This window comes from Alternaria conjuncta, assembly GCF_024043145.1.
Source record: "Alternaria conjuncta strain BMP 0040 chromosome Unknown scaffold_6, whole genome shotgun sequence".
Lineage (NCBI taxonomy): Eukaryota > Fungi > Ascomycota > Dothideomycetes > Pleosporales > Pleosporaceae > Alternaria > Alternaria conjuncta.
Genome location: NW_026250095.1, coordinates 40,805 through 144,514, shown reverse-complemented (window position 1 = coordinate 144,514; position 103,710 = coordinate 40,805). Strand labels below are relative to the sequence as shown.

Below are 103,710 nucleotides of genomic sequence, written 5' to 3'. Positions count from 1 at the left end.
ACTAGAGAACTTTAGCTAGAAACTATAATAGATAATATTAGTATATAGAGCCTCTAGAGTAAGAAGATTAACTAACTCTACTATTTATATAACTCTAGCTTAATCTTTTTTCTATATAAATAGTTCTTAAATAACTTATAAGTCTTAGTATTAAATAGATAGATATATAAGATTACTAATATAGTAATAGTCTTAACTATATATTTACTAGCTCTAAAGTAAATTTTACTACTATAATAGCTTATCTTAAGATTTTAGAACTTAGTAGTATACTTTATAATACTAAAGTTAGAGAGTTAGAAGTAAATATATATAAATAGATAATAGTGCTATTTAAAGAAGTATAGATAGAGTACTTTAATAACTAATTTTAGTATATAGAGTTTAGGTTATAAAGAATAGAAATTCTTATTATCTATATACTTCTACTATACTATAATAATATTTATATTCTAATCTATAATATTATTAATATAAGAGTACTCTTCTATATTATATTAGAAATAAAAGAAATATAAAAGATAGTTATAAAAATAAAGAGTATACTACTAGTATATATAATATTATAAAGAGAAAGAAATATAAAAGAATATTATCTACTATAGTTTTTATCTTCTATAGTAAAAAGTTTATAAGCTTTATATCTAACCTTTTTATCTATCTTTATAAGCTAGCGCTTATTCTAGTATAATATCTATATATATAAATCTAGGTTTAAAGAGAAAAGTAACCTAGTCTTAATAGAAATCTAAAGACTACTTTAGATATAAGATAGACTTATATATAAAAGTTACTATAAGTGTATAAGTAGTTTAAATAAAATAAAAGATATATTTAATAATATTAAGAATAGCTAGAAGTAACTTAAAAAATAAGTAGATAATTAAGTAGATATAGAGAAATAAATTTAAAGAGAAATATTTTACGCACTATAGTAGAGCGTTTACCTAGAATTATAGTTAGTTTAAGTAGACTAGTATTAGCTAAATAGTTACCTAAAGCTTTAGTATATACTTTTAGGTAATAGAATAAAGGCTATAAAGCTAATAGTATAGCTAGATTAAATAAGATATAGCTAGGTAATAGCTAGTTTAGTTAAAAATTATAATTTATTTAGTAATAAGTTTAGTGTATTTACAAAGCTATTAAATAGCTAAATCTAACTAAGAATATAAAAATAGAGCTAAGACTAGTTAGTTAAATATTTACTCTTAATAAAGAAAAAGAAGAGTTAATATTAGCTAAATAAAAAGAATTTTCTAAAGAATAGATATTCTTAATAGCTTTAGCTAAAGATTCTAAAAGATAGTAATAAATATAGTAAAATAAAAGTAAAAGTAGTTAATCTAACTATTTTAAGGTTATTATAGATATAGACTAAAGATAGCGTAATTAAAGTATAGTATCTAAGTAGTGTAATAGTAGCTAATAGCTTTATATAAGGCTTTATAGAAGCTATTAACTAAGTATAGTAACTAATACACTAGCTTCTACTAATTAATATATCTAAGTATCTACTACTACTATAGCTATATACTATTAGATTATTTTTCTTCTAATTAGCTATAATAGTTAAGATATATTTAGAAGGTTATAATCTATTTAGAGATAAAATTATAATTATTCTTCTTACTAGCTTCTTTACCTTTAGCTAAGTATTACTTAGCTTCTTTAATAAATGTTTTAATCTTTATAAGAATATTATTAGTAATATACTTAATATCTAGGTTATATATTAAGTTATATAAGATATATTAACTCTAATCTAAAATAGATAGCGTAAGTTAGAATAGTGCTACTATAGTAAAAAAAGTAGAATAAAAGACTATAGCTATCTATAGATAGAGCTATTATAGCTAGAGAAACTAAAAAGCTTATATATATATATAAAAGTAAGATAAACTAAGATAGATAGTAAATTTTTATAGAAGTAGAATAATATTTATATTTAGAAAATATAGATAATAAAGCGCGTATCTTATACTTATAATAGCTTATACTTATTTATAGTAATATTTTATAAAGTTTATAAAATATATAGTAAGCTTTAAATTCTATATATTATAGAAGCTTTACTACTATAAACTACCTATTAATTACTAGCTAGTTTTAAACTAATTACTACTACTTTTAGATACTATTAATTAGCTACTACTATCTAAAATTAGTAACTAACCTTTTAAGGCACTTTTTATATATTAAAAATATTATCTACTAGTATAATTACTTAACTAATATTATCTTAATTAGTAATCTACTCTTTCTAAGAAACTACTACTATATAATTCTAATAAGTTTTTTATATTATATAGCTTTATATAGTAAAGCTTCTATAAGTATATTTATTAGCTTACGCGTTTAGCTTTTATAAATATAATACTCTCTTTTATTTATATTATTAGCGTAGTCTTACTTACTAGATTATAAAGTATATTATCTTAAGTCTTAGTCTATTTACGCATACTAGCTAATACTTTAAAATTACTTACTTTAGCTATATCTAATACTCTTTCTAGTAATATTTACTAGCTACTTAGTAAAGCTATAATTAATTTTAATAATACTATATACTTAGCTAATTAAGCTACTATAGAGCTTCTAAGTAGTATTACTAAATCTCTTAAGAATAAACCTACTAGTATATAATATTTTACTCTTACTAGATTAGATATTAAGCTTAAAGCTACTTCTAGAGCTATAGAGAATATTATATAAAAGATCTAAAGCGTATAAATATATTACTATAATATAGTAGAAGTATAGTAATATATCTCTACTAAAGTTAATATAAACTATAATAAACTTATTAGAAACTAAAAATAAGTCTATTTCTTATAGCTTCTATTTTCTTATAGCACTAATAAAACTATAGTAAAAAGTAAGTATAATAAGTATTATATAACTTTAATAAGTATTAGAAAAAGTTATAGCTAAACTATAGAAGTAGAAAAACTTTTTAGTCTTAAAGAAAGCTAATAGAAAGCTACTTTAGATAAGCTATAATAGCTATTTATAAAGATGTTTAAGGCTAGTAATAAAGTATTAACTAGTAGTAAATATCTAGATTTAAATAACTTTATAGTATTATAAAGTAAGCTTTTACTATTACTTAATAAGCTTACTTAGTATTTCTTTTTATAAGTTTATTTATAAGAAGAAAATATTCTAAGATAGTAAGACTATATATACTTTTTTTCTTAATTCTAGCTCTATATTAAGTATTTATTATTAGTATCTAGTAGATAAATTATATAGAAGTATAAGATTTTAACTTTATTATAGATATCTAGCTAAAGTCTATATAATCTTATCTTAAACTAATATCTATCTATTTAGTAGTAACTTTATAATATTACTATAATTAAGAGTATAGATACTACTTTTTATTTATTATTATTTAAAGTTATAGATAAAGACTATAGAATCTATATAAATTCTATTACTCTTTTATAAGCTTCTTCTCTTTATAATAACTATAAGCTTATAGTAACTAGTCTATTTTATATTACTTAGTTTTAAATACTATCTAGATAGCTTTTTTTATATTATATTACTAAGCTATATACTAAATATAAGTTACCTTACTTAAAGTAGTATAATATTATTAAGCTTTATTTTTATAAAACTTAGTATTATATACTTTTTTACTATAAGTAATAATATAGGCTATAAAGATTCTACTAATTATTATAAAGTATAACGTCTTTATAAGTAATACTATTACTAATAGTATATACGTTAAAGAATCTAAAAAGTAGTTTCTTTATTATTTTTACTTACTTACTACGCTAGAAGTATATTAATTTTTTATTTTATATATTCTTTACTAATACTATACTCTAAAACTCTTATATACTTATACTAAGATAATATATAACTTTAAAGCTTATAAGTACTATATTATAAGTAACTATATATACTAGATTAATATAGTTATAGCTTTTTAAAAGTATAATAATATTTCTAATCTTTTAGTATATAACGTAGAGTTATTACTTAAGCTTATTAATTTTATACTTAAGCTTCTTATACCTACTATTTATACTAGACTTAACTAGTTATCTATAATAGCTTAGTATAAATCTATTAATATTATAGAAAAGTATTAGACTATAAACTATATCTTATAACTAGCTATTATAATACTCTAGTACTATAATAAAAGCTTAAGCTAAATACTTATAAGCTTAAACTAAATAGTAATACTTAACTATATAATAGCTATACTTATTAACTTTTAGTAATATAGCTTAGCTATATATTATATATATAGTTCTTAAAAAGCTATATTAACTTTATATTACTTTATAATTTAGATAGCTCTTTTTATCTTTAAAGACTTTACTTAAGAGTTTATATAATATATTACTAAGACTATATCTTAATATCTATCTAACTAAAAGCTTCTCTAAGTAAATAAGCTTTAAATCTAGTTATTTTCTAATACTTTTACTTTAATATTTTATATTTAAGTATTAGGTATTAGTTAAATATACTTCTAAGAATTTATAGTTACTTTTTTTAGTTTTTAATAATTACTTCTTAAGATTACTTATACTATACTTTTTTATTAGCTTTATTTTATTACTAAACTATTATTTTTAGTTTTACTTACTATATATACTAAAAGAAAATATATTTTTACTTTTTTAAAGCTAAAATAAACTATATACTAATTAAAATTTAAAGTACTTAGATAATTTTAGAAAAAATTAAGCTACTATACTTTTCTAACTTTACTTAAATAGCCTTAGTAAACTACTATTATTAACTTACTAACTAACTAATATATATACTTAAAGTTTCTTATAAAAAAACTTTAAATTTAAGTATAAGTATAGGCTTTAAAGCTTATACTAGCTACTAGCGTAAGGCTCTTATTAGCTATAATTACTTACGTTCTTATTACTTACTTTGTACCTCTGTCTTAAGGCGTTAAGCATAAACATCTTACCGCAATGTCTAATATATCTCTTATCTAATGCGGTTATATGCATCACGATGCCTGTGAATTGCTGTCGGAACTGCTTCCTCCACGAGAAGATGCAATGCACAACATGTTGCTCGTAGGTAAACTATATGGTCCTCCCGGGCTCGATCAGCATAGATAGCTCGGTCCCGTTGATGAGACGGTACTTGCCATCCATCTCCGTCTGGTATAGCCAGGCGCCCCCCTTGTCAGAACGAGAGGCTGTCGTGAACTCATGCGTGAGATCGAAGTCAATGCATTCCGGTCTCAACCAACATAACTCAATCTCATCGAACTGGCAGTTCCGCGAAATTCCCTCGGCAGTTGTGAATCCGCACAGGCATGGGGCGTCATCCCGTGTCAGCGTTTCGATCGCTTGGGCTCCGACCGTGTAAGCTCCGCATATAGCCAGGGTAGCAACGAGAACGGCAGCAACTGTTCGTAGGATAAGGTTCTTCCGTGGCTTGGATGTGTCCTTGCTGCTCTTTGGGTAGAGTGAGGTAAGGCCGATTCGCTCCTCTATGGTGCTTTCAGATTCGGCTTCCGCGCCCATGCTCGACTGTTGGAGAACAGTCATGAAGCGTTGGAACATTGATCCTGTATACTTATGATTAAGCTGAGTCCTGGCTCCGCATTCGTTCCATGTGGGTTGGTACCTTTCTTCCTGTTTTACGGGTTAAAAAGAGAGAAGTGGTATACTTCACGAGCGAGAAGAGTACGGGCGTGTACGTAAAGACTGCACAATAGTAGCGTGTCGCTCCGATGGTGATGTTATTATCTTCGGTCGATCTTCTTGTAGTTGGCTTCAGCTGACATAATATCCAGGAAACAACAAAGTTTGACTAGAAAACGCGCAGTCTTCGGCTTCGGCTTCGGACGCGGAACTCGACCTTCAACAGTTCTAACGTGGTACCTAGGTAGCTTTCGACAGGCCCGCGGATGTGCCGAAGCAGGACCGTACCTACGCAACCTGCATGCAGTACCCCTCAGTAATGATGCTCCGAGGCTCCGTCCCGCGACATCGATCGTAAGTATCTCATTGTGATGCTCGTTATCGTTGTTGCCCCCAAAAGCGCGCAGCGGGCTCAGCTATCTCCCGATGACTTTGTATGCTGAAGGCATTGCACGTAATAGATTCTCACACTTTTTCAGTGCTTACCCTGCAATATGAATCACTCATCGCGTAGAGCGCCTCGAAATGAAGACCCCGAAGAGTCAGAGGGGCTTTTGCCATCCACGGTTCCAAGCGGTGAAGCTCGCACCAAATCCGCCACGTCTCTCCCACTGCTTTGCTCATGCTTGAGGTACGCTGTGGTGGCTATCTTGTTCTTCGTCTTAGGCTTGATATCCAACAGTGGATACCTGCGCAATGAACAGGGCTCATCTGGTACGTGGTCTTCCTGTCGCTGAATACGTGACTAACACAGTATGATATAGAGCCATCGTTTTTGGAAGAGATCAATCGCAGCACTCACCCCAACCATACCAACGTTCCTGTCTTCGCAAGAAGTAACGGACCCATCTGGCAGCAACCGCCAAGTCCAGAAGTTGACGCAGCATGGCATGCGCTAACCTCCGGTTATCCATTTTTGATAACAGAGGACGACATGCGCATCCTTGGCAAAGATCCAGACCGCTATATCAGTGTCCCCCAAAGCTTCGGCTACGGCGAAAAGAAGTTCATCACCCGATTCGCGCATCCACATAACATTCACTGCCTCGATCACATCCGGAAGCGCCTTTACCGTGATTATTACGGATACCCAAAGTAAGTTGTAGCCGCGCAAATTGCATGTGAGATATACACTGACTCCGTATCTTCACATTTGTAGCGATACAATGGATTGGATCCATACCGAGCACTGTCTCCACGCCTTGGTGGATCATTTGACGTGCTACGTCCAGTACGATGTTCTCAACTACATGTGGGTCGAAGGAGAGCCAGCGGCGGAACCTGAGCTCACCTACAATCGTCAATGTCAAGATCTGGACGCGCTGCTACGCTGGAGCAAAGATAACCGTGTCGACAAAGATTTGCGAGTATACTATATCCAGCCGGCTGCGGGTGATAAGATCTTTCCCGCAGACGCAGAGTTCCGCAATATCGAAAACGAGTACGACCAGAACAACCCCGACCGACCGTCAATGGAGGATCGACGGAAGACTTACCAGAAAGCATACCAAGATGCGATAAGCTATTGGAAAACAACAGGAGAAGTGCCGATTGAGGAACGACCTTGGTAGTAGATGTTACTTCTATCACTTGAAGATACCGAAGCGCACAAGGGGATTTGGTTGCAAAGATATCGCTATCGGACGAGATTGGGATATGCACTGTTAGTATGGAGGCAGTGTTTCGTTACTTACACGGGTATGGGCACTGTATTCACACTCCCCTACTGTGTGGTATGATCTGTTCAGGCATCACCTCTAGTCAGCTATTAGGAATGCGAGTTTGAGGTAGGTGTGATCGCCAAATTCCGAATTATCAGCACTAGCGATATCTAGTCAGCGCTAATGTAGTATCCAGCTTGGTCTATTATTTTATTATCGTTATAAATGTATTACCTCTACTCTCTCTTTTAGTTAAACAGTACATAAAGTCTTTAAGAATATTTTAATATACCTTATTAATTTTGCTAGAGGCTAGTCTATAGTTACTACCTTACTACTTTTAGCTATACTACTTAACTTATATTATATAATTTATCTTTAATAATAATTTACTAATTTTATTTAATACTATATAGCTTATATAAAGCTAATAAGATTTTTTTTTTTAAATTCTTAAGTATAAAAAAATAGTTAATATTTTATAAAAATAAAAGTACTAATATAAAATATTATTATATAGTATTATAATTACTATAATCTTAGTATTTTTTTTTATCTTTTAATTTAGCTTTTAAACTTTAGCTATTAGTATTATATAATAACTAAAGTATTTTCTTTATATACTATAAATATCTTTTTAGTACTAAATTTTATAGTTATAATACTAAAGTTTACTTTTTTTTAAAGTTACTAAATTAGTAGCTAAAATTATTATTATCTTAAGCTAAGTATTATTAGCTTTTTACTTTATAAGTACTAGCTTAAATATAATTATACTAAAGTTAATTTTTTTTATAGTTATATAAGTTAGTATTATAAAAGTTACTATTATAGAGTTATATAAAAAAGAGAAGAATATTAGTAGTATATAGCTTTATATACTATTATACTTAAAAACTTTAACTTATTATAACTAAGAAATATTCTCTTAGAAGTTACTAGTATTTTTTAGTAACTAATAGTATTTCTCTAAATTATTAGCTTTACTAGTAACTATAGTACTATAGTAATTTATTAGTAAACTAATAATTTTATAGCCTGTAAACTAGTTCTAAAAAAGTAAGGTCTATTACTAGTACACTAAAGAACGTATAACTAAAGGTTTTAGTACCTATACTATAGTAATATACTAAACTAGTAGTACTTTAGTAAATAATATTAAAGCTATTATAATTATACTATATACTAAAGTACTATCTTAAAGACCTAGCTTAACCTAGAACTAAACTATAGTCTAAGTTAAAGGCGCACTTTATTCTTTCTTTTAGTTAAATAGTATTGTGGGTAGACATAGTTTAGTACAAGCTCCGCGTATTGCATGCGGCGCAGGATATGCGGCGTGCGACGTGCGTCATGCGGACGACATCGGGTTCCGCCGATTCGACCGCGATATATCGTGCGCTGCGATCGCGCAAGCTGAATAGTGTCTGCCTAAGCGAATTTGGGCGTGCGCGAATGGCGAAAGATTCGGACAAGGAGACAAGCCGCTCATCCATTGCTGTTGTTGCCTGGTGGGCCCGGCCAGTAGCGAGCGAGTTGCATGACGACTTGTATGCATCTACGGCCTTAACGTCGACGATGGCTATCTCCGGTCTGGCCCAACTTTTCGCCGACTACATGAAATGCGGCCGAGGGTGGGCGCGCATTGTTTTCCTCTTTCGCGAATACAATATAGCTCCTATTTAGGCCGCTTGAGTTAGTCTAGACGCGTGTATATATCCAATGTCTCGCCTGTCGCTTCCGTCTCGCATCATACGAAGGCTACTCAGTGAATCGCGACACTACCAGGTTTGGGGGAAACGTCAGCCCTTTTGGCAAAAACCACACTTTGCTCGGACGCTCAAGATGAGTTCAATAGGTGGTGCAAGTATTGGCGTAGGTCTTTACGCCGTGGTAAGCAATCCAGCACAGATTGCTGCGAAACCCGAGGAAGCCGATGAAAAGAGACATCACCTGAAGAACGGCAAGGGGTTTACGAACCCGTGGGATAGCTATATCGAGTCAAGTGCTTGGGAACTGCAAATCAAGGGTATGCTCTGGTAAGTCCGGCATACGGGAATTTTATGAAGACTTTACAAGTTGCGAACTAACACTCCGTGGTAGGCGCAAGATTACCGGTCAAGCCCACAATCCAGACACCTCGCCACCGACAGTACCAGTCCACAAACCAATGTTCCTTCCCTCCCGAGAGACACCACGACTTCGTGCAACATGGCTCGGTCACGCATGCTACTATATAGAGTTCCCGAGCGGCTTTCGTGTTCTCTTTGACCCTGTCTTTGAAGAATGCTGTGCACCGTTCACTATAAAGAGCCTTAAACGCTACACGCCCCCTCCGTGTGAGATTGAAGATCTACCAATTGTCGATGCAGTAGTTATAAGCCACAATCACTACGATCACTTAAGCTACCCAACAATCCAGCGCTTGAAAAAGAAATTCCCCGAGGCGCATTTCTTTGCGCCCCTAGGAAATAAAGAGTGGTTTGAGAAGAGCGGGGTTACGAAAGTCACAGAATTGGATTGGTGGGAGAGTAGAGATGTCAAGTTGGAGGAATTGTCGCAAAAGGGGGGTAGGGCTGGCTCTGTTTCTGTGAGTTCGGTGGACATGGGCAAGACTAGTGGTATTACAGCAACGATTGGTGCGCTGCCTTGTCAGCATATCAGTGCAAGGACGCCCTTCGATAAGGCCAAGACGCTTTGGGCAAGCTGGAGTGTGGAATCTGGCGGAGCGAAGGTCTACTTTGCTGGGTACGTCTGCTTTGTACCACACTCATGACTCATTCTTTATGCTGACCCTACCCAGTGACACAGGCTACCGCACGGTTCCGGCTAGCATTCCAACCACAGAAGACGACTACTCGGCTGCGTACTCGCACTTACCCACTTGCCCGGCTTTCTCACAGATCGGTCAACATCGCGGCCCCTTCGATCTCGGTCTTATCCCTATTGGCGCCTACGAACCTCGTTGGATGTACAGTAACGTGCATGCTAGCCCCAAAGATGCGGTCAACATCTTCGTGGACACGAAATGCAGGAGAGCGCTAGGCATGCATTGGGGTACTTGGGTGTTGACCGAGGAAGAGGTCATGGCACCGCCAAAGGAGCTGCAAGAGGCTTGTGAGTGGAAGGGGATCAAGGGAGGCAAAGAAGGTTTTGGGGTTTGCGACATCGGGGAGAGTACTGAGTTCGAGTCCGGACAGGCTACAAGAAACTAAATGTGAAAGCGGCCGACACGATCGAGTTGTGGAAAATCCAAGTGCGTAGTTTGAAGGACAAGGCGTTGGGTCAGCTGGGTACATGAGTATGCACGTAATGTATATATTTTTGACTTCACGACGTGCATTCTACACCTATATGTTATGATCCGTGTCCACTTTCATGCGTATAATTATCGCAGGGCTTTCCTTCAATATCTACTAAACCCTTGATGGGTTCTACTCAGAACCTCAAGTTTCCTGAGTTTTCTGCAAGATGACCTTGATCATTTCATTCCCTAACTTGGTCGCCTCCGGGAACCTCGGTTCGAAGTATCTCTGGATCTCCTCAAACTTCTCCCGGTAGCCATCAAAGTTACCCAGACTGACACGCGAGCTCCAGTCCCGGGCGGCAAAGGTGAACTCCAGGTCGTCGGCCCGGAACGTGTTGTCGTCGATGGCCGTGTCGATGGCTTCCTCGAGGAGCGTGGGGTTGCAGAAGAGGTACTCTGTAATGCCGAGCCACATGCGCGAGGGCTGAATGTGTGTTAGTGGATAAGAATTTGGAAGAGTAATGTAAAGAGGAAAGAAAACTGGGGACCTACAGGCGTCGAACAGATCATGTGGTCGTAGGGGACTATGCCTAGCTTCCACCAGCAGTCTACCATGGCGAGTAGACTGAGATGGTTGTTTTTGAGTTTCTTCTCTGGGATTGTGCCTAAAGCGAATCGGTCAAGCAAGTCATCTCGAAGGAGCAGCTTCTTGCCATCCTCGTTATCGCCAAACACAGCCTTGCGAGCGGTATGCACACGTTCACGGAGCTCGTCCCGCTGCCCTGCGAGCATGAGCTTGAACAGCTCGGTCACAGATTCGGCATACTGCTTAATCTGCTTCTTCGCGTCTGGGTTGAGGATCGCAAGACCTGCATAGACGTGCCACTTATTAGAGTAGATGCGAAGGGTAATGTTCATCTTGACGTTCTCAATACCGCCGACGTAGCGCGAGCTGTCCCACGGGAACTGGTTGTTCGCGAACCATGCACCGCCCATACTGAGGAAAGCGGCATGAGTAACAGCTTGTGTGTCCGCTGTAATGCGATCATGCTGCTCGGCGGAAAGATAGACGTGCTTGGACCCGAGGCAGGACATAACATTCTCCACGAACGCAAAGTCAGCATCCGAGGCGCGATACTTGATCAGCACCAGTGGCTGCCCTTTCGGGTCTATGCCTGGCCCGTGAAGGGAGTGCACCGAGACGATGCTGACGTCTTTAGGGAGGTGTTTGTCAAAAGCCTCCATCTCCGGGGCCTTGCACGAGGTCTGACCACCGACTATTGCGCCGACCTTTGTAGCTGAACGTAGGCTTGAGTCAGTAATGACACTGACCAGTGACAGGAGGCGGCATACATGGGCCGAAAGTCTTAACGACCGCGTCGATGTTCTTCGCCTCGACGCTGTATATGATGAAGTCGCTGCAGCGAGACACAAGATGACCACTTTGCATGATCTCAACTCTGGGCTGGCGCAGTCTCAGCATGCGTTCGTTCATTGATATATAAAAGCGCTATCCTACAAAGTCCCGAAACTCTGCCACTAATGTATCAAACTTGTCTGGAAGATCGCAGGCGTGAACCCTTCAACGAGAGCATGTCAGCGCGTTCGACGGAGAGGAATCGATCTGTGAGCCACTGGTTAGCAAAGTTCGCGCCATAGTAATGAACAATGCGATGTAGTTGGTTGTAGTTCAGAGGTGTATAAAATAAGGTAGCGAGAATTCACATCATGGACGGCAACATGCCCAATTACTGCAAACCAAGACGGCAGCAGTGTGGACATGCGCCGTACTCGAGCCAAATGCACTCACGGTCATCATAACGGGGGAGGGGAGGATGAAAGAGTGAAGGACTTACCATTTGCAGAAGACACTGGAGCTCCGAAGCTATCAGTCGCGAGTGCACTCACTTCCAGCCAGCTGTGCTCAGCCGGCGGGCGTACATCTTGCCCATGTCGCCCATGCCGATAATACCGACGCTCTTGCGGTCGTCCATGGCTGCTGTTGTGTCGCACGCTCTTGTGCGTGAGTGAGGTGGAGGAAGTCAGCCCATTGTAAAGCGATGGAGGAACTGCAGGTCGCTTGCGGCAGCCAAAGAAAAGTTAAGTAGGCGGCTTGGCGCGCTAAGCACGGCGTTTTGGTTACTCCGACACCCGCGAACAAGCGAAATTCCACCTCCCACCACCGAAAGTTCGACTCGATCGCCGTCAGTGCTACGAACCGCCAGTCACGTCAAGAAACCCATATTACCGCCAACATGCCTCCCAAGCAGAAGGTCGCCCGCGCTCCCCAGGAGAACATCCAGCTCGGACCCCAGGTCCGCGAGGTGCGTGACCAGCAGACATTGGAAATCGCGACGACACGGACTGACAGCAACGCAGGGTGAGCTTGTCTTCGGTGTCGCCCGTATCTTCGCTTCATTCAACGACACCTTCGTCCACATCACCGATCTTTCTGGCCGCGAAACCATCTCCCGTGTCACCGGTGTAAGTGCAGCCATACCGATTGCATGCGACAGCCACTGACCAGTACGAAAGGGCATGAAGGTCAAGGCCGACCGTGACGAGAGCTCTCCCTACGCCGCCATGTTGGCAGCCCAGGACGTTGCTGCCCGCTGCAAGGGTAAGATGATTGGAATGGATAATCTGGAACGGGAACAGGAGCTAACATATGCAGAACTCGGTATCACCGCTCTCCACGTCAAGATCCGTGCCACCGGTGGTAACGGCACCAAGACTCCCGGCCCCGGTGCCCAGTCCGCCCTCCGCGCTCTTGCCCGTGCTGGTATGCGCATCGGACGTATCGAGGACGTTACTCCCACCCCATCCGACTCCACCAGGAGGAAGGGTGGTCGCCGTGGTCGTCGTCTCTGAGCATGTGCGCAAATCATTGGCTCAGTGGTGGAATATGGCATGGCATGGTATGCACGATTTATGGTTTCATGACCACAATCAAATAAAGTCGCGGGGAACGGCGAATCGCCTGGTCTCCTTGTTGTACTTGGCTTCTCCTACGAGATAGTCAAGCTAAATCAACAGAACCCTTTTTAGTTCGAAAAGAGTTCCCGACAATCAAGTGCTTACTGCTGTGTTGATTATGAGGTTTACACATTACGATTACGACTGCTTTGGGTATTACGTGACGGACAATATCAAATGTCGACGACTTGGATAGGATTGCCCAACTTGCCTGTATTTCCACACGTCTGGGCTGCATTGACCATGATAGTATTTGGACTCTGCCCGCCCCACACGCGATCCCAGAGCAGCTCTCGCATGCCACGGTACGCGACCCTGACTACATTCCACCAAAGCTTTGGATTCAGGATACCTCGCGTCCACTTGGACTTGATTGAAAGCCCTCGCACATATGCGTCGTGAGCTCTGTCCCACCAAACTACAGTTTGCCCTGCGCCCCAATGCACATGGCCGAACACGTGTAGTGTTGGCTTCACTCGCCTGACCTCAGCAAGGAGGTGCTCGCAGCCGATCCCCGTCGGCAGGGACAGATCCAGATGGTATTTCGGCGGTGTATGTGTGACCAATATATCGATATCTTCAGGCACAGTTTCTGACCACGCGTCTCGTCCCCTTTCATACTGGAAGGCATGCACGTTCATGTCTCCACACGCTGGTATATGTGGTGCGCCGTAGATTCGTATCCTTCTCTGACCTGGCTCCGCTGCGAGCAAGGGTGTGGTAACATCCATCTGATCGCCGTCTTTAGGCTCAACCTTGATCGTTAGGCTCAACCGTCGGTGCTGCAGGTAGTGTACCCTCTTCCAATTGAGCCTTCCAGTCCTGTGCTGTTCGGACAGCGATGGTCGTGTCCTTGGATCCAAAAAAGTATCATGGTTCCCACTGATCACTACAATCTCTCTATGCGGGAGCGAGCTCAGCCAGTCTATTTGTTTCTGTATTTCCGCCACACTTCCGTCATTCGTCATGTCACCAGCGTGGATGAGCAGATCGCCTTCCGGTACATCTTCCGGTATCAAATTGTGCGTATCGGATATGCAAACGACTCGAATGGGTGGGCGTTGTAGAGGCTTCGGGGTTGAGCGCAGACATGTGATAAGGTGGTATGCATGGTAGAGGAGTAGCTTGACGGGAGCTCGGAAGAAGAGGGCGATGAAGGGCGTTGGCTCGAACTCTGATGCGGGGCGATACCAAGGATTCAGATGCTCGAGAAGCATTTCCGGGGGGCCAGATGCCCGTCGTAGCTCTGGTGACCGGTTCGCCTGTCACTGGTTTGGTGGTGAGCAAATGGGTGGCAGCATGCGACGCGTCGACCAGGGTCCATGTTCGCGTGGCTTCTTAGCGTGGCTGTGCGGGCCGCGGCTTTCCTCGAGGCATACACCCGTCAGCCTATCACCTCCAGGTGATGTCTCTGCTGCACCTAACGAGTTCAGCAGAACGCTCCTCAGCCACGATTGCAGCCTTCGTCATGTATCGCAAAACGCCATCGCGCTGTTACCCTTACCGGACCCCACTATTCCAGCCTCCTGGATTGGTCTGGGATGTGATGACGGCCTTCAGCTCGAGGCCACGGGGCAGTGTTGGTTACAGATCAGGTTGCGCGCCTGCATCGCGGCGTGCTATGCTCTCATGTCGCCATGAGGTTTGGTAGAAATATCAGCCTTCTCGCTGCTTACCCTTGAGTAATTCTCCAAGTCTGCGTTCATCTCATTGCTTTCCTCTCTCGGCGAGACCGTCCAGCTGTCCCTTTCAAAGGTTACTCCGAACAGCCTTAGAGATGGCAGAGTTGGCTATCGGAGGTGTATCCTTCTTCTTCCAGGTGTTTGCGGGATGTATCCAAGGTTGGCATACCCATTGACCTACGCCTGAAGATGCATTAATAATCTTGATTAGGTTACGAACTGATCGCAGATGCTTGTCATCTTCGCAAAGACTGCCAAGCGCTTCTGGTCAACTTCAAAGTGGAAGAACATCGACTTCTCAACTGGGCAAAGCTTGTACAGCTCGATTATCGAGACGACAAACTGGTCCTGAATCACATGTCGAAAGGCCTCATTATCAACATCATGGAGCAACAACAAAAGCTTCTCTTCTCATTCGGCCGACTAGACAAGAAGTACGAGAGACTTACAGAGCCCCTCCTAGAGGAAGCAGCTGAAGCATTCGTCCTACAAAATTTTGATCGCCTGATCGAAGACGATACCAACGGCTCTGGTGAAGGGAATGCAAGGTCTGTCCGGTTCCCGCCTACTGACGAGCTGGTAAAAATGTCCCTCAAATTCGTGCAACAGTTCAAGGATGTACCAAAGAGGCTCAAATGGGCTGTATTCGATCACCTCAAGATGGAGAAGCTAATCGCGAGACTGGCCGACTTCAACGACAAGATGCACGAAGCGCTCGACAAAGCTCAAGTAGACCTGCTCATCGATATGCAGACGCGTACAAATGACCAAATAGTCTTGCTGAACAGGACGATGTCGCACATGGTTCAAATCTACCAATCCCAGCAATCAGAACAGATGGGCTTTCGAAGGGCTTATTCACTGATAGAGATGGAAGATTCCGAATATGATGGTATGATGGACAGTGGTGCCGTCGCAGCTCGTGGTGCCGCCCGTCAGCCTCTTGCTGCTTTAGCCCAGCAAAACTTCATTCACCTTGCTATCGAAGACTCTCACGAAGATCTTACCACAAGCTATGCAGAAAAGATCAACATGCCAGATCTTCCAAAGGACATTCGTGATACCCAGCTCCAGTACATGGACATACGCCCTAAGCTAGGCAGTCAATTTCCCCTGGAGATTGATGAAGGTGTACGCACGGAGGCATACTACAAGAACACACCTGTGTGGATAGAATGGAAATCACCCGATACCACGGGTCCCATGCAGCAGGATGGTGCTGTGGACGCCAAGATCCACGCTCGCGTCAAGAAACTGGCCGCCTTACTCAGTAAGCACAACAGAACAGTCCGGTTTAGAGCACCCTTCTGCCGAGGCTACTTTATCGATGAGGACGAAGGACGTTTCGGGCTAGTCTTCGAAAAGCCCGCGTCCGTCCCGGCGGACACTGAACCGACATCTCTACACGCACTCATCGCAAACCCCGAGAACGATATACCTTCGCTCACTGACCGTATCACACTCATGAGACTTCTTACCGAGACAGTTGAACGTCTCCATGCGGTGGATTGGCTTCACAAGGGCCTACGCTCGGCCAACATCCTCCTCTTTCCGAAGAAGGGAGGAAGAGTTGAAAACGGTCAGGTCACGCACGGCGAGGTCAACTACGCGGATCCTCTGATTAGTGGTTTCGACTATTCTCGTCCGGCCACCAGCGATGATATGACTGAACGTCCTCTTGACAATCCCGCTGCAGACATCTATCGTCATCCGTCTGTACAGCATAGAGGAAATCGCGAAGATGCCGGCGGTCGTGAGTCTTACAAGAAGTCTTTCGACCTTTACTCGCTCGGTATCGTACTGCTGGAGATCGCTTACTGGAAAACCATTGACCAGATTCTGTCTATCGATCTTGAAAAGGCGCGGCCTAAGCATACGTGGGCTGTGGAGAAAAGGTTACTACAGACGGAACCACAACATCTACGGGGCGTGAAGAGTTATCTAGGTAACACGGTGGAGGGTGTTATCAGGGCTTGTTTGCAAGGGCCTACCGCGTTTGATCTCGATGAGAATGCAGATGAGAAGAGAGAGGTTGTTGCTGCCCAGTTACAGGAGGCATTTGGAGAAAAGGTCGTGAAGAAGTTCGCGTGTATGAAGGGCCTTTAGGCATTCTCTCTCTCATTTATCGCTAGGACACCATGAACATATCTGACCCATGCTTGTTACGTCTATGCCCCATCATGAAATGATGTGAATGCGCTTGATCATACATGTGCTCCGGTGTGCTTGTCTCTTGTCGCTGTTGTAGTCAACATGTGAAGCTAGACTGGCATGTTCGGCGGCGAGATGCACAGTACTCTTTGGGACCTGCAACAAACAAGGTTCTGGTTTAGGGGTTGAGAGTTGTCATTGTATCGAAGAGGATCCTCCAATGCCGCTATTTCATCCATCGTCAATCATATATATGTCCATGAGCAGTCGCCCATGATGCCATCCATCGCTCCGCAACTCGGTTATGCAAATATCCCTAAAGTACAAACAGGCTCGAATCGAAGGCGCTTTACATTCCGTGCTTCTTCAGGTACTCGCCGAGCTCAACTACGGAGTTGAAGGCGTTGGGAGTCTGGATGGTGTCGGGGTGGTGGGCGATGATGACGGCTTGGGTAGTCTTGAAAGCGACGATGCCCTCTTTTCCCTGGGGTTGTTGTCAGTGCTTGAACACTTGATGGTGGGCAATGTCTGGCACCTACCTTCTTCGCCTTGAGCGAGTCGTCGCTTGCCTCGATGGTCATGTACTTGACACCGTTGACCTTGACACCTTCCGAGATGACCTTCTTGGGCTCTGACTTGTCGTTGAAGGATTTGGCGATGGCGGCCCTTTCCTCAGCGGACAGCTGTAATTGGTCAACACCAATATATTGTTTATGCGCCACCGGAGCTTTGATTCTGGAGTGCTCGCTGTGTCCGGCGCGTATTGTATCGGACGACTTACCGAGAAGTCGGCGGAGGCGGCCCAGGCAGTCGAGCCCTCGATGTCGCAGATGAGGGCCTTGTCGATGTTACCAGTGCCGACGAGGCTGTGATAACGTTAGTTATGGACAGGTGATAGATTGGGAGGCTGGATGTACCTGGTGTCAACGTATTCTGCGCCCAAAGTTAGCCAGGACCTTCCAAACTCGACGCCTCGAGCTGCTCACCTTGCCAGGACATGGTTGCGGAGGGTTGATGTGCGTGCTGTGGAAGCTTGTGGTGATGGGAAGATGAAGAGGGATGCGGCGAAGTAGATGCAGGTACTTTTGACTAAGCAGAGCAAGAGGGTAAATGCGGTGAGGGTGTTCAAGGCTGCGTTGTTGGGCTAAAGTTGCGATTTGATAGTGGGGCTGTTTTGACCCCGCCTCTCGCGATGAAATCTAACGGACGCAATTCACTCCTCCAATTCCAGCACGCAAACCTCTGAGCTTCTAATCTGACGACCCGTCACGCGTCCTCCTTGCGCTATCATGCAGCTGCTTACTTGGTGGGGGTCACCACTGCCCTCGATGCCTAACGCGACGGCACTGAGCGCGCCGCATTTAGCTATGCCCACCGCGATACCCGCCTAGTATCCGCCGCGCTCTGGGGTCGAGGACGGATAGCGGGTCAGAGTGCTGGCAATTCAGCAGTCGATCCAACAGTCACGCAAGAGCGGACACTGGAACCGTCCATGTCCAGGTCCTTCACACGTCTACTATTTAACCCGTCTCTGGCCTGTTTGGAAGCAAACGTTGAAATTGCAGACATGGCAAATCGAGCTCCGGGGCAGATATGAAAAACGTATTAGCTGGAGTTTGAGGGACGACTGGCTTTTCATCATGCACCTTGTGCAATTTGTACAAGCTGGCGATTCAATTCTCTTCCCACATTGCCGATCTATTCCCTGTCGTGGCCCTTGACTATATGATGGCTGTTTGCGAACACGTCCCGCTAGTCACGTGCCAGCGCTAAGACGAGCTTGAAGCTTGGAGCTACCATCCAAAAGTTACGTCGCGTTAGACATGACCAACAAAGTAACTACAAGCCCAACCACCGAATGTACATTGAAGAGCACGCAATAGGACACTGCTACGACTGAAATTGCGCGACAGCCAAGACATGCCATCTCGTTCTCCATCTCCCGCACGCTCGCGCACGCGCAGCCCTTCTCGCGACCCGTCGCACACAAGATCACCCAGCCGCCCTCGGTCGGCGCAGTCAGGCTCGCCGCGCCGCTCCGTCACCCCTCGCTCGCCTACACGGTCTCGTTCAATTACTCGATCGCGCTCGCCGACATCACCGTCTCCACGGCGCAATGGGCGACGGAGCTACACACCAGAAAGCAGATCGCGCTCGAGAGGTAGAAGTTATTCCCGGAGTTTGACTCCAAGAGATCGGTCGCCAGCACCTAGAAGCGCAAAGGTAAGCATACTCCCTGTGCTAGACGCAACTTCCAGAGCTGCCTTGCCTCAGCCTTCCTGCACCAGCACGCTGACCCACCAACAGATCGTAGTTGAAGCCTTGACCAGGAACGTCAAAGAAGACCACGTGCGCGAGATATTCGGAAAGTACGGTGTCATCAAGGAACTCACCATGCCCATGAACCCCACCTGTATGTTTCGCCCTACCTCCCCACAGAGCAGGACTGACTATTGAACAGTCAACATCAATCGCGGCATAGCCTACATTCTCTACGAGGAGATCGACGACGCCGAGCGCACAATCGCGAAGATGCACGACGCACAATTAGATGGAGCCAAGATCCAAGTTTCCATTGTCCTTCCCCGCCGTCGTTTCTCACAGACACCTCCGCCCGCGCGTAGAGGCCCGCCGCCACGCGACGACTACGAAGGTGGCTATGGGCGCGGTGGACGGGGACCGAGGGGCGGAGGCCCACCTGGCGCGTACAGGCCACCACCTATGGATGGCCGTTATCGATCTCCGCCGCGTCGAATGTCGCCCGATCGAGGACACTGGGGTCGGGGCAGAGGCGGAGGCGGTCGCGGTGGACGAGGGGCCTACGGAGGACGGCCACGGTCGTACACACGTTCTCGCAGCCGGTCACCACGACGAAGCCTATCGCGCTCTTCTTACAGTCGCTCGCCGTCCAGAACACCACCAAGACGAAGTGGGGGAGGAGGCTATGGCAGGCGAGACAGTCCACCAAGGAGGGGAGGTCGCGCGGGTGCAGGCGGCGGAAGGAGGAGTCCAAGCTATAGCTCCTATGGCAGCGACCGGAGTCGAAGCAGAGACCGCAGATGAGAGACGCAAGATTGTCTTCATTGTCGGCTGGAAAAGCCTAGAGGCATCCGCACAGTCAAGTAGGAGCTCGGTTGGACTATTCGGTTGGCCAGACCAATGGTATACATTAATTGAAATCGGTCGCAGGCTCAGTTGGGCGAAGTCCATCTTGCCTTGAAAGAAGTTTCCTACATGCCCACGCGTCTTCGCAATCAATCAGGTCATCTTCAACTGAAATCCTGCTCCCTTCTCTTCTTCCTCTCTGCCCTTGAAAATACTACTAAAATCCACGTTGCCCTGCATGCCGGGCGCCTCTCCTCTCTTTGGCGCATTCGGACTCTTCTTCCTTCTCCTCTCCTGCCCGGCCTTGCTTGGAAACGTGGGAAACATCTCGGTCGGTTTCGGCTTGGGTTGCTCTCTGAAGTAAGGATGCTCCAGTACTTCTTTCGCTGTAGGCCTATGGTCTGGATTCAGGGATAGCAACGAAGAGAGGAGTTCAATGCCAGACGCTGTCAAGAAGGGAAATTTTGCACGGTTGAAGCCTGGGGCGTTGCGGTGGTCGCGCGGTAGCTTTAGTGATTTGGAGTTGGGCAGGCGGTAGAATTGTGGCCAAGACTTCTCTGATGGGAGACCACAAAGGGAGAAGATGAGTGAGAGCTCGTCGACCTCGTTCTTGCCTTGTAGTAACGGCTCTTTTGCAAGCAGTTCGCCGAATATACAGCCTACGCTCCACATGTCGACTTCCGTCCCGTAATCTCGAGTCCCTAGTAGAAGTTCAGGCGCACGATACCATAGCGTGACGACCAGTTGTGTGAGGGGTGCGTTCGCCGGCGGGATGTATCGTGCCATACCAAAGTCTGCAAGCTTCAGCTGGCCACGGTTGTTGAGTAGGATGTTTGATGTCTTGAGATCGCGGTGCATGATGAAGTTCTCATGCAGATAGCCGACGCCAGAGACCAACTGTCGTAACAATGTCTTGACTTCACTTGCCATGAATGACTCACTCATGTCTTCTTGTAATGTCTTGAGGTCATGTTCGAGGAAGTCCATGACCAGGATACATTCTTGCGGGTCGTCACCAGATAGAACCTCCAGAAGATCGACGACATTGGCATGTCTGCAGCGTTGCAGGATGGAGATTTCTCGTAGCGCGGTGATAGGGAAACCGTCTTGGTTGTAGTCCATTTTGACTTTCTTGTGGGCGACCACGGAGCCTGTAGTGATGTCGCGCGCTCGTGAGACCCAGCCGTATGAGCCTTCTTCGATCTGATTGAGGGTCTCGAAGTTGGAAATATGTCGACAAGGGTTCCAAGCTCCGCCTTGAAATCGCAGGAGCTTCCTCTCCTTCTCTTCTTCTTTGGGCTTTGCGGCTCCCTCGTCATCGTCGCCTGTTGATAATCTCCTGCGCTTTGCAGGTCTCGATTCCGCCTCTTGCGTTGTTCGTGAGGCTGCTTCCGCCTCTTGCTGTTTCTGAAGCTTCAGGCGTTTCTTCTCTTCTTTCTCTTTCTTCCGACGCGCTTCCTCGGCTTTGTCTGCTTCATCATTTGCCCATCGTGATGCCATAGCTCTTTCTCTTTCCTTTGTGACCAAGAGACCGGCTTCCACTATTATCTATATGCAAAGGCGTGTATTGAGGTTAAGTCGGTTTGGTTTCCCAGAAGGACCCGGCCGGTGTGTTTCCGTGTAGATGGCGCTGGTTGGACCGATAGCACGTGTGAATCGTTAAATGGTGGTCATAGCTTCGTTCACGTTGGCGTTCCGATCTAAACTTTCTGTAGTTCCGAACGCGCCAACGTCATGGAGCTTCGATAAACAAGACCGACATGAGGACCAAACCTCTGAACCTACTGCGGACAGCGACACAGTGTTGTCGATCGGTACCACGACAAACGTCGATCCGAATAACGAAATGTGCCTCCCGGTGGTCGTCGACTTCTGCCTCTACATCTTCCGACTCGGAACGACAATGGTCGACGCCGCTGGCGAAGACGCTGGCTGAAGCTATTACAGTATGAGTCCCCTTCCCAGTATGAAAGCAAGTCTAACATTAGCTTCAGACGACAGGTCCGATCTCGGTAGCGGCGTATATGCGACAATGCCTCACTCACCCCGATGGCGGTTACTACACAAGACAAACATCGACTGGACAGGATCAATTTGGCACAAAGGGTGACTTTGTGACATCGCCAGAGATCAGCCAGGTATTTGGCGAGCTTATTGGTATATGGCTATACGCAGAGTGGCTTGCCCAAGGAAGGAAAGACAAGGTGCAGATAATCGAGGTTGGGCCCGGACGAGGAACGCTAATGGACGATGTACTGAGGGTATGGTGCTCTGCCAATAGTAGAGAATGCGAAGCATGCTTACAGGATGGCAGACCATATCTAGTTTCAAGGCTTTCACAAATAGCATCGAGGCTATTTATCTCATCGAAGCATCACCTTACCTACAGAAACAGCAAGCAAAGTTGCTGTCTGACACCGATGATCTGAAGAAGAGCGACATTGGTCTAACCGCACAATGCAAGTACATGCCTTCCTGCAGGATCGAGTGGTGCGAAGACATCAGGCTGGTGCCAAAAGGTACGCGCTCGACTCTACTCTCTTCATCAACAGCGTACTGACAACATACACAGAGCATACGGCAGCGCCTTTCATACTAGCCCACGAGTTCTTTGATGCACTTCCAATCCACGTCTTCCAGAATATCTCTCAATCTTCGGTGCCTGCCTCATCGACCATCATCACGCCAACCGGCCCTATCAAACCCAAGCACGGCGTGACAACCCCCAGGAATACCTGGCATGAGCTGGTTGTGTCGCCAACTTCGCCGTACTCGGATATGGGCGCAAGTGGCTCTTCGCCAAAGAAAGGGGATGAAAAATTGGACTTCGAATTGACCGTTTCGAAGACACCGACGCCACACTCCTTATACCTGCCGAAGTTGTCTGATCGCTACAAGAAGCTAGAGAATACTCCAGATGCGATCATCGAGATCTCGCCTGAATCTTTTGCCTACGTATCTGACTTCGCTGTACGGATAGGCGGCAGCGCTCCTAAGCCTAGCAACACCTCAGCATCCCATACTCCCTCGAGCAGAAGTGCTCCTGTTGAGGAAAGCTTCGTAAAAGCGCAGCCGTCTGGTGCAGCTTTGATCTTGGATTATGGACCTTTGGATACTATCCCAGCGAACACTCTCCGGGGCATTCGCTCACATACCACTGTCTCGCCTTTTGCATCGCCCGGTCTGGTAGATCTCTCGGCTGATGTGGACTTTCTCGCCCTTGCAGATGCAGCTTTAGATGCTTCTCCGGGTGTTGAGGTTCACGGACCCGTTGAACAGTCTTTCTTTTTATCGACAATGGGCATTAAGGAGCGCGCTGATCGCTTACTTAAGGCTGCTAAGGATGAAGATACGCGAAGACGCTTGGAAACAGGCTGGAAGCGACTTGTCGATAGAGGGCCAAACGGTATGGGTAAAACCTACAAAGCTATGGCTATCGTGCCCTATAAGAAGCAAGGCCCAGTCCGACGGCCGATCGGGTTTGGCGGAGACATCGTTGGCTGAACAATATGATAGCTACCAAATCAACAGTTTTAGCCTTGGACATTAGGTGATGGGCGTCTGATGACTAAATACGATATGTATTCCCATACTGCGTGCCGCAGTTGATTGCATCCGATTGATCGATCAAATTTCTTCAATGTTACTTCCACTCGACTGGCTCTCACGATGGAATGATACTTCGCATAGCCATCCTACCATGATTGATGCGCGATACTTCCATCACCGGTATCCTATGTAAGAGAAAGACCATCCTATGGGTACACTCATCTTGCAAGGAAATCTTGGTGTCTTTGAAGGACAGCATCGGGGAGAGGATTCCTTCTGATCGTAGAAGGAAAGAACAACGTCACGGATGAATGGACAAGTGCTCTGCACATCAATGATGTTAAGACAATTTACTCCTGAAAACTCCAAAAGAATAGAGTTTAAATCGTACAAGGGGGCATAAAAAGGGAAGAATCTACATACAAAACATACTAATAAAAATCGTTAGAACACACACTGGCATCGCTAGCCCTCCGACGTCTTCCCTTGCCCAATATCATACCCACATTCAGTGCACATCCCTGAGGAACCTCGTCGTCTTCAGGCTCACCCCGCTCCCAGTCCTCAATCTCATCTTCAGCAAGTTCTTCATCGATCACGTCGAAACGCGCAGAATTGAATCCGGCGTCCCCGAAAGCAGAATACATAGACTGGCGCTGCGGCTTCGGGAAGACAGAAGCGTTGTCATCCTCATATTCAGCGAACGGTTCGGGGTCAGGATGGCTAGATAGAAGCTGTCTGTACTTCTCCACGCGCTCTTCTTGCGTCTCAATGTGGTCATAGATCGGGTTGTCGAGAGGATCTATGTATCCCGTGCGAGAGGATGGGCCGCCGGTGTAAGACGCGATCGTGTGCGCTGTGGTTGCGAGTGATCGGCGGGAGATCATTGAAGCGGGAGGATTGAGGAAAGAGTTCTCCTGCCTGGTAGAACCCGCGACTGACGGTTGTGGCACAGGCCTGCGTCTGATCTGTAATGGAGCTGGACGGTCGTCCGAATTGTGGTGCCGAGGAAGGCGAACGGTAGGGAGGCTCATGGTATCATCAGGCGTGATAGTCCTTTCTGGATTATGCGAAGCCATTGACTCGTTATAATGCCTTGACGCGTTTGTCGATGAGCGAGAAGGTATGAGTCCAGGCTGGTTTCGCAAAGCCGGATGGACATCTTCTTGGTTGTGAGGAATAGTGTATACCCGCTTACGCATACCGGGCATCTCAAAACCAAGATCCTCGGCCTGTGACTTGAGCTTAGTGTCTGGAGGCCGGGGATTAGGACCCAGTTTGGGGTCGAACAGGCTCGGAGCTGTTAGTTCTTGTTCTCGCCGCCGTCTTACAGCTCTGGTCGAGGCAGAACGGCTAAAAGTGCGCTGATGAGCAGGGACGGTAGATGAACCTAAACTTTGACAGGGCATCGGACCGACGGGAGTTTTCTGCGTTCTCGTGCGGCTATGTGCACGAAGGTGGCGGTGTTGCTCATGCTTCCACTGAGCCCGCAGATGTTTGAGATCCATGCCCAGATCGCATGCTCTTAACATATTGCTTTCTCCACTCGCCTTCCTGACCCAGTAACGCACGAATCGAAGACGTTTGCTCTTAGTGCTGTCCCAGCCAGCAACGCTACGGATCGCATCCATTGTCGTGAACGCCTTGCTGTTGAAGCGACCGACCATACCGGCGAACAGAGCAAAAAGAACATCCGAATCTGATCCCATCCGCGCCATCATACAAGCCGGGCATTGGTCTGCCTGATAGTGCCACTTCGATCCGCACTGAATCGGCTCATGACCAGGGGGAGCGGAAGCACCCGAACTAAAGTTGGGTTGCCACATCCGTAGCACAGGTTCTAGTTGACGGACTTTTGACTTCTGATCCGTCGTTAGAAGGCCGTGGGTCATTACAAGTGGATAGAGAAACTTGCCGATGGCGCCATCGTATTCGTGACGGATCCATTTGAAGATGTCATTGACAAGATTTTGGTTTAGGCCCTTGTGTGTCGTACACAGGTTCGTTGAGCCGAAAGAGAGCCGCGAAGCGCGTAGCCGGCTAGGAAGCCGTTGTATAGCTTCCTTGGTATGTTTACGATATAGCGCTTCCTTGCGCTCATCGCGCAAATCATTGGGAGTAGGGACATGCCGAAAAATACGGACAAGTCTCTTCATGTCGCTGTTGTGGAGCCGGCGAGTCTCCATCCTGTGTAGGAATGAAGGCATCGTGAAATGTTGTGAGATGTCTTTGTGGTTGTAATGCATTGTGGGTGCCTTGTGATAATGGTTGTGTTTGGTCTGTTGTAAACATGGAGGAATGTGGAGAGTTTAAGAACACGCACGGGACGTTTGCAATGAGACAGAGTGGTTTCATGATGCAGCGTATATTGCGAGTGATAGGGCGCGGCTGTGTAGTCTGTGAAAGTTATCAGTGTGTATATATCATAGGACAAGCGAAAGAGGAAGAAACAACTCGAACTCAATAAAGTATCAGTAGAGATACCTGCTCATATGATCTGTTGGAGTGAAAGACAGTATCGGTGAGACACTCATCAGTAAAGCAGCTAAGGCTCATTGGCACCAACGATCGAAACAACGCAACGTGAAAAGCCGTCGCTAACGAGCGAAGGTTGTAGTATTTTGAATGGGAACTCAAATTCGATGTAATCCAACCGTCCAGCAAACGCCGTCCCAGAATCGTACAGTCCGTGAATGAATGACGACAAGATACAGGCCGTATTTCAGAAATAGCAAGAGAATATGCACCAGTGATGCAATGCAGCGGATGTGATAGAACCATCCGGAAGCTATACACCCGAGACTATACATTACCTGCTGCAACAGCATGATGTTTGTTTACACATAAAAAAAAAGTACAGATTAATGTGAGCTTTCCAACCCCAGAACATTGGCTCTCCTGCCGTGCAGGTTTTGATTGACCTTGTTCGTCAAATCTTTGAAATTTGTGCCAGCCGTTGATGAGATGCTGCTAGCCTTCTTGCGCGAGATGCGAGGTGTCGATGCGCCTTGTGGCACTACACCCTCGTCCTGTGTCAGGCCCGAGGCTGCCGCGGTCGACATGGGTACTGCAGTAGCTTCGTTCTCTTTTTCTTGGTCGACCTTCTGCTGTGCTGTAAGACGAGCACGCTCGTATTTGGCAGTCACATCGCCTTTGTACATTGTGCCGCCAAGTCGGTCGAGGTATACGAAGAAGGGTTGCGAAAAGTTGGTCTTGATACCCCAGCTCTGGTGATGAATGTCGTGGTAAGCGGCATTGTTGGGGAAGATCCAGTGGATAGGGTCGTAGGGGAATGCGTAACCGCCGTGATCGAGCACTGTCTTGATGGTAGAGCCAGTGAAGAACCACATCGACTGTCGCATTGTCATGCCGGTAAGCAGATAGCTCAAGCCAGCACCCAGGGTATCGAGCGCAAACCCTTCGATCGGGTGGTTGTACAGAGCGCCGTAGGCATATGGTACATAGAGACGGTGATGCCGCGAATGAAACGTTACTGCGTGGGTTAACAAAAGTCGAAGAGCATGACACGGGTTGGAACTTACCATATAACCATCTGTTCAGGTGCATGGCACGGTGCAGCATGTACTCCCACGCGTCCATGATGACTATGGCAGCACTGAATTGGATGGCAGGTATGGCATACCAGTACGCAAAGCTAGCCACAGCCATCTCCCAAGAAGCAAAGGCAGGGACGAGAGTCTGCTCGCCCGCAACTATCGCTGTCTGCAGCAGCGCGGGGTATTTGCCACCGGTGACAACGGAAGAAAGTATCGGTTGCGAAGTAGCGACCTTGGAAGCCAGCGCGATCGGGTTGACGCCTACCGCGGACAAGACGTAAGGAACCGCGCGCTGGGCAAGTCTGAGCTTCTGCGCGTACCAAGCCACATCGTACTCGGCTTTGCCGGTTGTCGGCGCCTCGTCGATTAAAGAAAGGCTGAATGATGCGAGTATCTGGATAACTTGCTGGAGTATGACGTCGCGCAGCACTTCGTAGCGTGAAACATGGTTGCGCTTCAGAACCTCTGCTGGCGTGTGCAGCCGATACTGCGGGAAGAAGTCGTACACGTCAATGACGTGGAAAACCAGGGAGACAACCCAGTATCCGACGACAGGCAGTGCGGCTTGTATGAATGCATCAGAGACCCACGATGTGAGAGGCTGAAGGGGCTTGAGGGTGTATTCGGGAAGCGGCGGGAGGTCGTAGGACGTGATGTTTGCGCTCGCCATGGTGCGGCAGCGGTGCGCTAGGAGAGCGGATTATCGATTACAACTGTATGTATGCGAGACTGAGGAGTTGCGCAGCGCAGCCGGCGAAGACGTCGAAGGTGCAGCGTACTCGAGGCGAGATCGCGGTGCTGGGCCAGCTATGGGGTGACAAAGACGGAGCCGGAAGCCGCGGACCAAGGAAATTAGGGAGAAGGCGCGATGCGACGGACGAGTGATGTCGGTATTCGTGCTGGAGGGCGGATGGCGCGCAATTGACCAGTCGAGCTCAGAAAGGAGAGGCTGAGGTGGGCGGAGCGAGGGTTGGGTGAAAGTCGTGTGAGAGTGGTGCAGCAGCGTGCCTGTGACAGCACCAAGGCATGACGGGGGTTTACGATATACGCGCGCATCATGACATTTCGCCGCCGGGCGCCCGGGCGGGCCTAGTCGCTCAGCCACTTCCACTTCCACCCCTTGCGGTTAGCGCGCTTTTCACACCCAATTTTCGACCCCACCAATTTCTCCTTCACGCCTACAGGCCAGCGCTTCTTTTCCGCTCCAGTCTTCAACCCCTCGCCTGCCCGCCCCGACCAACCTACACTCTTTCCACACATCCCCAGACCCTACTTCCCTCTACCGCCAACATGATCATTTTCAAGGTACGTTGTGCCTGCGCTGGGTCGCTCTTGCCTGCGCCCTACCCCGCCTTCCCTGCTGCACTTGATGCTGCTTTGCGCATGCAAAGAGCCTCTTGTCTTCTCCACTAGTCGCGTAGTACTGACATCTGCCAGGACATCATCACCGGTGACGAGATCATCTCCGACTCCTACAACCTCAAGGAGATCGACGGCGTCGCCTACGAGGCCGACTGCACCAAGATCACTGTCGGAGGAGAATCATTCGGTGGGTACTGCCAAACGAGATGAAGATCTGGCAGGCTAACGACGTGTAGACACTGGTGCCAATGCTTCCGCTGAGGAGCAAGAGGAGGGAGCCGACGACCAGAAGGAGACCAAGATCGACGTCGTCTACTCTTTCCGCCTGAACGAGACCGGCTTCGACAAGAAGGGCTACCTCACATACCTCAAGGGTAAGAACGCTAGGGCAAAATCTTCCAGACCCAGGACTAACGATAGACAGGTTACATGAAGTCAGTCAAGGAGGCCCTCAAGAACAAGGGCGCCGACGAGGCTACCATCAAGGACTTTGAGAGCAAGGCCTCCGGTTTCGCCAAGAAGATCATCGGCAACTTCAAGGACTACGAGTTCTACACTGGCGAGTCCATGAACCCCGACGGTATGATCGTCCTCCTCAACTACCGCGAAGACGGTGTCACACCCTACGTTACCGTCTGGAAGCACGGTCTCGAGGAGATGAAGGTCTAAGTCCAAGAGGACTTGGCTATGGGAAAGACGAGGCTTGGTTCACGGTTCATTGAATTCACGATTACCTATTGCATGTTTGGGAAATATCCGCCATAGTGCGAAAAGCGGAATGGCACAAATCTAGACGATCTTAAGGAGCCGTACACGATACAGCATATTATTCTCTACCCATGCTACAACCTGCCCTCTAACACCTGTGATGGGGCTTGGTGGAGGCGACTATAAATGGTGAAATGTCGAGTATCAAGCAAGTCTCGCGGCGATGTCAGAATCAGTATCGGACCATATCCAGGGCTGGCACTTGAAATTTCGCCTAACTCAGCTCGGTGAAACATCTCATCGCGTGACCACGCGATACCGCGTATGTGCACAGACCATAGGTTTCATCACCTAGCAACAGCAGCCTCAGGCACACATTTAGCAATCCTCAGCCTTCCGCGACTCACCCCGCTATATCATTACGTCCTGAACCTATTCATTCTTCTTTTTTGTCGCCGCGATCCTGCCAATCTTACTGTCGCATGAAGTCCAAGGTACGAAGGAACATTGTTGCCCCGCGTCATGACGGGTAGCGGTGGTCCCGCCGTTTCGCTACCGGCAACTCCGCGCCACCGCTCTGGAGCAGCCCTCAACGAGCTGATTTGCTCGCTGGAAAGACAGTGGAACATCGGTCTTAGGCTTCGTGGTAATGGATGGTCACCAAACAAAGCCATCCCGAGCGATGCGGCCGACAAGGTCAATGCGCTTATCCAATTCCTCTTCTACAGCGCACCGACGGCGCTCGAAGAGGCGATTGAACAATTCAAGGGAGACGCCCCTAGTTTGACGCGTGAGGAGCGCTTGGAAAAGCTTCGTGAGATTCTGTCCCGTGTTAAAAAGGGTGAATTGGAGTCGAAGGGCAGGACGCCGAGGAATGAGCCGCCTAAAGTGCGGGCGACACCCTTTAGTGGTAAGTACAAACTTGCTTTTTAAGTTTCCTTCAGAACTAGCGCGTACATTTCTTCCATGACGGTAGACTATATCGGTGCATGATGGGGAACCCATATATCTTGCGGACTCTGTGATAGAGATGGTCCACGTTATGCCTTCCTCGAATTGTAATTGCTTCGTGGGTCGGACTGTCAGCATGAAGCTATTCCGTCATCATGTCAGCTACCATTCTTGATGCATATCAATGAATGCATATTGTTTGCATAAATAGTAAATCAGTCAGACTGTAGCTCATCGGGACTGGACTGGGAGAATGTCTTTGCAATAGCTAATACAAAGACAGGGGTCAAGCCTACCTCGCAAGTAACAACTAGCTTGCATGATGTTCAGCACGGCGAACATGAGTCTTGTGCTACTGCTGATCCAGGATCACCCACAGACGTTGACACCGACGATGAGACGGATCAAAAATACGAAACACCGCGATCACCGTCCCGGTCGCCGTCACCATCACCCTCTCCATCCACTAGGTTAGGACAGACGCTCTTTCAGGCAAGTAACCATGCCTCTTTACATGTCTCTAAGAAACGGCCATCTGAAAGCTCCAACCATTCCGAGAACTCGCAGAAATTGACCAAAACCTCGAAAGGGAAACAGGCTGTCAAATCCTTCAACACTTCGCCGATTCCACCACCGCAATTTGACTTCAAGAAGCCAACACCCGACATGGCTCGGTCTTTCCAATCCGTAAATTCCGTTTCATCTTCGGTCAACACCTCCTTCAACAACACCACATTCTCCTCCCAAGAGACAGCAAATACAACAAACACTTCATTCACCTCGTACGATGGCGCCATCGAGTTACAGGAGAATAGGTTCTCTAGGCCCCAATTGAAAAGGACGAGTTCGACTACAATCGGTTCTCTGGATGATGTGGAGCTTGACCAGGCTATGTTGTATCCCGGGAGCGAAGTGCGTGAGAAAGATATACAGCAAGACCTGAACGAACACTTTACTCAAGGGAGTAGCGGTCAGAACAGATCTACTTATGGCTCTGTTGATGAGACTGGTCTTCTTGAAGCATCTTTCGAGGTTGAAGAGAAGGAGACCGACCCGCGAGTAATCCCACATGACAAGATGGAAAGTTCCAGACCACCCGCCGTTGTTGACAATCGCCATGGGCAATCCCGTGCATCATCGACGCCACGGTTTCGATCTAACGGAGTTCCAAACGGTCAAGAGAAATCGCCGGCTGCTGTGCAATCTCCCTCGAAGATACCACACGAGATTCGCGATCTACCTACCCAAAATCTCTTCGTGGACGCGCTCCCACCAGGGCTAGAACATATCCCATACCATATCTTGTTCATCTGCGAACGTCTAGCGATAGACCACTCAATCTCAATCTTGGACCTGGTAAGCGGTATGGATATCGCTACTGTATCTTCCGATGCAGAGGCGTTTTGGTCTTTCATTGACGAACATCGGAAAATACCGCGTATGAAGCTGCGGGAGTCAAACCGTCTCTGGCAAGCTGCGAAACGCGACTTTGATGGGTTCACTTTCAGAGGACACATCAATCTCAGCCCCAAACGCACTGGCCCGATTCTAAACCTTACATTGTTACCGGTACAATCGGATCGATCATGCCGACTAGAGCGAATGTTTGGCTCCGACCGATTTCTCTACTTATACACGCCAGTCTTCGACTTCTCCGAAACAAATCGTTTCACGGGTGAGCGGCTTCAACAAATTTGCAATCAATTTCAAGCGTGGCTACTCACAGAACACCACTTCTTGAACCGCAAGTGGAGAGTCTTCCATGTTGAAGATGTGAAGAAGCCCAAGACCGCTCGACCCAAGGACATGGTCTATGACAAAAGAATCGTGCTGTTCGCCACCGAAGGATGTGGAATTGAGCAACCCTATTCAGTGGGCCAAATGCTCGATCGATTCCTACCATTCCACATCAACAGACACCAAAGCTTTTGCAAAGCCTTCGCTCGTATTGAACTGGGGCTTTCTCGAACCACCCCTACGTTGTGCTTTGAGACGTCACAAATCATCCACGTGGATGACGACTTGGCCACAAACGATCCGGAGGACACTATGTACAATGACTCGGACTTAGAGTGGCAGGCGATTCCGGATGGCTCGGTCATGAACGATGGATGCTCAGTTATCTCCGTTGGCGCTGCATTAGCCATATGGCAGCTATACAAGAAAACAACCGGGATGAAGGGACCTTTGCCCAGTACATTCCAGGGACGCATTGGCGGAGCCAAGGGACTTTGGATGATTAGCGCGGAATCCTACACCAAAGATCCGGAGCATCTCAAGCACTGGATCAAGATCAACAGGAGTCAGTGGAAGTTTCATCCACCCGCCGACGATTTAATGCATCATCATCGAACGTTTGAGGTCTCCAACTTCAGTTCTCCGCCTTCACAGTCGGAATTGCATATATTGTATATACCCATTCTGGCCGATCGAGGCGTGAAGAAAGAAGTTATTGCTAGTCTCATGGAAGAGCGACTCGAAAGCGAACGCGAGAAGCTGCTACATTTACTACCAGATCCAGTCAAGGTCTACGAATGGGTTCATCAGAACGGTACGAAGACTCAGGCTGAACCTGACTGGCAAGCTGCACTGCCGGTATCCTTAGAGGAAAAGTTGAAGTTCTTGCTCGAGGCGGGCTTCGTACCTACCAAGTTTCCCTACCTTGCCAGAAGTCTCGAACGCTTTATCCAGACAAAGCATGTCTTCCAAGAATCCAAGCTACGTGTGCCTCTCGCAAAGTCCGCGTACTTTTATGGAATAGCAGATCCTTTTGGAGTCTTAGAACCAGGAGAGATTCAAGTACAGTTCTCTTCCTCATTTGTCGACGAGGATACCGATGAAAAGTACCTCTGCCTTAGGGACATGGAAGCTCTCGTCACTCGTCAGCCTGCCTGTCGCCGCTCGGATATCCAAAAAGTCCGCACGGTCATACGACCTGAACTGTCGCATCTGGTCGACGTAGTGGTCTTTCCTTGCAAAGGCCGGTTCCCACTAGCTGGGAAGCTACAAGGCGGCGATTACGATGGTGATATGTTTTGGATTTGTTGGGAACCTAAACTTGTGCGCCCTTTTCTGAACGCTCCAGCGCCAATGACTACACCCAAGCCTGCGAAATACGGCATAGAGACACGGACTGAGAAGCTCGAAGATATCATGAACACCAGCGAACCTGAACAAGTGGACAACTTCCTCAGTAAAGCTTTCGAGTTTCGTAACAACTCATCGCTGCTTGGTCTAGTCACCACTTTCGCAGAGAAACAAGCATACACCGAAAACCGCATTCATTCTCAGATACTTGAACGACTGTACGATATGCATGACTTGCTAGTCGATGCGTCTAAACAGGGCTACGTATTTACGCAGACGAAGTTTGATAAGTATGTAGCCAACTTGAAACCAAGACAGCCGCGATATAAGGAAGAGATGAAAAAGTGCGCCAGCAAGGGGGACTCAGCAGGTGTTGAGAAAATCCGTAAAGCAGATCGGCGAGTTCGATCCAACCATATAGTCGATTACCTCTACTTCGACATCGTAAGAGCACACAACATCGAGACAATGAGTCGAGTCAGGTCCGTTCTCTCGGAAGCTATTGAGCTAGACGACGCGCTTTTGTATCCAATCGATCACCTCGCCAAGAAGGGATCGGAGACTATTAAGCAAGAAATCCTCTCTCTGACAAGAAAGCTGGACGACGTCAATTGTACTTGGAATTCCGGCTGGCATGGTGATGTGAGCACGACGGAGCGGCTAAACGCTGTTGTAAACAACTGCTACCAGAAGTTCCAGGCTATACAGCCCGAATACCCGGACGACACTGATATCCGGCCTCTGCTTGATGACTACCTTACGCCTGGTTCATGCATGTGGGACACCATCAAAGCATCTGCATTATATGCACAATTCAAGAGGCCGGAGAAATCCAGTTTCGTTCTGAAAATGGCAGGACGAGAGCTTGTGAGTCTCAAGGCCAACAGCTCTGAGAAATCCAGAGCTATAGTCTCGTCTATACGCATGAACATGAAGCCAAAACCAATCAAGGCACAGGTCCAGTACGAAGAGGAAGAGGAAGACGACTTTCAGACCGCGCTCGAGGAGCTCACCTTGTAGTTGCCTCCAGGTCGTACGGAAACGGTGTTTATCTTACGACGCTTTCACGTATCGGCTACCTCTCACTTTGGCACCATACACACATTATTCGCGCAGGATCATTACAGTTATTTGGGTGTTCAGGAGCGCTTATACAATCATTTCGACAGGGTCTTGATCTTTCCACCAGTGTTCGATCCACTGTATTTACTCATTGGGTACTCGAAACATCATTGCACCATCCATGGTTGCCGTTGCAATACCATGTACAAATCAACGTCTCTGGAGTCAGTCCAAGAGTCTCACTGAGCCATTCATAGCCACATCTTTTTAGATGGTGGCACAAACGTAGTATTAGGAGGAGGAGGACGAAGAAGGAAGGAAAATGAAGACATTCCGGTTGAGAGTCTGAAGAGATGTATAGAGGGGGTTAGAAGATGGAAGTGGAGGTATAATTCGGGGTCTGCTCCATGTCACTCATTTGTCTCTCTTCCGATGATCGTAGCTCCAAGCCAGTTCATTGTGATTTCGCTCCTTGCTCACAATTCGGTGCTTTTTATACTCTTCTACTCGATCGTCATATGCATAGCTCTAAATGATATAGACCTACACGTGATGAATATGCAGAAGCGCACGCATCAACCAGTGCTTGTCGCTTTGAGCAATAATTGGGTATCTTTAAAAACATCCACGACTCTCCAGTACATCTTTAGCACACGGCTCACCCCATCGTAGGAGCAGCTGCTGCAGCCTTGATCTTCAGATTCCTCCTCTCTTCTTCTCTCCGCGCTTCCACACCAGCCAAAAACTCCATACGACCCAGATAGGCTTCCTTGGTCTTTCCATGTGTATCCAATTCCTCTGCGATGCCCTCTTTGTCCACGAAGCCTGTCCAGTCCATGCGCGATTTGTCCACGACATTGAGCTTCTGCGCCTTCTCGACCTTCTTCGCGACCGATATGTCTGTTTCTGGCGGAATTTCTTGCTCGCGTTGTAGATCGGCAGCGGCGGCACGGGGCCAGAAAAGTTGGTGTTCGGGTGCGAGGGCGCGGACGTAGCCTGTAGGGTTGGGGTCGAATCGGGATGGACGGCGGAGGGGGCGACGGATCTTGGGTCCACTAGACTCGGAGGGATCTTTGGGGGACTCTGTCGTGGGTATTGTTGCTGCGGACGCATCGAGTGTCTTCCATCCATCTTTGAGGTATTTGTCGAGCTGCGAGCGTGGAACTTGCTTCTCCTCGGTCGTGTCCTGCCCAGCGAAGGTGAAGACTTTCTTGATCATGAGCTGTTCTTCCTCTTCCGCTGATACTGGGATGTTGGCTACGGGCACGTGATTTTGTTGTGCAGCTGATTCATGTGATGCTGTGGAATCCAAAGGCTTCAGAGGCGCTGCTGTCATTTGGGCCCATAGCGCATCGACATCTACAGTTGCGCCCTCGGTCCTTGCAAGCGGTCTCCGTTCTTTTCCCTCAATCCTCCGTTGCGCCCGTGTTTTGACAAGTCCACCCTCCCCGCCTTCATCATCTGATATGATCAGCTCGTCTGCATCATCGTTGCCGCCTTTCTTCCCCTTCTTCTTCGCCCGCTTCTTCCGCGCAGCTTGTATTGTCACTTCGTCTCCAGAATCAAGGTCTTCGTCGGCGGGCGCTTTCCGCTTGCCCTTGCGCTGTGTGGGTTCTATCGTGACATGGTCTTCGTCTTCGGAACTGGATGCCTCTTCGGGAGGCGCGGCTTCGGGGTTGAAGTCCTCATCGGACGACTCGTGGTACTTCTCGTCGACGTTCTCGAGGTCTTCGTCGCCATAAGTGTGTGGCATGGTAAAGTGGGTATTGAGTCGGAGGCCTGGGATCGCGTCGCGCAAGCCAAAACGAAGATGCGCCAGATCGACGGCCAAGGCCAATGGGGTCTAGCGTGGCGCAAGGGCGAGCTCCAGACATCTGGAAGTTCATACGTCAGTGACGTGGGCGGGGAGGCAGGCGCGTTCCAGATCAAAACAAGCGAGCCATGCCTCCAGCTGGGCTGGCTTGCTTCTGTCTCCTCAACCTCACTGTCGCTGTCGCGTAATGCGCATTTGGTTCTATCACTGATCGCATCACCCCAGCCAACATCATGGCGCCAGTCGATACAGTCGCATCTACGCGCAGCAACTCACTCCCCATCGCTATCTTCGGCGGCCAAGTGCTCCTCGTTACAGTCCTCACAGCTCGTGTACTTCTCACTACTCGACGCGCCGCCAAATCTCAGCCACCATCAACGCGCACGCGCTCACAAGACTCGGCTCGCCGCCGCCATGCCGTCACCTTCTCCATCATTGCGCTTCTCTCACTACTCTCCGTCGGCAGCTTTGCCTTCCTCTGGCGCGCTATCTCCTACGTGCGATGGGCTGGAGAGAATACACATGACATTCCAGGTAGTCTCTGGAGTGGCTGGTATGGCACTGGCGAGGAAGGGAGATGGTATCTAGCCGACTGGATCGCGGACATCGATCTCGTGCGCGAGTTTGACAAAGTTGGAATAATGAAACCGGAGGGGTTTCTGTATACTAGCCAGTATTTCGTTGGACTGATCGCAAGCTCCATATTCATGGGCGCTGAAGGTATGTGCAATGCGATCGACGCAGGTTCTCCAAGTCCCTCACTGACTGGTCATCTTTAGGCCGCAGGCGCAATCTTTCCAACACAACCATTGCGTCGTTCGTACTACTGAGCTCTATTGGAAGCTTAGGGTACTCTTTGAGCTTGTTCTTCATCACCATCTTGTATACGCCTTTGACCATACACCACGATGATACCCCGTTACACGACGCGCTGTTCACACCATATGCTTTCGTATACGACACTGGCATCGTTGCGTCGCTCATTACTCTGAATCTCTTTCCACAACTAGTCTCCGAGTTCGGCGACAAGAGCATGATGCGACTCGGATACCTGGCCATGCCACTTGCCTTTGCATTTGCGCCACAGTTGGTTCCCTACGCACTGGGTCATCAGCATACGTCTAAAGCAGCGGCTCATAGATCATACGTCAAAGTCTTCCACGCGCTATCAATTGCCTCTATCCTCGTATACTGGCGTGTGTGGACTACTCTGGTGTACGTCAACAGACCTGCCCAGCGCTCCCACGTTTGGGATCTCTTCGCGAATTCTATTGCTAAGAGCGATTCGGCGAATGCAAACAGGCTTCTCGCAAGTATCAGCAACGCGGGCCAAGCTCTCAAGCACATCAGCATGCACCCGGCTATCAGTGTCACCAGCCTCGACGTCCTCTTTGCTGCCATCAGCTTGCTGACGTGGACTTTCACGCGCGATCTAGATGTGCATGCGATCCTAGAAAGCAGCATACTTTCTTTTCTCGTTCCCACCCATGAGAAGCACGTCACATTCAAGCAAGACCTGGCAAGAGTGATGGAGCATGCGAGCGAGCCCTCGTCCCCAATAGAGCCTCTTACGCCGAGGAAGCCTGGGCACCCGGCAAAGAAGGCTGACGTAAATGGTACATCCACTTCCGCATCCACGAGTGCGTCTCTCAGACGCAGCACACGAGGGAAAGCGCGCACTTCAGATGTGGATTCTGACGCAGGCTCATTTGCTGGTGACCCTGATGCTACATACCAACCAACAGAGCAGACCAAGCGCGCTATACAGGGAATGGAGTCAGACGGCTCCGCGCCTGAGGGCGATCTAGTTCACGCGGGAGAGTCGACTGCACTAGCTATGTTTCTTGTCTTCTTCGGTGGACTGGGTCAATTAGCTGCGGGTACGCTGGGTGCCGAGGTGACAGGACCGCGAGACTGAGGCGGTTGAGTGTATTGTACTTCAGATCGCCCGAGTAACGAACGGGAATTATTTTCTTATTGGAAACCTGAAGAGTACGCAATCTATGAGCTGTTTAGGGTAGGCGTACAGGGCCTTTGGTGTACGGGAACAAGGATGGATGGGAATAGCGGCTTTGGCTTTTGATTTTGGATACCCCGGGTGCGCCGGAGCGTCGGGTCGTTTTGATATTGCTTTTTTGGAATACAGTGTTTGCAGGGATATAATGTACATTTTGTGCGAAGTCATCAAGTTGACGAGCAGAGTGACGATAACGCGCATGTTGACATGTCCTACTGACTGGACTCCTACACGTGTGCGACGTCCATCTGACAGTAAAGGGGCACACAGCGCTGTATCAATGACGTTCGGAAATAGTCTCTGCTACGCTGTGTAACCTTGCTGCCGCGGATAACAAATCCTTGTCCCCCATGCGGCGTTGATATCGTCAGCTTGACTCAGGTAAGGTTGGGCTGACGGAGGTTGACTTCGGCACAACACTAATCGGGTAACTGTCCCAAGCCACAAAATACCAAGGCGTTCGCTCTTCATCGAAGTTGGGCTGGTGTTGGAGAGCTGGGACGAGGACAGAATGGTGGTGCCTGAAGATCTTCCCTTGTTACCGTAAGCGAACGTGGCCTGCACGCGACCAACCGCCTCCTCACAATGACACTCTCCGTCTTCTACGACGGTTCCAGATGCTTCAGCGTCGTGCCACTGCGGCTATTTATCAGCAGCACTGACTTGTCTCCGACCCGGCCTCGAAACGTGTTACAGTGACGCTCTGGTGCCCGACGACTGGGCGCGCGCGGAGAGCCATCCTTGCCGACCCGGCTTCTTCGGCTGCTGGCTGCCAACAGAGAGTGGTTGCGAGCAGTGAAATTGCAGGGCGGGCATCCTGTCAGAGGGCAATCCAAGCACTCCTGGAAGAGTTGTAGTACTCCCGAGCGTTTGGCTGAAGGCGTGATTCGGGTTGGGCGTCGGCTCATCAGCAAGGACAGCGGTTCTGGGGCAGTGGCAGGCTCGGGCCTAAAGACCATCACCACCGTGCGCAACGCAAAGACGCTACACTACCACTGAACAACCATGGAGGTAAGCCCAGATTCCTTCTTTTACTCCTTTGCTTTCCCCACGTGTATCGTCGTCTTCCCTATCTAGCTAGATTACTGGCAAAGCCCCGGCGGTTGCGTCGCGACTTCCTCAGCCCTATGTACGTCTGCACCATGGCCTGAGCTCCCTGGGTGCCTTCCGCTCGGTGTCGACTGCCTTGCGCGCATCACCGACTGTTGTTGTAGAACATCACGGGGGCTCCTGATTGACTCGTCGCTTCTCTGCCACCTCTCCTTTGCATGTACCGCCCGTCCTCGTGGCCTCTCCCTGCTGGTCTCGTACCACACGTTGTCGCAGCGTGCCTGTCACTTCCCCACGAGAGTAGCACGCTTCACTGCGCAGATGCCTGCCAGCTGAAGGGCGATAGGAAGGGCCGGCTCTCTGTTTTCTGTCTTTTCTCGGCGCGGCGCTTTCTTCACCCACGATACCCAATTTTCTCTTAGTTCTGCGACTTCTGCTCTTAGCGATATACCCTGTACCACTAAGCACCACCATGGAGAGCCGCTTTCTTTCACACCGCCCTTCAGCAACCTTCGATGCTGCTCGCGACATTGTTCGAGACGATGGCGCTGAGGAGAGGCGGACATCCGCTAGCTCATCTTTACTCAGACCAAGTGCTCAATTGACCATGGACCGTTTTCTGCAGGATCTATCAAACGCAGAGCAGCCACCTGTTGACTTTGCGCCGCAGTATCACACTGGTCGCGTCCCCAATAGCAAGGCGGGAGATGGCAAGCCGCGGTTGCTGCTCATGGGCCAGAGAAGGTGAGATCCGTCAAGGTCAGCGTGTTGAGCGCGCTAACAAATCCATCTGCAGGAGCGGCAAGTCTTCGATATCAAGTGTCGTCTTTCACAAGCTGCCGCCAAGTGAGACGCTGTACCTCGAAACGACGTACAGGATAAAGAAAGAGTCCATGCAGTACGTTAATCACCAAGTGTACGCATACATGGCTGACTAATAACGCTAGCTCGTTCATGGACTTTCAAGTCTGGGATCTGCCAGGTCATCTGGACTACTTCGATCCAGCTTTCGATACCGACAACATCTTCGAGGAGATTGGAGCTCTGATATGGGTTATCGATGCCCAAGATGAGTATCTCGATGCAATTGCGCGACTGAACATGACCATCCTCAACCTTCAGCAATCATACCCCAACATCAACGTGGAAGTCTTCGTGCACAAGGTCGACGGTCTTTCAGATGACTTCCGCGGTGACACTTTCCGCGACATCATTCAGCGCGTGCAAGACGAACTATCGGATCACGGCTATGAGCAGGCGCCCATATCTTTCTACCAGACTTCCATCTACGACCATTCCATCTTTGAAGCCTTTAGCAAGGTGATCCAGAAGCTCATCCCACAGCTTCCCACCCTCGAAGCGCTGCTCAACAACTTGTGTGGTGCCTGTAACATCGAGAAAGCCTACCTCTTCGACATCATGAGCAAGATCTACATCGCAACAGATACAAGCCCGACCGATATTGGCAGCTATGAGATATGCTCCGACTACATTGATGTAGTCATCGATGTTAGTGAGATCTATGGCTGGGATCGACCCGATGAGGGCGAGGATGAGAGTGAGACTGGTAACAACGATGCCGAGAGTCTAATCACCATGGAGAAGAAGAACAGCAGATATCTCTACTTGCGGGAAATTAACAAGTAAGCAGACTACCTGCATGGTTATGGAATCGTGAGTGTACTAACGATGGATACAGGTATCTCGCTCTAGTATGTATCATGGGTCAGGATAATCCAGCGGAAAAGAAAGCCATCATCGACTACAACGTCGGCGTCTTCCAAGCAGGACTCAAAAAGGTCTTCCCCAAGAGCGACAGAGAAGCGCAAGTCGAGATCCGCGATATTCACGACGGCGCTGAATGAGTGATTGGGGTGATGCTCATTAAATGAGGAAAGACCACTGAACGATTTAATACCTTAAGAAGCGGGAAACGCCACGATCTCTACATCATGCAAATCACACAACTAGTGGAGAGAAGATGGAAGATGGACGTTGTATATACACATACGAAAGGAGGGTTGTATTACTACAAAAGTGAAACATTCGCATGACACCTGCGATATCGTACAGTAGCCAGGTTACAGAAATTTGCATATTGACTCTACGAGTTATGCGATTCCAAGTCTTTCATGCCGATCTCATCCATTGCAAGTTGTCCAAAAGTGATAGTCCAGTAGTAGCGTCTTGGCCAAGATCGCCAATGACATCAGTCTGAAAGTGGCCAATCATCGGAACCGAGATTGTGGTACTTCCCGACAGCAGCACCTCGGAACGCGCAGGCGAAAGCAATCTATTCTCCGCATCGCGCATCCGACGGTTCCTGGCTTGCGGACACGTCTCCGAATACTTTCTTCGGCGGCTAGTTAGGGTTGTGCCTCGGTATCTGAGTGACGTTGACGCGGGAGTACCACACTTTGAGCTGCGTAACTGTTGGATGAACAGGTATGAACGTCTCCGAGCAACTCTCGCTATATGTAGACTGACCACGCAAATAAAGCAGTGCATCTGAACGCATTACCGTCACTACCACCGCCATAATGTCCTCATCACAGCGATACCGCCGTGCTGCGAAAGAGGAGCCCACAGACACGAACACGTCTTCTATTCCTCCGACCTCCTCGGGCGCTCAAGAGAAAGCAGAGCTTAAGAAAGCCGTCAAGGAGCAAGCCGCTGCGACGTCAAATGGATTATCCGTGCTGGACATACTGCGCATACTAGGTGGCGTCCTCCTATTGAGTTGCGGGCTGAGCTATCTGAGTACAAGTGGAGAAAGTATGACATGGGGATATAATGCATGGTGGACCAGAGCTCGAGAGTGGAAGAGCCTCATGGTAAGTTTCTCTTTCACATTCCAACAAGCTCTCGTAGCTAACATGACACGTAGCAAGGAGAACTCACCCTAACCGATGCTGAATTGGCTCTATATGACGGCAGCGACCCCTCGAAACCGATCTACCTCGCTCTAAACGGTACAATCTACGACGTTTCCATTTCGCCTACGACCTACGGACCCGGCGGCTCATACCACTTCTTCGCGGGCAAAGACGCAGCGCGCGCGTTCTTGACTGGTTGTTTCGCCGAAGACACTGTGCCCGACCTACGGGGCGTAGAGGAAATGTTTATACCCGTTGAGCCCGAAGAGAAAGCCGGTCTGACACCGGAAGAAAGAGAGGTGGAGATGGAAAAGGCGCGGAAGAGGAAACCATTGAGCAAGGGAGAACTGAAGAATAGGCGTGCACAGGAACTCAAGAGCGCCAGAAAACAGATGTCCGCTGGTCTGGAGGGCTGGCATATGTTGTTCCGTGGAGACAAGGGTAAGCCGTATAGGCGGGTAGGCTATGTCAAGAGGGAACCTGGATGGCAGGACAAAATGCCTAAGAGGGGCTTGTGCGAGCAGGCCGAAAAGGGCAGGCCGGTTCGGAAATATGAACAATAGGTCGAGCTTCCCTCGGCATACTGTCCTGGCCTTCCAGGCGTATATCCATTGTATATACGCACAAACTTGATGCCCGCGTCCCCAGCCTTCCTACTGTAAATCATGTCTAATAACTATTCTCACACTCGAATCTTCTCCTTCACTTGCGCGGCAAGTAAATATAGCTATGCTGCAATGAAGTATGTCCTTCTCAACCGACGCAATTTGTGAGGCATCTGATGGGCCCATGTGGCCAATCTATCCCAACAAAATACCGGTATATATTTGAGTCACACCGTCGCGTGACTTCTTGCAACTTGAGAGATCGAGCCTTCCATACTACAAGCGAAATGATGTGATCCAAAACGCAGAGCAGGCAGGAAGGGATAGCTATACTATACCAGAGGTTCTGACTTCCACAAGCGTATAAGGAACGAACGTGGCATGCCTGACACTGGATGAGATAGAGTTCTAGTTTTCCAACCAGTCCAGATCAAGAGCCCATTCCTCCGCCTCCGTGTACTCTTACTATTATCTAAGATCGGGACGAAATAGGAAGTGTGTAGTAGGAGAACGTGCCGCCTCAGACAGTATACGGGCCTAAATCAAAGAAACGCGGCATGGATTAAATCCATCTTCACAGACCGATGGTACATGTCCGCAAGTTGATCAATACGTGCTCGCGCTCTGACCGGACATATCCTTGTGAGCAGTCATAGCAAGCACGAGGTGTAAGCAAGACAGAGACCTGTCGTCGGTACGTCTCTAGGGGAAAGAGCAGAGTGCTATGGCAATTTCAAGCTGGAGAGTAAAAGCGGTGGAATTCGCGATTGACATGACGCCAGACATCAGCGCTAGTATGCTTGCAAAAGCCAGAACAAGGGGAGGGGACACGAGGGCTGCAAGTATTAACAAAACCAAGACAAGGACAGTGGTACGAATGAACACTCTGTAGTGTGGACTCAACATTAGCACACGAGCGCTTTCACTAATAGCAAGGTCAAGTTGGGTGGTGGTGTTTCGGAAGTCTTTTCATTCAGTACATAACCGACACCTCCAATGGACCCTAGGTGCTGTACCCGAGCCCGTTCCTCTCATTTCATGTCCGCTATGAAGCATGCATCCCAATGTAGTATGACCCGTTCATTTCATGAAGATCATTTCATGAAGACGCCGATTGGTAATGGAAAGAGGAATGCCGTTAAAAAGCCGAAAGAGGTATCCGAGATTCGCATTTACGTTCGTTTAATTGTCGGTTGCGTAAGGCTTACTCGGCGGCGCCGACAGCTCGTGCTGCAGTGTGTTAGTGAACGCTCATACGATCTCCAAATATTTCAAGGTTTCGTAACACGTGGATCTTTGGAAATGCATTTGTGGGGACATACTGTAGATGCTGAGCTTGGAGTGTCCGACAACCTTCTTGATCTGACCGTTGGCCTCAAGGTCGTTAAGAGCTTGACGCGCGAGCGAACCGTTGATCTTCAAGCGATCGACGAGAGTGGCAACGGTGATGAGGCGGTAGGACTGGACATCCTTCTGGAGCTTGTCGTTGGTCTGCTTGTCGAGAACGACAGCGTGCTGGGCCTTGTCCTTGACTGCTTATGTGTTAGTGGCAAATCGACTCTGGAGTCATGTTGAAGTGCGCGATGGTGAAACAGGGTTGCGGGAGTATCAATAAGGCTTTCGAGCGTTTCCGACGTGTTCGCGAGGTGTATAATTATGCTGAAGGTGTGCAGTGCTGGATCACGTACCCTTGCCCTTGGACCACTTCTTCTTCTGCTTCTTGCCTCCAGTTGCTGCAGGTGCCTGTCTAACGGTCAGCGCCAACAATCTTCGTTTTCGGAATCTCGACCGCGCATTAGACGTACCATTTTGTCGGTTGTTGTGTGGTTGCTGAGGAGAGACGGTCGAACTCAGGTCAATTTCGACTTGCTCGGGGGCGGAGAAGGTGCGCTTTCTTGGCGCGCTAACCAAGCGAGCTACGTCCCCACGTGATCAATCACTCCACCGTCCGACCTACTCGAGATAATGTCCAAGGCATGTGTGACGCAATTCTTATTTGCTACTCAAGTATGTGCGTCAATTCGTATGAATTTGGGTTTCACGTCCACCACGGAACTCCAGACCACAGACACGTGCAGCACCTGGGCGTTGTTCTCCAGAGATACCATTAACAGCGCCACCCAGGCGCCGCACGCTACGATTCCGATCTTTTTAGCGCTTATAGACCGTTGCCAGGAATCATATGTCGCACATTATGAGGAGGGATCGCGCGTTCCCTTAGTCGGCGGACATGCTCCCCAAACGATGCTTTCAATGAATTGGAAGACTAGCGCCTGAACCGCCAATGTATGCAACCAATGCGGCGTGATTATAATGATGTGCTTGAACAGGAAGGTGTGGTTTGCTGAACGGCGACAAGATGATGAAGTGGTCTTGACGACCATCAAGGTGTCGGTGGCGGATAGAAGAGGACAATGTCTGTGTGCGAACTTCTGGGGGGCTTCGGAAATTGTTGTCGAAAACTACCAGAATAGACATGGATGCGCGGGGGTCTGACCGTCAATGCAACGCTGCAGGGCATGAGCATACGAGGTTCGGAGAGATGTGTGCACCAAATTTAGCACGCGGTTGGTTGACCGTGATCACGCATTAGTAGAGTGCAGTGTAGATCAATACATGTTCCACACGGACGCGAAGACCTGCGCCAGCACGCGGACGAAGTGCATAGGGGAAATCCCATTCGATGTCAACGTACACCATGGAGCAAAGATGCGCCGAAGATTGTTTTCCAATTACAAGCTAATCAGCACAAGTCACTACCAAGGACTCTTGCGCCAGCCAAGTGCGTCCGACTCGCCTTTTCGCATATTGTATCTCTCCGATGTAGACAACGCAGATACCCCTCAACCATGACTGATACTGACTCAAGGAAAGTAATGAGAGACAAAGACACGTCTGACAGTAAAGGAAATGGACGTCAACATACGACTGAACCACGAATAGAGACAATGAGGGCAAGGAAAAGGTTGGCTTCAACTAGAAAGATCTCCCTCCGTCTTTTTTGCAGTCCGATGCCAACAATTACTTCGCCCGCTGAGCCCACACGCGAGCACGCGTTCTTCCTCTACGTGATTGCAAATGCTCGCTAAGATGGAAGAACAGTCCGTAGTAACCAGAACATGGAACAGAGCTGACAACTGGTAAATGCTGATGGCTCCAATCCGCAAGTGCAACGATGAGAGGTATTCGCCAAGACGCCATGTCCAAATGATGGATGCATAATCATTAGAAGAAATGGGTGTGTGGTTTCGAGAGCTCGTGAACTTCCATCTCCTGTTCGAGTGGTTAGCTTCGCTCCGGTAACGATACTCTAGCTGCAGTACATACCATCTTAAAGGAGTTCAGTTCCTCCTTGATCTGTTGCGCAAGCATCGGTGTAAGCCTATTACACGTTGCGATGTCGCCTCTACGATCGTAGTCCTGTGGTGACCATGCATCGTGGAATTGGATACGTGGGCTAAAACTGATGTTTCGAAGACTTCCGTGAGGTGTGGTAGGAAGACTCCTCGTGCTGCCGTTGGGAATACGCGGTGGTTTGCCGAAGTAGTCATCGTTGCGAGCTTGCCCAACCTCTGTTTTTGGCGTAGCAGGGGAGCTAGATCTTGATGAGCCCACATTTGGGACGGCATCGACGGGCTTCAGAACAGGCGAACCTGAATCTGAGTTTGTACCGGTGCCTGATTTTTCGTCAGTAACTGCATATGAGGAATGCGTAGCACACGTACGTTTTAGGATGCCCTTCTTCATCGAGGAAAGAACCTCGGCACGATCGCGATCGGACCCAACGATGCTCTTCCTTGACATAGCCTCGTTGCCCAACGCAGAGGGGTTTACAATCTCTGCGGACCGTCCGGCGTCAATCGAATTGCGCTCCAATCTAGGATAGCCAGTGCCGCCTCCGATCTGCTCGTGAGGGTTTGCGTTGACATTGACCTTTTGTCTCTCAGCCTCGACGGTGACAAGAGACACCTGACCCACGCTGGGTCTAGTGATAGGGCCATCGGCGGCAGGGACTCCAATGACCGACTTTGGCCTGAAGAGGCCCTTGATGGATTTTGTGCCCTTCTTCATCCCATGACCCATCTTGCGGAGCATGACCGATGCAGACGACGCGGCTGACTGTATTGAGAGGTTGTCAGTAGAGCCTATGCCACCCTGTCCTGAGTAGATGCCAGCGCCAATACCTGCCGCCTCTTGCTTTGCGATAATCGCCGCTTGTTCGGCATCCTCGTCGTTCTGGTACTTGTCTTTCCTCAATCTTGCACGCTCTGCCGAGATGTTATTCTCAGCAGAAGCCTTTCGAAGCTCAGCTGCGCTTCCAAAAGAAAAGGCCCTGCGTAGCCGGGACTTCATTCCCTTGTCCTTGTCGTTCACAGCGTTGAGGTGTTGCATCGCTGTGCTAGGTAGTACAGGTGCCTTCGCAGGGCTTGCAGGCTCTGATGGGGAGACCGGGTGCGACAGAGGAGATGGAGCTTGCCGCCTGTTAGGCTCAGGTGCTTTGGAAGGACCGCCTGCTGCTACGGAGGCATAGCTGCGCTGCGTGTTCACCACAGGGCGAGACTGGATTCCTTGTCAGCTTGCGAAAGTCTGGTGAAGTCACTCTACTCACCTGAGACCTTGAAGAGTTGTTAGAGGAAGCACTGCCTGCACTGCCTTGCCGTTCATGACTGTGACTCGAGTCGGGGCGGCTTCCTGCACGGTTCGAATTCGAGGGCGTGGTGGTGGAGGCGCTCGGTGTCGTGCTTGAACCAGCTCCTGAGCTAACCTGCAATGATGCCATGGCGGAGGTAATGTTGTTGTCTCCTTCCAGTCCGTTGAAACTGCGTCTTCTATATCGCTTAGCGGGGTCTATACCGCCTGAGCGAATAACTTGCGTATCATCTGCACTGTTCGCTCGGTTGTGCCCTGGCCTGAATGGCTGTGGGCCGTCATTCTGCGTGGGTCCCATCTGGGAGTTTCCTCCTGATGTAGAGCGTTGCGTCGGGGTAGAGGCACCGGTCGGAATGCTGTTGGACGAGTCTGTCCGTCCAGCGCCTCGCCTGTATCGTCCTGGTGAGGGCTTGGCAGGCGTATCGCCTATTGAAAGCGAGAGATCGGGTATGGAGGTGGATAGCGTGATGGAGGGCGCAGCGGAGTCGTAAGGTTTCTTGGTGTCGCGGTCATCTCTGGCAGCTGCGGGTGGCCCAGCCGACGAGCGGTTGGACGAGCCAGAGGTGGAGACTGTGGAATCGGAGGATGAGGAGGGGTGAGAGGGGTGGCCGAGTCGTGTCTGGTTGGCGTGGCTGGGAGGCTGCTGCAGGGTTTGGGGGGCTGGAGTCGAGGCAGACCTGTTGTCCTGGCGCAGCTGGGGCGTGCTGTTGAAGGCATACGGGGCTATGGGTGCGGCGGTCCCTCTGTATCCAGTGCCTCCCGAGTTTCCATTTTGCTGGTTGCGCGGCATCTGCGAGGCCCGCTGTTGTTGTTGGTTGGGGTGGTTGGGCGTGTTTTTGTAGGCATCGGACGGCGAGTAGGGCATTGTAATGGGTCCTGTCGTCTGGATGACTGATGTGAGTACCTGAGCCATCGGAGGCCTGCGAGGTAGCGCTATCAGGAGCTCGACGGGGGTGGGCGAGGGCTCGTCGGCGGCAGGAAGCGGCGACCGAGACGGGCAAAGGAAGATCTGTGGAGGGCGGGCGCATTAGCAGGGGGCTCTGAGAGTGCGAAGGCTGCGGGTGGTGGAGCGATGGGCATGGTGGCCGCGGTCGCGGACGGGAGGCAGGCGACCAGAGCGTGGCCTTTAGGGACGGGGCATTGGGGGGCAGGCAGGCCTGTGTCGGGGCTCCTGGGGCGGCGACGGGCAGCTGGGGGAGGTGTACCTGCTATGAAACAAAACGGACAAAGTATTAAAACAGAGAATAGAATGTAACGTCGTCAAGCGCTGGGAAGGCTGTCGTGAATCGACGGAGATGGCAGCGTGTACCAAGCCTCCCGAGCAGTTGTTCAAGCCTGCATTGGTCGGTCGTGGAGAGTCGGTCTTCTGCTGCTGACAACGACGTGCGATTCAACAAGCAAGCAGAAAAGGAAATAATAGAGGGAGGGTAAGGTTGGCCGTCGCGGTGAAGAGTTGAGGTTGTCAGGCAAAGGGGCCGCACTAGTCTCTGGAGCACGCACGGACGGGCGCGGCTAGGTCTAGGAGATTCAATAACTTCCTCACGCCAGACAACAAGCACGTTGCCCTGCCTCGCCAGGTGCAGCAGCGTCTTTATGCCAGCCTGCCTGTGCGGCCAACCCGTCGCAGGCGTGTGGGCGACGCTGGATGCCGCGAGCCTCTGCTTAATAGCCTCATGGCCTCGCGGCTCGTGGCCCAGGGCAGCTGCCGCTCGTCGTATTCACGCAAATCTTCATAGCCGATGGCCGCTGAGCTTCATCCGCCCCGACGTTGTGAAGACAGCGTCCGTCACCTCACCTCACCTCGCCAGCTTCACTTTGACCCTGGTCGCGCCCCCGTCATATAGTGCTCGGGCGCAGCCGATATAAGCAACAATATCGCGGCGGCCCATTTGCACCTCTAACCACATGTTGATCCTGCCACATTCCCACCCTGCCGTTCGGAAGCTTCTCGCTGCATGGCAACGGCACACTGCACCAGGCCCGGCCAACGTCACGGCTGCCTGCAAACCCTCCAGCTCCTGTCGCGGCTGGTGCGTCGACGCGTTGCGCTTAGGCCGAGCAGATACGACGCGATCTGGTAAACACTTACGAATTCGCCTCTGCGAGGGTCCCCGACGGCCAATCCGCAGCGCGCGCCCGGCGTCGCGCGACCCACCGCACCTGCGGCTCAGCCGTTTGCAGCAGTTGGTGAGTAGCGGTGGGCTCGTTAGGTCGCTGGCGGGCTGCGATAACGACGCTCCAAAGCCCGCCTTCGCCATGTTGATGCTTCACCGACACGTCTGTACCCCGCTCCTCTGCACGCCAGTCTCCCGTCCCTCTGCTACGCCGTGCCTGCTCCTACTGTGCCTACGTGATGCCACGGCTCTACCACCACTCCCCACCTCTCCTGCTCCCGGCACTGCATGCATGGCACCATTGCAGAGGGTCCCGGCACCACGTCGGGCCTTCCGCGAGACTCGTGCAGGATCGCATCCCCGTGATGAAATTTGCGGATTGCGATGTTCCCCAAGCCGTGGGGAACGGGACGAGGATGCTCGGCTCAGCGAGATGAGAACTGTTTGATGTGCATTGTCGAGGCACAACATCATTTCCTCTAATTGCGCAACCGCACTCGAGACACGCCTAGCAGTCCCGTCTCTGCTGTTGTGCAGAAATGGCAGTGGTGCGCGGCGTCGCAGCTCATGGCGTTCGAGGGTGGGTTTTCTCCGTTCCACCATGTCTTTTTGTGCCCCGCTTTTCTCGCCAGGGTGACGCGATCATCAGAAAGACGCGATCAGTGCGGCTTCTATTTTGAGCAGCATCACCAATCAACGACTCGTGTGGAGAGATCGAGGAAAACCTCCTGCTTCTTCGGGAATCATCTACGCTCACTACCAGCCCTCACCCACACGTCTTCACGTCCTCTTGTGCATCTTTTTTCCTCGCGTTCTTCGGCAGTAAGAGAATCCCGAGACTCGTCCAGACGGAGCATTTGCGCTAGCCTTTAGCACAACGCATATAGAATTGACTCTCGCGGAGCTAACCAGGGTCCCAAATTGGCGGTACTTCATTGTCGTCGCAAGGAACCATCCCTCTCGATCAAGGCTCTATTACTATTCCTATGCTGAGACGCAAATCCAGCTCGCCGATCAAAAGCTGCCTGCTGTATCCTGGACACTGCAGGGAAGGCAATTGCAACCGATCGTTGTGCGTGTCAACACATCACCATGTCTGACTTCTCGACCCGACGGCACCAAAGCTTGGTTGGTTGCCCATGCTCTCGACTGATCCACTGCATCTCTGGGGTATTATCATACCCAGTCCATCCGCCAGTATCCAAGTCCAGATCTCAATCGCCACGATGTCAATGTCGACGCTTCTCCGCGTCCGCGGCAGCTGCGCAACACACTTTCATACCTCAATACACCCCAGCGATTGTAGCCGTTGTGTTTAGTCTCCACGCGTCCATCGACCTAGAGCACTCCCAACGAGTATTCGGGGAGAAATTCTTACCAACAACCAATCAAGCATTTTGGCTCATCTACCCGTCTGGAACCCCACATGCGTCCAATCGCTGTCTAGACCGGCCAAGCACGCACGAGGAAGCTTTTGTGGCTGCTCTGATTAACGTCACACAGGGTAAAGCCCTTTACTAGCAATGTAGTCTGCGCATTTGTTAGCAGAACAGCCAATTGGAACGCGCTTGATGTTTGAACGTCTCGCTTGGATGTTTCTTCCGATCGTCGATTGCCGTCCAGCCGCTGTCTGCGGGATCTCCAATGCCCATGCACAGTGCGCCATGGAACTGGATCTGCTGTCCTGTTGTCGGTGTAGTAGCTGTGCAGCTCGGTGCACACAACCTCTTGGGACGATGAACACACACCACTGGCACACAGGCATGTTCCATCCTTGCAAGCAACCCACGCGAAGAGTGCTCAGCACGAAAGCTCTGATGTAGTAGCGTTCGCAGCTGTGTGGATTTGCTGGTCAACCGCCAAGGACGGGAGGTAGCGCTGATATTGCTGTATTCTGACCGCTTCAAACAGCTTTGTTAGGTCTGGGGCGCCTCTCGCATAGTGGTTCTGTCGGGGTCCAGGGATGCATTACATCTTGGCCTATCTGTGGCTGGAAGATCCAGGCTTGTCCATTGGAAAGATGACTGATTGCTAGGGAACTTGGCACGATGGCGGGAAAGGACTTCTGCTCACCATCTGTCTACTCTAGCAAATGCTGTATACTCCACAGCCCTTGGAAAGCGCAGGACTCAAAACTCCGCGCTGATCCCAACCCCGTCAGCGTCGAATCTCACTTTCTTCACTGATCGCCCATCTGACATCATTGCGAAGACACGTCAGCCTCCGTGTCGTTGAGGAGCCAACCCACATGCACCGTTGAGTCGCATCCACTCTTTGGTCACCGCGTTTCAGATTCAAGGTTATCGGATCGACAAGAACGGGTATCATAATTTCCCGAACCCTGATTTACCCAAGATGACGCAAGGATCTTCCGCTGCAGACCCGGCAGGTTTGTTTATGTGCGTCAAGTTGCTTGACTTAATTGCCTTGACAGCAACGCGACCAGGTCGCTGGGTTGGAAAGATGTATCTGAAACGTGACGATCGATGGCTGCACGTATATCATCCCGCGTTCTGCCACCGGGAGGATGGAGATATCAACAGCCTGCTTGGCATTATAACGAGCGCGTGTGGAACGTCTAACTGCTTGCCGTGACTCGTGTTCAGTACCCGAAGCGACAAGGTAGAGTCGATGGTGGAGATTGCAAAAAGAACGGCCACAACAAAACATGCAACTCCAGACAGAGCATCAGCATGTTTAAGGAGCGTCTCGATTGGAGTAAAAAGCAAAAAGTAAGCGAAGCCCATGGGGATCGAACCCACAACCTGTTATCTGTTAGAGTCTGGTGGGTGTCTCGGGGCGCGGTGAACCATACCTTTGGTGTTTGATGTTTTCAGCCGAAAACCAACGCGCTACCATTGCGCCAAGGCTCCTCTTTAGGAAGTATAGAAGACTGTCGCGAAATCTGCCCTATATAACTACGCTCAGAACTGTGCGTCCTTGCCGTGCGAGCTTCCAGCCAGACTAGAGGGCAAAAATGCGGACTCCAAGTGACGAGTTCCTGCATTCTACCCCGCTGTTAGCCAGGCGCTTAGAGCATCCGGCGTTGGCGGCACCCCACTGGCACGTGACCCCGCGCAGGTCTGCAAAAAGACATGTTCCTCCCTAGGACCACCACCACAACGACACGCAGGAGGGCAAAAGGAATGCATCGGCCGGGAATCGAACCCGGGGCTAGCCGAAACTGTGCTGTGAGGCATGGCAACGGCTAATTTTACCACTAAACCACCGATGCGGATTGGAGGTGTTGTTGATGGAGGATTGAGCAGACGGTAATACTATATTCCCGGCATCGCCATGCGAAGAAGAAGCATTGGGGGATAAGATGTGAGAGCTGGAGCATTTTGAGTTGATTCGGGTCGTTCAGGGGTAGTAAAGGATTTGCCTGGGCTGTGGGTCTGGAACGCCATGGACTTGTACCACTGAGCTACCCCTCTATCGATAGTAGCGTTGCAAATTCTTAGACGTCTTGACCTGACTACAAGGCTCGGAAGCAGACATGATTGTTTGATTGCGTTGCCGCGGCTAGGTTCGGTGACAGATATTGAACAATCGCAAAATCTACACTCGAGCAACTACAGTGGGATACAACGGCAGCGTGGAGCCTTCCTCTAATTCAGGTGCCTCACCCTCACAGAGACTATGTGTACCATTCTTCGAAAGATACCGAATCATCAACTTGGCAAGGTGACAGCATCAATCATCAGATTCTGGCCTTACAGCAGCCCTCAGGTTTCAGCGCTGTACCTCTAACTCTCTTCTAATGCCACTCAATACCTTCCTCGATTACGCAGAGAGAACTATGAAGTTAGCATGAGGACTCTACGTAGGAATTACAACCCCTTCGCCATTACATTCACTCCCTCGATCGTTCGGGACCGTTCTTAGCTCGACTCCAATCACGTAAACTCATTCATCCTTCGAGAAAAAGCCAACATCTCCGCTCTTCTGTCCCATCTCCACGAGCCTCTCTCTCATCTTCTTCGCCCTTTCTGCCATGTCAGGTTCAAATCCCTCGAAATCGTATTCCTTGGCCCTGAACGTAGGTGTAAGAAGTCAGTGTATGTCTCACGCGCAGTTCGTATGGGATACTTACCAATCACCGACACCGTGCTGCAACACATTCCTCGCTCGCTCGCTCCCCGCCTGTGTCGTTCCTATACTTCCATGCAACGTCATCCTTTCTTTCGAACTGTCGTACACGCCGCGATGTAGGATGTTGTTATTGTAGAAGGCCACCTCGCCTGCCTTGAGTTGCACAGTAATCTGGTCGGGCATGTGTACTTCGTACGGGTCCGCATTTCGTTCCGTCTCAGTGCGTGCGCGTTTATGCGATCCAGGCACAAGTACAAGGCTGCTGTCGTCGTACAGTGCAAGGTTCCACTGTGCGTGATGCCCTGGCTTCTTCAATCGCTCGAGCTCTTCTTCAGGCGTTGCGGTAGCTGCGACATCATCTCTATGCCAGCGCAGACTGAAGTCCTCGTCTGGTCGAACCAGCATGTTGTATAATTCCATGGTCAAATCGTCCTCGCCACACCCAATTAGTGCTGCGACGTACTTCAGAAGCTCGCTGTCAAAGTACGATCTTGCGAATGTGAGATGATCGGGATTTGACGGGTGGAGCAGATGCTGCACGCCCCAGATGCCTTTCGAGGGATCTTGTGGCCATGGTGGGAACTGCTTCGGCAATGTGCGTATATATGGCCATTTCCCAGATCGTGCCGCTTCTGTCATGCGGGAGGCAGCAGCGCGCAGGGCGTCGAGATCAAAAGACGGGAAGAGCGAAGCCGATAAGACCACGAAGCCATCGCGATCGAGAGCTTCGCGAGCTGCTTTGTACGGGTCGGCGCTCGATGAGGTGATGTTGTTTGAGTCCGAAGGCCCATTTGATGCTGGCTTAGCGGCTGGTTGCGCTATCGGTAGCTGCACCCTGGCCCTTGCACTTCCTTTCGGGCCTCCCATGTCGGGCTGGTGTTCGAACTTCCGCATCTTCTCTGTACCTGGGAGGAAGTGTGATAGAAAGAAAGCGCTGAGAGCTACAGACTTTTGTACGTTCCAACGCGCAGTTCGATGTCGATGTGCTACCCCGCTAGTGCTGTTAGCCCCGCAATGAGGCCCATTTGGGCATGCCGTAGTACAGACGCAAGCCGTATTGTACATCCAGCTCCGACATCCCTACTATAAGGCTCTCGGATTAGGAGATGATGAGGTCACGAGGTTATACCAGCGAAAAACAGGGAAGAAAGACATGCCCAGACATGGTAGACGCGTTCAAGAGTGGGCGAGTCTCTTCACTTATGAACAGCAATGAATATTGGAGCTGTGGTCTGGATAGTTATTTCCAGTCTGAAGAGTAAGGCTTGATTGAAATTCCGAAAAGAGCGACTGTCGCACTAGAAGTAGGAGAGGTTCGTCGACACGTAAGCACACAATCCAACACTGTTTCCCCTCTTAACATGCATCTCAGTCCAAGACCTCGATGTCATCCTAACCAAACTTATTCCGCAATCTCAAAAGCCTTCACCGACTCATCCAGGTACCCGTATCCTGCATTCGCTTTGACAGCTTCGACGAGAATGGTGGTGACATCAGAAGGAACGTCGCCTCCAATCCTAAAGTGACGGTGCTTGCGTTCGACCGCATCCCAAATCCCAGCCACATTGGGCTTGACAGCATCAACAGACCTCTTGGCAAATCTTCCCTTCAGACGTTCGTCCCCGCTGTGCCAGAGTGAGCCTCCAGTCTCCTTTGCACCACATCCTTCTTGACCACCACCGGTAGCCCAGCAGAAGTCTTCGAAACCTCCGCCGCCGCCACAGTAGCCTTCCGTAGTCACGGCGCATGGGTCGCCGTCTTCGCCGTTGAATACGGCGAATGAGTCTGGATCGCGGCCATCGACCTGGGTGTTGTTGAGGCCGCGACCTAGAATCGAGCTTGTAGTCTTCCAGAAGTTCGCACAGCAGGTTTCAGCAGGGATGTTGCTGCACATAACTAAGGGTTGATGTATAGAATAAGTAAATGGCCCACACTTGGCCAGCACGGGGGACATTGCTTACAGTAGGCGCCGTCAAGGTCGAGGTTGCACTCTGTGTTAGGAACGCTGTCTTCCCAGATGGCGAACTGGATAATGTCGACAGCATGAGCCATAAGAGGCAGAACCGCAAGGATGAGACTCTGAGTGTACATGGTGAGTTTGGTGGTAGTTCGAGCCGTTTGTGTGTTTGAGTGGTGGTTGATGAGGTGAAGCGAGGGCTAGAAAGCTGATGTTGATATCTGAAGGCCTCATCGTAACTTTATATACACGACTTCAGATATTGACCCACATGCTTTACCCATTACATCTATTCTCAAACGAAGAGATGGTGCTAGTAAGGCAGACTTCCACGCAGTGGTCCATCCTCTACGCGACCATCGCGAAGGATCACAAGTTTACGCCCGTGGCGGAGGTCCAGAGGTTTAATCCACTCCCAACGTCCCTCTTTGACTTGACGCTGCTCGGTTGCGTACGCGATATTTACTTGCTACGCAGGTCTTAGGCAGGTAGCCAAGAAATGATCTGCCGGTCGAAGCACGCATCAAGAAGCTAGTCTTTCACCCACGGGAACGGCTCAGTGACTGCACTGCGGCCTTGCATGTGGTCGGTGTTGAATCTGTTGTCGCGTTTTTGAGGCGGAGTCCACGGTTGCGTCGCGAAGGATCTGGCGCTAACGCAGCGAGGACTGGAAAATCCTAAGCACGGGGTAATGACCCCTATAGGACGCATGTCCGCTTGGTTCAATCAGCTTTAGCCGGTATAGCATAGACAAGTCGACGCCCTTCGTGTGCGCGGTCGCGGACCCGAGTTAGACGGCCGATTTGTCAGGCCAGGTTGTGTGAATGAACATGTTCGACGGGTGTATGATCTCCGTAGTCTGCACTTTCAACAACTTGTTACCAGTTGGTGTAACCGGGAGAGATGTACGGGTATGGCCGGGCCAGATCCTCGACAGGCCAACAAAGCAGTTGCAATATCGGTCTAGGCCATGGTCTCCGACGTATGCTGTCCTTGACAACGCTGTTCTTGTACCAATCGTCTTGAACTCTGCAAAGGTGAACAGAGTAGCCTCCACGATGTAGTAGAATACATGGGAAAGGCCTTGTCTACTGATGGCTGCTGAGCTCTCAAAGTACACTAGGGACTACGTTTCCGTTACAAGTTTGCCAGCCTGCATCTAGGATTAGTGTGACATGCCTACATAGGGTTTTAGACATAGAAATTGCGATGAGATGAGACACAGACGTCCCTTCTTTGGTAGCATCCCTTCGACTTCGTGTGCATGCAAGCAGTGTTTTATCGCAGCCCTTAAAGGACGGATTCTCTTCGCTCATCTTCCACAGACCGCCCTTGGTAAGATCCGGGATCTTTCTGATCGATGAGTTAAGCGTATCGCATTCGTTTATGTATCCACGTTGCGAATGATTGACGAGATGCCTCGGCAGGGTTGACGGTGTAGGTATTGCCGAGAGCCCATTTCGGATCCTCACTATTGGACGAGCACGCTGAGGAGCTCGCAATAGCGGGTTGATGTGACTTCGTTGCTTTCGACGCGGCATTTGATCTTGTCAGACACACGAACAGAGGCCTCGACGAGAGTGATAAACCCTCATGACCTAGAAGCCAGGATGGCTTCAGGCCGTGCGGCATTTATAGGTGATCAGCGTGATGTCTAGAGGCTGACGGTATCCCAGGACATAACACAGGCGCTTGCAACTCTAATACGAATTGATGTATGTGATGATACACAACAATTGCGAAAGCTCATTGATTGAAGCAGGACCCATTCTTGAAAGCAAACGGCAAGAGTTGGAGGGCCCCGTGGTGACTAAGCCCCGCGCCAACCAATCCTAGAAAGGAAGCCCCACCATGGCTGCCTCCAGCTCCCAAGGTCTCTCTCCATTTTGACTATTCTCTACCTTCTTTATTCATCAGCTCCTGATTTTCAAAAAGATCGCAAGATTGGAGTCCCTAGAAAATAATACGACGAAATGGGGGATGTGAAGATGGCGTATTCTACCTACGTAAAGACAGTCGGAGACATCGCCAAGTCTAACGCGGCAGCAGAACGCCAACGAGAACTTGAAAGTCATCTCTGCTTGAGCCACACTTTGTCAAGTGGGAGTTTTCAATTTTGAGTGTCGTAAGCGCTCTTCCGAGACCCATGCTCATTAGTGCAGCCTTCTTTTATCAGTGCCCGTGTATTTGTAAGCACTGTGGACGCCTTACAGGAGTATTCCCACGAGTTTCTACTCGATCCTATAACTGCGGGAAACCTATATAAGTGCCTTCAAAAGCTATTAGTAGAAAAACGATGGCACGAAGAACGGATCCAAGGGATGATGAGTGGAAAAATGTCCAAGATGCGAAGAAGAGGAAGCAGATACAGGACCGATTGGCACAACGTGCACGCCGTATGTGTGGACCATCGCGCATGCATCATTTTATACTCATATAATGTAGGGCAGCGACTACGTCAAGCTCAAAACGAAACCAGCATATCAACATCGCGATTGCCTCAAACCCAACGCCCGGAATCCTCCACGAATGATACATCATCTGAGATCGCAATTAGATCCAGTCCAGACGATATCGCGCATCTCAATACGTCGAGATCACCCTGCCCACATTTCCAGAACGTAGAAGTACATTCTAGCGCACTAGAGATTGATTTAACGTGCAACCCCTACCCCCAAACTTGCTCAATACCTTCCCCACTAGCCCAGACCATGATCCCCTTGACCGTCTTTGCTGCACTCTATGCAAACGGCGACATCCAAGGCATTTCCTGCGCTACTACCTACTCCTCACGGACTCCCATGCCGAAGCCGCATATTCCATTACCTCTGCATCCAACAGAGCTGCAAATGATGATTGTACATCCGCGGTGGATTGACCGGCTCCCATTTCCGCGAATGAGGGATAGTTTGATAAAGCTGATAGGTGTGGTGGACGAGGAAGAGCTGTGCAAGGACTTGTTTACTATGCCGAGTTGGGCCATTGAGCCGGGATACGCATCCTGGGATCCTAGGGCCTGGAAGATGGAAAGGGAGTGGGAAATGAAATGGGGGTGGTTAATGATATGAGGGTATGGGTTACTGATGAGAAAATGCTTTGTTACACAGCCAATGAACCTAAGAGATCAAGAGAATCTCGCATTTATTTTACAGAGGCAGTCTTACTTCCACCGCAGTAGGTACCTGAGATATTACGCGGGTTCCATCGTTTGAGCTTGCGGTGTCGCTCAGCCGTCAACCTTCCTTCCTTCCCCTCCTTCAAATCGATGCTTCCCAATTTCCAACACGTCAATCTTATCACCCACCGCGACGGCTCCTGTATCCAATGGCGTGACTTGCATACCCAGACACGCATTCTTAGACCCCTCATCGATAACCCTGTAACTCCTCAACGTAGTCAGAGGCTCGTTCTTATCGGCTACAGCAGTTTTTGGGTCGACGTTAGGCAACTTGCACCTGGTCGTCCGACACGAGATGTGCAGGTTCATGGAGGATGTGGAATCAGATGAAGTAATTTGTGCCTGCTTCCAGTCGTCTTCGGCAAAGGCAGGAGGTCCAGTGATGTAAATGTTTGCGCGGAATCGCAGCGCGTCGAGGAGGGTAAGATGCCTTTGCCAGAGTTCTGGAAGTTCGGAAGAGGGATTGGGGAGCTTGGATGCTACGTCGTGGACCGAAGCGAGATTCAAAATATGGATCGGGTACTGTAGTACTATTAATCATAATGCCGTAGAAGGTCAGGACAGAATCTCCAAGATTCAGGCGCCTGGAACGGCAACAGCTGAGATCAAAGAATAGTAAGACATGACTGAAAAAATCCATACGTACCGAATCGTGCATTCCAATGACCGTCTCAAATCCAACATCCTCCTTTTTGGGCGCGCATTTGTGTACTTCCCGATACGCATTCGTGTCAATTCTGAAGAGCGCAATTGGATTTGCTGCACCAAGGGTATATCTCAACTTCTCGAAGACTTCGCGATCAATCTCCGAGCTAACATTGAGTGCAGTAGGGCTGTCTTTCCAGATACGCAAAACTTCGCTCCGATATCCCTTGCTCTTGATCCTCTCCGGCGAAGGGTTGAAAGGTACTCTGAACTCCAGCATCGGCTCCGATTTTCGACTCAATCTTGCCAAGATGATTTTTCCATAGTTGATCAGACCCTCGATCGTGAAGTCGGTGTCGGGAGAAAAGGGGAAACGAATGACCAAGCATCCCTCACTTTTGACCCATTCTCCGTCTTCTTTGTAGCCTCTTGCGGAAGGATCCGGAACCCAGATCTCAGTGTCGACTTTAGCAAGGCGAGGGAATTTCCTTTGGGTCATAAAGTGCCATTCACTGGTCACCTTGCCGTCTAGCGTGGGCAAGCTCGTGACTTGCTGGGCGAGGGTGAACTGGCGATCATATTTCAGTCCTGTGCGATCGATGTCGCTCTTGCTCAACTCGACGGGTGCACCTGACTTCAGGGGGTAGACGAAGAGTGCCTTGACCGTCCATGGCTTCTCTGGAGTGGGGTCACCGCCCTTGGCATATCTCTTAGAATACTGATCCTCCAGGTTACTGCGTCCTTGGAGCCCGAGTTTCCTGCAACCGGCTGGCGGAGGTAGTGGCTTTGGTGTTTTGAAGGCAGCGAGAACAAGCAAAAAGACCAGAGGGGCGATACAAGATGCCGTCGTAAGGAGGACTGCCTGGAGTGTTATGTTGATGCCAGCTTCTTTGAGCATACCATTGGCAGCAAGTACGAAGTTTTCGACATTTTCCGCCATGCTGGTGTAGACGTTCACACGCTACTAGGGAGAGGAGTGTGGCGTGTGGTCAAAGGAGAGATCTAGAAGCTCGAAGATGCGACTCTTATCGTGAAAACATGCCAAGGTATAAGCCCAAGCAATATCGTCGGCGCTAGAACACACAAGGCAGGTGTGCTTGAACGAGTGAAAGACCAGATCACCCAAAACGCGTCTCTCCTGGGGCAGTATGTTTGTCGCGAGAAGGAAGCAAGGCATGTGGAAGTGAGGAGAGGGTGCGAGTCATGATAAACCGCGGCCCGCATTTGCTCTCGACAAAGTCTCCCGAACACCCACCATACGCACCTTCTACCTACACGAAGGCTTTCTCGACCCCATCGCGCACAGGGCAAGCAGAATAACGCGAAACGTCATGCACGTCAACGCGAGATCACGAGACTACCGCACCACCATCGCAATCCGCTGAGGCTCGACCGCAAGCCACGACACACCATGGCCAGTGAAGAAGCACCCCAGCTGTCGCCCTCGTCGCGTAGGCAATTGCTCCTCTCGCGCAGATGGCATAGATAACTGACACTATCACAGACAGGCTGCCCACCGTCTCGGCATCCCAAGCCCTCCAAAGCCTCCATGCGCGCGGAGCCCGCACTGTATCGACGGGCCTGGCACAGCTCGACCAGGTCCTCTCACCGCCGAGCCTACCGGGCCACCATGTCTCGGGCGGATACATACGCGGCAAGGTGACGGAGATCTTCGGCCCGTCCGGAGTCGGCAAGACAGCATTTGGGTAATTGTGCCTGCGTCACAGCTTCACAAGAGACGGCGGCTGAAGGGTTCAAGGATACAGGCTGCAGTCTCTGCCCTGCGCGAGGGCCAGCGAGTGATATGGATCGGTATGTATATGTCCACAACTGCGGACCAGGGCTAATTGATTGCTTGCAGACGCTGCCTGTGCGCCTTTGGTCAAGCATCGCGTCGACGACATGCTCACTGCGCAACCCGATGCGCCCGCTATCTCTCGAGATGAACTGCGTGCTCATTTCCACTACTTGCCCATGCCGACGCTTGCCCATTTCCTGGCGCTGTTCATGCACGCGCCCGCTGCCTTTCCTCCGCACGGCACCAGCCTGGTCGTCGTAGACTCTCTTGCAACCCTCGTCGATAACGCATACCCCCGCAATGTCGACGACCGCCTACCCAAAAACAAGACAGATCAGGCACGATGGGCTGCGGGACGTCGATATACCGTCATCAACGAGCTGATCGCCACACTTACGCGCTTCGCTGCACTGCACGACATCGCCCTACTAGTGACGAGCCAGACCATTACACGCATCCGTGGCGCTTCACGCGCATTGTTGGTACCGGCAATATCAGGGATCGAATGGGAGAATGGCGTTTCTACTCGTCTGGTTCTCTTCAGAGACTGGCCCCGACACGCCAAGGCCAAGAGCAAGGTACAAGCCGACAGCTTGCAGAAAGCGCGATTTGCTGGCTTGGTCAAGGCGAATGGTGTAGCTCTCGCGGAAGAAGGCAGTGTGGGCAACGTGGTATCCTTCACCATTGACCATGTGCGTCGATATACTACCTGCAGAGCGTTCATCTACCACGATGCGCTCCAACATCCTGTGCGATGAGCTCCCGCTGACGCTATACAGCACGGTCTTTGCGACATGAATGTAGCAGCCGACGATATTGCAACCCCTCTGTTCGTCCCAACAGAAGCCAGACCGCCTAAAAGATCCTTCGCCGAGATCGACGAGGACGTGGCTCGAGAACCAAATTCTGATGAGCTCTATGGCTGGATAGAAGACGATGAAGTCGCCACTGAGGGGTTGTTGATGGATGAAGCAGCCGTCAACGAGAACGACGCTGTGGGACCTCGCCTAGATGTTGTCGCAGAGGGCCATAAGAAGAAGGTAACACGGACATCTACGCTTTGATTGTAGGGGCACCAGTCCACCCTACACCTCTGCCACAGTCAAGACCCGCCAAGTTATTGCTCTGTCGCGACGCGCGTTGCTCGTCAGACGTGTTCTGCTTACATCTGGGGTAAGCTCGTATGTATCTCCCTTCTCTTCATATGCAAGGTCTAAAAACTGGCAAATCTACCAGTTAGAACGTAGATCTCGCATTTCCACCGATGATACAGGCCTCCGGCCCGCGGGAATGGGTCTCGCTATTCAGCCGTGTGGGGTCATACAGTGCACCCCGGAATGAACACCCACACCTTGTCTCCGCACCAACCCGCATGCTCGCCTGCATTCGAAGCGCTCTGACATCAGCACTGAGATGCGTCTCCGCGCGCTACGGTCAAACACTCTCGTTTCCGCGTAATCCAGCTCGGGCATGTACGTATTCTTCCGGCGGTAGATTTGCTTCGCATCCGTCCTCCACTTATACAAATCCGGACACAGAGCCTATGGGTGTCGTCCCCAGGCTAGCGGTATCCACGAAAAGCAACAAAAAGCAAATGCACAACACAAGCCTCATCAGCCTTTACACGTGCATGCATCACCCCGGAACTCCGGTGCTCACAGGGATCGGGGAAGCGCCCGCAAACCCAAAGCCCTGGGTTTCTCACCGGCAAAAGTCGTGCTTCTTTTGGATGATGATGGCTTGAGGCTTCGCGAGTCCGGGGTCAGCGGGGTTGGTGTGTCGCCTGGGCGTGGGGGCTGCCACCTACCTGCTTGTTTCACGTTCTGATTGCTCGTGGCAGACCACCTGACCATGTGATAGGCATTTTCGCGACAGTGTTATAGCAAGCCACTGATACAATCGCATCTGATTACCCCACGGGGAGCATAGCGAACTACACAATCCTGCCGGAGAAGCACCTGCTTCCAATGTGGACTCCGCAGCAAGCGATAGTTCATGTTACTGTCCTGTCGCCAAGGGCGCATACGTGAACGAAATCTAGATTTACTTGCTCACCGCCAGTCAGCCACACAAACTGCACAAGAGATGGTGATCTCCTCTTTCCACAACAATCAGCATCTGTCATGCCAGGCAGAAACAGCTTCAACGCATATCATCGGCTCCACCAACAGCAGGGGCGTCGTTTAACGCCAGATGCAGAAGGTCCTTGCCTTAGTATCAACCGCGCAATGTCACTCCTTCCCCACGCTTCTCCACAAACGCACTACGCTTCGCTGGTCACCGTTGATCCCTTGCCCTGATGGAGGCGGAGGCTGCGTGAAGAGACGGCATTCACGGCCCTAGCGGGCGACTGACACGCGGTATCCGGGGCCGACCCGCCTGTGAAGCAAGATGTTCGCTTCGCTTGGACGCCTGATGTGGGGATCGTGGTGTTGATCCTGAATCTGGTGTTTGGAGGTTTGCAACGCTGTTGCCTCTTCGAGTAATCCGTGAAAGGAGGTGCAGAGGAAGACGGCGTGCGTACGTAACGGTATTGTTGGTCGGGTAACGGTGTCCGAGATGATAACGTAGTGCACACTGGAGGATGGTGATAGCGGCTTCGTATGTTGTTCTGCAATATGCATGTTAAGGCGAACTTGAATTTTAGGAAAGAGAGGCTAGTGACTGGTGTCAATGCGATGAGTAGTACCTACTTTGTTGTCCGAATGATTCGTTTCTGATAGTAATTAAGCGCTGTATGAGTATGGGCTGGCGGTATTGATACTTGCTGCTTATAAGACACTTGATACCACGGCCTGTATTGCCTTTTCTGTACATTTGCTAGTACCGGTAGTCAGCAACCCGCCTATGAACAAGATGTGCTCCTGACTTAGATGTATCTGGCTGCTACAAGACACCGCATGGCGTTGTCGTTTATAACATAGTGCTCTGGTGGTATTACAACAAGCATGCGAATCGACGCGCTTACAAGCGAGGGCAGTATTGCACCGCAGGAACATGCAGATCGTGTAGCAAAACATACTTTATCGATTGCTACCTTTCTTGAACGATTATTGTTGCCTTAGCCTTTAAGGACGTAAGGGATAGATAGGTATAGTGCAAGACCATACGCAAACACTAGTGCGAAGCTGAGTCGCTAGTAAAACAAAGTTGAGTAAGACTTTGCACCGAGTGCACATTTTGGTCCTGTTAAACACAAAGGTGTCAAAGTTAACAAGCGGAAGCCGATCTATGGCTATGCAGGCGCCTTGGCTCAGTTGTCATACGGACTAAAGTTCGACATGAAGTGGGTATGCACAAAGGTCTTTGCTGACTGGGTTTCTATCTCCCGCGACAAGCGGAACGGAAAGACACCAGAACCATCCAAGATTGGTACTGAGCGCAGGTCATATCAACATAGGCGCTTGCACAACAGCTCAAGCATGAAATGAACTCCAGTGCTGCGCGGGCAGATATGCGAGACGCGTTCGCCATCGACAAACCAGGCCGGCGTAATAGCGTGCACTCAAACAAAGACCATTAACATCCGAAACAGTACTATGTGGCTCTATAGTACCCGAACGGACAGAAAGAGGATGAGGTCACGAGGGACCAAGCCATCAATTAAGGACATCCCCAGTCTGTCAATCGTGCTCGTGAATACGAAAAGCCCATTATATCAATTGGTAGGCCACTTCCGATCGACCAAAGACTGGAAGCCTCCGTAGTGTACCATCTTCTGTGTTGATCCTCATCACTGTACAGCTGAGAGCCTCGCAGCGGCCCTCGTGTAAGTAACTCTATCCCCGGCCTCAGAAGTTGCGATCATCCTGGCATAACGCGAATCTCCCCGGGGCTAAAGGCAGATCGACATTCTCCCTTCATCCGCGGGCTGCATCCGATTGATTGTTCCCAAGATCACGATCGGGGCTTCGTAGATCCATGAGGGGTTGCTAGTGAAATGCTCTGGGGCATTAGAGCCTGGAGAAGCGCTCAATAATTGCGATAGGAGGTCTATTGAGTTTGTCAAGCGCAGCAATTGCGGACAAGACGACGATCTTTATGCAGACTTGTGGAGATCGTGGTCTGACGTAGGATCGACATGTGACTGGAGATTTGTTCATGTTGGGTGACTGCATTAAAGAAATTTGCAGACCTCGAATTCCGCCATCGGTCCATGTCAACCCCAGCTATGCAGCATTCGTAATCTGTTCCCACCATCTGTGCACTGGGATTGCCACCGAAGCTTGGCGTGATGTACTGGGGTCGTCGCGTCGTTGCGTCTTGTCACTATCTTTGAAGACGACAGACTGACATCGAGTAGTGAACAACATGGCCACTACGGTAAGTCTAGGCAGAGAAGGTCGGATCTGACTAGGTGTCTGTTAGGGTTTCGAGTAGTAATTTTTAGTATATATTCTATAAAAGAGCAAAGGCAGCTAAACTATAAGTGCAAATCTTATAACTATAGTTACCTATTTTTAAGAGTAGAAATTTTACGTAAGCGCTTAACTTCTTTTTATTACTATAAAATCTCTATTATTATTATTATATTTACTATAGTATTTTCTACTACTTTTACTAACTCTAATAACTTTAGCACTAATAAGTATAGAAATATTACTATATAAGAATTAGACTTTAGTCTATACTTTAAGTAATAGCTCTAACTTATGTATACTAAGATTATTAGCTTAGTAAATATATACATTTAATATAAAAAACTAATTATTATAATTAGTATTAAGCTTAAAGTTACTTATATTTTAAGTAAATTATAGTTAATATACTTAAGTAATATTAGATCTTTTATACTTAAGAAGATTACTATACTTAAGGCTTTTTATAAGAATACTATTATTATACTTAAGAATAAAGCTATATTTTCTATACTTAATACTTAGTTATAATTACTTATAAGCTTAAAAAATAAAGTTTATAACCTTTAGAATTACTAAGTACTTAGACTATAAGCTTAAAAAGAGAGCTAACTAGTAGAGAATAAATAAAAGCGTAGAATATATAGAGAATTTAGTAGATTATACTATAGAGACTAGACAAATTAATTAGTGTATTCTAATGCCTAATACCTCTAAAATAATACTAGACACCGGGGGATTGGATCTAATGAGGTGGCGGTATCATCGAAACAAAACCCCTGGATCGCCTTCGCCTCGTCTCGGTCCATGAGCCACTGTCAACGGTGCGGGGCCCCAGAGCCCGACCCGTAGATCAACCGATACTATCGGGTACTGTTGGCTTTGACGCGTAATGGGGTCTTCCAGACTTGCGAAACACGTCAGTACAATGGGCCAAAGAAACCCTGGGAATTCCAGTCTGAAGTCATTAAGCGCTGCAACAGTTGGTGAGTGTCAGGTCTCGCTGGGCGATGAGAAGGTAAAACCCTGGCAGAACTGGTCCCACTGCGCAACAGCTGTCAGTCACCCAGGGGATTGGAAGGTCGACGGGCACTGGTCCGACCGACGTCGCAGATGGCAATCTGCCAGGACAGAGGTTGCTTGGAACTGTGCCTCGGCCGACGTTCGCTGTCTTCACGAGCGAAACGCATGGTGGAAGAACGTCGGCATAACTAAGCTGGAGTTGTGCTGGTTTCGGGTCTAGCACTGTGACGTCTGGAAGGACAGTGCTTCTACAAAAGCTTCCACAAAGGCGTACCTTGCATATCGGAGGTCCAGAAGCAGCTAAGACGTCACCGAGGTGGAATTGAGCGGAGCCACAACTCCAGCGACATGCGTTCCGAGAATCTCCGATGCCACGTTTACCACAGAAACAGCTCCTGGCTCTGCTGGCGTGAGAAATTTCTGTCGGCTCGGCATAGGCGTACGCTCGGAGGAAGCGCCACAAAGCGGGGCGAGCTATCGAAGGGCTAGCAGTACTCAAAAATTTCTCGAACAAGAGATAAGAATAGCGGACCCGATATTGAAATTGCAGCGTAGCATTTGCATCAGTGCTCTGCGACGGCATCGGCGACTTTAAGGGACGTAGTTAGAGCCGTGAAGCAGTTCTCACATTGGCAACAATACCAAGGAAGTAGGCGTCATAATGTTCGGGACCGCCGGTCCGTTGCAAAGGTCCCCCACGATCTGCTGCAAAGCCACTCACAGGGGTACGGCAGGGTGCGTTGGAGATAACGAGCAGCGGAGATGGGCTGCGGGACCGAGGCGGAGACCACTAGTCAGCGAGGGGCTGCGATAAGTACGGAGTAGGGAAAACTCGTCGCACAGTATGAGCTGATGGTGAAGCCATGCTGATGCTGCTTTTGCCGATGCATCGTCAGTTTTGGGCACGTCTCGGCAGAGATCGCCCTCGCCCTGCGTTGGTTCACCGACTCGCATCTTCATCTGTGACTGTGTGAGTGCACAGGCCGGGAAGACGCATAGAAGGCGGGCCGTAGTATAAGGCAAGGTGGCCGGCTCGGTAGCACGGGGCTACTCCGCTGCGCATGTGCTGGTGTGTAGATGCTGCGAGAGATATTGCGATGCTGTGCGAGGCACTGCAACGAGGGGTCTCGGGGCGACATGGTGGCTCACTGTTGCTTGCTGTGCCTGCCGTACCCCAGGAAATGATCCCCCACAGCCATGGACGCGTCTTGGATCAGCCCCCGGGCTGCGGTGGAACGCGAACAAAGCCAGTGGGTAAATCAGGTGTGCTGCGTGTGTTGGGGAGCGTTAGTGGTCGTCGGCCAGGGCCAATGGGTGGAGGTGATTGCGGAAGCGCTCAGCACAAGTAACAGCAGCGGGGATGCATGGCCGGATCCCTGAGGGTGGGTGAATTCCGTGGTGTTGTGCTGCGGTGTAGGCAGGCACGGAGGAGTCAGGGCCACGAGGGGCAGGCGCACCTATGGCTGAGGAAGGAGCGCCTGTGGCCGCTGAGGAAGGCGCATCCATGAGATGCGGGAGCACAAACAAACCCCAGATGTGTGACGTCTCGAGCACCCCATACAAAGGCCGCCGTCTCCTTATCTCTGTGCCCCAGCTTCGCGGCGCCCATCACTCGCACCGCAGCGCCCGCCCACCTCTCCGCAGCGACGTAGCACCATCTGACCTGCTGCCTCACTCTGCCCACGTACGCCCACTCGGTGTCCTGGCCTCATCACGAGAGTTTGGGGGCCCCGGTCTGCTGCGCACACCTGTACTGTCGCCCTCTGCAACCTCTCGCCGACACTCACCGCTGCAAAATTTCAGCTGCAGAATTCTCACGATTGCAAATTGCATCGTGCGCTCAACCAACTGTCGCAGCTCCACCGGCGACTGCGCCATCAAAACCAGCGCCGGCCCAAGGCAAGTTCCGCTGGGTACTGCGCCATAGCATCCCATCCCCCATCTCACCCGCGCCCGCCCAAAAAGGCCTCGGACGCACTCAGGACTGGCTCCAGCAGCTCCCTGCACCCGCTGCACGCTCCTCTCCGCAAGTCATCACGCAAGCGTTCAAGGGCCCGCATTTCTTGATACGTCTCCACGACTCGAGCGCCCCCCGAAGGAAGCCAAGCCGCACTGGCGCACCGCGTTTCTTTCTGCGCTTGCTCCGGCATATCCTCGCCCGCGTCAGCACAGACAGCCCTGACGGCCATCAGTCGACCCCCACACGCCCGCCTCGTTGATCCATACATATATCCGAGCCCCCCATCATCCCCCTTCCCCAAACTTTCACCCTCGGTCACATGCAATCCAACTCTGCCTCGACAGGTTTCGCCAACCTGCTGAACCCCGACACGTCCTCCCAACAACAGCACCAACTACCCACTACCACCCAGCACTCCAACTCTATGGCTACTGCTACCGTGAGCCTCATGGCTCCTCTGCTGCAAAACGCCCCGCAGCAGTCGGACGAGCCCCGTCAGGATCTCCCCAGGCCCTACAAGTGCCCTCTCTGCGACAAGGCATTCCACCGTCTGGAACATCAGACTCGCCACATTCGCACTCACACTGGAGAGAAGCCCCATGCCTGCACTTTCCCCGGCTGCACAAAGCGATTTTCTCGCTCCGACGAACTTACTCGGTATGTCACAGCAACCACGTCTTGCCAACTTCCAGCTAACTCTCCATAGACACTCGAGGATACACAACAACCCCAACTCACGGCGGGGAAAGGGCCAGCAACATGCCGCTGCCCACCAGGCCGCTGTTGCTGCCGTTCAAGCTGGCCTTATGGAGCCTGGCTCTGGCCTTGCGCACATGATGCCCCCTCCATCCAAGCCCATCTCCCGCAGTGCTCCAGGCTCTCAGCTTGGCTCACCGAATGTGTCACCTCCTCACTCATTCTCCAACTACTCGCCAAACATGGGCAACGACTTGGCAGCGTACCACCAGGGCGGCTTCAACAGCAGTAACAGCAACAGCCCCAGCGGCTTATCCCGCCCCATGGATCTGCTGGCAGACGCAGCCTCAAGACTAGAGCAGCGCCCTGGTCACTACTCGCACTCAAGTAGACACCACATCACGAGCGGCTACCATCCCTACGCCAGCCGTCTGCCTGGCCTCTCTCAGTACGCGTACTCGTCGCAGCCAATGTCAAGATCTCATTCACACGAGGATGACGACCCGTACTCGCACCGTATGACAAAGAAGTCGAGACCAGGCTCGCCAACGTCGACTGCTCCTCCCTCGCCGACTTTCTCTCACGATTCTTGCAGCCCCACTCCTGACCACACCCCACTCGCAACTCCTGCGCACTCACCCAGATTACGCCCGCACGGCTTCAATGACCTCCAGCTTCCTCATCTACGTCATCTGAGTTTAAACCAGAACTTCGTACCAGCTTTGGCGCCCATGGAGCCATCTACAGATCGGGAACAACCTTACGTGCCCAGTCAATCTTCCGGGTTGCGCATAGGCGACATCATCTCAAAACCAGAGGGCGCCCAGCGAAAACTGCCGGTTCCACAAGTACCCAAGGTGGCCGTCCAGGATCTCCTCAATGGCCCGAGCAATAGCGGCTTCTCCTCCGGCAACTCCTCGGCGACTGCTTCGTTAGCCGGTGAGGACCTGTCGCATCGCAACTAAAACTTTCAACTCCACTCCACTCCACTAGCATGGCATCGGCGTTCTCTATCAGCATTTTCGCATTCCGTCATTCACGTTAGCAAGCGATGAGATTAGACATGGACAAACTTTCATGAGGAGTAATGCTTGCGGCATTTCACGATTTCTGTTACATCGCAGACCCCACCACCCAGATAGACCTTTCTTATTTGTTTTGTTGGATCCAATACCCCGCGAAGCCGCATCTGGCGATTCGCAATCTTGTATAAGTTCCACTCAGCCTTGTTTCATCGGCCTGGCTGTTGTGAGGGAAGCGCCTGCTTATTCGCAGTGCCGAGATGATTAGACAGTATCCCCCAGCTTGGCGCTTAATTGAAATACCAATCCACACTTAGTCACTCTATCTGCATTTGAGCATGTAATTACGAGATGGTTATGTTAGGGTGAAGCATGTCGCTATGCGTGACGTGATTTAGCACCATGGTGATGCAAGTAACGAGAATCATCAGCAGGGAACCAAGCATACTTGCATACACAACCCGGAAAGGTGGAATTTTCCAGCCTATCTTTCTAATCTCTCCACACTGCCCAACCACCACGCCCAGTGTTTCCCCGCAGATAAGTTTTGTCGATTGTCTGGTACACCCACAAACAAATCTTACGATACGGGTCGGACCAACAGCACTCAAACAAGACCGGCATTTCCCCACATTCCGCTGTCTGGTACTACCACACTCTGTCCCGAACACGATCCTCTCCTACGCATGGTGTCTTACCCCGGAGCAGGTAGGGCAAATGTGCGGTGAGGAGAGGCAGGCTAGCCACCCTCCCACCCAACATATCCAGACATGTTTCATTTGCTCACTCATCTTGTGTGAGCAGCTAATAGCTATTCTTGTCCCTTTCCGCATTGTGCGATAAGCTCCGACCCATGACGACTTTGGCACGCACACCTTGCGGTACTGGCGCTAGCAGAGCGATGACACGAGGGCCCTGAAAGTTTTTTTTTGCGGAGAGGACGGAACATGGGAGGAGTCAGACTGTGGAGTACGTGGCACACGCAATAATAGTGGCGCTTGCCATGCTTCACTGTCGCAGTCCGAAACCGGAAGGCGCCTTGGTGCCAAATGGACAGAATCAACAACGTTGGCAATCTCCGAGATGCTTTGGCTGGGTGACATCCTTGCGGGGATCTATCGAATCGTGCTGGCTTATCTCTGGTCCTCACCACAGCACGAATCGCGACTTGGCTATCGGCAGACGCCGCGTTTCCATGTGAGACTATGCGATTCGACAGCCTCCAAGCGACTCGTCAGATTGTATGTCTCGGATTTGCAAGTGCGAAACTCCCACAGCCTATCTTCACTCGTCACATTTATTTCCCGCCGGTTGATTGAGGCGATCATCTCTGGTACACCTGGGCATGCACCCCGGACTGCAGAGTGCAGCAGCGCCGTCATTACTCCACAGCGATGACGATCGTGACAGTCTCGAGTGTGCGAATCGGCAGGTCTGGCGGGATCTTCTCCGCTGGCTGAGCGCTAGATATTGCGGCGTTTGAACAATGTCGGGCCGGCGGGCGCGAAGCGAAGATACATACGTCTCTGTATACAACACCTATCAACACGACCAACAGTAGGCTTGCATTTCGAGCAGCGAGACGCACCAGACCAGCACGCCGCAACCAGACGGCGACATTTGCAGGAGGATGGAGCTGGCAAGCAGCTTCAGCATTACCACGCGACTCCGGCACATGCTTTGAATTGTCGACGTAGCTCCGCCGTGGGTTACCCGTTACAGAAGTGCAGTGCACGCCAATCTGCTCACGTACCTGACCATCGTGGGCCCTTAGCTCGCACGCCTTGTCCCGATGTCGACTTGGCAGCTAGATCCGCCCCTCTTTCTTGTCAGCCCAGAAAAGCAAAGATAACGCACGACAAAGGGGAAGACAAACTTCTGTCCCACAAAAGTGTCTCAGTCAGCCGCGCGACGTTAGCAGCAACCGGGCTCCGAGGGTACTCTCCATTCACCCCAGAGAACACAGCCGGCGGGACAAATACCACACTCTACTAAGCCTTCCGCCCCTTGCTTGCTGACTCGGGACCGCATAGCAAAGGGCGTCTAGCGAGCTTCTAGAGCCGCCCATCCAGGCCGCGAATCCATCCTAAGTACCAGAATCGCTTACTTGTGGGGTCTCCACACTGGCAATCCGGACCTGCCTGAGCAGGAAATCGCGGCGGATAAGGCTGGCGACATGCGAGTCACACACATAGTATCTTGGGGGTGGATCACTTGTGCAAACGTACTCGCGTCGAGGAATGCAGTTTTGCCGAGACAGTAAATGCACCAGTCAGAGGGAAGGACGAGGTGTCGTGGACTGTGGAGAGGACCCCTTCTCCACATCTCGATCATCGCATATACTTCCCGATACAGCTGGGTTTCCGCCAATTGTGCAGTCGGAGGCAGCCCTTGACTAGCATCGTCACAACCGGCATCCTCTCCGATCCGATGCGGCTCAAAGCCAAGCAGAACTGAGCCAAGTGAACAATGCTCAGTCGCAGTTCTCGCTATCGAAATCATCCGGGGGAGTTTCATTGTCGGTCTCACACGCCAATATCCTTCCGTCCGCCCTTGCTCCGTGTCAGCCGAGGGTATCGAAAGCTCGTCGCACGTTTTCTGCCTCGATTCACCCTTTCTGACTCAACCTCCGTCCATGCAGGGGCAACATTACCCTCAAAGGTTTGAAATATGGTTTCCAGAGTGCTCGTTGAGGTCAGCCGCACTTGCACAGCATACGAGATGCAGGATCTAGCACAACGCTCTCTCATCTAAACCCAACACTGTGCCGTACCAGGCTGTTGGTACTGCACTTAAGCGACCGCAACCAGGTCCACGCAAACACTTTATTCCGCAGATCGGTTCTATCTAGACGGTAATAGATATTGCTTCCGGTGCCCTGCGCAAGGGCGATGCACAGATGCTTTGCAGCTTGGGCCGCTCGTTCGCCAACCATCCAATGCCTTCACATACGAGTCGAGGTTACATCTCCGGCATAACGATGGAGGGCTTCTGCACTCCATATCGCGGATGTGTGGTCCCGTGACAGCCGTTTGTACCGCCTACCAAGCCGCACAGAAGGACACTATGCAACTATCATGACACGCTAGATTCCAGGATCGCAAGTCTTGGTCTCACTTCATGATGACGCAGCCTGATTCTCACACCTGAGAATACCGTCAACAATCAAGGCAACAGTCTGACAGCTGTCTCCGGAGTCTTGCAATTACATGCACGCTGCTCTAAGCGACCGCGCATCGCATGTGCATCGCGGACCATATACGTCCGATCACCTCTTACCGCTGTTCTTATCTCAATAACCGACTTCTGCGGCGCATCAAGGCGCAACGCTACATATAATCGTTTAATCTAGATTCGTATTTACCCGACCAATGTCGCGGATACCCGAGAGAATGGGTGTACATTGGGATAGATTGCTCAACGCATGTACCAAACGCCCAAGCTACTACTCCTTCAAATTAATTGAGGAGGGGCAATGTACCAAAGTATTTCTGGACGACACGTCGGTGGTTCGAGATGGTCCGACCGTGACATGATAGCGGCGTGCCTCGCTGCACATGCAATCTACTGCTACGATACCGTGAGGTGTACAGGTAAGGCAAGGCATATTGTTGAGATACCTGCATGTCGTCAGATCATCATCACTAGTATAGGCATCACCATCTCGGAGCTCAACAGCGTCTTCAGAGCTTACAGCCCCCCGACATGTGAAAATGACCCCCACGCCGCCAATGTCGAGGCCTCGAACCTCTCCAGCTCTCCAGCCGTTCAAGCAAGGGGCTTCCCCAGACAAGTTAAGACGCGTAATTATGCCGGTCCGAGATACCGCGGGTCCAAACGCGGAAGAATTCTACCTTTCTTCTCTCTGTTTTTGAGACTGGCCGGAAAAACTAAGGATGTGACTGTACCTCGGGCTAAGTACAACGCCACCAGCATTTTGCGGGTGAAATACCTCCTCGACATGTACCGCGTCGAATTCATCCTTTTCGGAACACTTTTGACCCAAGAAAGTAGTGCGGACACGGCGACCAGGGTTGAGCATGGGTCAAATATTGCGTTGCGGCTCAAATGGCACCCACGTGCAGGACTTTCAGGGTCTGTGGGGACGATAACGGCGCTGCATCTGTCTCGGCGATCTCGTCTCCAGGATATATGTGAGCTGCAAGCGATGTGTATTGCGCGAAAATGAAGTTCCGGTGGCTGAAAAGGAAAGTCGATACAGAAGATGTGGAGACGATAAAGTGACGCTGACTCAAGTCGTATCGGAGAGAGATGAGGAAGGATTCCTCTTTCTGGATGCCCGGGAGACGATTGCGAAGTTTTTACGAAACTCACGATGCAATGCGAGAATCCCCAATATCACGCTTTTGTGAAGTGATTTGAGCTGATGATCTCGGCAAGGCTTGACTGTCTCGAGTTTAGTATTTGCCAAGCGCAGATAGACGCGTCATCCACTTCTGATGCTGGTCTTTCGGATTGCTTTGTCGGCGCTTTGCCAGACACTGGGACAACATGTTGAGATATGCAGAAAGAGGAAGATCTTCGAGGCAACTCGGCTTGGGTCGGCCTATGTACCATCGCCTTCCCTTCACTCTGGCCAAAGACCCAGCTGAGGGTTCTCAGGAGCAGGATGAATTCTTGCACAGAAACCACAACACCTGTTGATTATCGCTGCACCTTGGGGTGGAAACATATTTTCGTTCTGTCATGAAATCGTTCATTGGAGGACTGTAAGAAAGAAAGCGACTGGTTCTTAGTTCTCCGTCCTCTTGCGTACGGCATACACCTGGCCTCAACGTCACACGTAATCGACAGTCTGTCCATTTCTGTTGGATATATTCAGAGCCCACGATACGCTCATTATCATACACATCGTCATCTGCGGCGAACTGTTCCTCCTCATTACTCGCAAGCAGGGTTCAGAAAGCTCAACGCTGCTGTTGCACATGTTAGCACTTTCGCATCCAAAGGTGTGGGCAGGAATAAGGGAAACGTACCAAGGTTCTCGCCCATACTACATGTCGCCGCTGAACACGACGTTACGGCATCGAAGAAAGGTCCGCACAGACAGCTGTCGTCTGCGTTGGGATCGCAGCCTGCTACCACTGCGGCTTCGTTCCAACAGTTCATCTGCGCACGCAATCAGCACACATTCTCTCCATGACATATAATGGTGAGTGTGCGACATACCGGGCAAGGTCCTGCTCCAGCGACACCAGCGCCCGGTCCCATAGGTCCTCCCATGGATCCCTTGGGCCCTGGAGGACCTTGTCTCCGCGACACAGGCGAAGACGATGTGATGGGTGACGCAACAGCAACGGAAGCTACCACAGCACCGACAATTGCAATACTGACGCGCATGTTTAGAGTAAGGGAGGCTTAGCAGTAACGATCGTGGGGCCTTTTACAAGCACAAAGAAGGTGAATGATTGGTTTTTTGTTGATTGGATTCGAATTGATTGAGCAATGCGATAGTCATGCAACTTCAAGCCTGCTAACTACACAAGTTCCTTATATGAATTCGACAGCGTTGACCGTGTATTAATTAGGTGGGTGGCCCAAGGCGATGGTGTTAATGCGGGCTTGTTTCGCATTTCTGCCGCACCATCGGTTACAAGTTGGTGTTGAAACGACACCCAGATTCCGACATCCCGCTTGCTAGAGTTCACGAAAACAGGGACGAGACGGAACTCAGAATCGTTTGCTTAGTGTGGCGCGGATAGCGGAAATGCGTGGTTCTTCGTCCATCTCGAACGAGCATGTTGCGATAGCTATACACTGAGGTTTGGAACGGCGACTCGTATCGTCGCGCAAATCATTCTCACGTTGCGAAGTCAAGGTCTTTACCAATGGAGGACAGCAGGTTGTTTCTTATCACACTCAACACGATAGAAACGCATTAAGTCAACCTTCCAGAATACGCCGCAAAGTTCCAGATCTTGTTTTCGCATCTTCAGTACGCTCAGCACCTTGTTTTGTTGCATATCCATCCCAAGGCATCGATTCTTTGTTTCAGTTATATGCGTTCATGCCTTGTTGGTTCTCAGATCAAACGCCTGGCTCCGCCTTGTTGCCTCGGAACATTGCACTCTTCAAGGCATCCCCATCAAGCAGGCGCTTACGTCTCAGCCCTACCTGATAACCGCTCTGCGACAGTGCGTATTGGTGACAAAAGCTAGCGGCAATGAAAGTCGAAAAGAGGTCAGGTGCGTGCAAATTTTGGGGCTACTTGTTTAATCCTCACGCTCTACGCAAATGAACATTCCCTAAAGAGTGTCTTAGAAGCGCCCCAGATATTCGGAACGGTCGTCAGTTTCCAGTTCTGCTTAATCTTTGCATAGACATGCGAGCGACAAAATATCCCGTGTCTTGGGTATACTCAACACCATACTAATGCTATCTTACCCCCATACCGCATCGAGGCAGATTTCCGTGAGCCCGTTTCAGCTTCACATAACTCCGTCACACAGCCACTCAGTCTAGCTGCTTCGTCTGTAGGAGAGCCTGTGCATACATCGCCAGGAGAACGACGAGCAATCTTTCTCACGGTACTTGTGGCAAGTTGAGTATACTTGCAGTTCAAGGACCATGGAGATTGGGATTAGATGTTTGAGGCACCGTCTCAGCACCTTGGTGCGCCCGTCTGTGGCATTCAGAAGAGATCATTGATAGAGAGGAAGATGGGGCAAGAACTTTCTTTGAGATAACATGCTACGCTATATATGCACTGTACAAGCACATCCGATTGACGTGTCCAGAAGCCAGTTGCTCAAGCATTGGAACTTATTCGTTTCCACTGCGGTAAAGGCTCACCACGCGTAACTATTCGCGGCCTCCTTTCTCGACAAGGCCCTCAATCCAAACACTCACTTGCTCTCTCTTCTCATCAAGAACGAGGGGAAAGTGATCGCAGGCGACCTTGGTAACATCCACCTTCATCCCGTCCCTCTCTGTACCGACCCAACTTCCCTCGATAACATCGATGGCAGTTTGCTGTACCCTTGGTACAACGATAAGGTCCTCTTTTGCGAATAACCAAGACACAGGAACATCTTTGTAGCCAGCGTGGGTAAGTACGTCACCGAAACAAGCACCGTGATGCTTGCCAAACTTGGCAACGTACGAGATGCCGTCTTCCAGCGTGAGGTTGTTGAAGCAAAGTGACGCTGTAGCGGCAGGATCGGACTGCGTTACCCATCCGTTTGCATCAACCTCGATTGGGGCACTCTCTTCGCGTGCAAGGGCCTGACCGCAGGATTCGCCGACACGTGGTACGGCGGCCGTGAGATACGCAAGGCGTACCACACCACCAGTCCTGCCCTGATGCTCTCGCTCTTTCTTCGTTACGTCTTTGATACCCTCGGTTGCTGGGCAACCTATATGATATCAGCATTAGTCATTCCTTCATCTATCAGAAAAGGTATGAAAAATCTAGGACTTACCACCATAGCTATGCGCAAGTAGGATGACTTCCTTTCCACCGTCTGCGAGCTTTCTCACAAACTCGTTGACATAAGCTGCGTCGTCATACATGCTTGGTTGAGTAACGGAGTTGGCTTTGTAGCCAGCAGGATAGCAGGGTAGTTCGAGAACGTGGATATCGTAGCCTTTGGCACGAAGTGGCATTACGAGAGGGTCGTACATGCTTGTAGGGCAGAAACTGCCCGGAACAACGACGACGCTTGGTTTTGAGGACATGTTCTCAAACTGTACTGATAGAACAATGTGGGAGAGAGATGGATGTCGGAATGAGATATCAGTGAGTGATTGTAAGCTATCGTGCTGCGTGCGTGTGGATGCTGAGAGTCGAAGTTGATCGAGGGCTGGTTGACATATTTCCTCTTCAGCGGCGCATCTCTTTATATACTTCCTATACCATCCTTCCACTAACAATCTGGTTATTGTTCGGCATCTGAGTTGCCGCTGATCCTGCACCCTACCGCGATTTAAGAGGATGGCTGCCGAAAGCCACGCACTAGCCAGAATTCAGTGCTAATATTGCAACTGCTTTACAATCTCATGAATTGTCATCATCGTACATGTGGAGAAAGCTGTATATCACGGCTTGACAAGTTCAGAAAAGAGTTGCGGAGTGGTCGTGCATTCTGACGTTCTGACATGCACGATGTCAGAAACTAGTGCCGGGTGGGAAGGGCCTAAAAACCCAGCCAACCGTCGCCACAGCGACGATCAGGATTATTAAGCAAGGAACATCAAGTATTCCCTGTGGTTTTCCGTGTCTGCTGAGTTGCTCCGGGGCGACTGGAAGTAGACGGGGACATTATTGTCAAGCAATATACCAAATCGCACCAAAGCTGTTTTGCATCAAAGATCATCACATAGACTTGGTCAAAGCAGTGACAAAAAGTTCGTTCAGATGCCGAAGCAAGCACGGAAGCAGATGTGTTGGCATAGCGATTAGATTAGAACATTAAGCTAACAAGGAACAAGCTGAAGACATTCTATCCTCCATCAGATCATCACATACTTGCTTTATCCCCTAACAAGAAGCCGCAGGAGCTTACGCCTCGTTCTTTCCAGAGTCAGGTGTGCTATCGGTGTAAGAAGCAGCGCAGATGACGGAGTATTCATCGTCGCCGTAGTAGTAGCCAGTGTTGACGGCATAGCTTTCATCCCAGTACTGAGTGTAAAGTGCGCAGTAAGTACCAAGAGGAACACCGTTCTTGGTCAAGATGTAAGAGGTGAAGAAGTTGCAAGGCTTGTATTCGCCGTTGGCGTCAGCAAGGTGCTCCTTGTCGAACTGGGTCTGCGACTCGCAAGCTGCAGCGCACAGGCTGGGGTCGTAGGGGTTGGTGTTGAAGAGACGCATTCCGTTGTAGGTGTCGTAGTCCTTGCCTTGCTTCTTGATCAAGGGAGCGTTGATGGCAGCGGGAAGGTTGGCGGGAGCGTTGAAGCCCTCGACGGTAGGGGCGGGCTTGCAGACTCCTTTGCCGGCCTTGGAGTAACCTGAGTATATGTTAGTAAGGAGTACTCAGGGCGATGAGCAGGGTTAGAAAGCTTACCGTTGCTGCCAGTGATAACAACATGGAAGTCACCACGGTACTGGCCCTGGTTGGTGGCCGATGCCTCAGCCACGGGGTATCCGTAGATTGAGCACTTGATGTTTGTGACGGGCGCTGGGTCACTGCATCCCTCACCGGGGTCGACGCTGGGGTCGCGCTCGAAGAAGAGGTTGAAACCAAGGCAGTACTTCTCGCTGTTGCAGAAGGCGGCACACTCATCAGGGCTGTAAGTGTCGAGAGTCTTGTAGGTCAAGTAGCCAATCTGTTCGGTGGACCCGATAAGATTGGTAAAGGCCTTGGTGTAACCTTCGGGAGTGCCTGCGGTTTGGGCAGCTTTCCGGAGAGAGTTCTCTTTGTTCAGGTATTCATCAACGGAGCCCTGTCCAGGAACATACTCGGCTCCGGCACTGTGTCGATTGTCAGTCACTCTGCAGTAAAGGTGTTCAGCACAACAACGTACCCAGCAGGCTGGGCCTGGCAGGCATCACGCTTCTTGAGCTCTGCACCACTTGTAGCAACTACTGCAGCAGCAGACGCGGCAGCGGCAGCTTGGTTGTAAGACACTGGAAGCTCAGCAGTCTCCTCGGCCTTGGGTCCAAGAACGGTGGGAGTGGGGACGGCCAAAGCAGCCTCGATGTTGATCATCTGGGGTAGGGCAGCAGCTAGGCCACTGAGGGCGGAAGTAGCGAGAAGAACGTTACGCATGTTGAAGGTTGGTTGGAGGAGATGGTGATGGAGAAGGATAGTGCTGATGAGATGCCAGTGAAGCTTGCTGAGTGCTGCTGTGGATGAGGATCTTCAATTGACGAGCAGAGACGTCTTACTTATACATTGCCAGGACATCATCATGGAATACATGGGGCATGATTTAGCCGAGACCTGTATTGTTAGTTGCAAGCCGCTGTTGTTGCTAACGCCGCTCGATAGCGCTTGGCGGAACGTTTCCAGCTGGGCGCGTTGTGGTGAGGCTCGAGAACTTGACCACATCGGGCCCAGAATCGCGAGCGTGTCGACTCTCATGGAACAGAATGGACGTTTTGGTACCACGATGCAAGTTCCAGCCGTACGCCGCTGTCTGGTGGCTTGTAGCCTCATCGTGTCCGAAAAGCACCGTATCACAGTAAGCATGGGTGGAGCAAGGGATGTTATTGAGAAGTGATACGATCGCAAGCCACAAGTGTGGTGAAGCGCCGCATAGATCGCGTCCACCGAAGAGCCCAGGAAGAGTGCCGGGTGTCCATAAACAACCCGAAATAGTGACGGGAGAGCGCCTGAGGCTAAAGCTTGACGCACGAGCGGGCCCCTTGTCAGTTGCGTCGCCGTGCTGATCTCCTTTAGCGAAGTCTGGATGAGACGGGAGATAGATCAAGCCAATTTCCACAAACGTGTTGGCATCCAGGCACCGTTCCCGCACCACCAACAGCAAGATTGGCTAGCGCGACCGGAGCGGCCAAGCGGGCCCCACTCTCGATAACGCTAGCACGCTGGCTTCTGCAGTTTCGAGAAATCCTCAACAACACCCTTACATGACGACAGCTCTGTCTTCATCTGAGTCGATCATCGAAATCGTTCCAGAGAGTCGGTTGGCGATATTGACGCCTGCCAACGGCGAGGGAAGTATAATGTCTACCAAACCTTCACCACCTACGCTAAGATGCGCTATATTCGGCACACTGATAATGCCCCAGTATGCGGATGCCAATTGCGGCGTTTCTGGCAAGGCGTCGAACCCAAAAACGGCCGGTGAGCCCACGCCTGCCACGCCACGAGGCTGGCGTGGAGCTGTCAATATTGGTCTGCGGTGCTCACCCCCGTTAGTGCACAGATTTCGCAGCCCTTCTCCATGGCAAACGCTATCTTCCTAGTCATTTGACCTGCCAGTTCGGGGTCATCGACAGGACTTGTTACCGATACCGCGTTCTCAAATTGCTGCCGGCTCCGCTTGCACCAACTAACTGGCTCGCGGATTTTCAGAACCATGGAAACATCAGAGCTTAGCTGCCAACCTTGCAGTCGGAGACATTAGCCACCCCACATGATTTCTAACAATGCCATTACCCTGAAGACGTTTCTTCGGTATCCTGAGTTAAACCCGACACAAGTCCTCGCCCAGCGCCGCGTGTTGTACAGACTTGGCACACATTACTCCGCGGATCTAGACGCCGCGCCCACGACGCAAAATGTCCGACTAGACCCTAAAGCCTGTCGCGATGGCTTTTTCTAGAGGCGAGCTGAGATGCGGAGCTACTCCACAACAGCAAAACAGCGAGGATGAAGTCGACGGTGAAGCCGATGCTGGCTGTCATGCATGCACGACCAAACAGCGTCACTTGCATGATGCTAGTCTTTTGTGGAGGCTCAGAAGCGAGCAAATGTCCACGTGTAACTGCCGAGATCACTGATGCGAGGCTGGTCTCAAACAATGGCCTTACAATGACACATGCCAGTAAAGAAAGAGCACTGTTCGCGGTTGACTAAGAGACGTTCGATCGGAAAGTGCGGCACGTTGTGCTCCGCACAGTGTACCATGGTACTCGTCCTCTAGAGATTGTCTGGTATGGAACGCGAAGCTCCATGTACAATGACCGGCGTTAGGGTCTTACTTCACCCCCGCCTTTGTTCCTCTGGTACCTTTAGGCTGGTACCAGACGATCGCGTTCACGCCAAGTGGAAACCTCATGAATCAGCCAGCCTTATTGGACCCCAGCTTCCTACTCAGACATGCCCAGCCACAGACACCAAAAAAGACGTCAAGCGTATGCACCGGTGAGAGTGGGCCCAGACGAGCCACAGCGGTGTTGCATATGTTTAGACCCTTACTACACGTCCACCAGAGGCGAATATGCCGAGGTGCCACTCCAGCTCCCTTGTGGGCATGTTTTCGGTGACGCTTGCATTGCGGAGTGGATGCAAACCAAGCGAACATGCCCCCTCTGCCGATTTGAGTTCTTTGATATTGAGTTTGACCACAACGACGACGAATACGATCTATGGATAAGCGAGACTGAGTCAGCAAACCAGCATCTCGGGACCTCTTCGGGTCACATTTCCACATTTTCGTTTGTTCCAGATTTTCCAGGGGAACGAATCGCAATCGATGGGCTAGGCGTTCCTGCGACTCGCAGCAGCACAGCCGCACACCGCTCCTTCCACACCCGTTTGGGTGGCTCTCTCTCAGCTCCCCCACAATACGCCAGGCAGCCTTATCGCCATGCCCAGACAGGTCGCCGCTATGGCCACGGCAAGAACTCTAGATCCTATTTCGAGAGGGAAGATGTCTGGATCACAGCGCTAACTGACGAGAGGGATGAGCTGGCTGTGACCGGAGTAGGCGATGGCTGGATCATGGCGCCCGATGAGGATGAAGACGAGGCCTATGAACTGGAGCTATATCGGCACCTGTACCTTTGCGATGCGTCAATGCAGCAAGCATGGCTTGAAGACTCACTCCCGGATTATTTGTTCGACGAAATGGTCGCTGAACACATGCAGTGGATGCATGAGATGGGTAGTGAGACCCAATACGATGTATACGACGAGTTCGACTATCTCGTTTGATACATGAATGCGAAGTTCAGGTGCTCAAGACATCAACGTGGCTTATGTCGATGAAACGCTTCCTACTCGGGGCAGCTTCAGCTCATGCTATATACCAGCATTCGATGGGAAAGTGCGGATTCATTCATTCATCCAAGTTGTTAGTTCGCTTTTCACGCCATATGGTGTGCATACGTCTTTTGAGAAAATAGATCTTCTTTGCTATTTGATTTCACTGCTAATAATGCCATTTACAATCTCCTCAAAACGAGGCAAAGCTCGATAACCCTTCCTCCATGGCAAAGCAGATTCTGCGTGCGCAATTTCAAACTCTAGTACCATGGCCATCCTACAGTGCTGCGATAGCTCACCAACAACTCATATACGACGAGTCACTTACGACTTCCGCAATACCAGCGACGCAATCGATGCCAAAAAGTTCCCATTGCTCAATAGCGACAGCGATGATAACTGCAATTCACCAGCAAAGCTTCGAATCAAATGCCTTTGCACCCCATTCAAACTCCACATCGTCACCTTCCCAAGAAGCCAAACTGCTCCAGGAAGCTGAACTATTACTCCTGCTACCCAAGCCCGACCGACTAGTTCTGTTCCCGTAGTTGCTTCTGCAGGCTTGGTCCAACATGAGAACGCTTTCGAGGGGAGCCGCATCCCGTCCTTCTCGAACAGCTTGCTCCTCGTGTTCTGCACACAAAGGATCTGCAGGAAACCGTGCTGTAGCAGCCAACATTGAGCTAATTGGAAGACGGGTGCTGCAATGGACATTCGAGCAGCGCAAGGTCCCCGGTGTCTTTGGAAAAGCACTGCGTATGTCGGTGTCGGGATCTTGTGTGGAAATAGCGAGGCTGCGTCGCTTGCGGTGACTGGTATTATCGGAGTTTTGCGATGCTGGTGTTGGGGCGGTTATCAGCATGTCGTATGCTGCTAACGATAGCTTGTCGATCCATATCGACGGCGGCTCCTGGGAGGTAGAAGCGGGTGGAAAGATGAATTGTGAGAAGTCTCGCGGGTAGTGTGAGTCCGAAGGGAAGATTGGACGAAGGAAACTTGTACATTCCTCGCATGAACACGCGATATTCAGTTCTGCTGCTGCTGCTGATGATGACGATACAGATGATGGAGAAGACATGTCTGCTACTTCGGACTGATCATCTTCCGACTCAGTACAATGTATTTTTTTTCGTTTTTGTATATGGCAACGTCCTTATCGTAGAGTTCCTAAGAGACAAACGTGTTTCAAAGACACCATCTCCCTCTCTCTCCTACTGTCTTGCCTCCTTTGTTCGTCGCTTGAAGTCTCGACGCAGACAAAGCCCCTGCTCGTGGTATGGGCGAGCAAACAGACTGTACTCCGTGTTTTCGGGCTACTTGTCGCTTTGTTCGCTCGCCTGGTCATCTATGGCTGTCCTGCAGCTTCCCTCGATACGAGTACTGTACGTCCTTCGAAAACAAAAAGACGATGCATGGTTGCCGTGCAGCAAGCGCAGTATGGTGTAGTGCAGATAAAACATTTCGGTAGCGCCCACGTGTTGCGAAAAAAAGCAAGTAGTACCAAACAATACATGCCCGGCAAGCCTTGCTGTCCCTGCGCAAGGCCAACGCGTTCCTGTGTTTTTGTTTCTTTCTCCGGCAGAGCTACCGGGATCGATTTTGGCGCGGGCTGCAGCTGTGCCGTATCTTTGGTCGCGTTTGCGGCAAGCGCTGCGCACATTGCAGACCCTTTTTGGGGCTGGCTTGCGTGGGGGGTTTCTGCACTCACCGATGTGCTCGACGAGGAGGCGCTGCGCACTCGCGACAGTGTGGGAATTGGAGGTTTTCTTTTTGTCTAGATTTTCGAGTTCTCCATGACCATGGCAAGTACTCGTGGCAACAGTAGACTAACAATGAGCGTAGAGGGTGTGACTGTTGCTGATGAGATTTTGTGCGGGCCCCTAGAACCGCGTCGCTGGTCTCCTGCTCTCTTCCTCTCCACCTCAATCCCGCAATCATCCTTCAGGCGTGTAATTTGGCGAGGCTCCCCGTTGGACATTACCATAGTTCCACCAGTCATTGTAGAACTCATGGCATGCATCGAATAAATCGAGCCAGTGTAGAGCGCAGAGGTAATCGCCGTTGTGGCCTGCAGCTATGTTTGAATCCCTTGGAAAGCTACGCGTGCAGCCTGTGTGCCCACAGAGAACGGAGTTCTCGCGCGGTACGGGCTCTGCGACTGTTGAGGGAGTGGCCGCGACGTGGTCTGGAGACGCGGTGGTGGGAGTCGACATGGTGGAAGATGCGGAATCGGGTGAGTTTTGCGTGTTGCAAGCGTGCATGATTAGTTTAAGTCTGCCTGGGCGTAGTGACTTGCCGAAAACTGCGAGTAATGGTATTGCTTTTCTGTGATAGCGCTGGGAGGGGTGTCGGTACTGTACGAAAGGTTTCGGTACGTTGTGATGGAGTTGGCAGACGACGCAATGTTTGGGAAATGGTGTTAGAGATGAAAGAATATTTGAGAAATGGGACAGCTTTCAGGACGGGCAACTTTTGTTTGGTATTGTTGGGGTGACGAACCACTAGTACGTGGTTGGCTGCCTGCGACCCTAATATGATCTTACTCCCACCAGCATCTCGTCTCCACATCTTTCCTATTGTCACCTCCGAAACGCAAATTCGGTAATTTGGATTAGCTATTGTAACTCAATGACAATAGATTGATTGTATTCACTGTGTATTATGCCATTATCGTGAGTCACAATAGCTGAGACCGTGCCGACGAGTAAGGTTAACGGTCGCGTTCGAATATTTGTGGTTGTGTTATGGGGCCGCGCACCCAGCTATCCACACGTGTTCAGCTGTTTACTTCCCAGTCTGAATCACCGCTCGTACATTGAACGTGCGAAATCTCTCTCGTGACTTGGCAAGCTGGACACATATTCATCCAGAAGAGGTCGCAGGTCTTCGTCGAAAGGTTCCCCTTGATCCGCGGCCATCTGCTGCCGGAGTGCATGTGCCTCACATAGGCCGTCCAGCGAGTCCGTGATCATGTCTTTGTCTACTCGTACTATGTCAGTTAATGCTCGTGCTGAGTCCGACATCGTTCGTGCGCGCGGCTGATGTTGGTGTGCGGTTGGACTGACTGATCTGTGGGCCGTCACCCTCCTGTGTAGGTAATTCCCTGTCTGTATCGATTGGAGGAAGGGAATCCCAACGGCTGAATATATTGATAGTCCCACAGTCACCGGCGCCGACGCACCATTGACCATCACGACTCCAGGAGAAGTGACGGAACGCGAAGGCTTTGTACTTTGGAGTCTCGACGATCTTGTGTGCTTTGATCGAGCGAAAGGGGTCGGATATGCCTCGATCGTGAGAATGCTCATTCAGCCGCTTCTGTTTGGTCTTGGTATTACCCGAGCCTGTACTGATAGCAGATGAGGCAGTAGATGCCGAGCTTCCTTCGCGCACGTGTCTAGGTAGACTGAGCGGTAAGCCTTTCGAAGTCAGGGAGTCATCTTCTCCGGTACCCGATTTCTCTAGGCGTTGTAAGTCCCAAAAGAAGGTCTTGCTTCTCTCGTTGCCCGCAACCAAAACCGGATGGCGACCAAGCTCGTGAAAGATGGAGAAGCGAATGTAGAACTGGTTCGTGTGCGGCAAGTCGAATTGCAGAAGTCTCTGGAAGCGCCCGCCCCATGCCGACCGTGTATTTGAGGTCGAGTTCGCTGGAATTGTCACAGGGGTTCTACTGTGGACCGCGCTTGATGTGGGGACTGGCGGAGGAGGCGTAGACCGATTGGAATTGAATCGATCGATACCCCAAAGTATGATCTTGTTCTCGCGACAGGCATGACTGAGGATCAAGTCACCATACCATTGGACACTGCATGAAGTAAGCAATTGTAGGTCGGTTTCAGAAGGGGATCATTACCAGTCGATGAAGTCAGTGTGTATCTCGGTAGTGGAAAAGTGCGGATAGTGCACTATGGCCGGCTTGTCGGTGCCAGCGTGTTCCTTGAGGTCTTCGGGTACTGCCCACTAGACTTGTCAGAGCTTTGTCAAGCAGTAGGCCGGGGTGGTGCATCCTACCAAATTGATCCTGGTATCCATACCCGCTGTTAGGATGTACTGGCCTTTCGGGTGGTATGCCTGGCAATATCAGTATATTAATTGGGTATATTTGCAGGTCACACACAATGGTAAGCACCTGGTCCTTATGGCCTTGCCCGTAACAAATGGCTCCGAGGGGCTGCTTTTCGTGATCGGGGTGGAGGCTCCATATTCGGAGACTATGGTCAATGCTCACGGAGGCGAGAATGGTTGGGTCTATCGGCGATATGGCGAGATCGTTCACTGACTGTAGGATGTTAGGAAGGCAGCTCGCCGCATACGACAGATGATAACCATACATCGCCATGGCCTATCAGCGTCTGGGTGCAAGGTCAGTGGATGCAATACAATCAGTGATATGGCCCGTACTGCTGTGAGCTCCCCGGTCCGGACATTCAAGACCTTGATGCGAGAGTCTCCCGTGACGCAGACGAGCGGGTCGCCATTTTCAGCCTGAGACCATACGATGCTGTTGTAGTTGACCTGGTGATGGTTAGACAGGTCGCGCACAGAGGGTCCGTGTCTACTTTATCGTCGGACGTGCCGTGTTCAGTAGTGGCCTCGTCATCTTCAAACCACCGCAGGATCTCGACGGACCCGTTGCTGTCAAGTTTACACCGACATATGACGGTCTTGGCCAATCAGTAGACGGCAGACTGCACACAGCGTGATACATACAAATGGACCTCCGCACACGGCGAAAACAGGGACCTGGCCGGGAGCGGTATAGGGATAGAAGTCTACATCGTAGAACTGAGCTGCAACGTGATGAGTATTGCATGGAGTGACGGCTGACGCGCATGCTTCCTGACTCACTAGAGCTCAGCCTAGACTTGGTTGGGGCCTGTCGAGGAGTTAGTGGTGGCTACGCGCAGGACGAGAGGCATGGGTTACGCCTAGTCTCAAAGTGGCCCTCAGCGAAGGCAGTTCAAAGTTGCAGTCCATCTTGGCGTGCATACCATGGGAAAGCTCGGAAAGCACAGCCGTAATGGCTGATATGCAGGGCGCGGGTCTCGTGAGGTAGCCCAAGTGCAAGGTAAGTGCAAGGTTGTGTGTGCCAATCGGGGGTTAGAAAGAAGCGAGGGCGAGGGACAGGGCTTTTAGTGTCATGGAAATTAAGCTATCACTTGCAGCAAACAGGTGAAGGAGAGACATGCGGCGAGCAGCAGGCGGACGGAGGTGGTGCCGCCAATCAGGCAGGGGCCCGCAGGCAGAGACGGTGAAGCAGTGGAAAGAGGCCTTGAGGGTCTTGCATGTGGCTTGTGGCGTAGTTTGGGGAGGATCGTCGATGATGTTGTTCGGTTGAGGGCTTGGGATGACAAGTAACAGGTCCGTACCACGCGCCGCTAGACCCAGTGCCGGGCGACCAAGGCAGGGACGACCAAGGCAGGGACGACCAAGGCAGGGACGACCAAGGCAGGGACGACCAAGGCAGGAGACGCGCAGGCCGGGCGATGCTGTGGGCAGCGGCAATCGCCTGGGTAGGTTTGCCAGAGCGCTGGCGGAGGGGCATCCGCTCGCAGTTCGCAGGCTGGCCGTGGTTGTGCTGGTGGCGCTAGGCTAAAGTTTGCATGCAGGCACCTGGGCGGCCATGGAATGGATATGGATATGCATCATCGACGTCGGGTGCGCCAAGGCCAGTCGCATGGATTGACAGTTGGGCTCTTCAGCACACCCGGCGTGTGCAACGCGCGGACAGTTGGAGGCACGACTCGAGGCAGTCCTGACCCGAGTGGCCTGATGCGCACTCCTTCGACCAGAGGTGCAGGGCGACTGCCGGTGCCCCGCGCCGCTGCCGACGAGCTGCTAACCGCCGTTGCGCACACGTCTCGCGTCGATCCTTGGGCGCGGCAAGGGTGAGCAGTTCGTCAGCTCACTTTCTGCACCTCTCTTGCATGCCACGCCGCCTGTCGCATCCTCCACTACATCCACCTGTCGCAACCGTCCTCTTACTTACTCGCTGCGCTCTCTTTGGCCCGCCTGCCGACACAGACGCTGCTGAGCCCGTTGGCGCCCCTCCGGTCCCGCCATTCTGGCCGTCGTCACGCTTCCGCTCCTTCTCCGCTGATTTATTTATGCACCCGACCCAACTGCTCGCTGCTAGCCCCTTCCGGCAGCCCAAGTCCGCGAGCTTTCTCATATATTTCCTCGCTGCTGCCCGCGCCTGCCCTGTCGCGGGTGAGGGGCGCCTGCTGCTTCGTGATCGCCCATTACATCATAGCTCCTGACTCGTATACGTTTCGACCTGCCATCTGCATCCCATCCCATCCCATCCCCACCCCGTGCTCTGGTCGCACCGCCTGAACGGCCTCTAGACACCTTACCCGCACCTGTGCGCCTCTGTGCCACCTGGACCCTGCCTATTTGACCCGCCGACAGTCCCTCGCCTCTACTGCCCGACTTGCTCTTATTTCCACCGCCCGTCCCAGACCGAGTTATTAGATTCGACAGACCAGGGCGCGTGCGGTAGAGCAGGAACGACCACTACCCCCGTTCTTGCTACCATGGATACCACCTTCATCACCATTCACGGTTTGTCACGTCGACCCTGCCTTTTGCCTGCCAATTCTCACCCAAGACAGACCTCTCCGATGACGCCCACATATTGTACTCTTCCGACTCCATTGTCGACATCCTCGGTCATACACCTGACGAGGTAGTCAATCGGTCCGTGTGGCAATTTTTCCATCCAGAGGAACTCCCGCTGGCAAGAGCTCACCACAGCCGCGGCGTGAGACTGGACAAGGCTGCTGTCTTGTCCTATTGCCGCCTGAAGAACCGCCAGGGCGAATGGGTCGGTTGTGAATGCTGCTTCTCCGTCGTCTACGATGTCCTCGTTTGCTGCACCAGCATCTACAGACATGGCATGCAGAGCCAAAGTAAGTCTTTCAACCCGTTTGGGCCCTGCGTCATGCTGATTCCAGCCAATCAGAACGCGCAGTCGAGGCTCCTATAGTGCGCAAGCTATTCGCCTCGTCACCAAAGGACCCGCGCTACCACATGTTATCTCACCTGTCCAGCAAGTTTGACCTCGGCCCCGATGATCAGACTCATGAGCCGCGAGCTGCCTTGTTCCTTAACAGGTTCACGCGTACCCTGACCGTCATGTACGCAACCAGTGGGATCGAGCAAATCATTGGCATCTCCGGAGAGGCTATGAAGGGACGCAGCTTCTATTACTGCATTGCTCCCAATTGTCTTGAAGATGCAGTCCGCTGTCTCGAGTCGGCCAAAGGCAACGATTCCATTGCATACATGCGCTTTTTCTTCCGGGACCCGCGCCAGGACGATGCGCCTGAAGCTTCCTCGTCTGAGAGCGAAGATGACATCATGACGGATGTTACGGGCTCCGACGATGAATCTGAAGGCGGAGTGGACCTTGACGGCCATTCCACGTCCAACGGCACAAGACATCCGTCAGACTCAAACCGCACCACGGATAACAGTGAGGAGCGGTCTGCGTCGCGCACCAACTCTGGCGGGAACAATGACCCCAACAATACCCATCAAGCCATGTTCGGTGGATCCGCTGCCCGCTCGTCGTTATCGTCCGTGAGTTCGCCTCGCTCCGAAATCCGCGACGATCCCATCGAACTCGAGGCTGTCATATCCTGCACCTCAGATGGCTTGGTTGTGTGTCTACGTCGTGCCCGCCCAATGTTGCCAGGCACCATGCCGGTGGCCCAGCCAGCACAGCAATACAATGGTATCTACGCCGCGCCATGGGCAACACAACCCGTGTTCCATCCTGCTCCACAGCAAATGCCCCAATACCCTCTTGGCGCTCGGCACCCGGCTATGGTGCAGGCAGGGCCGTCTATGGAATTCCAGAACAACTTCATGCAGAGCATTCGCGATGTCGCCGTCTTTGCTTGGGCACTTACTGGCATCAACGGCAGTCTCGTGGACTATGCTCGTGGTAAACCACTAGGAGAGAGTCAGCCACCTGAGGGTTTTCCGGTCTGGAATCCTTTGCCAGACCCTGGGTTTGGCAAACAAGCATCTGCGGCACCGTCGGGCTATGTTTCGGGGTCCAATAGCTCCTCCAGCAACGATCCATTTGGTTTTGGCGACCCGGGTCTCCGCTGAGAGCTCAGCTTTGCACTTTTGCATCTGGCCAACATAACACAGAGTAGGTCGCGTGCGACGCGGTGTCGTTAGCGACACTGACGAGCGCAACCTTCTCGATGACCCCAGGCTGCCACAGCATACGACTTTGATGATGGACGCTGTAGACAGCTTATGATTTAATGCGAGCGAACAGCGCGAAATATACCAAGCCATATTGGGCTATGTTATCACCATATGGTACGATTTTTTGGACCTCTCCTCTCCTTATATCTCAGCTGTGAATAGCAGTTAAAAAACTCAATACCTTCAGGTGCTTTTCCGTTCTGGGTCTTTTTCTCCTACATGTCGTGCGAGTAAGGAACGCGTTCCGTCATCCTTTACTGATGCGGGATTGAACGCCTCGAGTTGTGCCATTGACTATGAGTGATGTTGTTCTGCTTACATGCACGTAGTCCTTGGTCTTGCGACGCGGCGGGGCAGTCGCATCCTTAGCCATTGCCAAACTTCAAATTACGCGTCCGAGTGGGCACATGCAAAAGCAGATGTCTGGTCCGTTTCACAAGCAGATTGTACGGTGGCCACATTCCCAGATGCATAGCTAGTGGAGATACAAGACAGATGAGCTTTGTTGACCTTTGTCGCCCTTGCGATCATCACATGAGGTCACCGAACCCTTGCAAAAGACACAACTCTTTGTCGTAGCATCCCTTGAGGCCGACTTCTAGCCGCCTTTCAGCGAATAGCAATCTCATGTCTACGCCACAGCCACAGAAACGTACCACCATGATTATGGCGTACATGTCTCATCCTGTGCCGTTCTTTTCGTCAATTTGGCCGCTTGGTCTGTTTACGATCCCTTGTTTGTAGCGCCCCTGCCATGATAGGCTGGCGTATTGCGTCTTTGAATATTGATTTCCACTCTGGTGTCTTCGTCAGTCCCACGGTCCTCTTTTCTCTTGAAGCTTCCGTCGTCCTCTCTGCACGATCGCAAGCCTTCTCAGATTCCATACTGCTATCTTGACGATCGCAGCACTGATGATGTTGTCCCGAGTTTCTGTATTCTCCATCTTGTCTTTGCTGTTCAGTCTGCTTCCTTCGATATGTCTAGCGCAAGGCAACGATGGCCTCAGCAGTGACAGTCCTACAGCCTCGTTGAGCACAGCAAGCGCGTCAACCTCGACGAGTTCTGCAGCTGCGCAGACACACACTATTTCAGTCGGTCTAGCGGATCACAAATTCAGACCCGAGTCGACAAATGCCAGTGTAGGCGATGTAAGTAGAAGTTTCATTCATCATCTCGATCGGGCCTCCGTACACATATCAACAGATGAGGAAATACTAACTTGCTAAAGATAATAGAGTTTGCCTTCTATCCACTAAACCACAGTGTCGTCCGCGCAGAATACGGCTACCCATGCATCCCATACGAAATGACGGGGCAGGGTAAAACTGGTTTCTTCAGCGGTTTCGAGCCCGTCGACACTGTCCTTGATTTCCCACCCACCTACAGCATCGAGATCAAAAACACTGATCCCATTTTTTTCTACTGCTCAGCACCAGGGTCTTGCATAGGCTATGGCATGGTGGGCGTTATCAATCCGAATACCACGACGAGCATCGATCAACAGTAAGTCTATCGGTACGCACTGCATGTGAGACATACACTAACTTAGTACACCGTCATTTAGACACAAAATGGCGCTTGACAGCAGTTACATGCTCAACCCTGGCGAGCCCTTTCCACCGGAGAGTACTCACAAGACACCCGGTGCTGGCCTCACGAACAACGACACCCAAATTGATCTTTCAGTGGGCGCTATCGCAGGCATCTCCATCGCAGGCGTCTCCGTTTTCGTCATCGTAGCCCTACTGTACTTCTTCTGGTGCCGCACAAAGAGCCTGAAGGATGAAGTCGACGGAAAAGCAGAAGTAGCTGGAGCTCCTCGTCTGGATCCAAATCACAAGGGACCAGCAGCCATGGTGGAAAGAGGTCCCAATCGTTCTACCGCCATGGCCGGCAACGGAGGTGACTATTACCATCAATACCCGCAAAGGTCTATGCTATCGTCGCCCATGGCAGATCCCACCTATTCACAGTATAACTACAACCAACCCTACAAGTCGGCAGCACCATCTTACTACATGCCACAGCCCCCTCCTTCGCATTCGCCGCCACCGCTGCCAACACAGCAGTACCACCCCCATCAGTACAAATACGACATTAACGCACTGATCGACCACCGTGCGCATACCCTACCTCCCATCCCTCAGCAATCCCCACTCAACATCCACGATGCACTCGCCCACCGCTCCGTAGGCAGACCATACGAACTCTCACCCTTAGGAGATTGCATGCGCAGCCATCAAAACGACCGTCCCCAAGATCATCACGACTACAACCTCGACTCGAACGTTGCCGGTGACACTGACGTTATATCTCCGGCTCCTTCCGTTCATCGCTACGCATCACCACCACCGCCGCTCCGCGTCCTTGACGAGACGATACCAAGTTACTACGAAACGGTGTACAGGCCCGATCCCAAGCATATTAATGGCATGGGGACAAGCCCTATAGAGATGGACGGAAGGGCTTTGGCGGGGAATGTCACGCCGGTGAGAATGGTGGCGGCGAAGTGGGAGGAGGTTGGGGAGAAGGCTGTTGGCAGTGGAGGGACTTAGAGGGCATGAGTGGTTGTGTTCTTATGCTGCCGGTTGTACTTCTGCCATTTTCTTCTTCTTCTTTGCCTGGTGTTGGTTAGACTATGAACACAGCCTCTTCTTTTACACAGTGGCGCTTGATACGAGGGCGAACCTCAGAGTATATTGATTTGAGTTCTTGTTTTCATTTCATCTCAGCTAAACACAGACGCTCAGCAGTAGAGGACATGGCTTCGCTACTAATCTCCAACCCGCAGGGTAGAGGAGGACGGGGCTGCCCGTCTTCTCAACTCTCATTTTCCTCGTTTCTTAGATGCCCAGCGCGAGAGCCAACCAATGCCACGCCAGATCCTTCCGTACGTAGATAGGTAATGTGTGTTTGCATGTAGTAGAAAGCCCATTGGAAGTATCCCGCTTTTTTGAAAATCCCCATCAAATCAATGTATAGTAAACCCGACCGAACACTTCAAGTCGTTGGAAGTAAAAGATAAGAAAGAAGAAAGATAGATAGGGAAAAGTGAGAAAACAAAGGATCGTTTGACTTGTAATCATTACATGTTGTTACACTCCAAAAGGTAGAATCGAAGAACCACGGGTCGCCCGGCGGCCCGCAAGTTGGTTCTGAAAAGGAGCAAAGGTATCGTGAATCATAGCGCTCATGTCGAAGTGGAGGTAGTCGTCATAGTAGGCGCGACGGATACCTCAGACGGCTTAGCCTCCTCGGCAACTGGTGGGAGGATCGGTTCGACAGCCTTGGGTGGTGGTGAGTTAGTATTTGGCAGGCTAGCCGTCGATAAAGTGGGTGAGCTGGTTGATTGCGATTGGGCCAGTGGAGGTGTAGCGTTCGAGCCAGTCGACTGCGTTTGCGCCAGCTTGGTTTTTCGGTTGCGGTTGGTGTAGTCGCTTAGACTGAGCTTCTTGCGTGCCGGCGCAGGCTTGACGGCGTTGTTAACGGCAGGCGAGAAAGGCGATGCAATCATTGAGATGCCTGGTGATTGCGCGACTGCGCTCTCGTTGAGAACAGACGAAGTCGATCCAGGTGTAACGGCGCGGTTGCTGCTAGTGTTGCCAAAATCAAGCTTCGAGGGCATTTCGACGTGTAGGTCTGCAGTCTTTGGTGTGAGACCGGTGGTGGACTTGGGCGATGGTTCAGCGGGCGTCGAAGCTGACCACGGAGGATCGGGTGGTTGTATCGATGGTTGTGGAGCTTCCTTGGGAGGCTCTGGTGCAGTCACCTCAGGTGCTTCCTCTTGTTTTGGGTCGGAGGCCTTGGGACTTGTGTCCTCGGGTTCGGTCATCTCCACGTCGACCGTAGGCTGCGGTGTAGGCTCCTTTGCTGGTGTGAGCTCTTTGTGTCTTGTATCGGGTACGGGGTCGGTAGAAATGTCCATCGCTGTGGGCTCCTCGAGCGGTGGAGATGGGGGCAGCGGCGACGGCTTGTTCGACGATACGTCCTTCAAAGCTGGTGATTTGGCCTCCACTTTAACGGACGTCGACCGCATTCGCTCGCGCTGCAACTTGTCTTCTTGCGCTTGCTGCAAAAGCTTACGCTTGAATGAAAGTGGTGGTTTCATTTGGCGTGGCTTGATGCAGATCTGGGATTTTGCGTTGTTGTCTTCGATCGTTTGCGTCGACGCATCGACATAGACAGGCTTCGGACGGGGTGGAGGACGGCCATTCGTCTTTGTAGAGCTGCCCGACGTTTTACGTGCTACACCGTGACTGTGTTCGCGGTGCCGTGCCGACGGCGAAGGTTCGGGGTGTCCGAGTCGTCTCTGTATATCTGCATTAGCAGGAGGAAGCGAGTAGGTGGATAAGTGTCTTACCGAGGAAGAGATGCTCGGCGTGTTCAGGTTCGATCCAGCACTAGTCCGTTTCCTTTTGCCTTTGTGCTCATCATGATCAAGCTTCTGGAACAGGAGTTCTTGGTGCTGGATTTTTCTCTTTTCGCGCTCGGAAAGTTTGTCGCCTTCCAATGAGAAGTGGGTTGCTGGTGTGATGTCACGACTGCTGGATTTGTGTGAGCCAGACGTAGAGCGAGCGTCCATTTGGTCTTCGTCGACAGCCTCGCGGTTGACTGTTTCGCTACCAGCACGGCTGTTGGTTGCGTGGCCTGTACTCATTGGAGAGATTTGTGACTTTTTGACCTTCTTGCCCTTGGTCTTCAGTGTAGCCGGCTCTGTAATCGTATTGCGACGAGCGCGCTCCAAGAGGCACTCGTTGCCGCTGGATGTATCGCAAGCGCAGCCTCCAAAGTTTGCCAAGACACAAGACACCCACGGTTGTATCCTCCTAAACCCTTCTTTGGCACCGTTGGTTACGACCCTGAGAAGCTGTTTCTTTACCTCAGAATCGATATCCCAGCCGACTGTAAGTTCCTCGCCGGGGCTGATCTCGCGCGTCGCTAGGAAGGAGAAGTGGTAGTCGTTGCTGGAGTCAATCAAGATCTTCATAGACATGTTGGGGTTGCAACTTCTCCGGGCGTATCGGAGGATGTTGCCTTCTCGCCGTGTGTCGATGTATATTGGCAGATGGGGTGGGAAGAAGACGAAGGGTTCAGGGTGTCGCAGCAAGTCCCATCTGTTGGATGCATCGGAGTAGTAATCTGCCTTTCGACCGATGAGACCTTTGAGCTCTCCAACATAGCCACCATCTGGTACCGGAGTTTCGGCGGTAATGAAGTGCCATTGTGGGTGCAGACCATGCGCTAGTACACCCGAGTCGACATCTGTCTGTTTCACAATCTCTGGCGCAGTTGTTGTTTCGAGTTCCTGGATGGTCATGTCAATGCGTGAGAAGATGTCCTGTGGCTTCTTGCCTCCGCTTGCTTCGGCCAGTGCTTCGGGGTCTTGTAGCCACATAGCAATGTCGTTTGCGACATCGATTCGGGTGTAAGAGTTGGACTCAGCGGAGGGTGGTTCTGGTTGCCGATAGAGATGTATGAACTCGGTTGAGTAATCCTCGGTAGAAGCCTCTGGGTTGGTGGGTGACTTCATAGGACTGTGGCCATTGAGCATAACTGAAGCGCCTCGTTTCCGTGATGTTGGCACGAGAGCTGGCGCTTGACTAACGACGCCTACAGAACCCGATGGACGATGGTTTGTCTTTGGACGCTTATTTGGCGGTGGCTGATCTCGTGGGCTACCACTTTTGCGGTCGGGGGTATAGTGCAGGTCCCCATTGGTTTGCACTGGCCACCCATTGGGTTGTCCAGGGCCATGGGCGTCCTTGGTTCGCTTCTTGGGGTTCTTGGCGGAGGCTTTCGGTCTGCCCTTGCGCTCGCCGATGCTGTGTACTTCCCTTCGGATGCGTTGCTTCTCGGAAGCGCTTTTTGCGTCGATAGCTCTGGGAAGGCAGTCGGCGCACTCGTGTACGTCGGGGACGTGTTGGGCAGACTCGTAGTAACACACGATGTGCTGCCACGTATCGCACTTCTCGCACAAGACTGTGTTGCCGTCGTCATCTGAATATCCGCAGATGCATTTTATCGTGGATGACTCTTCGTCCTCAACGGTGGGTTCGAGTGGAGGCGAGGCGGTCGCGAAGGTGGGTGGTGGTGGGCCAGCGTAGAGGGCGAGAGGAGCCGGCTGATGATCAGCATACGCCTGAACCGACGAGACGTCTGTCATAATCTGGCAATGACGCTCGCTTGTATGTGGTGTCATGTAGTGGGTGCTCAGGCTCTGTGTTCGTGGGATCGCATGACGCCCAACGCGCGACGAGAGAGAGCAGGGCGACCGACGGCGACTCGAGACGGATCAAGTGACCGCCGTCAACGGAGTGCCGGGCTTTGTGACGAGTGGTCGAGCTACACAGAGGGTGTGGCTAAGGGGAAGAGGGTTGCGTGTCGGAGCGCAGCGTGTGCGGATAGGGAGCAGGAGGGCGATGGGGGCTCAGGAACGTCACTATGGGCGTGAAATCGAAAGCCTATCATGAAGAGAGGGTGTTGAGACTGAGTGTGTTCGAGTTGGAGCGATGCGCCGGCAGGTGAGGCAGGGTGGTGAGGGTGGAGGGCTCGAGGCGGCTTCGGAGGGAGGAGTTGGCTGAGGCGTGCTGTCACAAAGGAAGCGGCGCGCGCACAACGAGAGGCGAGGGCGTCGACAGTCGGTGCGACTGTGCGGTTAGTACTCCAGATGGCGACGGCAGGGCAACGACGGCATCAGGCGGTTGGGGAGTCAGAACGGCAGTGGAGAATCGAGCGTGCGAATGTCCTGAGAATGAATGGCCCCAACTCTCGCGAGCGAGAAGGGCTTAGCTTGCGAGGCCCGTGCACCACCAAGGACATGGCCAGGAGTGAACGCTAGATGTAATTAGTGAACGAGGGGTTACAGCAAGTGCGAGATCAAATTCGTGGCGCGAGGGGCCATGTCGACGCCCGAGCAGAGGCGCCGCCTAGACGGATATCCCGTGGCTGGGACATGCGAGATGGCCTCTGGGGCAGCATCAAGAGGATGATGAAAATGCAAAAACATGTCACGGCCTGGTGGTTTGGGCAATGGATGTGACGAGAGAAAGCGGCGGAATCCTGGAGGCAGGCTAACGCGGCGGGCGAATGAGAGCGCGGCCGGCACGAAGCCTGCAGGCGCGCCAGGCCCGATGCAGATGGCGCTGGTCAGACTGTCGCGCGCAGATCAAGTTCGGAGGGCCGAGCGCCGTGCCAGGTCCCAAGGCTGCGAGGAAATGCAGGCCCAACGTTCTTCTGTGCTTCATTCCACGTCTCTTGAGTCGCATCAGCATGGCGTGCTGTGTCTGTGTGAGCGGTGCTGGCACGGAAGGCGCGAGCGCGAGCGGCTGGTCGGGGCAGGCGCACGCATGCGCTGAAGCGAATAAACAACGATAAGGGCCCCGCCTGGAACGCGATGAAACATGCTGCATTGCTTCGCCACCCCAAACGTCATCAACGGCTGGGGTCCACCGTCGCCGCCTGCTATCTATATGTCGTCGACGCGGAGCCTGCCTGTTGCCCCCAAACGATAACCAACTTCATCCGCCTTGTGTCCTCCGGCTCCGCACCGTGTCCTGCACCTGCACCTGCACCCAGTCGCGTCACCCGTTCCGGTTGCTACCAAACAAGCTGGCGACTGCACATGTCAACAAATATCAATGCGCCACTAACAATGCAATCGCAGCAATAGATTCTGGCGACAGCACCACTCATGCCCGAACCGAGTTGCGCCGGCGTCGATTCTCCACCACCCTCTCCGTCGTCTCGTTCGTTTTTGTGATTATAAATCATGGCGCATCCGCCTTAGGCTCAACATGAAGGACTTTAAGGCGACAAGGAAAACAAATATCGCCTAAGGAAAGATTGAAGGCAGGAGCGTCTGTAGGAGCTGTGTTGGTACCACCGCAGGCATGGGACAAGATCCTAGGGCCATTTAGGACGGACACACAAGGTATCCGACAACATAAGAAGCTATGAGTCGAAATGCGGCATCCATTGAAGGAGAATGTGGACGATTGAGGGCCGAGGGCGTTGTTACTTGCCTACCGAAAACACATCCTGCTGCTCTGGTACCGATTATGGACGGCTTATTGCCTCCAACGACGATTGCATGCCATGTCAATCATCCGTTAACGTCTCTATGGCACGAAACTCGTCTCGCATTTCGAATGTCCCCTAGACAAATCCAAGGTGAAAGTATACATGATTCTTGGGATGTTCTCATTCAATAAGATATAATAGCGTGTATGCAGCAAATGCGACACAAGGGTTATCGTCCTTTAGCAACATGAAGCAATCAGTGCTTATCAAATCGTTCGAAATGCGTTATCGAGATGATGTATTGAAGGTTGCAGTTGCTTGGGAACCAGCCAAAGCGGCAAGGTCAATGCTCTAGTGGTGTTGCTAAGGCGGGACTGGGGTGAAGGGGTTCAGAGAGGAAGTCTGATGTACTGTTTCTAACCAAGAGCAAAGCGCTACAAATAAGAAAATGGATACTACCGACACATCCTGATGGCCATGGCGCCAGATATCAGCGTCCTTCTTCTAGTGATCGCGCATGCGTAAAGCTCGCTTGCAAATCCCTCTTACTGTCAGGCACTTCTGTCCCCTGGGTTCATCAAGTCAGCGATATACACCGGCGGCATCCATCTATGGGCTATACCCACTGTATTATGGTTTCCAGCCATCTCATCTTCTGTTGCTGGCACCGTATCCTTCATAACGTCCGCTTGCGCCTCTTCCTTTCCGTAGTGTTGGGTGCGTACTTCAGTAGGAGACAAGTGTGACGACGGTTCTCGCGCCCACTCTGCTATGGTGAGAAGAAGTGATCGGTAGAGCCATCTCGATCGACGTTGGTGTAAAGGGTTTGTTTGGTCCTCCATGTTGCTGGGCGAAGATGTAGATGAAGTTGTTCCCGAAGATGAGATCGATGTAGACATAGGCATCTCCACCGCCGCATGCGAATACTGACAGGCGAATAACGGAGGAAGGAGGAAACCAAGCATCTGTTCTGACTCTTTTTCTCGAGCCCAAGCCGACGATGTGATCTAGTGGAAGTTTCCGAAGAACGTTGAGAGGCTGGTGATTGAGGGGGTCAGAAAATGAAGAGATTCAGCGTACATAGATACCTTCTAAGCATCCAAGATCCGAGTCCTGCGAGACACATTCCTATATACCCAAACGCCTTGGCCCCAAAGTATAGTGGCGGCGCAGCAGCAGGCAGACAGATCCCACCGTACAACGTCATACATGGCGTTCTCCCCCTCCCTAATCTGACATTCTACAGCCAAGGGTTCTGCGCCGCATCCTAATTTAGACACACCTAGGGTTATCGTGTCTTTTGGCCCTCTCCTGTACAGAGCCGCACCAGTCGGAGAGTTGTCAAGTACGAGCGCTGATAAGCTCATGCGGTCTTGCTCATTAGCGGTAATAAGCGCGACGCGTGAGATTTGCGAAGCATAGCGCTGGATGTCCAGGGGCAGCTGTGACGATGTCGCGATGCTGCATGTGGAGAAAAAACAAGGAGGAGCAATATCGGCAGATGACTGACCCGATGCAACGGTTAGTGGACATGGCGAAAAACAAAAGAGAAACAAGGCTTGCGAAGCAGGTATCACGAGGTACATTGTACGAGCAAGAGACATGTCATAATGTACGATGGTTTCTTTATTCGATTCTACTTCGAACCACAAATGTTATTCGGGCAGTCCTGTACTTCGGCAGCCTCCCAATGTATACAATACAGTGAAAGCCGCTCAAGGTGCCTCCTGATGCTGTCCCTTCATGCTCTCATCGTGGCTTTGTCGTCAAAGTATGCTTGCCAGACCAATACAGCCCCAAGGGCAATATTAACACTCATATCCAGACGTCAAGGCTGGACCTGCTCTCCTCTCCGAAATTACCCAGGGTTTTAGAAAAGGCATCCTATAGCTGCTCTTCTTTTACCCTAGTGACCTCCTCCCAGAGCTGCTTTGCGTTTTCGGCTTTCAGCTGTCGACAGTCAGTTGCATTCTATCTTTCAGACCAAACAATGTACATACCTTAAGTAGGTGCATCTCCAATTCACCCTCCAGATTAGGCGAATTGAAGAGCAACCGGGTATCCTTCGGCTTGTCACCCTGTGCATCGCCTCCAAATACCAAGCTCTTTGTGACCGCAGCATTTAGCAGCAGTCGGTGGGTACCTTCAGCACGGAGGACAAAGCGAGCCTTCTTGGGTTCATCGACCGTGATGTTGAACTTGAATGTTCCCACGCCACGCTCTTTCCACCCTCTATTTGATCCTTCGCCAGACATGTTGTAAAGCTTTGCGCGGCCGGCCCAGATGGTCTCTTCGCCTTCTTCACCAGTCTCGTGTGCTTCAGGAAGGTTAACAGGATGACATGAGGTGGCGGTGATTGGCTTACGTTGTTGCGAGAGGAGCGGCTGACTTGACTGTCGCTCTTCCTTGTCTGCGTTCTTTTCTGGGTCTTCGTCGTCGTCGCCCTCTTCATCATCAGAAGGCTCGCCGATTGCAGCAGCACCAAAAGGCTTCTCTTTCTCCTTGAGACCCTTAATCTCCAAACTGCCACCAGGAGCAGCGAAAGAGCCTACGGGCTTGGCTCCACCGAAGCCTCCAAAGCCCCCACCCAGCGATCCGCCAAAAGAGCTGCCTCCAAACCCGGATGTACCAGAGCTTCCCAGTGCTCCGAAGCCACCACTTGATGGCGTTGAGGAGGCTGCGCTTCCTGCGAAAGAGGACAGTTTGGCCGCGCTTGCCCCACCGAAAGGCGAGCTAGAACTTGGTTTAGAACCAGCAAGGCCCCCGAATGGAGACGCAGCTGAGGTTGCAAAACCGCCGAAGCCAGATGACTTGAACTTTTCGTCCGACGTTTGAGGTAATGATTCGGCCTTATCAGAGGTCTTCGGCGGTTGAGGTTTCGCTGCCATAGCTGCAAAGGGCGATGCGGCGGAAGTGTTGGCAAACCCACTGCCTGGCGGTATCTGGCTCGAGCGTTAGTCTTTGACATTCACGCAGCGCTAGTTAGCTTACCTTGGTCTTCGACTCTGTTGTGTCCGTTGTTGAATCGGCTGCTTCCTTGTCTCGTAACCGCTTGGTGTCTCGCTCCTCGCCTGCCGACTTTTCTGCAGGTTTGCCATTTGCCGAGGCGTCTTCCGCCGCTTCTGCGCTAGCATCTGTATCCTTCTCGACTTGATCGCGTGTGCGCTTGTTTTTGGGGCTTGTTCCGGCTCCTGGGGCCTTATCGGCCGCAGTGGTCGTGGATGTGTTCTTGTTGGGCGATGTCATCTGCTCGTCCCCGTCGTTCTCTTGGATACTTGAGATAGTACTTGGAGAAGGCTTTCCGGGCACACCAGCCTCCAGGTCGGCTGTGATGTCCCTTGACCTCTTGCGCGCATGTCGCTCAACCTTCTTTTCTGGGTGCTTGTCCGCTTCGGCTTCCTCTTCAAAATCTTCCCGGCTGCGCTTGCGTCGTAACCGTCCGCGCTCGCTGTCTGAGCCAGAAGCGCTGTGTTCGCCAGCTTTAACGCTGCCGTTGGGTGCGTCGTTCATGGGCCGATCGGAACTCGGGACGGGATCCGATGTGGCCTGCGCATCGATCTGTGTGTCCTTGAGCTTTTCCCTAACATTCTTTCCTTCGCTATCGCTGCTCTTATCGCTCCGTGCTGGGGACGTGGGCGCAGCTTTGGTGGTGTCGTCGGAGGCGGCAGCAGCTGCAGTTGTCACCTGCGGCTTCTCTGGCGCGTCTGTCATGGTGCAGGACGGGTTGTGTTCCAGGCGTGGGGTATGTTGGGAGTGCGCTTGGTGGATGGTGTAGCAGAGTAGTAGTAGGAGTCGCAGACGTTGGTGCGTGAGAAGGCAGTTCTTGGGCGGTCGCTGAAATGCCTGTGTGGTTTGAGGTTGTGAATTGAGACAGTGCAAGCTTGAATAAGGACAATAGTAACTATGCTCCGCGGTGAAGACCAAGTTGCGGTCGACGGCAGGGACAATCGCAGAGGTGGTGCTCCGCGAGGCTAGTGGCGACCTTGTAGGTGGACAATGCAGCGTGATGGCTCGTTGAGTGTGCGGCGGGCAGACGATGTCGGAAAACAGGTGCAGATATGAGCTGCAGGCTTGGATTGTCGAGCGGACGGAAGCAGAGCAGATGGGCCTTGTGGTTAGTGGAGTCGGTCAATGCGCTCTAGTACCAAATTTCCACTACAATGCGCCGAATGCAACAGTGTCTAATTACACCGTCGAGTCCAGAACGCGACTGCAACGAGAGGAATGCAGACAAG

General features: G+C 50.8%; 34 protein-coding genes and 2 non-coding genes across 36 annotated transcripts; 16 read left to right on the top strand and 20 right to left on the bottom strand.

Moving 5' to 3' along the window:
• Positions 1–5,075: 5,075 nt before the first annotated feature.
• On the bottom strand, positions 5,076–5,522 carry J4E85_004446 (uncharacterized protein; the record flags this gene model as incomplete). The annotated part of the gene is made up of 1 exon (XM_051468702.1): positions 5,076–5,522. One exon carries the CDS (start codon positions 5,520–5,522, stop codon positions 5,076–5,078), a length of 447 nt encoding a protein of 148 aa, XP_051326917.1.
• An 816-nt stretch (positions 5,523–6,338) lies between these two features.
• On the top strand, positions 6,339–7,213 carry J4E85_004445 (uncharacterized protein; the record flags this gene model as incomplete). The annotated part of the gene is made up of 3 exons (XM_051468701.1): positions 6,339–6,356; positions 6,397–6,737; positions 6,802–7,213. The coding sequence occupies 3 exons, from the start codon at positions 6,339–6,341 to the stop codon at positions 7,211–7,213; spliced, it is 771 nt and encodes a 256-aa protein (XP_051326916.1).
• Positions 7,214–9,148: 1,935 nt separating this feature from the next.
• J4E85_004444 (uncharacterized protein) lies at positions 9,149–10,518 on the top strand (the record flags this gene model as incomplete). Its single annotated transcript, XM_051468700.1, has 3 exons — positions 9,149–9,342; positions 9,407–10,051; positions 10,107–10,518. The coding sequence occupies 3 exons, from the start codon at positions 9,149–9,151 to the stop codon at positions 10,516–10,518; spliced, it is 1,251 nt and encodes a 416-aa protein (XP_051326915.1).
• A 231-nt stretch (positions 10,519–10,749) lies between these two features.
• J4E85_004443 (uncharacterized protein) lies at positions 10,750–12,544 on the bottom strand (the record flags this gene model as incomplete). Its single annotated transcript, XM_051468699.1, has 5 exons — positions 10,750–11,034; positions 11,103–11,848; positions 11,904–12,015; positions 12,070–12,130; positions 12,459–12,544. The coding sequence occupies 5 exons, from the start codon at positions 12,542–12,544 to the stop codon at positions 10,750–10,752; spliced, it is 1,290 nt and encodes a 429-aa protein (XP_051326914.1).
• A 261-nt stretch (positions 12,545–12,805) lies between these two features.
• Positions 12,806–13,421, top strand: RPS14 (ribosomal protein S14, S11; the record flags this gene model as incomplete). The annotated part of the gene is made up of 4 exons (XM_051468698.1): positions 12,806–12,874; positions 12,930–13,034; positions 13,086–13,170; positions 13,225–13,421. 4 exons carry the CDS (start codon positions 12,806–12,808, stop codon positions 13,419–13,421), a joined length of 456 nt encoding a protein of 151 aa, XP_051326913.1.
• A 278-nt stretch (positions 13,422–13,699) lies between these two features.
• J4E85_004441 (uncharacterized protein) lies at positions 13,700–14,743 on the bottom strand (the record flags this gene model as incomplete). Its single annotated transcript, XM_051468697.1, has 1 exon — positions 13,700–14,743. The coding sequence occupies one exon, from the start codon at positions 14,741–14,743 to the stop codon at positions 13,700–13,702; it is 1,044 nt and encodes a 347-aa protein (XP_051326912.1).
• Positions 14,744–15,303: 560 nt separating this feature from the next.
• J4E85_004440 (uncharacterized protein) lies at positions 15,304–17,314 on the top strand (the record flags this gene model as incomplete). Its single annotated transcript, XM_051468696.1, has 2 exons — positions 15,304–15,367; positions 15,420–17,314. The coding sequence occupies 2 exons, from the start codon at positions 15,304–15,306 to the stop codon at positions 17,312–17,314; spliced, it is 1,959 nt and encodes a 652-aa protein (XP_051326911.1).
• A 394-nt stretch (positions 17,315–17,708) lies between these two features.
• On the bottom strand, positions 17,709–18,358 carry J4E85_004439 (uncharacterized protein; the record flags this gene model as incomplete). The annotated part of the gene is made up of 5 exons (XM_051468695.1): positions 17,709–17,843; positions 17,899–18,042; positions 18,141–18,225; positions 18,277–18,292; positions 18,346–18,358. The coding sequence occupies 5 exons, from the start codon at positions 18,356–18,358 to the stop codon at positions 17,709–17,711; spliced, it is 393 nt and encodes a 130-aa protein (XP_051326910.1).
• A 1,117-nt stretch (positions 18,359–19,475) lies between these two features.
• J4E85_004438 (uncharacterized protein) lies at positions 19,476–20,579 on the top strand (the record flags this gene model as incomplete). Its single annotated transcript, XM_051468694.1, has 4 exons — positions 19,476–19,520; positions 19,667–19,772; positions 19,821–20,012; positions 20,071–20,579. 4 exons carry the CDS (start codon positions 19,476–19,478, stop codon positions 20,577–20,579), a joined length of 852 nt encoding a protein of 283 aa, XP_051326909.1.
• Positions 20,580–20,617: 38 nt separating this feature from the next.
• J4E85_004437 (uncharacterized protein) lies at positions 20,618–21,964 on the bottom strand (the record flags this gene model as incomplete). Its single annotated transcript, XM_051468693.1, has 1 exon — positions 20,618–21,964. One exon carries the CDS (start codon positions 21,962–21,964, stop codon positions 20,618–20,620), a length of 1,347 nt encoding a protein of 448 aa, XP_051326908.1.
• A 260-nt stretch (positions 21,965–22,224) lies between these two features.
• Positions 22,225–23,968, top strand: J4E85_004436 (uncharacterized protein; the record flags this gene model as incomplete). The annotated part of the gene is made up of 4 exons (XM_051468692.1): positions 22,225–22,410; positions 22,459–22,725; positions 22,779–22,983; positions 23,037–23,968. The coding sequence occupies 4 exons, from the start codon at positions 22,225–22,227 to the stop codon at positions 23,966–23,968; spliced, it is 1,590 nt and encodes a 529-aa protein (XP_051326907.1).
• Positions 23,969–24,363: 395 nt separating this feature from the next.
• Positions 24,364–24,900, bottom strand: J4E85_004435 (uncharacterized protein; the record flags this gene model as incomplete). The annotated part of the gene is made up of 2 exons (XM_051468691.1): positions 24,364–24,369; positions 24,469–24,900. The coding sequence occupies 2 exons, from the start codon at positions 24,898–24,900 to the stop codon at positions 24,364–24,366; spliced, it is 438 nt and encodes a 145-aa protein (XP_051326906.1).
• A 1,974-nt stretch (positions 24,901–26,874) lies between these two features.
• J4E85_004434 (uncharacterized protein) lies at positions 26,875–28,240 on the bottom strand (the record flags this gene model as incomplete). The annotated part of the gene is made up of 2 exons (XM_051468690.1): positions 26,875–27,506; positions 27,556–28,240. 2 exons carry the CDS (start codon positions 28,238–28,240, stop codon positions 26,875–26,877), a joined length of 1,317 nt encoding a protein of 438 aa, XP_051326905.1.
• A 620-nt stretch (positions 28,241–28,860) lies between these two features.
• On the top strand, positions 28,861–29,601 carry J4E85_004433 (uncharacterized protein; the record flags this gene model as incomplete). The annotated part of the gene is made up of 4 exons (XM_051468689.1): positions 28,861–28,875; positions 29,008–29,119; positions 29,169–29,306; positions 29,357–29,601. 4 exons carry the CDS (start codon positions 28,861–28,863, stop codon positions 29,599–29,601), a joined length of 510 nt encoding a protein of 169 aa, XP_051326904.1.
• A 561-nt stretch (positions 29,602–30,162) lies between these two features.
• J4E85_004432 (uncharacterized protein) lies at positions 30,163–34,698 on the top strand (the record flags this gene model as incomplete). Its single annotated transcript, XM_051468688.1, has 2 exons — positions 30,163–30,550; positions 30,959–34,698. The coding sequence occupies 2 exons, from the start codon at positions 30,163–30,165 to the stop codon at positions 34,696–34,698; spliced, it is 4,128 nt and encodes a 1,375-aa protein (XP_051326903.1).
• Positions 34,699–35,398: 700 nt separating this feature from the next.
• Positions 35,399–36,493, bottom strand: J4E85_004431 (uncharacterized protein; the record flags this gene model as incomplete). The annotated part of the gene is made up of 1 exon (XM_051468687.1): positions 35,399–36,493. One exon carries the CDS (start codon positions 36,491–36,493, stop codon positions 35,399–35,401), a length of 1,095 nt encoding a protein of 364 aa, XP_051326902.1.
• Positions 36,494–36,786: 293 nt separating this feature from the next.
• Positions 36,787–38,471, top strand: J4E85_004430 (uncharacterized protein; the record flags this gene model as incomplete). The annotated part of the gene is made up of 2 exons (XM_051468686.1): positions 36,787–37,273; positions 37,333–38,471. 2 exons carry the CDS (start codon positions 36,787–36,789, stop codon positions 38,469–38,471), a joined length of 1,626 nt encoding a protein of 541 aa, XP_051326901.1.
• Positions 38,472–40,092: 1,621 nt separating this feature from the next.
• J4E85_004429 (uncharacterized protein) lies at positions 40,093–41,485 on the top strand (the record flags this gene model as incomplete). The annotated part of the gene is made up of 4 exons (XM_051468685.1): positions 40,093–40,364; positions 40,417–40,518; positions 40,568–41,263; positions 41,320–41,485. The coding sequence occupies 4 exons, from the start codon at positions 40,093–40,095 to the stop codon at positions 41,483–41,485; spliced, it is 1,236 nt and encodes a 411-aa protein (XP_051326900.1).
• A 675-nt stretch (positions 41,486–42,160) lies between these two features.
• Positions 42,161–43,059, top strand: J4E85_004428 (uncharacterized protein; the record flags this gene model as incomplete). Its single annotated transcript, XM_051468684.1, has 2 exons — positions 42,161–42,454; positions 42,508–43,059. The coding sequence occupies 2 exons, from the start codon at positions 42,161–42,163 to the stop codon at positions 43,057–43,059; spliced, it is 846 nt and encodes a 281-aa protein (XP_051326899.1).
• A 1,246-nt stretch (positions 43,060–44,305) lies between these two features.
• On the bottom strand, positions 44,306–44,909 carry RPS25 (40S ribosomal protein S25; the record flags this gene model as incomplete). The annotated part of the gene is made up of 4 exons (XM_051468683.1): positions 44,306–44,331; positions 44,424–44,633; positions 44,790–44,844; positions 44,907–44,909. The coding sequence occupies 4 exons, from the start codon at positions 44,907–44,909 to the stop codon at positions 44,306–44,308; spliced, it is 294 nt and encodes a 97-aa protein (XP_051326898.1).
• A 1,417-nt stretch (positions 44,910–46,326) lies between these two features.
• On the bottom strand, positions 46,327–48,616 carry J4E85_004426 (uncharacterized protein; the record flags this gene model as incomplete). The annotated part of the gene is made up of 4 exons (XM_051468682.1): positions 46,327–46,374; positions 46,429–46,778; positions 46,827–47,661; positions 47,867–48,616. 4 exons carry the CDS (start codon positions 48,614–48,616, stop codon positions 46,327–46,329), a joined length of 1,983 nt encoding a protein of 660 aa, XP_051326897.1.
• A 3,986-nt stretch (positions 48,617–52,602) lies between these two features.
• On the bottom strand, positions 52,603–52,738 carry J4E85_004425. The gene has a single exon. It is a non-coding gene; the product is annotated as a tRNA-Arg (tRNA).
• A 274-nt stretch (positions 52,739–53,012) lies between these two features.
• Positions 53,013–53,100, bottom strand: J4E85_004424. Its single transcript has one exon. It is a non-coding gene; the product is annotated as a tRNA-Gly (tRNA).
• Positions 53,101–53,774: 674 nt separating this feature from the next.
• J4E85_004423 (uncharacterized protein) lies at positions 53,775–54,854 on the bottom strand (the record flags this gene model as incomplete). The annotated part of the gene is made up of 2 exons (XM_051468681.1): positions 53,775–53,901; positions 53,962–54,854. The coding sequence occupies 2 exons, from the start codon at positions 54,852–54,854 to the stop codon at positions 53,775–53,777; spliced, it is 1,020 nt and encodes a 339-aa protein (XP_051326896.1).
• Positions 54,855–55,362: 508 nt separating this feature from the next.
• J4E85_004422 (uncharacterized protein) lies at positions 55,363–56,051 on the bottom strand (the record flags this gene model as incomplete). The annotated part of the gene is made up of 2 exons (XM_051468680.1): positions 55,363–55,787; positions 55,922–56,051. 2 exons carry the CDS (start codon positions 56,049–56,051, stop codon positions 55,363–55,365), a joined length of 555 nt encoding a protein of 184 aa, XP_051326895.1.
• Positions 56,052–59,143: 3,092 nt separating this feature from the next.
• J4E85_004421 (uncharacterized protein) lies at positions 59,144–60,680 on the bottom strand (the record flags this gene model as incomplete). Its single annotated transcript, XM_051468679.1, has 2 exons — positions 59,144–59,617; positions 59,742–60,680. 2 exons carry the CDS (start codon positions 60,678–60,680, stop codon positions 59,144–59,146), a joined length of 1,413 nt encoding a protein of 470 aa, XP_051326894.1.
• A 471-nt stretch (positions 60,681–61,151) lies between these two features.
• Positions 61,152–62,602, top strand: J4E85_004420 (uncharacterized protein; the record flags this gene model as incomplete). Its single annotated transcript, XM_051468678.1, has 5 exons — positions 61,152–61,191; positions 61,245–61,446; positions 61,500–61,552; positions 61,602–62,230; positions 62,318–62,602. 5 exons carry the CDS (start codon positions 61,152–61,154, stop codon positions 62,600–62,602), a joined length of 1,209 nt encoding a protein of 402 aa, XP_051326893.1.
• A 6,596-nt stretch (positions 62,603–69,198) lies between these two features.
• Positions 69,199–70,540, top strand: J4E85_004419 (uncharacterized protein; the record flags this gene model as incomplete). Its single annotated transcript, XM_051468677.1, has 2 exons — positions 69,199–69,536; positions 69,586–70,540. 2 exons carry the CDS (start codon positions 69,199–69,201, stop codon positions 70,538–70,540), a joined length of 1,293 nt encoding a protein of 430 aa, XP_051326892.1.
• A 6,879-nt stretch (positions 70,541–77,419) lies between these two features.
• On the bottom strand, positions 77,420–78,241 carry J4E85_004418 (uncharacterized protein; the record flags this gene model as incomplete). The annotated part of the gene is made up of 2 exons (XM_051468676.1): positions 77,420–77,973; positions 78,040–78,241. 2 exons carry the CDS (start codon positions 78,239–78,241, stop codon positions 77,420–77,422), a joined length of 756 nt encoding a protein of 251 aa, XP_051326891.1.
• An 877-nt stretch (positions 78,242–79,118) lies between these two features.
• Positions 79,119–80,325, bottom strand: J4E85_004417 (uncharacterized protein; the record flags this gene model as incomplete). The annotated part of the gene is made up of 3 exons (XM_051468675.1): positions 79,119–79,564; positions 79,621–80,027; positions 80,081–80,325. 3 exons carry the CDS (start codon positions 80,323–80,325, stop codon positions 79,119–79,121), a joined length of 1,098 nt encoding a protein of 365 aa, XP_051326890.1.
• Positions 80,326–82,527: 2,202 nt separating this feature from the next.
• Positions 82,528–83,178, top strand: J4E85_004416 (uncharacterized protein; the record flags this gene model as incomplete). Its single annotated transcript, XM_051468674.1, has 1 exon — positions 82,528–83,178. The coding sequence occupies one exon, from the start codon at positions 82,528–82,530 to the stop codon at positions 83,176–83,178; it is 651 nt and encodes a 216-aa protein (XP_051326889.1).
• Positions 83,179–87,078: 3,900 nt separating this feature from the next.
• On the bottom strand, positions 87,079–88,206 carry J4E85_004415 (uncharacterized protein; the record flags this gene model as incomplete). Its single annotated transcript, XM_051468673.1, has 9 exons — positions 87,079–87,189; positions 87,241–87,300; positions 87,458–87,508; positions 87,561–87,581; positions 87,631–87,744; positions 87,789–87,864; positions 87,956–88,019; positions 88,078–88,105; positions 88,156–88,206. The coding sequence occupies 9 exons, from the start codon at positions 88,204–88,206 to the stop codon at positions 87,079–87,081; spliced, it is 576 nt and encodes a 191-aa protein (XP_051326888.1).
• A 1,559-nt stretch (positions 88,207–89,765) lies between these two features.
• Positions 89,766–91,350, top strand: J4E85_004414 (uncharacterized protein; the record flags this gene model as incomplete). Its single annotated transcript, XM_051468672.1, has 3 exons — positions 89,766–89,793; positions 89,844–90,140; positions 90,194–91,350. 3 exons carry the CDS (start codon positions 89,766–89,768, stop codon positions 91,348–91,350), a joined length of 1,482 nt encoding a protein of 493 aa, XP_051326887.1.
• A 1,412-nt stretch (positions 91,351–92,762) lies between these two features.
• Positions 92,763–94,011, top strand: J4E85_004413 (uncharacterized protein; the record flags this gene model as incomplete). The annotated part of the gene is made up of 2 exons (XM_051468671.1): positions 92,763–92,959; positions 93,021–94,011. 2 exons carry the CDS (start codon positions 92,763–92,765, stop codon positions 94,009–94,011), a joined length of 1,188 nt encoding a protein of 395 aa, XP_051326886.1.
• Positions 94,012–94,646: 635 nt separating this feature from the next.
• J4E85_004412 (uncharacterized protein) lies at positions 94,647–97,655 on the bottom strand (the record flags this gene model as incomplete). Its single annotated transcript, XM_051468670.1, has 2 exons — positions 94,647–95,765; positions 95,817–97,655. 2 exons carry the CDS (start codon positions 97,653–97,655, stop codon positions 94,647–94,649), a joined length of 2,958 nt encoding a protein of 985 aa, XP_051326885.1.
• Positions 97,656–101,359: 3,704 nt separating this feature from the next.
• J4E85_004411 (uncharacterized protein) lies at positions 101,360–103,186 on the bottom strand (the record flags this gene model as incomplete). Its single annotated transcript, XM_051468669.1, has 4 exons — positions 101,360–101,425; positions 101,476–101,792; positions 101,841–102,417; positions 102,467–103,186. 4 exons carry the CDS (start codon positions 103,184–103,186, stop codon positions 101,360–101,362), a joined length of 1,680 nt encoding a protein of 559 aa, XP_051326884.1.
• Positions 103,187–103,710: the final 524 nt, after the last annotated feature.